The sequence below is a fragment of the Capricornis sumatraensis genome, chromosome 2 (genome assembly GCF_032405125.1).
Source record: "Capricornis sumatraensis isolate serow.1 chromosome 2, serow.2, whole genome shotgun sequence".
Lineage (NCBI taxonomy): Eukaryota > Metazoa > Chordata > Mammalia > Artiodactyla > Bovidae > Capricornis > Capricornis sumatraensis.
The window spans coordinates 25,977,861-26,120,038 of NC_091070.1; the positions used below are offsets into that span (position 1 = coordinate 25,977,861).

The following is a 142,178-nucleotide window of genomic DNA, read 5'->3' on the forward strand; positions in this document are numbered from 1 at the left end:
CGCATATGTGAATTAATTATGAATGAAAGCATAAGCGTGACACATGACAGGCGAGTAGGGACCCAGTGCTCCTGCCGCCCATATGCACAGCACGGATGAGCACACACAGCTCTGTCGCCTGTGGGATCCCCTCGCCACCACACCCCACCATCATGCTGATGGCCTCAGAGGGACAGCAGGCTGATCTGGCTCCATGGTCTGTCCTGAGATGCAACCAGAGAGCTTGTCCAAGCACCTGGGCACACTTCAGAGAAGGCAAAAGCAAGAGCCAGCTTTCTGACTGTTGGCTGCAGGCCAAGAACTCAGAGGGTTCTTGGGAGCCTCTGGGAGGAGTTAACATTCCCCAGTGCAGCTTCCGGGTTGGCGGCACCAGTGGCATCTCAAAGCTCATGCTTGCCTCTCTCCCCACTGGTTCACGTTTGAGTCAGACTCCACCAGCTCCCAGCTTCTCCCTCTCCTGCCCTGTCCCCACCTCCCCTCCAGGTTGGGTCCCCAGGTCATAGGGTAGCGCTGCTCTGCCCAGTTCGTCCCTGCCAGCCTCTGGCTCCCTGGAGAGCCACCCGCCTCTGTGGCCGTAGCAGCGGGTTTGGAGGAAGCAGGCTTGCTGCGCCCGACATCCCCACCTGCTGGCTGTCCTGACCCTTGCCGCCTGCAGCCCTCTGTCCCCGCTGGCACTGTCCCCGTTACTGTTGTTGGGGCTGCTGCTGCTGCTGCTGTATTTTCTGCCGGGTGACCCAGTGACCCCTGGTCAGCTGTGGCCGGGCACAGGGCACCATGTGCCGCTCCCATAAGGACCTGCTCCTACCAGCCGCTCCAAATAAGTTTCCCTGAGACAAAGTCCGAGGGGCTGGGTGCTAACCCTCTGACTGTGTTACTGTCCCCCACCAGGGACCCTTCCATGAAGACTGAGGCAGGCGTAGCTGCGGACAGCCTGCTGACATGACATCAGCCACGGAGTTTGAAAACGTGGGCAACCAGCCGCCGTACAGCCGGATCAATGCCCGCTGGGACGGCCCGGATGATGAGCTGGATAATGACAACAGCTCAGCCAGGCTCTTTGAGAGGTCCCGGATCAAGGCCTTGGCAGGTACTCTTTGGGGCCGTGGGGGTTAGGACAGCCACTCTCCTAATCCCAAGGTTCACTGCCCTCCTGCCTGTGATGAATCCCCTGGGTGTGCTGGCGTGAGCCCTGGCAGGGAGACGATGGAGATGTGGCCACGTGGCTCAGAGGCCAGGGCCCCTTGGGAGTGTGCACAGGGTAGGCAGCCTCTCCTCCCACGTGTCCTCAGCTTTCTTCCAGGCGGAAAGTGGTGCCAGGTGGGCCCTGTCCTCTGCCCTGAATGACCTGTGGCTGCAGTCAGAAGTAAAGAGGAGGTCTGGGCGAAAGAGCCTGTGAGGGGTGGGTCAGCCGGGCAGAGGGGCGTAGGCCTCATTCTGTACCTCGATCTCCTGCCTGGTCCTGGATAGGGGAATTCTCATCATCTCTGTGGCCCCAAAAGGAAAAAGGGCGATTTGATAGGAAATGGAGAACAGATAAGATCTTCCCCACACTGCCTCAGAGAGGAGGATTTTCTGGACTAAACCTCTTATACTTAAACTGGAATTAGATTTTTACTTAGCAGGTTCATAATAGATGTGTTTGTGTATAAGGGATGGGGGCGGGGGGGGGGGGGGAGGGAGAGAGAGATCTTCAAATCTCTAGTAGAAATGGCTTCTCTTTCCCCTGCTGGCTGAGATCTGATTCTTGAGAATTTTTCCCCTCACCAATCACTATGACCATTGCCCCCTGGAACCTGTCCCAGGGTAGCTGTGTTCTGACCCTAAGTCCTCAACCAATAAAGAAAGCTTAGGTCCTGTGGTGGTGGTGGTGGGGGGGGGGGGGTTGTGTGGCTTTATCCCAGGAAAGGGGTGGATTCCTTCACCTGCTCCATCAGTGACTGGCCCAGATCAGACTTGTTTCCCCGTCGGTGGTGGTTCCATCTTCCGCCTGGTATGAAGGGCACAGCCTTTCCCGTAAGCACTCTCTGGGGTGGTTCTCCCTCCGCCAGTGCTCAAGGCCCTCTCTGAGGTTGCTGGTGGTTCTCTTCCACCTCCCCTCCCCGCATTCTGCTCCCTGGTGCCCAGTTCTCCAGCACCTGGAGGCATGAGCAGGGCCTCTCTGAGACCATGATGACCCCTCATCTCAGGAGTGTCCAGGCCTCCCATCCCTGCAAAAGGGATGCTGTGTCTCGCTCCTTGTGGTGGTGGGGAATCCTTTCAGGTCTCAGCCATCACCCGTTTGGTCCTTGCTCTTTGCAGGAAACTCCCTTTCTTCTTCCCTCATTTCCTCCTCGCCACCCCTGACCCCACAAAATCCTTCCTTGGTTTTCCTTGGGGATGTATAACAGCACCAGTCCCTTGCTTTTGCTTATGTAATTTTAACCTCTTTAAATAACCAGCCTTGAAGCCCTTGCCTTTGCCAGTCTGGTTTGACTTTCTCTGTGTCTTGTGCTGGCTAGGTCTGGCTGCCGTGACCCTGAGATACACCTGCGGGGAGAGGGTACCATACTCCGTAAAAGTTTGTCAAAGGGCAGCCTGAGGGGTGGGGCTGTCTTTTGTGTTTCACAGATAGCCTGTTTTTGAAGAAACCAGGGTAAATTCCATTTTAACAATTATCAGTCATATTCCTACTGTGTGCAAAGCTGAACCTCTACCCAGACATGAACGTGGATAAGGGGGAGCACAGAATTGGATTCAACATAGTATCTGTCTCTGAGGAGTTTATGATCTATTAAGGAAATAAACGATGGTCATAATTATTGAGCAAGAATAGAATTAGAGAAGAACTATGGGAAAGACACATAATTAAATAGCAATGAGAGAACAAAGCGGGAGACACAGGGAGAAGCAGGGACTTGTTTGTGGAAGAGGTGGTCCTTGGGCTGGGGACTGGAGGGTGTGTGTGGCTTACAGGACAATGGGTTTAGAGCTGGTCCAGTTGGCTGATATGTATGGCAGCCTGGTCTGATTGATGCGCAGCCTGGGAAACTGGTGGAAGTAAGTTGAGCCGGTTCATCGGGAAAGAGCGTCCTTCAGCCTGTGTATCCCTCACTGCAAGTGTACATGTCCTCTGTCTTAGCATCTGAAAGCCCCCCAGGAGGAGCAGAACCACAGAGCATAGAGTTACATGCCTGGATCTTAGCCGTTTAGAACATCTGGCTAGCAAGTACACACCCAAGTTTGGAGTCTATTCAGGGTTTTTTTTTAAACAAATAAAACCCTAACCAGTTTACTGACTTTCCTCTCCTGAGAGCCCACTCTGAGTGATCTGTGGGAGAAGCTAAAGCTTTGAGAAGGTCCGAGGCAGAGTGGCCAAACTGACTATTCTGGTGGGTGGGCAGAGCAGAAGCAGGGAGCAATAGCCTCCTACACCCAGATCTCTACCGGTTTTAACTTCTTGATGTTTTTCTCTTCAGTGCCATCTTTGGGGCTCCCCTGGCAGTCCAGGCAGCCGTCAGCCTAACCAAAGAGGCTGAGGGAGCTGAAGCTACCTTTGGTCTGCACCATTTCTGCATTCTCCACGGCCGCTCCTCACTCCTAGGTGTATTATTGCAAGGAAGGCATGCAGCCCTGTTTTTCTTTTAAGATGGTGGTGATCTGCTTCATAGGTACACGTGGCAGGGCTGGGGAGGTTGGCCTGGCCTTTTCCATCTGAAATTGAAGGTCCTGGAGTGAGGAGGAAAATGTCACAAGACCCAGATTCAGATCCTGGTTCCACCGTTGAGGCTACCACCTTGGAGGACAGTTCAGTCTCCTGTTTTACGAAATGAAGACCGTAGTATTTTGCCAAGGTTGTTGTGAAGATCAAGTAAGATAAGGTTTATGAAAGTTTTTTATTAATTAAATCCCTTGATGAATGTTAGTATTTACAGGAAATCTATTTGGGAACAGTATTTTTTTTTCCAGCCCAGCGGCTTGTGGGATCTTATTTCCCTGACCAAGGATTGAACCCAGGCCCTCAACAGTGAACGTGCAGAGTCCTAACCACTGGGCTGCCAGGGAACTCCCAGGAATATTAATAGTACCTTTCTGTCCCTTGTCTTCTCCCAACTTCAAATATTTGCGATCATCAGTCCAGACAATGTCCCAGTTACCTTGGCCATTCTGGGGTCATTTTCTTCCCTCTTAACCACCACCCTGCTTTGTCTTAGAAGGGTTGTGTCTGAAAAGGAGCCAGGAACCAGTAAAATTAGGCTAATGCTTGTGCCTGGAGCTCTTGGCTTTGTCCCCAGAGACCCAGGGGCCATGGGGACAAAGCCCCCTGCTGTGTAGCACTTTCTTCCTAGGCATCCAGTCTGGATCCCAGGTGTATCTCTGCCATTAGGTGGGTGATGGGAAGACCCGATAAACCAAGGATGATGGGGCCTTCTTAGATGCCCTTCTTAGTGTGGCAGTGCCTCCTGGTCCCTCTCTACTTAGTGACCCGTGGTTAGAAGACTTGCATCTGGTTAAGTGGACTCTGTCTATTCTGCCTCCTAAGTCACCTTCCTCTGAGCTCCAGAGGAGACAGTCTCTCTCCTGCCTTTCAAATCATTCCCAGCTCTTCCTCCTGGAGTCAAAATAAACAAGCCATCTGGTTACTCTGCCTGGAAACCTCCACCTTGGTATACAGATACCTGACTTCTCTCCAGAATGAATTACGCTGCATTTGAAACTGGATCAGCCTGACTAAAGCAAAGGGGGAGGCTCCTGGATGGGGATGGATTTGACCTTGGCGATGCAAGGGGAGGATTGGAAGCCTGGTAGGTCCCCGGGCAAATGCTGCTCTCAGTGTTGGCCTCTAAAGCTGGCAGCGCTTCTTGAGGTTCAGTGGCGGGTGAGTCCTGAGGCTTCTTCCCGAACAGGAGGCCGTCCTCTGCTTTGATGCCTGCCTCTGGCACCTGCCTGCTTGTGGGACTTGCCTTGAAAGACTGGAGGAAGGAAGGCAGCTGGAGGGCCCACGTTCCCATCCCTCCAAGACTTCCAGCCTTTGTGTCTCCCCCTTTGTGTCTCACCCCATCTCCTGTCCTTCACCCTGGGCGCCACTGGGTAAGCACTTGCCAGTCTGCATGAGGGACTGCAGGCTGTGGGGATTTTCTGGCCTGAACGCCCAGAGGAGGCCTCGTCCCTGCACACAGCCTTGCTCTCAATTGTGTACCCCCAAGATTTGGGTGAGGGTGCTGGCTCAGGGCAGATGTGACCCAGCTAGGGGGGTAGGAGTGGAGGAAAGCAACAGAAAGGTGCCCCGAGAAAAGAAACCCTGTGCCTTATCCTCGCCACGTCCCCTGCTTGTCTTGCGCACGCACACAGCTCAGCTTCCCCGCCTCTCAAGTGCCGCCCGCTGTGTAACTTCCAGCTCCTCAGTGCAGAGACATCTGGACGGCGGTGATGCAGAGAGCAGACTGGGGCCTCCTGAGGAGGCTGTGGGGAGGGGAGGACCGACATGTCCTTCCTCCCCTTCTTTGGCCCATTGAACATTTACTAAGGGACAGACTACTCAGAGCCTTTTAAGACCAAGTGCACGAAACTGTGTAGCCCACTCTGCTTTTGCCTCTAATTTGGAATGCAAGTGATGTTTCGAACTAGAGACGTGCCTCCTTCCCGCGTTCTCTCTGTCGCCTTCTTGCTGGAAATGAGGTGAGGCCGATGGCGAGGTTGGTCAGGGATGATTCAGAGAACACAACAGGGTACTGCAGGCTGTGTCCCTGTGCTCTGAAGCATGCAGTTGCTCCGCTGGGAACCAGGAACGTCTTTCAGACCCACTGAACCCAGGTCCCCAGGTTAAGGTCTGTGGCCAGCAGGCTTTCCATCAGAGCCTTGGGAGAGTGGTCCTCGGACGCAGCGGTCAGTGGTGCTCCCCCCGCCCTGCTGGCCTTGACACCCCAGTCACTCCTGTGGATTCCTGCTTGGTCTTGGTGGTAAAAAATGATGCTTGGCCTCCCCCGACTCTCCCCTTTCCCCACCTGCCCCAGGATGATGCTGAGCCCAGGTGCCCCAGTTGCTGGAGAAGAGCTTTGTGTCCAGAGGGTGAATGATTTCTTTCAGAAAGCAGGGCTTCACCACGGTTGTGCCAGGAGGGTTCAGCAACTTCTTGGCAGCCTGGTAAGATGACAGTTTCCAAAAGCAGCTGCTGGAGACCAAAAGCCATCCATCAGATGTGCACAGCCCAAATGTCTCTCTTAAGCTACCTGTGAGAACAAAGATGGTGTCATTAGTGAGAGCTTTTTAAGATGTTTTCTTCTGTGATTTAAAAACGTGGAATGGAGTTCTATTTAGAGACCACATATTGGGGAAATGTACTATTCACGGAAATATCTTTAATCATCAGCCATCATTTTAATGTACTGTCAGAAGAAAAAAAAATAATTGGCTCAGCAGCTTTCTCTTGGAGGTCAGCCATTGTGAGTCCCCCTCCTTCCTCTGAGACAAACCACTGTGCGGAGAAGCCTGCTGGTTACCTGTGCAGCCCAACCTACGCGAGAGGCCATCGTGCCGACTGCACTGTGTGGTCAGGGCAGTTTTCTCCTGCCCAGGGCATACACTTTCTCCCATCATCCCCTCTCAATAAAAGGGGATGTTCTTCTCTGAGAATGCTTTGCAGAACTGCGGCTCTTCCCCTTCTCTGGGTGACTGCTATCTATCATCATGAAGATGCTTTATCCAATATTAATACACCGAGGTGAATCATGAGATGCTGTTCCCTCCCCGTGGACTGCAGTCTGAGTGAGCCATGTTAATAGCTTCCTCCATCGGCAGGCCATTCCTGTGGACTGTCAGCTTCATTCCCAGAGGCAGGTCCTGACACCAGGCCTTGCCTGTGCTTCTGGCTCCTGGGAGCAGCCAACACCCCCGCCCCTCTACCCCCACAGGGCACCCCCCCTGCCTGCTGCTTGGCTGAAGAGGTGCCAAGAGTGTCATTTTCAGAGCAACTGAAGCAATTGTTCATTATCCCTTTATATCTTGTCACAGAGACAGAATGACAGGGAGGCCGGTAGCTGCGTCTCAGGCAGCATTTTTTGACTCCAAACCCTTTGGCCTTCAGACTCTGAAAACTGGATCAACCAGGGAGTCTCATTCTACAGTCTAGTGAGAAAGAAATCAATCAAATAGTCACACATGAGAGAGTAGCCTTGAAACATACACATTACCGTATGTAAAATAGATCTCAGTGGGAATTTTCTGTATGTCACAGGGAGCTCAACCCAGTGCTCTGTGACAGCCTGGAGGGGTGGGATGGGAGTAGGAGGTGGGAGGGAGGCTCAGGAGGGAGGGGACACATGTATTATGGCTGATTCATGTTCGCATATGGCAGAGACCAACACAACATTGTAAAGCAATTATCTCCCAATTAAATATTGAAAAAAAATAGCCACACATGTGTCTTTGTACATGCAGACATGTATGTCATGACAAATTAGGATAAATGCTATGAAGACTGACTAGGAATTGTGCATTTATAACATAATCCACAGCTTATAGTTTGTCCAAGGAGGAGTGGGGGCTTGTTTGGTAAGAGTGTGGGATGAGTGAGTGGAGATAGGAGGGGCAGGTAAGAACCAAGTCACCAGGGGCCTTCAAAGGCCTTGAGTATCCTCAGGGTCCTGGCAAGAAGCAGCAGGTAACCCATAGTGGTGATGTTTGATGAGGGGATTGCTTGCAAAGGACCGGCAGAGTTGAAGCATCAAAGGGTGAGAATTTTCAACAGAAGAGCTGTAGGCTTTCAGGACAGAGACTGTGGCCTTCAGGAAAGGGCCTGACAGACAGACGGTGCTGCTCCCGACCCATCAGCATGCATCCCAACCCAGGGATCTAACCCAGGTCTCCCACATGGCAGGCATATTCTTTACCTGCTGAGCCACAAGGGAAGCCCAAGAATACTGGAGTGGGTAGCCTATCCCTTCTCAAGCAGATCTTCCCAACCCAGAAATTGAACCGGAGTCTCCTGCATCACAGGTGGATTCTTTACCAGCTGAGCTATGAAGGAAGTTAGCATGCATCCCAACCCACCACAAAGAAGTGATGTGGTTACGTTTAGCTTTGAAAGATCATTCTAACCTCAGTGGGGAGAACAGGTTGTGGAGAGGCTCCACAAATGTCCAGGAAAGAGAAGGTGGCAGGGAGAGTCAGCTTGGTGGCCACCAGGAGCAGAAAAGTGGTTCATCCCCACCATATAATTCTTCTGTCCTCCTGTTGCCATCACACTTTCCCCAGTGTGGTGACCTTGGCCAACTTACTTTCCTTCTCTGGGCCTTGGGTTCCTCACCTGTAACATAAGGGGCTTGAATCAGATGTTGCAGGAGGACTTTCCAGCTCAGAACCTGGGGAGAAGCTCCCTGGGGCAGGGCTGACCACGTGTCTTTACCCTGAACCTCGGAGCTTTGACTCCTGGCTTGGGAGAAGGGAATTGACCCTTTTCAGTAAATCAGTGGGTTCTCCAGAAATTCTCTCTGTTCATTAACAGCTAGGCTGAGGCTGAATCCTGGACTGTCTTTGACTTCTGCGGCCTCGTGTTCTCAGCAAGTGTCCTGTCTCCATGCAGCCACCACCTGCATGCATGACAGCGGTGCTTGGTGTTTGTACAGCTGCTTCGTGTTCTAGGTGCTTTTTATCCAGATCTCACTGGCCCTTCAACCACTCTGAAGTTGGCAAGGTGTAACTATTGCCCTCCCCTTTCTAGACAAGGGAAGTCCCACAGCAGGAAGGGCCAGGACAAGCCTAGAATCCCAGGCTATTAAGATCAGCCCTCTGCTGTTGAGGCGACAGCACTTGAATGTCCTTCAGGTCTGCATTATCTCCTCCTCGGCACTCCATCTGAGACATCTCTTCCCATGTTCCTTTCACCACCAGCCTCTTGAGCCTCTTTAATCAAAACCCTGAACTCGTTTTTACTTCTGTCTTACAGCCTCCCAATGCTGTCACCTGCCAGGGCCAGCTGCCCCTTGTCCTGGGATGTTGTCCAGATCATCTCCTGTCATTTCATTCCCAGAGTTCACATGTCAATGAGGCCTTGGCACATCAGACAGACTTTTGCTGCTGCCTCTGAGCGAGTTTCCTGGCCTCCAGCCTCTCCCTTGTCCAATCCCATTTATGCAGGGTGGTTAGAATCTTTCTCCTCCAGCGAATTTTTAGTGAGGTATCACTTTATCTGGCTCTTCTTTTCCTGGAGGATAAAGTTCAGTTTCCATAGACTGTCCTTTGACTTCTTTGCTCTGGTAAACTCTTCTCACCCTCACCCCCAAAGCATGCACGCATACACCTTCACACACATATGTACACACACATATGGGTTTGCAAGTTTTCACCAGAGACCCCTCCTCCTTTCCCTGCCATTCAGGAAGTATTATCATCTTCAAGCCCTGGATCAAAACTAGCCTTCTTCACAAGCTGTGCTGTGCTTAGTTGCTCAGTCATGTCCAATTCTTTGCGACCCCATGGGCTATAGCCTGCCAGGCTCCTCTGTTCATGGGGATTCTCCAGGCAAAAATACTGGAGTGGGTTGCCTTACCCTCCTCCAGGGGATCTTCCCAACCCAGGGATAGAACCCAGATCTCCCACATTGCAGGCAGATTCTTTACCGTCTGAGCCACCAGGGAAGACTGGTGGCTTCATTTCTTCATTTGTTCACATGAAATATTTTAAATTTAAACTTTTCCTATAGTATATAAAAACCCTATTTTATTAAAAAATACATAAAAATCCTCTTTTATAGTTTAAAAATAGAGTGATTTATAGCTTTAAACATTTTTATTACATAAGAATATATATTTAGTGTAGAAAAGATTAGAAAAACTGATTAAAAAGAAAGTATAGACATTTGTGAATACCCCATATAGACATTATAATGTCTATGGATACATTTTTGTATTTATACATATACATAGACTATGTATAAATATAGACAGCATCTATAATCTTAGACTGTTTTTCACTGAGAAATATATTATTAATATCTTCTCATGCCTGTAAATATGCAGATTATAATTTTCATGGCTTTATAATCTTCCTTTGTGTTAATCTACCCAGATCTAGTTAACCAGCATCTTAGTGTTTAACTTTGCTCACTTTTAGAGTCAGTCTTGTGTGCTTTATTCTTGCATTTAAAGGAATCTGTATATCTGTATATATGAATATATGCAGATGCATATGTAGTAAGCATCTTTAAGTTTTCTCTTAGGATCAACCCTAGTTGGCTTTGAAATCCTTATGGGCAGAAGAACTGTGCCCAGGCTGTTCACAATGCCAGTATGATGAAAGTTGTTTGGTGGAAAGAACACTTCCTCCCCAGACTAAACAGGAGGAGTAGAATTTGTGCCAGCAGGATCATTTATGCCGTGTCCCTGAGAGTCTGCCCCACGCTAGGCTTTATGATGGGTTGGTATCTATACTGTTGGGGTTTGTCACAAGTTCGGATATCCCTCTCTCAGGTTATCTAAGCTCTTGTCTTCCTGGCATGAAATGGAGGGAAATCCCTTTGTAATCCTGCAAAAAAAGTAAATGCTTCTTTCCAGGCCAGGCTATTGATCCAAGGTCTCCCTTGGTACCTTTTCTCCCACTTGCCTTTCTGACCACCTAGCTTTACCCATAGCTTAAAGCCATGCTCTGGTGAAAATTCAGACTTCCTTAAGAAGGATACATTTTGACTTTTAATCAGTCATTTGTCCTTTGGGATTTGAGTTCTATGTCCCATTTTTCTTTATGACATCTGTTGTTTCTTATAAAAGTTATGTATGTACATTGCAGATATTTTAGTAAACATAGATAAGCAAAACAAAGTGTCACCCACAGTCTTAACACACCACTATAATATAGTATATCATTAGCTTTTTTCTATGAGTCTATGTATATAGGTCTACAATATTATATTGTAGTTTTATATTATACAGGTAGTGTTATAATCTGAATTTTCCCTTAAAATATAATATCTTTTCTTGCTATTGGAAGTTCTTCCACCTTATTCATATATATAAATGTGCCAAAACCATGAAATAATCCCCTGTTGAATATTTGGGCTGCTATTCTCTACTTTAATTTTTTTTTTATTTTCTACTTTTGAGAGCAGATTTCTAACAGAGATAAGAGAGAGAGACAAGAAACAGTCAAGGAATTTTATAGGAAGCCATAGCAGGAATAAATAGACGGACCACCTTACCTGCCTCCTAAGAAATCTGTATGCAGGTCAGAAAGCAACAGTTAGAACTGGACATGGAACAACAGACTCATTCCAAATTGGGAAAGGAGTACGTCAAGGCTGTATATTATCACCCTGCTTATTTAACTTCTATGCAGAGTACATCATGTGAAAGGCCAAGCTGGATGAAGCACAAGCTGGAATCAAGATTGCCGAGAGAAATATAAATAACCTCAGATATGCAGATGACACCACCCTTGTGGCAGAAAGTGAAGAACTAAAGAGCCTCTTGATGCAAGTGAAAGAAGAGATTGAAAAAGTTGGCTTAAAACTCAACATTCAGAAAACTAAGATCATGGCATCCGGTCCCATCACTTCATGGCAAATAGATGGGGAAACAATGGAAACAGTGACAGATGTTTTTTTTTTTGGGGGGGGGGGCCTCCAAAATCACTGCAGATGGTGACTGCAGCCATGAAATTAAAAGACGCTTACTCCTTGGAAGAAAAGCTATGACCAGCCTAGACAGCATATTAAAAAGCAGAGACATTACTTTGCCAACAAAAATCAGTCTAGTCAAAGCTATGGTTTTTCCAGTGGTCATGTATGGATGTGAGAGTTGGACTATAAAGAAAGCTGAGCGCTGAAGAATTGATGCTTTTGAACCGTGGTATTGGAGAAGACTCTTGAGAGTCCCTTGGACTGCAAGGAGATCCAAGCAGTCCATCCTAAAGGAAGTCAGTCTGGAATATTCATTGGAAGGACTGATGCTGAAGCTGAAACTCCAATCCTTTGGATGCAAAGAGCAGACTCATTTGAAAAGACCCTGATGCTGGGAAAGATTGAAGGCAGGAAGAGAAGGCAACAGAGGATGAAATGGTTGGATGGCATCGTTGACACACTGGATGTGAATTTGAGCAAACTCTGGTAGATAGTGAAGGACAGGGAAGCCTGGTGTGCTGCAGTCCATGGGGTCACAAAAAGTCAGACACAACTGAACAAGAACAATTCCCATCTCAGTTCTCCAGACTCAGTTCTTTTCCCATAAGTAGTGTTACCAGGTTTTCATGTATCTTTCCAGGAATGTTTTTTGCATATATTAGCAAATAGTCTATATTGTTTTTCTCAGATTTTCCCCACCATATATTGTCCCTTATTGTCCTTTTTTCCCCACCCAGTGTATCTTGAAGATCATTTTATATTAGTACACAAATGGCCTTCTCATTCTTTTTGCAGATATAGTATTCCATGGTCTAGACATAATTTTAATTTAACCAGCCCTCTATTGGTAGACATTTAGAGTATTTCCAATCATCTGCTATTTCCAAAAATGCAGTGAATAAGCTGATATGTGTCATTTTGCAAATGTATGTCTATCTGAAGGATAAATCCCTAGAAATGGAATTACTGGGTCCCAAAGTAAGTACAGTTATAATTCTGATCCATCTTGCCAAATTGTCTTTTACACCCTCTCCAAAAACATATGAATGTTTTCTCCCCCACTTCCTTGCCAACATGGTATTTTATCACACTTTTGGATCTTTGTGAATCTGATAAGTAAAACATAGTGTCTTGATGTACTTTCATTTTACTTTTGTACTGTCAGTATGAAAATTTTCAAACGTGAGAAAGTAGAGATAAAAGTAAAATGAATTATCACCTAAATTTAAGAACTGTTAATATTTGGCCATATTTGCTTGTTCATGTTGGGGCTGAAATATTTTTAAAGTAAAGTGAAGATTATTATGACATTCTCCTCTTATTTTATCATAATAGGTTAGCATGAATATCTGAATAACAAGAGCATTTCCCACTTAGCTATAATATTGTCACTGCTGCTGCTGCTAAGTCACTTCAGTCGTGTCCGACTCTGTGCGACCCCAGAGACGGCAGCCTACCAGGCTCTTCTGTCCTTGGGATTCTCCAGGCAAGAACACTGGAGTGGGTTGCCATTTCCTTCTCCAATGCATGAGAGTGAAAAGTGAAAGTGAGGTTGCTCAGTCGTGTCCGACTTCGCAATCCCATGGACTGCAGCCACCTAATAAAATTAATAATTCCCTTATACAATCTAATACCCACTTAATATTCAAATTTTCCTGTTGTCTCAAAGATGTCTTTTATCATTAATTTGTTTAAACTAATTAAGGACTGTGTATTAGGTTTGTGTGTGTTTTAGTTTGTATTTCTATAATGAATAAATAGCTGGGATAATTTTTTATACATCTAAGAGACTTATACAATTTTTTTCTGTTAACTCTTTGTTCACATTCTTACTTCTTTATGCTATTGGATTATTGGTCTTTTTTCTCATTCTTTTATAGATTTTCTTTACCTACAAGGTAAGTTAGCCCTTTGTGATGTGAGTTACAAAGACTTTGCCTCATTTGTTTGACTTTGCTTACGGTGTTTTATCCCGCACAAACATTTTTTAATGCAGTTGAACTTTTAGTCTTTCATTTTACAGCTTTGGATTTTGTGTTGGAATTAGAAAACCCTTCCCTACACTAACATAAAAAACATTCTACTATAATTGATTTTGGTATTTTTATGGTTTTCTTTTTTACATTTCAATTTTTGACCCAAATTAAATTTGTCTTAGAATATGAGATGTGAATTTAACTTAATTTTTCCTGGATGGCCACTGAGTCTTATCAGATCAGTTCAGTTCAGTTCAGTTGCTCAGTCATGTCCAGCTTTTTGTGACCCCATGGACTGCAGCTCACCAGGCCTTCCTGTCCATCACTAACTCCTGGAGTTTACTCAAACTCATGTCCATTGAGTCGGCGATGCCATCCAACCATCTCACCCTCTGTCACCCCTTTCTCCTACTACCTTCAATCTTTCCCAGCATCATGATCTTTTCAAATGAGTCAGCTCTTCCCATCAGGTGGCCAAAAGATTGGAGTTTCAGCTTCAACATCAGTCCTTCCAATGAACACTCAGGACTGATCTCCTTTAGAATGGACTGGTTGGATCTCCTTGCAGTCCAAGGGACTCTCAAGAGTCTTCTCCATCACCACAGTTCAAAAGCATCAATTCTTTGGCACTCAGCTTTCTTTATAGTCCAACTCTCACATCCATACATGACCACTGGAAAAACCATAGCTTTGACTAGACTGATTTTTGTTGGCAAAGTAATGTCTCTGCTTTTTAATATGCTGTCTAGGCTGGTCATAGCTCTTCTTCCAAGGAGTAAGCGTCTTTTAATTTCATGGCTGCAGTCACCATCTGCAGTGATTTTGGAGCCCCCCCCCCCAAAAAAAAAACATCTGTCACTGTTTCCATTGTTTCCCCATCTATTTGCCATGAAGTGATGGGACCAGATGCCATGATCTTAGTTTTCTGAATGTTGAGTTTTAAGCCAGTTTTTTCAATCTCTTTTTTCACTTGCATCAAGAGGCTCTTTAGTTCTTCTTCACTTTCTGCCATAAGGGTGGTGTCATCTGCGTATCTGAGGTTATTGATATTTCTCCCAGCAACCTTGATTCCAGCTTGTGCTTTCTCTAGCCCAGCGTTTCTCATGATGTACTCTGCATAGAAGTTAAATAAACAGGGTGACAATATACAGCCTTGATGTACTCCTTTTCCTATTTGGAACTAGTCTGTTGTTCCATGTCCAGTTCTAACTGTTGCTTTCTGACCTTTATACAGGTTTCTCAAGAGGCAGGTCAGGTGGTCTGGTATTCCAATCCCTTTCAGAATTTTCCACAGTTTATTGTGATCCACACAGTCAAAGGCTTTGGCATAGTCAATAAAGCAGAAATCGATGTTTTTCTGGAACTCTCTTCCTTTTCCAATGATCCAGCGGATGTTGGCAATATGATCTCTGGTTCCTCTGCCTTTTCTAAAACCAGCTTGAACATCTGGAAGTTCATGGTTCACATATTGCTGAAGCCTGGCTTGGAGAATTTTGAGCATTACTTTGCCAGCGTGTGAGATGAGTGCAATTGTGTGGTAGTTTGGGCATTCTTTGGCATTGCCTTTCTTTGGGATTGGAATGAAAACTGACCTTTTCCAGTCCTGTGGCCACTGCTGAGTTTTCCAAATTTGCTGGCATATTGAGTGCAGCACTTTCACAGCATCATCTTTCAGGATTTGAAACAGCTCAACTGGAATTCCGTCACCTCCATTAGCTTTGTTCGTAGTGATGCTTCCTAAGGCCCCCTTGACTTCACATTCCAGGATGTCTGGCTCTAGGTGAGTGATCACACCATCATGATTATCTGGGTCATGAAGATCTTTTTTGTATAGTTCTTCTGTGTGTTCTTGCCACCTCTTCTTAATATCTTCTCCTTCTCTTAGGTCCATAACATTTCTGTCCTTTATTGAGCCATCTTTGCATGAAATGTTCCCTTGGTATCTCTAATTTTCTTGAAGAGATCTTATTATCAACACCCTATACCCAATAATCCATTTTTCCTCTTCATATTTGAAGTGCCACCTTTATCAGATGTTAAATGCCTATATATACTTGGGACTATTTCTGTTCCATTAATGTGTCTATCCATATGATAGTATCACACAGTTTCATTATTATAACTTTATACTATAATATTTGTTAGGAAAAATACCTGGGAAGATTGGTTACCCTTTATTACTCTTTTCTGAAATTTTCTTAGCTATTTTTATAATGAGTTTTCTAGTTGTTTTTCTAGTTTCCCCTCAAATGTATATTATATATATTTAAATAATATTAAATATATAAATTTAGGATAAATTGACATCTTTATGATATTGAGTTTTCCTATCCAAGAATTTTGTGTGATTTTTTTCCATTTGTTCAAGTCTTTGGTGAGCCTTTGGAGACTTTCTAGATTGATATAGAATTTGCACAATTTTTTAAAAATTTAAGCTGAAATGTTTTGTCATTTTGCTATCATTGGGAGTTTTCCAAATTCCTTTTTCAGGAAATGATCTTACTGTCACTTCAGTGGGTCCTTTAGCCTCTAGGATTAAATCTAAACTTCTTAGCTTTTCCTTCAAGGCTTTCCACATCTCATTTAAAACCTGTTTCCCACATATTTTCTTGTTACCTGTAGCTAGTCAGCAACTCTTGAATAAGCACCACCCTTTTATGTATCCCGTGTCACGGGTCCCCTCCTTCCTCCTCTGCCTGTGCAAAATGGTTTTCTTCACAAGCCCCTTCTTAAATGATCCAGTTAGAAATGACCTCTCTCCTCTTTGATCCTTAACTATTTATTCTGTGTGCTTTTTATCTGATAATGATCCAGTATTACCTTGTGACAGCTTTTGTATTATTGAAATGAACTGCCCTTTATCTCTTCAGTTCAGTTCAGTTCAGTCGCTCAGTCATGTCTGACTCTTTGCGACCCCATGGACTGCAGCACACCAGGCCTCCCTGTCCATCACCAACTCCCAGAGTTCACCCAAACCCATGTGCATCGAGTTGGTGATGCCATCCAGCCATCTCATCCTCTGTTGTCCCCTTCTCCTCCTGCCCTCAATCCCTCCCAGCATCAAGGTCTTTAATCTCTTCAGTGGCTATAAAACTATTAGAGGGTCTTTGTCTGGTTTCCTCACCTAGATTGCGAGGCCTTTGGGGAGAGTGAGCCTCTCATGCTTCTTGTGGCATCTGGGCCTTGCAGCCAGAGATGATAGTAACATCAGCGATAACAATGATAGTTCACATTTACGCAAACTTTCTGTGTGCCAGGTACATTTTAAGCGCTTTCCATGTATGAACTGATTAGTGGGTAAATACTTGAATTGTGTTGGGTTTATTTGACCTCAAGCTAAACCTGTGAAGGGAAATGTAAAAAGAAGATCAGCTGGTCACAATACCCAGACAGTGATTCTAACTCGCTGATCAGAGAGGAAGGGGAATTTTCTAGAGACGGAGGAGGATGGCCAGAGTCAAGGAAGAGAGGGGAGAGGAACAGGCAGGAATGGAGAGGCCCTGAGCTTGATGGTTGTGGAGATGAGTATTTTCTGAGGTTCTGGTGCTTTCAAGTCAGGCCATGCTGGTAGACTTGCCCCTTGTCCTTCACTGGCAGAGTTAGGGCTCCAGAAATAAGGCCTAGCCCATGGCAGGGCCTTGCTGAGGCCTCTTTTCCACAGTTGTTCCCTACAGAATGGCCCAGGTCCCCAGGGGACAGCAGTCCCAATGCTTGGCTGTCTCCCTGGTCTGTCCACACCCCAGGGTTCCCAGCCCAGCTTGCTCTGCACCACTCCCCTCCCTCTCCTGCACTCGGACAGCTTTGCTGAGCACCTGATGGGAGTGAGCGTGGAGCGTGTTGATGAGAAGCGGCCAGGGCTACGAGCTGATGGAAATCATCCCCACCTTGGGGCCTGCCTCTCCTTAACAGTCGTGAGCCTCTTGGAATATTTCCCCTGTCTCAACACTATAAACTGTTTCAGGGTGCCTGGTGTCCTAGGCAATTGCACCCCAGCCTTCAAGTAAAAGGTAGCCAGGAGGCTACCTGCCTGAGCTCTAAACCTGCAGCTCCAGCATTTAGAGGGCTCATACACGTCATTTGTTGAGAACTGGAGAGCTGTAAGGGTGATTTACATCTGTACCGATCCACGTGCCAGGCAGGCAGCCTAGAATCAAATTCCATGTCCCAGTTAGAAGCTCTTCCTTACACTTTGCTGAGCACAAGTAAACAGGTCTCAGCACCCGCATAATGAACTCTTTAGATTCTTACAGACAAGAAAAGGTAAAGGAAAGAAAGGACTTTGATTTTTTGAGACAGTTACGTCCTAAAGGACAAAAATTCCAGCCCCTTGGACAAACCCTCTACAACAGACTAGAAAGGTTAGCTTTTTACGGAGCCGGTCTGATCTCTAGGGAATGCATTGTGGCATAGGGCTGAGGCTGGCTCTGTTGAATCTAAACATGTTCCAGCTTAAATTCAATTGCTTTCCTTCCAAAATATCATCAAAAGTTTAGTTACATTTTGCTGAAGCAGATCTTGAAATCAGGGAAGGGTTCAGTAGAATAAGGGTTTTTTCCCCCTTGAAACTTTGCCCAGAGGCCCAGAATGAATAAGCCACATTTTAATTTTATATTTGTTATGGTGGATTTGTACAGTCAGTTGTAGTATTTTTCCTCTTCTTAGAAGTCTTATTTAGATGGCTTCCAGAGAATTCTTTACACGTGACTCCAGAACTCATCATATTTATAATCAAGTTTGTCTGCATCAGGAGGGGACTCATTCCTGTTCTTGAATGCCCCACCTCCACTCAGAGCCTGGCACCTAATGTCTGTACAGTGAGCAATTGCTGAATGAATGAATAAGCGAATAAAGGGTCTGAGTTGCTAACACCAAAATAGCCACGAAGTGAGAAGGAACTGGATGCTGTGAGCCTCAGGAACCGCCAGGAGTATCCCCTCGAGGCCATGCTGGCCGGGCTCCTCTTGTTGTTAAGTCAGATATTTAATAATTGAAGAAGCCAGCCCTTCCACGGTTTGGGCTCAGTTGAGCCAACATTTATCCTGCTTTCACGGCGCTGACATTCCCTCCTGGCTGGACTGCTCGGAGTCTGCCCTGACTGTGACCAACCTGAGCACACTCTCCCCAGGGACCCTCCATGGCCCAGCCATACTGCCAGGTCAGCTCCCACCTGGAACCCTCAGCCACAGAAGCAGTTTGCCCAGAAGCAGTTTGCCGCAGGCTGTTCACTAAGCTGCTCTCCTTGTTTCTATCTTTTCTGCTCCTCTTCTCTCTCTCTTTTACCCTGTCCTCCATTCTTTTTGACGTCCCCATCCCTGTCTTCTCTCCAGCATCTCAGTCAAGCTTCCCAGCCCTAACCAAACAGATACCAGCATTTGTTTTACAGTAACTGTTTTAACGGAAGTACTAAGAGGTAGCCCACCTGAACTGGCAAAGCCTGGGCCAGCATCTTGGTTTGGACTGAGGCTCATTCAGGCCGGGGGTGTCAGCTTCCCAGGTCTGAAGATGGAAAATCATGCCTGCCATTCTGGAGGCAAGAAAGAGAACTTAGTGCACAGCCTCCAGCCCAAGCCCCAGCTACCCTTCACCCAGCGTGGATCGCATTTTCCACGTGATCTCATTGTCTCCATGTTCTTCCTTCTCCCTACATACCAGCAGTTCCTTGAGGGCAGGCAGTGTGTTTTGCTTTTATGTATCAGGAGACCTGGAATAGGAGCTGGATAAACCTCCGCACAGCCAGCTACAGTACAGCTCTGGAGACCTACTGTGCTCCAGGCTTTGGGGATATAGAGATGCACAAGACAGACAACTTTGCTGGACTCAAGGAGCCTGCAATCTTGCAGGAAAGACTTTCAACGAATCCAAGTACAAGGAGAGATGAGCAATGCAGATGTAGGGGTCAGGGCACACCAGGGGAGACCCAACCTAGGGATCACAAAAGCTTCCCAGTGAAGCACTGTTTCCGCTAACTCTTAAAGTATGACTAGGAGTTAGGTGAAAGGGATGGGATGAGGTAGAGGGGCAGAGAGAAAGCCTTCTAGACAGAGGGAGTATTTGTTGGGTGAGTGGACAGGTGAACCTGACGTTGAAATCTGAGCTCCCTGACCCAGGGGTACAGAGCATTTGATGGGCACAGGCAAGCAGGTGACTAGGTTCGGGGCACCTTGATACCATGGTGCTGGAAGTTACCAAAAGGCTGCGCTCTGGTCACCAATGCTCCCCAGAGGGGAATAGGATAGATGGGACAGAATAAATATACCCACCTCCTCTGCCAGGGATGGGGCAATTCTGGGTTAAGGTGAAAAACCCTCTGGCCCCGTATCACATGGCAAATGGACTCTACCAGTCTCAGGCACCTCACCCAAGGCTCTTCTCCCCACCCAGACGAGCGGGAAGTTGTTCAGAAGAAGACCTTCACGAAATGGGCAAACTCGCACCTGGCGCGTGTGTCCTGCCGCATCACCGACCTCTACAAGGACCTGCGGGATGGGCGGATGCTCATCAAGCTGCTGGAGGTGCTCTCCGGAGAGATGCTGGTAAAGCCCCTCCCCTGGGCCCCGTGGCTGGTCCTGGGTCCCTTCTGCAGGAAAGACACGGCCTGGGACCTGTCCACTTCTCACAACCTGCAGTAGTAATGATGCCGTGTATCCATGTGACTGATTGGTTCTCTGAACTTATTCATCTAAACATGTGCTGTGCTTAGTCACTTAGTCATGTCCACCTCTTTGCAGCCCTAAAGACTGTAGCCCGCCAGGCTCCTCTGTCCATGGAATTTCCCAGGCAAGAATACTGGACTGGGTTGCCATTTCCTACTCCGGGGGATCTTCCCAACCCAGGCATCAAACCCACATCTCTTGTGTCCCTTGGATTGGCAGGCAGATTCTTTACCACTATCCCCACCTGTATGTCCCAGCATAAATGCAATGACTTTCCATCCAATATATCAGCCAAAACTTTAGTTAATTTTGCTGAATTGTCTCAGAATGTCTTGCTTTTTTCTGGCCACTCCCACCTCCTTCATATTCCTTCATAAGAAGAGCCCTTGACTTTCTTCTCTTGGGATCTGGTTATCTTTGTCAGGCCTGCAGTGAGCTTACCCTCAGCCTCCTTGCAAAGGCTAAGACAGATCCTATTACCCAGCTGGAGAATTTGCATCCTTTGTGGAACCAGGAGGAAAGAGTGGAAGATATTTTCCTGCGTGTCCATCACTCTTACAAGTGGAGATTTATTTCAGGCCCTCTCAGTTGTAACTCACCCAGGAGCAGTGTTGCCACTGCAGGAGAACCAGGTCAAGGCTCATGTTTGTTCAGTCACTTCCACTGTGACTTTGGACCTACCAGGCAGGACCTTCTTTGTCTCATTTCTCCCACGTGTAAAATGATACCTGTACTTGATGACGTAGGCTAAGATCCTTGGGGTTTGAATGAAAGATTCCACATTCTTCTGTTGCCTTTTCAACTCCAGGCTGAAGTTAAAGAATGCCTCTTACCCTTCACTGAAGGCCCACTAGAGAGAGTTACCACTAAGAACCCTTCAGATGATGCAATTACTCAGCAATGGTGGTCCCTTGAGCTTCGGTTGGGGCCATTCAAGGGTGAGAAGGGAGGAGGTTGGATGGCAGGATGGACCCAGTATCAATTGCGAAACTGAAAGCCACTCTTATTGCCAATCAGCAGTAAATAGTTCTAGAAGTGTGCCTGGTGCATAGTAGGTGCTCAGTTAACTCCCTGTTGTGTTACTTATCTGAATGTCATCTATTACCACTCAGAAAGTTCTGTTTAGACCGAGGAACAGTACTGGTACAGCGCACTTGCAGAGCTCTGGGTGCTCAAGGGAGGGAACCCCCTGAGCTTTGCTGAAAGTGGGGGGTTGAAGCGTTGTCGAGGAGTGAGCTGGGAGGTGGAGTTTGGCATGGAGGGTGGATGCTGATGATAGGAGCTGGTTCAGGCGTGACCGTGAGGTTCTTCCCTGCCCACGGGGGCAATGCCGTCCCTCAGCCAAAGCCCACGAAGGGAAAGATGCGCATCCACTGCCTGGAGAATGTGGACAAGGCCCTGCAGTTCCTGAGGGAGCAGCGCGTGCACCTGGAGAACATGGGCTCCCACGACATCGTGGACGGCAACCACCGCCTGGTCCTCGGCCTCATCTGGACCATCATCCTGCGCTTCCAGGTGGGTCCCCAGGGCCTAAGAAGACGGTGAATGAGTGTGAGCGTTCACGTGCGTGTCCCCAGCAACAGTGCTTGTAGGAAGGAGAGACCATCCTGAGCATCACCAACTTGCTGAGGCTGAGCGTGAGCAGCCCAGTCAGTGTCGTGGTCTTTTTGAGAGGGAAGCTAGAAACTGGGAGCTGGACTGAGATCTGGCTGCTTTCGCATGGGTAACTCTTTGGTTTTCTAAATAGTTTGATTCAAAATTTGCAAAGACAGTGCAGAAAATCTGTTGCTGTGTTTTCCAGTCAGAAGTTTTTCTCTTCCCACCCTGAAAGTCCAGGTCTGTTATGTAAGGAAATTTAGGAAGCCCAAGGGGAGGAAAGCAGGGTCTTCCACCTGCTGGTTTGGGGCAGAAAGAACCTAGTTGGAGGAGGGAAGGGCCGGGAGAAGAAAAATAACACTCAACTCCCGCCCTGAGGATGTCCTGCAAGCGGTCTCGGGTGTCTGGTCCCTCTTGCTGCAGGTGTATACGATGAAATGGTAATAATGGCAGGACCAGGGAGGATGGAAAGGCAAGAGGAGCCGCTAATCCAAATGCGACCCCTTCCAACAGTCATGCTGTCCCACGGCCCTCACAGCGTCGTGCCTCCCGAGGAGGAATGGGACGTGCATTTATTCTTGGCCTCCCCTTCGAGTTTCTGATTGGAGCCGTCTCCTCTGACCTGGGGAGTACGGCAGGGTAGCAGGCCTCTGGGACCCGAGGCCTCAGCCTGTGGAGTGGCTGCAAGGCTGGTAACCAGAGGAGGAAAGAGGGAAAGGGGGTCTTCCAGGGAGAACTCTGGGCCAGATGCAAATCTCTGTTTCCTCTCTCTTGTTCCCGTGCCCCCAGATTCAGGACATCGTTGTCCAAACTCAGGAAGGTCGTGAGACGCGCTCGGCCAAGGACGCATTGCTCCTGTGGTGTCAGATGAAGACAGCAGGGTATGCCCTGGGGACCAGCCGCTGCCATGCCCCACCACCCTCTTCACCCCCCACCCACATATTACCCAGAACTATAGCAGCTTGGGCATATTCAATGCAAAGTCTATCCCAACCTGATTCTTAGAGGCCCGGAATGTAGGATTCTATCCCAAAGTTGCCTGGGTCAGACCGTGGGGTCTGTGGGGGTGAGTGTCTCTTGGGCCCATCTGATGGGGGAGCCTCTCTGTGAGACTTAACAGCTGCTGTCTTGTTGAAGCTGTTCGAGAAGGGTCAGGTCCACCCCTCTCCTTCACACACTTGTAGGAACCACAAAAGAATCTGTTTCTTAGGTCTTAATGTTTCTCTTGGATGCAGCTACCCCCATGTCAATGTCACCAACTTCACCTCCAGCTGGAAGGATGGCCTGGCCTTTAACGCCCTGATCCACAAGCACCGGTAAGAAGGGCGGGCAGGCTGTGGAGCCGGGGAACCCTTGCGGGGAGGGGGGTTTGGATACTTTGCACTTAGCATGTAGGTTACTATCCAAGCTCCACAGGAAGGTTAAACCCACTGTGCCTGCTCCTCTCACCCTCAGCATCCTACCTCCCTTAAATCCTCCTTTCCCACATGCTGGTGCTCACAGCTCCCTCCTCCACCCCATGTCCTCTTCTCACTCCTCCGGCTCACCCACTTCCTTGCATCCGCCCAGGGTCTTTGCCCTGTTGGTGGGGGACACCATGCCCCCTGCCCTCTAACAGTCTGGCTTCATCCCCAGGCCTGACCTGATCGACTTTGATAAGTTGAAGGACTCCAACGCCCGGCACAACCTGGAACACGCCTTCGAAGTGGCGGAGCGTCAGCTGGGCATCATCCCGCTCCTCGACCCTGAAGGTGAGCTGGTGCCCACCAGACGGGCAGGGCACCTGGTGGCACGTGGCAGTGTTGGGCAAGCCGGGGACACAAGGCGGGCCTGGGGCCGGACCAGGGCTCTGTTCTGTCTGCTCTTCAGCTCCAGACTGGCTCCGATGCCTCCCTTGCCTGCTTGGGAGCCATTGTAGTCTCCCCCTCCTTTTCCCTTTTTCCTTGCTTTGTGGTCATAATATGGATTTCATCCTCTGGCTTAAACCACAGCCTCATTCCTCTTCCATTCTTGCCTGTCACTCGGTACGTGTAGTTAAACTTCGTGCTGGAGACACAGGGAGATGAACCCCTTGAGCCTGACATTTCCAGCTTCTAACTGGTCCTGAGAGCCCACACTTTCCCCTTGCAGATGTCTTCACAGAAAATCCTGACGAGAAATCCATCATCACCTACGTGGTGGCGTTTTACCACTACTTTTCCAAGATGAAGGTGCTGGCGGTGGAGGGCAAGCGAGTCGGTAAGGTACGGAGCTGCTGTGAGACCAGGGCCCCCAGGTTCCTGTTCACCATGTGCAGGCCTTGACAAACAGTCCCTTTCTCTCCTAAGAGCTTTATGTCTCAACCCCAGCCATAGGAAAGGGCTCACATCACTCCCACCAACCTCCTCTGAAGCCAAGCATTGCCACATTAATGGCTCACAAGCTGAATTCCAGCCCAGGTTGATGATCTGTGCTCAGCAAGGTCGTAGCTCCGAATCCACCTTCCTCCTGCAGACCCATGGCTCATGAACGTTCCCTCAGGAACAAAACAGGCTTTTACTTATCAGTCTATTGTGCTGTCCGATCTCGCAGGCTCCCATAGCCTACCCAGGAGCCACCCCATTCTGCAGACCCTCACGCTGGGTCCTCAGCTCCTCCAGGGTAGGGACCATTTCTCATTCATCTTTATGCACTGGTGTTGAGTAAAGGCAGTGCCTGGAAGCCTTCCATCCTTGTCGTTCAGTCGCTCAGTCACACCCAACTCTGCGACCCCATGGACTGCAGCATGCCAAGCCGCCTCTGTCCCTCACCATCTCCTGGAGCTTGCTCAAACTCCTGTCCATTGAGTCAGTGATGCCATCCAACCATCTCATCCTCTGTTGCCTCCTTCTCCTCATGCCCTCAATCTTTCCCAGCATCAGGGTCTTTTCCAATGACCTCGATCCTTAATACTCATTTTTAAATAAACAAGACTTTGGCTCCTCTGGTGACTGACGTCCTGGGACAGTGGGCTTTCCAGTCTTTTACAGGGTGAGAGAGGACAGGGAGCTTTTGCTGATCCCAAACACAGCCGGGTCCCTCCTGCACCACCTATCCAGCCCTCTGCTCAGCAGTGGTCTTGGACTCTGGGGACAAAGTGAACATAAACGCTCTAGGGCTTGCGAGGAGGAGGACCACCTCGACTGTGGTCCCTGTTGGCCTCTGCACTGACGTCCTCACCCTTCTAATGAGGATGAGTCACAAGGTGATTCCCTAGGTAATCGACCACGCCATTGAGACCGAGAAGATGATTGAGAAGTACAGTGGGCTGGCCTCGGACCTGCTCACCTGGATTGAGCAGACCATCACTGTCCTGAACAGCCGCCAGTTCGCCAACTCCCTGGCTGGTGTCCAGCAGCAGCTGCAGGCCTTCAGCACCTACCGTACCATCGAGAAGCCACCCAAGTAAGGGCCCGGGCACCTGGGAGGGTGGGCATCAACTGCTGAGAAACCACCTCCCAAAGGTGAGAGGGTGTGGAGAAGGGATCTGAGAGGCGTATCCTGGAGGTCAGAGAGCTGCCTGTCTGTCACCTGCTTCGTCCTGTCTTGTCTCCCTGCTCCCAAGCTGTCAGCCTGCAGGAAATGGACATTGAGTAACCCCTGACTCATAGCCAAGGAAGTACTTTCTCAGATCCAGATCCCTGAGTGGGGAGCAGGAATGAAATCTCAGGCTTCAGAATCTCTTCAAAGAACCTGTGCTGGAGACTTCCTCTTTCCTGCACACCGAGCTGTGGGTTTGTTCTCTGGTAACGACCTCTGCATCCGCAGCCCCAGAGCTCGCCACGTGCGGCCTCCTTCATCATCAAACACATCCTTCTTCTCTCTCGTCTGTCACTGCTCATCATCAGCAGAGCACTTAGCCTGCCTCTCGGGACCTCTGCTCCACTGCAGTGTGTGCAGGGCCTGCGTGCACATATGCACACTCAAATACAGCCACGCGTGTGCACACACACGCACACATACCTACACAGCATTCTAGCTCCCCTGCTCTCAGCTTGTCCAGCTCCCCTGAAACAGATTTCTAGCTCATTAGTGGTACCTATGCTTCATTCCTCCCCTGCTCATTCACTCATGACTCGCAAACAGGGAAAGGCCAGATGCAGACTCTAGAATGTACTTTAAATGAGTATCTGATTTCTGGCCTGACACTAACCATGTTTATCGAGGTAATACCTCCTGTGAGTCTACCCGGCACTGCACACAGGGGTGGTAGCTCTTGGCTGCGTAAGACAGTGCTCGAGGTCACAGCCTCCTTGACGTGCCTATGAGCAGCAGGTATATGGGCTGGCCTCGGGCTGCCTGGGATCCTTGCTTACCAGCTGATCTGCGGCTGCCACAAGGAGGAGGGAAAAGTGGGTAGATACTTGACCACGTACAGAAATGGGAAAATACTCAGTTACCTGGAGCTCGTCTGGACACTGGGTTCTAGACGAACTCAGTTCTGGCCATCCGGCTGCCATCGTCCCCTCCCCCTGACATCCTCCTGGAGCCCAGCCTTTCCTCGCCCCTCAGAAGCATCTGGACTTTTGGACAGTTGTCAGGACAGCCAACTCATTAGTACTCAGGTGAAAGTTGCTTTCTGTGCGGTATGTTCGTAGGTGGATAATGCTGCTTCAAAGGCTTATTGACTCCATAAAAAACTAAGTAAAGAGCTAGTCGGGAGCCCTTAGCATTTAGAACAGGGAAGAATTTCTTTGTATCGATTGGTAGAACTTGATACCTACAGGAATTTCCAGAACACTTAGCCATTCCCCCATGGAAACAAATGGTGAGCAAACACGGCAGTAGTTGTGTTTTCTTTGATTTATGTTGCAAAGACTTAACCCCTGTTAGGTCTCAGTTGGTGAGTATGATAGACTAATGTTGTAACAGGTAAAACATATAGATCCTCTATCCTTTTTTACTGTTTAAAAACTTTACTGAAGTATAGTTGATTTATAACGTTGTGTTTCTTTTTACTTTTTAAAGAGAAATATGCTTTGCTATCCAAGCTCCAAGCTGCCAGGGTTCCATGTTTACTTAAGAAAGAAAAAAATGGCTGTGGGAATCTCAACCCTCATCACCCAACCTGTTTTTTCAACAGGTTTCAGGAGAAGGGGAATCTGGAAGTCCTACTTTTTACCATCCAGTCCCGGATGAGAGCCAACAATCAGAAAGTGTATACGCCCCACGATGGGAAACTGGTGTCTGACATCAACCGGGTACAGCAGCGTTTTCCATTTCATGATGCCACTAGCTTAATTCAGCTCCTGATAGAAGCACAGGGAATGGTCCCTGGAAAGGGTTAAGTCAAGCCACTCTCTGTGGTGTTGTTAATGACACAGCTGGCTATTGAGGGTGCTGTCTGAGCCTAGCCCTGAGAAGTCAGACTCTACCCACCATCCTTCCATTCAGGGGTGGGGAGAGGGGCAAGTAGGAGACAGGGATGAAGAGGTACAAACCTATCAAATAAATAAGATACAAGGATTTAATGTACAGTATAAGGAATATAGCCTGTATTTTATGATAACTTTATATGAAGTATAATCTATAAAAGTATTGAATCACTATGCTATACACCTGAAACTAATACAATACGGTGAGTCAACTATACTTCAGTTTAAAAAAAAGAAAAAGAGGCAGTTGCTACACAGTTCCAGCTCAAATGCCATGAGAATGGGGATTCAGTAGGCTTGCCAGTGGGTTAACTGAGCTTCTCCTAATGAGGGCATAGGGAATGGTTCCTGGCAGGGTTAAGCCAAGCCACTCTCTGTGCTGTTAATAATGACCAGCTGGCTGTTGGGGGTACTATCCAAGCCTAGCAGCGAGAGGTCAGGCTCTACCCACTGTCCACCTGTGAAGTCCCCTCTTCAGATGCCCAGAGTCCAGTTTATAGCCGATTCTCTTTAGAACCTGGAGGGCTTTTAGGGAATATCGACTACTTTTAATGAAGGCGAATGCCTTGTGACACTTTGGAGATTTGGAGGCCTACCACCGCCTGGAAATTCCAGTGGAATGGTGGTGACCATTTACTCAATACGAATTTATTGAGCACCCACAAAGGCAATAACACTATATGAAACCAAGACTGACTTACAGGAAGGCCAGTTTAGGGGAAGTGGGGACTGGGAGGTCGTGATCAGTGTTCCCTGAATCTTCAGTGGGCTTAAACAGGAAAACTAGAAGGCTAGGTTCTGTCTGGATTCCTCAAATCACTCAGTACTGGTGAAAGAGTTGGGATGGGACCCCCAAATCCCAAGAGCTCTCATCTGCACCCCCGCACAGGCCTGGGAAAGCCTGGAGGAAGCTGAGTACCGGCGGGAGCTGGCCCTGAGGGATGAGCTCATCCGGCAGGAGAAGCTGGAGCAGCTGGCCCGGCGCTTTGACAGAAAAGCTGCCATGAGAGAGACGTGGCTCAACGAAAACCAGCGCCTCGTGGCCCAGGTGCTGGTGGGGTGCATGTGGGGCTGCAGGCGGTGGGGCGGGCGGAATGGGACAAGCCTCTCCACAGGCCTTGCAGCCCTGCTCCCTGTGATTGGGTGGGTCAGGATTGACATCTGAAAAGGAACTCTCCCAGATCGACTAAGTCTCACTTTTAAATTATTTATTTTTGGCTGCACTGGGTCTTCATTGCAGTGCATGGGCTTAGTTGCAGCATGTGGGATCTTAGTTCCCCTCCAGGGATCGAACCTGGGCCCCCTGCATTAGAAGCATGGAGTCTTATCCACTGGACCTCCAGGGAATTCCCTATTAAGTCTCATTTTAGGAAAGAGCCACACAATCCAAAACTGGCCCCAAAGGTTATCCCCCATGAGCCAGGAGCGTCACCCAGAGCCAGAGTTCAAGTCGACATTTCAGGGGTCCTCTGGGGATGCGATGGAAGCCGTGCACCTTGTGGGTGTCAGACATGCCCCTTGGACTCTGGCCTTCAGGACTGTGTCACATTTCACTAGCTAAAAACTGACCCCAGGACTGATTCTCCATGAGAGCATCTGTCCCTTCCCACTTGGATCTTGGCATCAAATTAAATTCCATCCAGAAGGGGGAAGCAAGCATTCTGAAAGAACTGGAGAGTGTGCAGGTGCCCCAGAGAGCATGGGGCAAGCCCTCTGTGTGCAGCTGCAGGGTTTCCAGTAAGAAGCCCCTTCCTGCCTAGAACAGGTCCTCTCCAGGCAGGGTGGTGAGTGCCAGCAGGTGGGAAGGAACTCTGTCAGTGATAGTCACCCAGGGTTACACCCACACGGATGGCCCAGTGAGTAAAATCACAAGCTTCTTGCCAAGGTTCTTGTGAGACATTTAGTCTTTGGAACTTGTCTCTGATAAGGTAGGCTGAAAAAGATGGCAGAAGGGCTTTCTCCTGCAGAAGTTGCTCCTAAAAGACCTGCCATTTCTCTGCACTTGGGGACCAACCAAGGGGACCCTAACCGAACCGCCTGTTTTTCTCCCTGGGGGACAGGATAACTTTGGGTACGACCTGGCAGCAGTGGAGGCCGCCAAGAAGAAGCACGAGGCCATCGAGACAGACACGGCTGCCTATGAGGAGCGGGTGCGGGCCCTGGAGGACTTGGCCCAGGAGCTGGAGCGGGAGAACTACCATGACCAGAAGCGCATCACGGCCCGCAAGGACAACATCCTGCGCCTGTGGGACTACCTGCAGGAGCTGCTGCGGGCCCGGCGCCAGAGGCTGGAGAAGACGCTGGACCTGCAGAAGCTCTTCCAGGACATGCTGCACAGCATTGACTGGATGGACGGCATCAAGGTGGGCCTGGGCACCCCCGCCCCCTCCACCTGAGGCTTCAGCCAGCTGTGCTTCCGTAGCCGCCTCCCAGCCCCACGGCCGAGTCAGAGCAGAGCACCTAAGGCAGCAGTGTCTGATGGCATCTGCCTCTCAGCAGCTTAGCTCGCTCTGCTCCAGTCTGCTCTATCCCCGGTGATCAAGAAATCTGGGGTTCATAGTTACACAGGTGCTGGCCTGTAGGGCCTGGACGAGACAGCCTCCCTCGGGAGCCTGGAGAATCGGGCTCTGAGTAATCACGATCTGACTCTAGTTGGCATCCAGACCTTGGCATCCAGGGCCACTGAGAAGCCTGAGTCTCCTCTCCTGCTATCACAGTGTCTCTCAACTGAGGACACACGGCAGACTGACTGGGGCTTTCTTTTTTTTTTTTTTAAGATTTTCTGATACAGGCCATTTTTTTCTTTTTTTTTAAATTTTAATTGGAGGCTAATTACTTTACAATATTGTGTTGGTTTTTGCCATACATTCACATGAATCAGCCCTGGGTGCACATGTGTTCCCCATCCTGAAGATACAGGCCATTTCTAAAGTCTTTATTGAATTTGTTTCAGTGTTGCTTATGTTTTATGTTCCAGTTTTTTGGCCCTGAGGCATGTAGGATCTTAGCTCTCCCACCAAGGATCAAACCCATATCCCCTGCACTGGAAGGTGAAGTCTTAACCTCTGGACCATGAGGAAAGCCCCCATGGAACTTTCTTAAAATACGTACACCCAGGTCCCACCCCTGGGGCACACGTGGGCAGACTGAGTATAGCACTTGAACTCTTGAAAGATGCTCCCTGGATGATTCTGATGGGCACCCCCAGTGGGAACTCCTGCTCTGTAGCCTCTTTCCCATTGGGCAGCTGCATTTTCCAGCTGCATCTGATATCCTGGTCCCCAGTGCCATGGACCCTCACTTAGGAAGGTTATTCTCCTAGCATGTGGGTCTCTTCGCCTCTCCTTACTCCCTCTACCCTGTCTGTCCTCTTCGCCAGGCTCACCTCTTGTCTGCTGAGTTTGGGAAGCACTTGTTGGAGGTCGAGGACTTGCTACAGAAACACAAGTTGATGGAGGCTGACATTGCCATCCAAGGGGACAAAGTGAAGGCCATCACCACAGCCACCCTGCAGTTCGCTGAGGGGCCAGGTAAGGCTGCGGGCTGAGGTTTTTCTGTTGAGGCCTCTGGCCCAGCACTCCAGCACCCCAGGGTGGATAAATCTAGCTGCAAGAAAGTTTGAGGGGGAGCAAAATTCTCCAGAGAGCAGGCGACTGCTTCAGTCATCTATTATCAGAAAGATGTGTAAGCACCAAGAAGGTATCCTTCTTCTTTCATCCTCTTGGCTGGTTCAAGTCTTAAATAGGTGACCCCTGCTGCCTCTTGGAAGAATCATCTAGAAATTAATGCCTGGGTCTTTTTAAAAAGAATTTCACATTATGCGTTTCTACTGAGAGCTGATCCAACTTTTAACCCCTCTTATTCCTGGAGTTTTAGTGGAAACTCATTATAAAGAACCAATTAAAAGCCTATCCTCTGAGCAACTGAGACCCTCTGCATCCAATCCCAAAGCCCCAGTGAGATGGCAGGTTCTAGGTGGTGTGGTTCTAGATCTGAAGCTTGCCCAGAGATGATGAAGCCCTTGTCCCCTTTGTCCTTCCTCTTCCCATGCCACCCAGGGTACCAGCCTTGTGACCCCCAGGTCATCCGGGATCGTGTCAGCCACCTGGAACAGTGCTTCGAGGAGCTGAGCAACACGGCAGCTGGGCGCAAGGCCCAGCTGGAGCAGTCCAAGCGGCTCTGTAAGTTCTTCTGGGAGATGGATGAGGCCGAGAGCTGGATCAAGGAGAAGGAGCAGATTTACTCCTCCCTGGACTATGGCAAGGACCTGACCAGCGTGCTCATCCTGCAGCGTAAGCACAAAGCCTTTGAGGATGAGCTGCGCGGGCTGGATGCCCACCTGGGCCAGATCTTCCGGGAGGCCGAGGGCATGGTGGCACGCAAGCAGTTTGGGCATGAGCGGATTGAGGTCCGGATCAAGAAGGTGTCTGACCAGTGGAACGAGCTGAAGGACCTCGCTGCCTTTTGCAAGAAAAACCTCCAGGACACTGAGAACTTCTTCCAGTTCCAGGGCGATGCAGATGATCTGAAGGCCTGGCTACAGGATGCCCACCGGCTGCTCTCAGGGGAAGACGTGGGGCAGGATGAAGGGGCCACACGGGCCCTGGGGAAAAAGCACAAGGAGTTCCTGGAGGAGCTGGAGGAGAGCCGCGGAGTGATGGAGCACCTGGAACAGCAGGCGCAGGACTTCCCCCAAGGGTTCCAGGATTCCCCAGACGTGACCAACCGGCTGCAGGCCCTCCGGGATCTCTACCAGCAGGTGGTGGCCCAGGCGGACATGCGGCGGCAGAGGCTGCAGGATGCCCTGGACCTGTACACGGTGTTTGGGGAGACAGACGCCTGTGAGCTGTGGATGGGCGAGAAGGGGAAGTGGCTGGCCCAGATGGAGATCCCGGACACGCTGGAGGACCTGGAGGTCGTGCAGCACAGGTCAGAGCTGGCCCTCCCCTCTCACCACCCGCTACAGTCTCTGCTCCTAGTCCCCAAACAGCCTCCAGATCAGCAAGGCCCTCTCTGAGGGGCTGTCGGACGTCCTTTGTCCCAGAGGCCAGGCACCGGGAGTCATGAGGTCTCATCTGGCTCTGTGGCTTTGGGCACTGCACCCCCCGGGGCCTTTCCCAAAGGGGCTCTTTCTAGTCCAAGTGTTTGATGGCTTTTCAGTAACAGCAGCCTTTGTTCAAATGAATTGTATATGGAACCCCTGATATGTAACACAGAGGAAAGCGGAGGGGACATGATTAAGGGGGAGGTGAGAGGCTAGACCCCATAAGCTCTGTCTTTTGGTGGCAGTCCCTAAACCACATGAACCCTCAGGGGCCTCAGAGACCAGTCTGTAAACTGTCAGTCCAAGCCACTCTCATTTGCAGTATTTGAGTTCCATCAGCACTCCGGCATGGCAAGGCTTGCCCCCAGCATCCTGAATACGGAATCCAAGGAGCTGAGAGAAAGAGGCCACTCCTTGATCCTGCCCCGGTGGTCCCATGCTGATGCTGGAGGGACCTGGGCTCTTATCTCAGAGGGGTCAGCTTTCATAACACAGGATGCCCACAGCCTCAGCAGCGTGCCCTTCTCCTCCCCAGGGACGGAGCACCTGACTGGAGAGGTATCCTTCAGGTGGAAGCGGTGGAACCGTGTTCATGAGCAGCAGCTGGGCCAGTGGAGGTGTGGCAGGTGCTTTCTGTAGCCGTCAACACCACCCACACCTCATTTTTCCTCCATCTCTGTTGAGGCACTGGCCTGTATAAGTAACCAGGTCTCTCCTAGCCTCATCCAGGAAATGCTAAACCATGAAACTGGACCCATGAACCAGAAAAGAGGGAATGTCAGCACACCTTTCTCCTATCTCCCCTCTTACCTGGTGGAAGGAGGTGGAAGGAGAAAGCAAGAGCAGGGCAGAAAGCAAAAGTCTTAGCAATCCTCATTTTCTCTGTCCACATCAGGTTTGACATCCTGGACCAGGAGATGAAGACGTTGATGACTCAGATTGATGGAGTGAACCTTGCTGCCAACAGCCTGGTAGAGAGTAACCACCCACGCAGTGCAGAAGTGAAGAAGTGCCAGGACCACCTGAATACCAGGTGGGATGTGGAGAGGGCTCGGAGATGGGGGCTTCTTTTCTGGCACATCTGTGGGGTGTGGCCCAGAAGTCAGGAGGCCTGCTATGCATGCCAGGTTTGTACCCTCAGAGTTCCTGCCTCCATCTGCCATGGTCTCCTTCTGACCCTGGAGCTATAGCCCTAGGGAGGAGGGACCTGGGTGGTGACCAGCCCAGGGAGAGAGGTGTGTTCAAAGAGCTGCAGTGCTGTGCCTGGAATGGGTATGTGCTGAGCAATGGAGGAAATGCCCTGAGTGCATCCACAGTTAGAATCAGGCCATGTGGTTCTCAGGCCACATTTCCCCGGATGTTCTTAGGCAGGGAAGATTGCTTTCTGAGAGCTCTTAAGTACTGTCCATAAAAGAAAGCTCCTGCTTGTGCCAAAATGCAGCATTGATAATGAGACTGGCTTGAACGAAGAGGAGAATTAGCAAGAAGCCTTGAGCACACATCATGGCCAGAAGGAAAAACAGGCCTTAAGGAGCTTTGGAGAGGGACTGCTTAGGATGTAATTGGCACACCAGGACAGCGCATGCACCTGTGTTCCGTTCAGTGCCCTGGGCTTTACATGCGCAGCGCCATGCTCACTGCCTCGCCGCTGCCCCAATCCATTACCCCACACTTGTGCCTGAGCCCTGCGCTGCCTGAGGCAACCAGGAGGTGGGGTTAGGGAAGACTTGGCTGTAAAGAAAAGGAGCAGCCCAGGGGGCTTAAGAGGAGGCAAAGGGCAACCCCCTGATACTTCGGAGCCACCAGATTGTCTCAGCATCCAAAGAAGAGGGCTGTAATTCAGGAGGGTCCCCTGCCAGCTGAGGTTTATGCCAAGGAGGGGGATGCCTCCAGTTCTACTTTAGGCTTGGAGGTAACAGTGATGCGTGTGTGTGCATGTGTGTGTGTGTGTGAGAGAGAGAGAGAGACAGACAGACAGACAGACAGACAGGAAGAACTTGTCAGCCAGTAATCTGCTGCTTTGAGGAGCTATAGTCAGAGAATGCTGTTACAGACACCTAAGCCTTGCACTGTCCTAAGTGGAATACACCAAGGTACTTGCCATCCTTAGAGGCCTGGAAAGGTAAGATGGCTTTCCGTTACATCTGGGAATTGAAAGCTTCCTGAGCCACATATCCCAGACAGCCTGCATCCTGCACAAACGCTTCCTCCCCATGTAGCCCACCCCACTGGGGTCAGTCCCTTTTGTTAGAAAGTTGGATCTCATCGTGAGTGGAAATCTGCCTCCTTGAAATTTGTATACGTCGGTTCTGGCTCTTCCTGTTAGAGGTATTGAAACTTACTCCAGTTCTTCTTCCACGTGATAGCTCTTTGACTGTTTCTAAAGACAACCGTCCTCCTTCACCTGTACCCACGGTCCTGCCTCCATGTGGGTGCCATTCTCTCTACAGAGACCATCCTCCTCCAACAATATGGGCTAAACCATGCTTGTTTTCACGCCAGTACAGGTTTCTCTCCTTCACAGTTTCCAGGATGAAAAAGTATCTTTCCTTGACTGATTTTGAGTTTCACACTCTATCTTTTATTATAATTACTTTCATCTTTTAAGAACGTTTCTACTAGACTGTAAGTAAATGAAGACCGGTATCTTATAGTGTCCACGGTATCTTATCCAGTGTCCACGGTATCTTATCCAGTGTCCACAGTATTTTCTACAGTGTCTATGGTATCTTATAGTGTTCATGATATTTTCTAGTGTCCACAGTATCTCATAGTGTCCACAGTATCTCATAGTGTCCACAGTATCTCATACAGTGTCCGCAGTATTTTATACAATGCCCATGGTATCTTATACAGTGTCCACAGCATCGTATATAGCGTCCACACCTCTGAGTGCCAAGATTTTATTGTCTGAGGCTCCCTCTGTTAGGAATATTCTTTTCGCAGGTATCCTCACTCCCACACGTTACTCAGATCTCAGGTCACATGTCCTCTTCTTGGTGCAGTTCACACTGACCACCCCATTCACAATATCACCTCCTCGTTCCCATCCAATTCCTCTGCCTCAATCCCATATTCTTGCTTCCTTTTAATTTTAAAGATTTTTTTAAATGGCTTATTATTTATTTTTGGCTGCGCTGGGTCTTCATTGCTGCATGCAGGCTTTCTGTAGTTGCAACGAGTGGGATCTACACTGTAGTTGCAGCGAACAGGGGTTACTCTCTGACTGCAGTGTGCGGGCTTCTCATTGCAGTGGCTTCTCTTGTGGAGCCCAGGCTTTAGGCATGTGGGCTTCAATAGTTGCCACCCACAGGCCTTAGACGTTACAGAAAAGGGCTTAGATGCCCTGCAGCACGTGCGATCTTCCTGGACCAGAAAGTGAGCCCATGTCTCCTGCATTGGCAGGCAGGGTCTAAATCACTAGACCACCAGGGAAGCCCCCCTTTTTTCCCCCCTTTAAATTGGATTTTTTAAAACTGTTTATTTGGGGGTTTTTTGATCACAGCACATAGCATGTGAGATATTAGTCTCCCAACCTGGTATTGGGAGAAGGCAGTGGCACCCCACTCCAATACTCTTGCCTGGAAAATCCCATGGGCGGAGGAGCCTGGTAGGCTGCAGTCCATGGGGTCGTGAAGAGTCGGACACGACTGAGTGCCTTCCCTTTCACTTTTCACTTTCATGCCTTAGAGAAGGAAATGGCAGCCGACTCCAGTGTTCTTGCCTGGAGAATCCCAGGGACGGAGGAGCCTGGTGGGCTGCCGTCTCTGTGTCGCACAGAGTCGGACACGACTGAAGCGACTTAGCAGCAGCAACCTGGTATTGAAGCAGCGCCCCCTGCATTACAAGTGCAGAGGTTTAACCACTGGACCACCAGGGACTGGTGCTTAAACTTTTCTCCATTGTACTTGTCACCACTTGGTGGAGTATGCACTTACTTGCCTCTGCCCATTTGAATGGGAGCATTTTACTTCATCCATGGTTCTACCCCCAGAGCCTAGAACAGTGGCCCAAGACACGTACCTGATGCTTGTGTGATGTAACACCGTGCGTGACTGAGGACAGAACGGAAATGAGTCACTCAGCACTTACCGAATATGTGATTACCTTCCACCATACACATTCTGGTCGACCAATATTATCTTCTAATATCTTGGGCCCAGGACCACACCTGGACTCCTGACATGGCTGGCCAGTGCTGCCTAGAGCAGCTCTAACAACGTCCCCCCTTTTGGAGACGGTGCAGGGGAGGGGAAGGTGGGTTTGGGAGGCAGACGAGACCCAAACGTCACCCTGTCCCCTGTGTGGCCCCTGCCTGGTGGCTGCAGTGAGGCCATACCAAAAAAAGCCTGGAAAGTCACCATGGAACCTCCTTCCTGGGGGCACCGCCGGATGGTCTCCTGTGGCTTCTGGATGGGGCTGGGAGGCCTCCCAGCCCTGAGGCACCTCGCTTTCCTTTCACAGTAGTTTCAGACCACCTTGGGGGGAACCTCCAGCCCCTTTCCCTTAACATCCAGCCTCAGCAGCATCCGTGTTACAGGCATAAAGCTCCCCAGAGGTCAGGGGCCTTACCTCTGGACTCTTCTCCCCTCTTTCCTGGAGTTTCCCATCCTTTCTCTGGGCTCGTCCTCCTCTCTCTTGGAATTCCCGATCCTTCCCAGCCCTCCTCCCACTGCTTTGCAGACCTGTCTTCCACCCCCAGACTGCGGTCACCCTGGGAATGCCCACAATGCACTCTACCCAGTCCATCTGCCTCCTCCCTCTACCTCCATCCCCAGGTGCCTGGGCTGCAAAGATGAGTGACTCAGGGCCCCATCCTTAAATAGCTCACTGCTGGTGAAGTGTTCATTGAAGCACAGCTCAGAGGACCACCGTGTGACCTGCTCTTACCACCCCTCCTGCTCCTCATAGCTCCCTTAGTCCTCTGCCTGGTGTGTGCTATGTACATCGTACTTTATATTATTGTTGCTTGATGAGTTTATCATACTTTCTTTCTAACTCATACACTCCATGGAGCAAAGTCTGGCTATGACTATTATTCCCTAGGGGCCAAAGCCAGAGTAAAGTCTAGCTATGACCGTATGTTCCCAAAGCTCTTCATAATGCTTATACGTTGTGGGTAATCAAGAGAGATGAGCTCAGTTAGCGACTGCACGTTCAGCATACTCTCGTGTGCTTCCAGGTCACAGTGAGGCAGGATGAGTAAACCCAGGTCCAGGGGAGGTGTCCCTGGTGGTGTGGACCCAGGCTACTGAGCGGCTCTTTAGAAGAGGCTTACTGTGGGCTGCACACAAGTTGCAGGACATCTGCCCATCTTTTGCACACTCCCCAGGTTCATTCCACACTGCACATGAAGGTTAAGATGTTTTCATTACAATCCCAACTTCTCCTTCCCCCTTCCTCTTCATCTTCCTTCTCTTCACTACGACTGTTTTCTTTGACAACCATGCTGGCTTTCCTTAGGCCCTGGGCACTTGGAACATGGTCTTAGACATTTGTGTGGTTCCTCTGGGGCAGCTGGGATCCTGTGTCATAAAGCTTTTCTATGGTTGATAATGGGGTGTTTCTAATTATTTTCAGTATAGGCATACCTCAGAAATAATGTGGGTTCAGTTGCCGACCACCCCAATAATCAAATATCAAAATATCAATATCAAAATAAAACGAGTCACACACAAATTTGGGGAGTTCCCAGTGCATATAAAAGTTGTTTACAAAAAGTACTGTAGTCTACTGAGTGTGCAACATCATTATGCCTAGGAAAACAATGTACAAACATTAATTTAAAAATACTTTATCGCTAAGAAATGCTCATCCTCTGAGCCTTCAGTGAGTCATAACCTTTTTGCAATAGTAACATCAAAGTTCACTGCCCACAGAGCACCATACAAGTATAATAATGAGAGAGTTTGAAATGTTGCAGTAATTACCAAAATATGATAGAAATGAAGTGAGCAAATGTTGCTAAAATGGCACTAATAGATGTTTCAACAAGGGATTGCTACAGGTCCTCGATTCATAAAAGAAAACAAAAACAAAAGCCCCATAGTATCTGTGAAGTACAGTAAAGCAAAGCTGAATAAAACGAGATATGCTTGCATTTCAAAAAGCTGGGAAATTGCAAGTTTTCCTGAATTTCAGCTACACATAGAGCTTATATACAGAGCATCATGTTGCTTTATTGATGATTGTAATAACATCACAGCTCACCTCCTGCTAATGGAAAGCTCTGGCAGTTCTGTTGTCTTGGGTAAACTTGGATAAACTGACTCATTACAGTTTGCTGGGGAGATGACTCTTTTTTCAGTGTGCAGGTTCTATCAGGGGAGACTCTGGTGGGAAATCTGGAAGGGACCCCCTGTGGGAAGGGTGAAGGAAGAGGCTGCCTGACTCCCGTCTCCCTCGGCAGGTGGCAGGGCTTCCAGACCATGGTGTCCGAACGGCGGGAGGCAGTAGACTCGGCCCTCCGGGTGCACAACTACTGCGTGGACTGCGAGGAGACTGGCAAGTGGATCATGGACAAGACGAAGGTGGTGGAGTCCACAAAGGACCTGGCCCGGGACCTGGCAGGGGTCATTGCCATCCAGCGCAAGTTGTCAGGGCTGGAGCGTGACGTGGCTGCCATCCAGACCCGTCTGGGCACGCTGGAGCGGGAGTCACAGCGGTTGATGGCGTCACACCCCGAGCAGAAGAAGGACATTGAGCAGAGGCAGGCATACGTGGAGGAGCTGTGGCAGGGCCTAAAACAGGCCTTGAAGAGCCAGGAGGCCTCCCTGGGGGAAGCCAGCCAGCTGCAGGCCTTCCTGCAGGATCTGGATGCCTTCCAGGCGTGGCTATCCACGACCCAGAAGGATGTGGCCTCCAAGGACATGCCCGAGTCCCTCCCGGAGGCCGAGCAGCTCCTGCAGCAGCATGCAGCCATCAAGGACGACATCGACAGGCACCAGGAGAGCTACCAGAAAGTTAGGGTGTCTGGAGAGAAGGTGACCCATGGCCAGACAGACCCAGAGTACCTGCTTCTGGCCCAGCGGCTAGAAGGCCTAGAAAAGGGCTGGGATGCCCTAAGCCGGATGTGGGAGAGCCGCAGCCAGGCCCTCACCCAGTGCCTCGGCTTCCAGGAGTTCCAGAAGGATGCCAAGCAGGCTGAGGCCATCCTCAGCAACCAGGTAGGGAGAGGCAGTAGGGGCTTGGGGCATCTCTCAGGGCAAGAGAGAATTTGTAGGTTATAAGCCTGCAGAAGTGCTCCAGGGCTCAGGGATCAAATTGGGCTTTTCTTAGATTCTCTCTAGCTCAGGAGACAGTCCTCTTTGTTCCTTATCAATGCCCTTTCCAGTCCCATGTCCCAAACTGTGTCTTATTCTTGGGCCAGTTAGAGGCTTGTTGTTGTTCAGTCTCTCAGTCATGTCTGACTCTTTGTGACCCCATGGACTGCAGCGTACGAGGCTTCCCTGTCCTTCACCATCTCCTGGCGTTTACTCAAACTCATGTGCATTGAGTTAGCGATGCCACCCAACCGTCTCGTCTTCTGTTATCCTCTTCTCTCCTTGCCTTCAGAGAAGTGAATTTTTCCCTGGGTGGCTATCCTTCCATGTGGCTTTGGGTACTCTCCTCATCAGGTGCCCTGGGCAGGGGCAGGGAACAGGACTCAGGGACCTTCCTCCTTGCGCAACTGCAGGGGGCGCCATTCATGCCGTAACCTGCATGGCTGCACACGGTGCTCCTGCCTGGCAAGGGCCCTCTCCTCCACCTCCTCACCTCCATGCCTTGTCTGGAAACTTGCTTCGACAGGAATATACCCTGGCTCACTTGGAGCCCCCAGACTCCTTAGAAGCTGCAGAGGCCGGGATCCGGAAGTTTGAGGATTTCTTGGTGTCTATGGAGAACAACCGGGATAAGGTTTTGAGTCCTGTGGACTCTGGAAACAAGCTGGTAGCTGAGGGGAACCTCTTCTCAGACAAGATCAAGGAGAAGGTGCAGCTGATTGAGGACAGGTACTCTCTGCCCCAAGGGTTGGGGGGCCGGAGCCAGGTAGGGTAGTGGTGCGGTACACAGCACCCTCGTGACTTGTGTTCCGGCTTTCCTTGCAGGCACAGGAAGAACAACGAAAAGGCCCTGGAGGCCTCAGAGCTTCTGAAAGACAACCTGGAGCTCCAGAACTTCCTGCAGAACTGCCAGGAGGTAAGGCTCCAGCCAGGCTGGCCACTTTGCAGGAGATTACCTCTAGAAGCATGGTGCCTTGGAGGTGGGAAGTCCTTTCTAACTCAGGAGTCTGGATTCTAAAAGCAGAGAGCTCTGGGCTCATAACGGCTTAAGTCCTTCATCCTCTAGAATCTTTGATTTCAATTTTTTTTTAACATATGTAAAGATATCTTTTAATTTGTCAAGTCTGGGGTAAGATTTCTCAACAAGGGCCCCAAGGACTATCTGTATTAAAATCACCTAGGGTCCTGGTCAGGGTTGGCCTGAAAGTCATGTGACCTTTGCATTCACACAGGGCCCCGCTGTGTACAAGGGCCTCATGTTTGGTTTAATACTCTGCTGTTGCCAGCTTGCAATTCCCAATGACTTTGAATATTTCCATTTTACACCAGGCCCTGCAAGTTATGGAGCTGGTCCTGGCTCTAGGTAAACGCAGACTTCTGGGCCCCCGTTGGGCCTAGATGAATCAGAACTTAGGGGGTGAGATAGAGAGCAGCATTCTCAACAAGCTTTTCGGTTGGAGAACCGCTGACTCAGAAGTTCCTCACTCAGCCTGGGGTGAGCTGTCCAGGAAAATCTTTACCCTGCACTCCTAGGTCTCTCCATGAACAGTGCTTCCATGTGGAATGGGGCTTCCCCTGACATTTTTGTTGCTTCCATCCTCATACCCCTTTCCTCTCAACTCAAATGACTTTGTCCTCACCCACCTCTGCCCTTGGTACCAACCAAGCTTGGTGTAATGCCAGGACATCTCGGAAACAAGAGAGACCCGAAAGTTCTTCCTTTACTCCCCTCATTATAGGGTCTGCCCTTGGCTTTGTCCTCAGATAACATTTTTTCACCCTACTGCCAAAGGGTGGGTTTAACCATCCATTCAGTAAACACATGTTGAGCTACTGCAATAGGCCAGGCCCTGTCCTCAGTCCTGGAAATGCGGAGAGAAGTGTGAATATTCCTGGTGTTGTACTGCACATGCATGCTCTAGAGGGGAAGACACGGGGGAGCCTGTGTTTCAGCCCTGAGACCACGCAAGTTAAGTTTCCTGTCCTGGGAGTTAGGGATCCTGAGTCAGAGGGGAGTACTTCGTTGTGTTCATACTTCCTCCCCTTGGCCTTCTTCTGCAGCCAGAGGTGGGCAGCAGGTTCAGCCATGAACCCCTGGCCAAAGAGGGACACTCAGGGACCATGGATCCCATTTTTTCTGCCCACAGCTCACTCTCTGGATCAATGACAAGCTGCTAACATCTCAGGATGTCTCCTATGATGAAGCTCGAAACCTTCATAACAAATGGCTAAAGCACCAGGCATTCATGGCAGAGCTGGCTTCCCACCAGGGGTGGCTGGAGAACATTGATGCGGTGAGCAGAGCAAGTGGTGGGGTCTCTGCTTGGGGATGCTTCCTTGAGTGGGGCTGCACATGGCGGACAGACACTGGCCCAGAGCTTGCTGAGCGGTAGAGAACCTGGATGTGAAAAACTTCTCCAAGTAGTAGTTAAACCTTGGAACTCCCGATAATCCAATGTTAAGCCTGCACAGAGTGGGTGCCTCCTGCGGGTCACTTGAGTCTTGGGACAGTCCAGACACTAAGAACATGAGCCTGTGCATCCAGTGCCAGGACAGCAGTAATCTCTCGTCTGCCATCCATCGTCCTCACCAGGATGTCCTGCCCAGAGGCAGGGAGATCTGTGAGATGAGCAGAGTGGTTCGGGGACAACTGACCCTCATTGTTTGGATGGGCAGAACCACCAGGGAATTGTCATTCATAGCAGAGGTCCTGTCTGTAACAAGCTTGTCCAGGGGCCCAAGTCAAAAATATGGCTGGAGTCAGGCTTGGGAAGAAAAAGAGAGGAGAAAGAGGAGCCTCTTGCTCCTGTGGCTATCCGGAAAAAGCAGGCCTGGGAGCCACACGAGTTTGTGTCCATCGTAGTGCAGTATACAGGCTCCAAGCCAGGCTGCCTTAACCTCCACGTGCCTCAGTTTCTGCTGCAAATAACTCTTGAGGTACAGAGTTTTTCAGATAAGCCTCATCCAAGTTCTAGACAGATCCATCCCTCACCGACCTCCCCTCAGTTAGCCCTTGGCAACCATTTGGAGCAAGGCAGCTCTCCAAGGGTCCTCTCCAAGGTCATAGGGTGAACACTTCTCCTTCCCCACATAGGAAGGAAAGCAGCTGATGGAGGAGAAGCCCCAGTTTGCAGCCCTGGTGTCGCAGAAGCTGGAAGCCCTGCACCAGCTCTGGGACGAGCTTCAGGCCAACACACAAGAGACGGCTTGGCAGCTATCAGCTGCCAGGAGCTCCGACATGCGCTCGCAGACCCAGGCCGACCTCAACAAGTGGATCCGGGCCATGGAGGACCAGCTGCAGTCAGACGACCTGGGCAAGGACCTGACCAGTGTCAACAGGATGCTGGCTAAGCTGAAGGCGAGTGCACGGGCTGCAGACTGGGGCCGTTGGCATGGAGGGAGTCTTGGCAGCAAAGCTGCAACCTGAAAGGGAGTACCCGCCTGTCCCCTTAGCTAGGCTGGCTTTTATCACGTCTCCCAGTTTACAACCCAGCTCCTGCCCTCTGCAGTGTGTAAGACAGGGATGGGTCCAGACAGGGTAGTAAAAGTGTGCATAAGAAGTGTAGCATAGGTGCTCAGAGGAGCAATAGGTAAGATGGGGGCAATCCAAGAAGACTCCCTGGGGAAGGCTGAGTGCAAGCCAGGTCTTGGAGGATTGGTGGGACGTGAACAATGAGGAGGAGGAGGGGCTGGCCAGGTGCCAGGGCTGGTGCCGACACCATCCTCTCATGTCGCAGCGCGTGGAGGACCAAGTGAACGTGCGCAAGGAGGAGCTGGAGGAGCTGTTCGCCCAGATGCCCTCGCTGGGAGAGGAGGCGGGGGATGAAGACCTGAGCATCGAGAAGCGGTTCCTGGACCTTCTGGAGCCGTTGGGGAGGAGGAAGAAGCAGCTGGAATCATCCAGAGCCAAGCTGCAGATCAGCCGGGACTTAGAGGATGAGACGGTGAGTAGGCACAGCGGCACCCCCGCTTCCCCAGCTGTCATCGGGGTGGCTGGCTGCTGCCCAGGGCAGTTCTTGGCAGGAGACGTCTGGTCATCTCACCACCTCATTTCACAGGGTGGTTGTAATGATTACATTGAACATAAAAGTAAGCCAGTGCCCTTTGAAGGGCGGCTCTCCCGTGGACTTTAGGGGCCAGACAGACTTGGGCTCGAGATCCCTATGTTGCCACCCACCTTGAAGTGACCAGGAGCAACTTACTTGGAACCTCAGTTCAGAGCATCGAATGCCCCCCTTTTACAAAACACTGATGGGCTGTTGGGAGGAACGGGAGGGACACAGTAGGCAGAGCTGTGTCTGACCCTTGGTGATGAAAGGGTGGCCGTGGTTGTCATCAGCTCTCTCCTGCCCTCTGGTCTCCGCAGCTCTGGGTGGAAGAGAGGCTGCCTCTGGCCCAGTCGACCGACTACGGCACTAACCTGCAAACCGTGCAGCTGTTCATGAAGAAGAATCAGGTGAGTCCTGCTACCTGGTCAGTCCCTCCTGCCCCGGCCACTCCTCAGGGAAGAGGACCCAGCTCTGACGACACAAAGCCCCGGCAGCAGATTACAGACTACTCTTCTTGTTGAGTTTCAGGGTTCCCAGTCTGTGTGTGTATTCTCATGCAGCTTTGGTGATAGCAGAGAGAATTCTAGGGGAACCGTGGGGGTTGGTGAGCGGGAGTGAGGGGTCCAGGTGCTTTGGAATTTGAGGCCATTCAGGGCACAGGATCTGGAGGCCCTGCCCTGGGGTTTCACGTGCTTTGTAGCTTCTGTATTCCTGGCCTCCCTGAGAGGAGGCTCGTAGCTCCTGGCATCTCTCCTGTCGCTGCTTTGTCCCTCTTTCAGGGCTAAGCTTGGCCCGTTGGGTCTCCTCCGGGCAAGTAGGCTTCTACTCTCTGAAACATGTGAGGATGCTGTGGGGCTCTAACCCCCGCTTCCTTTAGAGGAAGCCACTAAACTTGGACCCTGAGCCATAGGAGCAAACATCCGTTGGCTGTTCTGCTGTTTTAGGCCTGACTGGGAACTTCTGTGGCCTTGGTCAGAGGCCTGGAAGTGAGCGGATGCTCTTCCTCTGTCAGGGCTGCAGGGAAGCCTGCGTCCTCTGGGAAGGCCAGTGGCGTGGGTTCGTGGTCTGACCATGCAGTCTGGCCAGGGGCTGACTGTACCCCTGCTCTTAGTCGGAGTCCCTCCTGCCTGGTTTGCTCTCTGGCTCAGGAAGCGGGGTGGGGTGGGCAGCTGCAGTGTCGATCAGGGAGAATCTGGGGACTTAGAGAAGAGCAGAATGTCCCAGAGTGACAGTCGGTACTGCAGCAACTTGGGAAAGGAAGGTCATGGCAGACAGTACTTACTTCTTCCAAAAATGTCAGCAGCCAACATCTGCCCACAGAAGCCAGCAACTGTGCAAGGGCCTGAATTAATTATACCAAAAGTGGTTTCTTGAAAGCTCTCTCTAGCCCTTTGCTTCCAGTTGGCATGATCATGGCACTGACGCTCCAGGGGCAGCACATAGGTACCTAAACTAGAAGGTGGTGGAGGTGGAGGTTCCACTATCACATCAGCCTCCAGTTAAAGGGGGAAGGCTGGCAGAAGACAGTATCCTCGAGGCCCCAGTTTCCTCTACTATCAAATGAGCCAACTCTGGTCACTTCAACACTCAATACTTTAGCCTCAGAGTTATTGCCAAATGATTTTCACCTCCCTGGGCTGAAGATGGCTATTGCACGAGAAGGGCAAGAGTAATATGGATGGGGTTCCCCTTAACATGAAGGGAAAGACAATCTCTTGGGTGAGTGTGGCTGCTCCAGTAAAGATGATTTTAAGCTAGCCTCACTAAAGCTGAAATCCCATTTTATCATTCCTTCTACTGCAGTGGTCCGTGTGCATCAGACTTCCCCAGCGGGCCTGTTAGAACACACTTGACCGGGCTCCACCCTAGATCCTCTGCAGCAAACTCTGGGAGCAGAGCCTGATAGCTTGCATTTCTATTAAGATCCTAGGTGATGCTGATGCTGCTGGCCTGGAACCCCACTTTGAGAACCACTGCTCTAATGGTGTGACTAGAACCCAACCTGCAAGGTGCCTCATGAAGGGCTCTCAACTCTAGCTGCACATTAGAGTCACCCAAGGGAACCTTTAGACATACGAATGCCTGGGTCCCATCTCAGATCAATTCATTACTATCTCTGGGGATGGGGTGGCCCTATCTACGTCTAGTTTCCCCCAGTGATTCAATGTTCAACCAGGGTTAAGAGCCACTGTCCAGCCTGGCCTGGCTCCCACCTCCCCCTGAACTTTCTGTCTTATCCCTTTCACCCTCCCTCACAGTATTCTAGCTTGCCTGGCCCCTTGGACCATGCAGGTTTCCATCCAGGGACTTCCTTGACACTGGCTCTGTCCCCCCGCCAGCAACACTAACCCTCCAGATCTCTCTGGAGCTTCTTTCTCTCATCTGTCACGTCTCACTCAGATGTTATCTGTACAGAAAACCCTTCCTGGACCCCCAGCTAGAGTGGCCACTGCCACGCCTCGGAGAACAATCTTCATCTCATTGGCGTCTGTTCCTTGTAGCAGCTGTTATCTATGTTCATTTATTTATTTACTTGCCTACCCTTTCCTCTATTAGAGTGTACGCTTTATGAGGGCAGGGGGTTTGTTTATCTTGTCCCCATATTGTCCCTAGAACCTAGAACAGGGCCTGTTATCTTGGAAACAATTTAATAACTAGGTATTAAATGAATGGAGTCAAGGGACAAGATGTCCTAAGTAAGCACACTGAGCAGAAGCCTAGGAAGGAATTTGCTTAAAAGGAGAGAGACAGAAATAGCTTTCTAGTATACCTGAAGAGTTCATAGATCTCAGGGAAAGTAAGCAGGCAAGTGGCAGCTGACGCCTCCCTGGGTTGTTTGAATACAATTGCAGAGACCATAGGAAATTGTCTGAGCTGAGCAGTGGGTTTTTTTAATACAACTGCAGAGACCACAGGAAATTGTCTGACTCGAGATTCCAAGCATCAGGTGTAAAGGTGCCTTTCAACAAGTTAGGTGACTTACAGGCATTGATAGTTCCATGTATTTTGAATGCTGATGGTCACAACACTGGCCATGTATCCTATTCTTGCCCATCACCAAAGTGGGAAGAAAATACCATTTTGGTAACTGAAGTCTCAAGCAGGAAATAATACAAAGCTCAGAAAAGATTTGAGAAATAGAAACAGGAGAAAACAAAACAAAATCCTACCCTAAATAAGGAACAACTGCTGACTACTGTTTTATACAGAGTAAAAGTTGCTAAAATCAGACCTCAGAAGGCCATTTAAGAGTCATTTTCCTCTCCTCCACCATGCACAGCAAAGAAATTGAGCTCTACTGAAACAGGAGTAGGGAGCCGTCAGGGGCTCCAGCTCTGGGATCCAAGAGAGCCGTGTTCAAATCCCACCCTGTCACTCAAAGCCCACAGGGACTCAACCTCTGTGTTGGCGTCCAGTGTTTATCTCAGAAGCTCACAGGAGGGTGAGAGGAGAGTGGGTGGACCCAGCACTGCGCTGGGCACATGGTCACAGGCCGTTTTAATGGCCACCCACTCTGCGCAAGCTTCCCTAAGTGGTTCGGGGCGAGAGGTGCCCAGGAGGGGCCCTGGGCTGCCCTGCACGGTGGGAAGGCCAGCCCCTGAGCTCTTCCCCTCTGGCTGCAGACACTGCAGAATGAGATCCTGGGCCACACGCCCCGGGTGGAGGACGTGCTGCACAGAGGGCAGCAGCTGGTGGCAGCGGCCGAGATCGACTGCCAGGACGTAGAAGAGCGCCTGGGGCAGCTGCAAGGCTCATGGGACACACTGCGGGAGGCAGCGGCCACCCGGCTGAAGCACCTGCAAGAGGCCAGCGAGGCCCAGCAGTACTACCTGGATGCGGGCGAGGCTGAGGCCTGGATCGGCGAGCAGGAGTTCTACGTCTTCTCTGATGAGAACCCCCAGGTCAGCTCGGGCAGGGTCCAGGGTTGGGAGCCAAAACCAGCTGAGAAGAAGAGCCAGCGGGGAGGTGGGCTATCAGGGGGGCACCTGGAAGGCCAGGTGTGTGAGGACTGAGGGCAGCAGGCAGGGGTCCAGGTGCCTTCAGGATGCCCCTCCTCTTGAGAACATATGATGCATGTACTCCAGCTGGGTGCCCTGTTTGCCAGTTCAGTTCAGTTCAGTCGCTCAGTCGTGTCCAGCTCTGCGACCCCATGAACCTCAGTATGCCGAGTCTCCCTGTCCATCACCGACTCCCAGAGTCCACCGAAACTCATGTCCATTGAGTCGTTGATGCCATCCAACCATCTCATTCTCTGTCATCCCCTTCTCCTCCTGCCCTCAATCCTTCCCAGCATCAGGGTCTTTTCAAATGCGTCAGCACTCCGCACCAGGTGGCCAAAGTATTGGAGTTTCAGCTTCAACATCAGTCCCTCCAATGAACACCCAGGACTGATCTCCTTTAGGATGGACTGGTTGGATCTCCTTGTAGTCCTAGGGACTCTCAAGAGTCTTCTCCAACACCACAGTTCAAAAGCATCAATTCTTCTGTGCTCAGCTTTCTAGTTAGATTTGCTCTAACCCAAGAATTCTTCACATTTTTTTGTGTGTTAGGGGTTCTGTGCAGATGTACTGTGGTGGGAGGGTGTGAGAGGTGAGGTTAGGGGATCTCTAAAAGCTGGGGTGATACAGGAAGTTTTCATGAGGAGAGAGGTTGGACCGGGGCCTGGGAGGGTTGATGTCAGGTAGGAATTGAGGGCGTCGAGAGGAAGGTGGGACACGGGCATTGCCAGGCACTGGGAGTAGCAGGAAGAGACCACACGTGGTGCTCCTGGGGTGTCCTGCAAGCCTGGCCCTCCTGCACCTCCTGGCCCATCCTGGCTCATCTCACCCAGGTGAGATGAGCTCGTGCCCTGACAGTCCGCTTCCTTGCAGGATGAAGAGAGTGCCATCGTGATGCTGAAGCGGCACTTGCGGCAGCAGCGGGCAGTGGAGGAATATGGGAGGAACATCAAGCAGCTGGCCGGCCGGGCCCAGGGCCTGCTATCCGCAGGCCACCCCGAAGGGTGCGTGTGCCTCCGGAGGCGACCTGGCCAGCTCCTGGGCACGCCCCCCACCCCTGCCAAGCAGGATCCCTTCAGGTCCAAGGGGAAAACAGGAATGGTTTTCCCCAAGTCTACGGGTTTGAGAAGGCTACCTTCTGGACTGCTGGTTGGCCCCAGTTTCCTGTTGTGTCCTGGTTTAGTGTGACTTCAAACAGGGCTGATGGAAGGAGGCCTGGTTGGCAAAGAGACTAGGGAACAGAGTAGCAAAACTGCCTGCGTGGTGAACTGAGAGCTCCCGTCTTTGGGGGAGTTAGTCTTCAGCATCTTTTAGCCTAGTCTAACTTTGCTTTTTGTGTGTGCTCCAGAAGGTAGGTCAGGATCTCGCAGTGTCTCTGCAAAATCATCATATGCCGTCTAAACTGTTGAGTGGTGTGGGTGCAGCGTCAGTGGAGCCCACTGGGTCAGGCACCTCAGGCTGCCCCCAGGCATGGCCCTATCCTCAGGGCACCCACAGCAGCCACTTCAGGACCCCCAGAGACTGAAGAGCCCCTGGTACTGCACATCCCTCCCTGAGGATCCAAGCAGGCCTGCTGCTGGTGGAGCCAGGCTCAGACTGCCCACTGCCCTGCCAGCCCCCTTGGAAGAATAGTGGAAGAGTTCTCCATCCAGACCAGTCTCTCTGAGCTTCTCAGAGTCAGGGGCAGGGACAGGAGGCAGCTCCTGGCAGGGGACACATTTCATCATCCCCCAAAGCATCATGGTCTAAGGGATGGTTCCTTTTCTCCCAGCTCTTCCCCGTGAAAAGTCACTGCCATATCTTCAAAGCTGTGCTCCCCCACGCATCCAGGCCTCAGGGCTGGGAAGGAGGAGGCAGGCTCCTTGAAGCTGGCTGCCCTGGGTTCTCGGCCGCCCCCTCTGAGGACTTTTCTTGCTTTGAATCCCAGAGAACAGATCATCAGACTTCAGGGGCAGGTGGACAAGCAGTATGCAGGGCTGAAGGACATGGCGGAGGAGCGCAGGCGGAAGCTGGAGAACATGTACCACCTGTTCCAGCTCAAGAGGGAGGTGGATGACCTGGAGCAGTGGATCGCAGAGAAGGACGCGGTGGCCTCCTCCTCGGAAATGGGGCAAGACTTTGACCACGTGACTGTGAGTATCCACGGCCCCTGCTTGCTTTGTCTCCCTCTAATGCAGCAGACCTGGGAGCTGTCTCTCCCCCTCCACACTCACGAACACCCACCTGCCCGGTGCCATGTGCCGCAGTGACGAGGGCTCCCCCGTGTGAGCTCAGGCACCCTGGGGAAGGTGTCAGAGCCCAGCTCCAGGTGGTGGCAGGCGCCACTGGGAGTCTGTGTGATGACACCACTGAAGCCCGAGCTCTGAAAACCGATAACCACGTTTCCATCTACCCTTGTCCAGGTGCTCCGGGACAAGTTCCGGGACTTTGCCCGGGAGACCGGGGCGATTGGGCAGGAGCGGGTGGACAACGTGAATGCCATCATTGAGAGGCTCATCGACGCGGGCCACTCTGAGGCAGCCACCATCGCCGAGTGGAAGGATGGGCTGAACGAGATGTGGGCGGACCTGCTAGAGCTCATCGACACGCGCATGCAGTTGCTGGCCGCCTCCTATGACCTGCAGCGCTACTTCTACACCGGTTCCGAGATCCTGGGCCTCATTGGCGAGAAGCACCGCGAGCTGCCTGAGGATGTGGGGCTGGACGCCAGCACCGCGGAGTCCTTCCACCGCACGCACACTGCCTTTGAGCGGGAGCTCCACCTGCTGGGGGAGCAGGTGCCTCTGGTCCCCAGCTGTCCCTCCACCTCGCCCCTGACTGGCATCCCTGGGGCCCTGTAGTGTCAGGTCCTCTCCTGGCTTCTAGAGAGGAAATCTCTGGAACAGGCACTCCCTAGAGAGGCAACAGCTCCAGGCAGGAAGGCAGGGAGCAGAGGCTTTCAAATGTTCTTTAGCTTTAGAACTAGTTCCCCGGTGGCTCAGACGGTGAAGAGTCTGCCTGCAATGTGGGAGACCTGGGCTTGATCCCTGGGTCAGGAAGATCTCCTAGAGAAGGGAATGGCTACCCACTCCAGTATTCTTGCCTGGAGAATCCCATGGACAGAGAGCCTGACGGGCTACAGTCCATGGGGTCATAATGAGTCGGACATGACTGAGTGGCTAACACTTTCACTTTAAACAGAGCCTTTCCCAAAACCCAATGCAAAGTACCTTAAAATGCAGTTTATCTGGTTGTCAGAGTGTTACAGAATCATTAGTGAGTCTACACGTAGCGCTTTCTAGCACCAGGTACTGTTCTAAGCAATACACTCAGCCACACTCTGAGGAAGGGAGTAATGGCTTCTGCCTTTTCTAGATGAGGAAAGCAAGGCATAGAAAGGTAATTAAGTTGCCTGGAAACATGCAGCTAAGCAGTGGAGCCAGGATTCAGATCCTGGCAGTCTGGCTGTAGACTTTGAACACTTAACCATGGGGCTGTTCAGCCTTTCCAAGTGGGAGCTGGAGGGGGGCCCAAGATCAGCCTAGAGTCCCCCCTCCCATCATGGGGTGCCCCCTAAGGCACTTTTATAGGCCCATAAGGTTCTGCAGAGTCCAAAGTGGTGAAAAGGTTGAGGTGGGCCGGGGGGCTCGCTCACTTTGGGGGTGCTCACCGGGCTTCCAGAGGAACAGGGAGAGCTGGGCTCACTTGCAGTCTTGCACTGACACAGTGGGATTTCAGGAAAAAACACCAAAGTATTAATAGGTGGGGCCCCTGGGTCACCAAGAAGGGGACAGCCTAGGGATTTGTCCTCCAGCTGGAGGTGCCTTGGGGATGCCAGAGCCCTTGAGGCAGGTACAGCCCCACCAGGGTCTCGGTAATGAGGCTTCACTGCCCTGGGGCCGGCCTCAAACAGGGGATGGCATCACAAGAAGGATCTGGAACAGGGAGTCGAGAGATGCTTCCAGTCCCAGCTGTGCCCTCTTCGAGCATGAGTGACCTCGGGCCAGTCATGAGCCTCCCTGCGGCTCAGTTTCCTTGTTTCAGAAACAGGGATAAGAACAGTACCTCTTTGATGAGATTGTTTTAAAGACAGAGAGAGTCATAAAAAGTGCTTAGAGCGATGCCCGGTATATAATTACTCTCATAATCACACATCAAAGGGCACAGAGCCCCTCTTACTCCCAAATCCTCATCAGAACTCAAGGGGTGCTTTGGGTCAGCAGAGGTGCCAAAGCAGGGAGCCTTCTCTCCAGCACCCAAGAAGTGGGGAGCCTCTAGCACCATCCTCAAGAGGGAGACCCAGAGGAAGCAGACACTCTCATCCATCCTAGGCCCAAGACCTGTCGGCCCGGGGAACAACAGTCAGTTTTGCCCCATCACAGGTACAGCAGTTCCAGGATGTGGCCGCCCGCCTGCAGACGGCATATGCTGGGGAGAAGGCAGACATCATCCAGAACAACGAGCAGGAAGTGTCTGCCGCGTGGCAGGCGCTGCTCGATGCCTGTGCCGGGCGCCGCACCCAGCTGGTGGACACGGCAGACAAATTCCGCTTCTTCAGCATGGCCCGAGACCTCCTCTCCTGGATGGAGAGCATCGTCCGGCAGATCGAGACCCAGGAGAAGCCCAGGTGAGAGCAGCATCCCCACCCCCGGACCACTTTGTCCCAGAGGCTGGCAGGCCGGGATGCCAGCCCATCCTGGAGGGGTCTCCCGGACTGTGGGCACGCAGGAATCCCCAAGGGGCACCTGAGGCTGGGTCCAGGCAGCATCTTAGTGGCTCAGCTGCTACTGGGAGGACTGACCATTGCAGAGTAAAGAGAATCCTGAGTGCTGAGAAACACACCTGTCATTCAGATTCCGTCGTGGGACACAAGTGGCCACAGTTGTCAGTGAAAATAAATAGTTTATACATCAAAAGCTGGGCAGGTCCAGAAGTGGTCACTCTCCCCCTAGCATGGGCTTTTGGGGACCTTTTCCCTAAAACTCGGGAAAGGAGCTCATTGCCTATGAGAGATAGAGGCAGGTATGTGGGCAGTTGGCCAGGATCAGAATTCACTACACACTTTGTGCCCATCTCTGGCCCTCTGCCTCTAGGGCGCCTGTTCTGGTGGTCAAAATTTTTTTTTAACGTCTTGACTGAGCTTATAATTCACATGCCACGCCCTTAGGCCGTTTAGAGGGTGCCATTCAGTGTTTGCTTTGCATAGCCACAGTTGGACAACCATCACCCCAATTTTCATCACCTCAGAAGGAAGCCCGGTACCCCTTAGCAGTCATCACCCCACTCCTATCTCTTTGCAGCCCTTGGCAACCTCTAATCAGCTTTGTATATCTAAATTTACCTATTGTAGACTTCTCACATGGGTGGGATCACAGAATGTGTGGTCCTCTGGGACTGGCTTCTTTCACTGTCCACAAGGTTCATCTACTTGGCATATATCAGTACTTCATTCCTCTTTATTGTCAAATGTAACATTCCTTTGTGTGTGTGTGTGTGTGTGTGTGTGTGTGTGTGGCTGACCACTGGCCGAGGGAGGCCACTAGGGCATCAGTGTTCCTGCTGGACCAGGCAGCTGGCAGGACTTCCTGCCTGTCCAGAGAGAGAGGATGGAATGGGGTCAGACTCCCAGGCAGATGGGGGGCCCCCCCTCTGATTGGAACTTGATGTCAAGTGGGCCAGAGTCACCCTGAGTCTCCCTTTTCACCAAACTCCCAACCCTGCCCCCCAGGGACGTCTCCTCGGTGGAACTCCTCATGAAGTATCACCAGGGCATCCGGGCAGAGATAGAGACTCGCAGCAAGAACTTCAGCACCTGCCTGGAGCTCGGCGAGTCCCTCCTGCAGAGGCAGCACCAGGCCTCGGACGAGGTGGGCGGGCGAGACGGACACGCGTGCTATCCTGTTCTCGCCTCCACTCCTGCCGGGCCAGACAGCTTCCTGGGAGGGAGCCTGCGGGCCCTGGAGGCTCATCTTTCTTTCATCCCAGGAGCACTGGGGCTCTGTGCTGGCCCAGGGATTTACAGCTTCACCAAACCCCTTCAAGGAGCTGGCCGCTTCAAAGGGCGAATGGGCTCACAACCCTCCTAAACCCTCCCGTGTGTGTGCTTTGGGCTTGGCGACCCCTGCTTCCTGGGTGAGGCATATTTAACCCCAGAGAGGTTAAGTAACCTGGCCAAGGCTGCTCAGCTGGCAGGGCCAAGACTTGATGCCCTGGGATGCACTAGAGCCTTACCCTGTGACCAAGGCCAGCCGGCTTTGCAGGGCCCTTCCACACACCGCCTCCCACAGTGGGGGGAAGGGTTACCAAAGCCTGAGTTGCCTTCCCTTTCTTCCCGCAGATCAGGGAGAAGCGGGAGCAGGTGGTGTCCAGGAGGGAGGAGATGAAGGAGAAGTGGGAGGCCCGCTCGGAGCGGCTCCGCATGTGTGAGTGAAGCCTGGGAGCCAGGCAATCGGGAGGGGTGGGGGCGGGTGCGGGGAGGGGTGATGTCACAAGGCAGTGGAGGAGACGAGCCCCCCAACACACACAGCACCACTCATCAGCAGAACTCAGGGCGGGGAGCCTCGGGGGTTGGTGGGGGAGGAGGTTCACGGAGAAGACCCAGCAGACACGCTGCTGGAAGCCCACCTCTGACAGCCAGCACACCCACTCCCTGTCTACGCTCTGCCCCCACCCCCGCCTCCTGCCGGGCTGGCGTTCCCATAGAGCTGTGGCCTCTCCAGGGGTCAGGGTAAGGCTCTAGTGCATCCCAGGTGTTTGACCTGTGGTGTGTGCTGCCCAGAAGGGGCTCTGTCCTCCGCGGCTGGAGACCGGAGGGGTGGGGAGAGCCCACCACTTGGGTAGAGGCTGCATAAAGACCTGGACTCTCCCACGGCTGCTTGTGCACGTCTGTGAGTGAGCAAGACAGCCTGGGAAGACAGCCCAGTCCGCCCGCCCGCCAGCTGCACGTCTGTCTGTGAGCGGACCTCCCCAGGCCGCCTAGGTCCGGGGCCACTCACAGACCCTGGGCCTTGTTGTCTCGGCAGTGCTGGAAGTGTGCCAGTTCTTCCGGGATGCCTCCGTGGCCGAAGCATGGCTGATCGCCCAGGAGCCCTACCTGGCCAGCCGGGACTATGGACACACGGTGGACGGTGTAGAAAAGCTCCTCAAGAGGCACGAGGCTTTTGAGAAATCTGCGGCCAGCTGGGAAGAGCGCTTCGCTGCCCTAGAAAAGCCCACCACGGTGAGCTGGCGAGGGGCGGCCCAGAGCAGTGGACAGCCTTGGGGGTCCCTCCAGTCAAGAGCTCTTAGGCAGTTTTGGGGGACCTGTGGGCAGTGTAAAAGGCTGAGCAAGTGGGGAGAGTGGGAAGGAAACAGGAGTGGGAGGAAGGATGGACTTTTGAAGGCAAGAAACAAGAGGAGCTGATTCCAGAAGGAACGAGCATCAGATATGTTGGGTACAGGGAGCCTCTTTCGGGGAAAGCTGTCTCAGAGCAGGCTCCCCTCGTGGCTGCTCTGACTCCTTGGCCTTTCCCTTTCCTAGCTTGAGCTCAAAGAGCGCCAGACCCCGGAGAGAACCGAGGAGGAGCCTGGGTGAGTGTGGGGAGGACTGACTGGAGCACTCTGCTGAGGGGGGGAGGGGGAGGACGATGCTTATACTCAAAACAGGCCCCCTGATGTTTTGACACACCATACGTGACCTCTCACCCTGGGCCACTAGTCAGAGAAATCCAGAGCGTCTGGAGCTTAAAGGCAGAAAAGAGACTTCATTTCCCCCCAGTCCTGGGTGTCCTGGAGTCCTCATGGGGGAAGGATGGGGGCAGGCCATGGCTGCTGCGCCGTCACCCCCTGTTCTGGGAACCAGCTGAACACGTGTCCCGGAGGCCGGGCTGCCTGGAACCAGCCTTTTCTGAAGCATCTGCCTTCACTTTGCAGATTGTGGAGGGTCTGCCGGGCTGCAGACTTGACTTGTGTTTTGGGGGGAGGAGGTGGGAAGCCAGGCCCTGGAGATGGGCCACGGCCTCCAAGAGGTGCTCGTTTCTGAAGTGGGACATTGTTTTCTGTAGGCTTCAAGAGGAGGAAGGCGAGACAGCGGGGGAGGCTCCCCGAGGTCCCCACCGAGCCACCACTGAGAGAACGTCCCCGGTCAGTTCCCTGTCCCAATTGTCCAGTTCCTGGGATTCATTGCTGCCAGAGACCCATCGTCCCGACTAGGCTCTGCAGGGGCAGAAGGCCAGGATGGGTACACCCCCACGTCCCCATCATCCTTCCACCACTCTTCCTTATTTACTTAGCTTATTTTCTAGAATAATTCCCCTCCTCCCCTCAATCAAGAAGAAACTGACATGCCAGCCCACTGACATGCCAGCCCACTGACATGACTCTCTTAGTTTGGTTTTATGTGGTCTAATAAATTTTGTTATATAGACACATCCCCATCTCCATCAGGGGGAACAGTTTATACAGCAGGAATGATCCCCTTTTAAACACTGTCCTTTCCCTCCAACATTGTCCCTAACTCAGTACCCCCTGCACACGCACACATCCACACATACTCACAAATGGGCCGTGTGGTTTCCCTGCCCCAACCGTGGCATTTAGGGGAGTGAAGTGGACACGTTCACCCTCGAGTAGACTCCTTCCACTGAAACAGAGGCCCTTCCCCATTTTGCACCTTCCTGGCCTGATCCCTGTGGGTCAGTGAGCTGGAGACAGAGATGATTCTGAGGCAAGAATAGACTTGAGGAAGCCCTTTGGGAGGAAAAGAGAGCCCCAGGGATTCTGCCTCAGAAGTCTCCAACTTGTAGAAGGGAGGATGGAGAGGAGGGGGTACCCAAGGCCCAGATGTCTTCAGGGCCTTGCCTGGCATAGAACCTTTAGCTGAAAGGACTCGGGAAGTCTATCCAGGAAGTCTGGGAGGCTCTGACCCCGGTTTTGGGGAAATGTCCTGGGAGCCGCTGACTGAGAGGAAAGCAAGAACCCAGCATGTGCCTTGCACGGCTTTGCTGCTTCATGTCCACCGCCTGTGCAGGTACCCAGTTGAGCTTGCCTGAACCTTGAGTAGTTCTTAGTGGACATTTCTGGTATGACATCAACCCCAGAAAAATGCATTTCCTGCGCAGAATCCCTGTCAGATCTAGATTTCGGCCCTTCCCACACTTTTGAGACACACACACACGAGACACACACACGACACAGACACACACACACAACACAGACACACATTCTGAGCTGCCTCCAGCCCCACCAGAGGCCTCCCTTTCTGAGCTGCACCAGCCCGTCATGTCCAGCAGAGGGCACTCCTGAGCTCCCGCTGAAGGGTCTCTCCTAGGAGTTCCCTCTGAAGATCCCATTGTGGCAGTGTGGGGGTCTCCGGTGAACTTCGCCCTGGCCCCTCCTTTCCCAGAGACAGCCCCCCTGGAAGGAGAGAGAACTCTGGTGGGGGCTGGCACGGACTGCGGACACTGGGGCTGTGACTGTTCCTGCCATCTGCGCTTCAGCTGTGTATCCCTGTGTGTCTGCGTGTGGTGGTGTCACAGGTCTGTGGGTTCCTTTGTGACCGCCTGAGCGATCCATCCATTGTCTGTGTCGTGTACGTCTGTGCAAATGTAATTACATGTGCATCAGAGCCACCTCCACCCAACACCTGAATGCCGCTGGATCTGGGGGGAATAAAACCTGCTTGGACCTGAGAGTCTCTCTGGAAGGAGGAGTGAGCCCACACTTGAGACCCTTCCCAGAGAGCCAGCCACCCTGCCAGATGGGGCAAGTGGCCTGTGCACGGTACCAGGAAGAGACCAGATGGTGAATCAAATGAACACCAGGCCCAAGGCCTCATGCAAACAGATTTCCTGCTGCTTCTCCTTTCTGAGCCCTTTGTTGAGTTTCCATGAGGATCCACGGAACTCCAAGGGGGAGAGTGGGATACCCCCTTGTTCTTTGATATGAGAAGAGTGGAGAAAGAGTCCCATGCAGGTTGGAAAACCTTTCCAGAAGCTACAGGCCTCTCCCAGGAAGGCTGGCTGCAGGAAGTTCTGCTGAGCCTTCTCTCGGGCTAGGCCTGGCTCTCACGCTGTTCTGTGTCTGTGGTCCGGTGTTGGTGCCCCGTGGGACAGATCCCTGCTGTGTGTGGTCTGGTGTCGGTGTCCCGTGCGATAGATGTGTGCACTGTGGCTCCCCGTGAAACCAATCACTAGTGCATGCCGGCTTCCTGCTTGGGGGAGCAGACCAGGCACCTGAACCCCTGTCCAGACCACTGCACAGCCCACAGTGACCACCGTACCAGCCCTGCCTACTCCTCCTTTCCCGGGTGTGTGCACACACACATACGCACAGGCGGGGGCTGGAGCACTATTCCACGCATTCGGTTTTTTCCTCAAGCATATCATTATTGTACAATCCATTGCCTCCATCAGCTCCTAGCTTTCCATGTTAGAGCATGTTCTGATTAAAAAAAATAAAATCCATTCTACAGGTAAGTATCCAGGAGTGCGTGAGATCAAGAAGAAACAAGTTTTCACAAATGGCAAAATTCCTGGAGTGAAATTTTGAAAGTCTGGATGTTGGGTTCTAGTCCTTTATTGTAGAAATATCCTGAGAGATTTTAGACAAACCTCCTAATCCTCCTGGGTCTCCTTGCCCTTTATAGAGCTCTCTCTGCAGGATTACAGAAAGTCCAGAACGTTCCTGTATGTGAACCATGTACCTAAATAAAGGGAGGGTTGGGAGAGAAGGGTTCCCCCACTTTTGTGGTGTTCTCAGCTCTGAGGAACCTGGTTCAGTGGTCAGGTGCCAGCTGGTGTGAGGCTGGAGATGGGAAGAGATGGCAAAGGGCTAGGCTGTTTTCCTTGGTTGCCTGGGGAAGACAGGAAGGCAGGGTTGAACCTCTGCTCCTGCCAAGGCCAGGAGGTGGCCTGAAGGCCTACCCTGAAGGTGGCCCTGGGGTAGCAGAGGGGGTCTGGCAGCAGGCTGAGCCTCCTCCCGCCACACCCTCCACATTATGTGTCTCCCCTTCATCCTGGGGCAGCGCTGGGGAGGGCTTTGAGGTCCTGCTAAGCATCCTCATCTGCTTGGCTCTGGCTGCCTCGGAATCCTCAGTGTAACATTTGTGGTGAGATGCGGAGGTTCATTTATGGAGAAGAAATGGTATTGTAGAGGATCCGAGACAACCCAGGCTTGGGGGCCCCCAGCCCACAGCCCCAGGGGCCCTCTTCTGTGCCCTGTGCCTCTCTAGGAACTCTCTCAGTGGAGCTGCTGTAATGATGAGCGAGAACCCTGAAAAGCGTTGGTGCTTCTAGTGGGCTGCCGCAGCAAGAAAGAATCTGCCTTCGGGGTTCACTGTTTTGGGGCAAATGTGCCCTGTCTTACTCTGAGCCTCAAGGATGGATTCCTCTGTGGCGCAGGGACTCTGGGGCCAGGCCGCTCCAAAAAGCAGCTGCCTGGATGCGTTTCATTATCAGGCCTTCATCAGGTTGTCAGGGAAAATCTCTCTTAGCCAAGCGCAGCTCACAGACGTCACTCTTCCCCATGACCTTCCAAGACTGCCTGCAGCTGGCTTCCCTGAGGGAAGACTCGCCAACTCATCTGGGATGAATAGGAGAGTCCAGACCCCCAGGTCCCTTGTCTCTCCCTTCCAGAGCCTTGGAGGTTGATGTGGCTTCAGACAACTTACCAGCACTTTCGAACATGAGGGATAGTGTCCCGGGACTGAGTGGGCACTGGATTACAGTAGCTCACCTTTCAGCCAGTGCCTGGTGGCTCCAGCTGCTGTCAACACCTTAGCAATACCCACCCACCGCACCCCCCACCCCCAGCCCCCAGCACCAGCCTCCGCAGCAGGCAGCCTAGAGCTTTAATCAGCTGCCAGAGGCCAGACTCTGACGTCCTTAGAGGGAAGGGATGTGGGTGTGGATGCAGCAGCTGTGTTTCTTCTTGCCTGAGCAAGCTCTCTCCATCCTTTCTACCAGATCGTTTCTCCCTCCCACTCCGAGGCTGAACTGAGCTGCTGGTTCAGGTGTTTTTACAGTGAAGGCAAATGGAGTGTTTGTCCATAATGAGCAGACCCGGTCAGGAAAGAACATCAGTTTTCCCACGAACCGGGGTGTGTCTGTCTCCCCAGAATGCCTGAATCAGCGTGGCAGGGCTGTGTCTGCCTACAGCCTGTCACCACGCCCTGGCACTCTGGGGAAACTGGCTCTAGGCTCTTTCTGGACATCTGTCCGAGGCTGGGTGTGCCCCACTCTCTATGCTGAGGTTGGGCGTGACCTTCCCATCCTGCTGCTCAAAGGCAACCAACCTAGGTTGGTTTGCCAGGTTTGTCTGCCAGTCCATGTTTCAGAGCATCCCAGATCCCGATAGACCCAGCATGGGACTCAGTCAACACTGAAGGCATCTCAGAAATGGGGTTGGAAGTTGCCAGCTTGACTGCTGGGTGTCAGATCCAGATGGGGGAGTCAGTGTCTTCCTTTTGGTCTGAGTGCCTAGCTCAGAGACATCAAGCAGCTTCCAGTTCCTCACGGCAGGGACCTGAAGAGCCCACACTGGTCATAGAAATGGCGAAGAGAGCCCCTGAGGAAGCCTCATTCTCTCCCCCGGGATGGTCATGGGGGAGACCTTCCCTGTCCAAGGGGACCCTGCACGCTCCCCTCCCTCCCCCTCACTTCACCGGGTGGCCCTCTGCTCTGCATCCCTCCCTTGTCTTCCCTGGTTTCCAGTGACTGGACTCTCACCACAGTCCTTCATCTCTCAGTTCAGTTCAGTCGCTCAGTCGTGTCCGACTCTTTGTGACCCCATGGACTGCAGCACGCCAGGCCTCCCTGTCCATCACCGACTCCCGGAGTTCACTCAAACCCATGTCCATCGAGGCGGTGATGCCATACAACCATCTCATTCATCTCTTAAACATCCTCCAGAAGAATGCTAACAGTTGGCCCCCGGGGCACAGGGCTGAGCCACCCTGCTGCCTTTCCCAATCCTCATGAGAGCTTCTCCCCTCAGCCCCCAACCTGGAGGACTCCCCACCTGGCCGGCCTCAGCTCTTCCCACGCATTTCCCTCTGTCCTCTCTTAGGGCATTTGTCTCTGCTCACCCTCTGTTCCCATCTCTCAACTCTTCTCTTGCAAACAAGTGTCTTTTGAACAGCCTTCCCAGCCCGCCTGCTGAGAGCCTTCTCACCCAGACAATGAAAGCCCAGACCACAGACATTTAGGGATGGAAGAAGTTCTCGGCTGCAGAAGTGGCCAACTTCCCCTCTCTATCATCTCGCTATTTGGTTGCCTGAGGCACTCAACCCTAGGTCTTATGTGGCCCCCAGCCCCTCTTCTTGCCTTTTTGATGGCTGTGACACAGTCCCGCTGCCTCAGCCCGTCAGCCACGCATCTTCTGTAAGCCAGACTCCCCTTTAGACCATGAGCCCCACTGGATAGCCCCTTTTACCCGAGCAGTAGTGCCACCCCGTCTCTTGCAGCAGGATTTAGTGGGAAGAGCTCAGGGTTTGGGACCAGACCACTGCATCCTCAACTTTCACTCAGTAGCTGTGTGACTCTGGGCTCGTTACTCATTCTCCCTGACCCTCAGTTTCCCTCGTCTATGAAACAGGCGTAGTGGCGCCCACCGCTCAGAAAGGGTGTGAGGACAGGAATAGAGAATGCAGGTAGAATGCCTAGCAGGCGACGGTCTTCATTCGCCCTCCATTCTTTCCTCCCATCTCTCACCACAGTCCTTCAGCTCCTAAGCGTCCCCATAAGAGTTCTGACATTCGTTGCCAAAACCCTCCCAAACCAGCCTTCCTGCAGCGCCCCTCCCTGGAGACCCCCTACACACGCTCGAGGCTCAGTTCTTGCTGTGAGGTAGGTGGGCAAGACCTCTCACAGCCAAGGTTGAATAGTCTTTGGGGTGCATCCCTGTACCCCGTTTCTCACTTACCACCGTTTCCTTCAGAGAGAAGTTCACGTGCGTTTCCTTGCTTGTCCATATATCTGGGATCACTGAGCATCTTGTCTCAGAGACCCTGTGGTCACACCCCAGGGTGGTTTTTCTCCCTGGCCGGAGACTTGGTTGTCTGTGTGCGGGCCCCTTATGCCACCTGCTGGCTGGTTCTGGAACTACACCTTCAACCCCTTTATTCTGGGTAAGAAATGGACCCATCCTGTCCCCCTTCCTTTCACCTTCTTGAAAGCCCTCTGGGGAGGAGACATCTGCCTGCTTTCCCCCGCCCAAGTCAGCTTCCTAGCAAGGCAGGACCCTACAAAGTCAAGCGTACAAGACTCTGCAAAGACTCTGAGGTGGCCACGCCCTGCCTGTCAGGAGCTCAGGCCTCTCCTTGTCTGATTACAGTCCTGTGAGGTCCTAAAAGGCTCTCCTGTTGTGCTCTTTCCTCCCCTGATGATCCCCCAGCAGCCAGTGCTGCCTGTCCCCTACCCTCCTCCGATGCATTGATCCCAGCAGCCAGCACACACACCTAGCTCAGATGAGCCCTACCCACCCATCTCAGATATGCCCCACGCACCCACCCAAACCAGAGAACGGAAGCTCCAGGCTTATTCCAGGCACCATCTCGGGCCCTTCTCTCTCCTGCTCTTACTCCCACTCATGGTCTAAACTCTCTATCCATCCCGACCCGATACCCAGAGTTTCTCCCAAATGGCTGGATCCTCCTTTTTTCAGAATGTCCCCCAGCTCCTCTGGGCAAGGGCTCTAGGCTGGGCTACCCCTCAGGTGGAATCTATGCATCCTCCTGCTGACCGAAGGGCCAGAGCAGCACACCTGCCTTCTGCCACGTATCACGGAGGACAGAAGGGAGTCAGATCATCTCAGCTATCCAGGGCCTTTGAATAGAGCCTGCCTGTCCCTACAGCACACAGGTAGCCGACCCCCTCCTGGTGTCTGCTGTCCACTGATCCCTCTGCCTGCAGAATCTGTATCAGAGCGCAACATGGTTCCTGGAACAGCAGAAGTGCCTGCCCTGCTCTCTTAGAAGCTGGCACAGAACATATTTACCCCTGGAGACTATAAAAGGAGGACCCTTTTGCCCAAGCCATGCCCCTGTCTTTCTCCTGTGTCCCTTCCCCCAGCCCAGGAGGGAGAGAAGCCCTGGGTCTGAAAGGAGCAGCTGCCACCAGACCCCTCTGCCTCCCGCCCTCATTCTTGGCTCTCTCCTCCTCAGGCCTTAGCCTTCAGGATAAAGGGATGAGGATGTGTTTTAAATTGTCTCCATGTGAACAGTCAAGGGAACAGAAGAAATCTTTGCATACATCGGAAAACCCCTATTTTCCAAAGCCCACCCATGACCTGGCTGCTTAACTTTTGATCACACTGGCCATGGTCTCTGACTGTCCCTGCCAGGGAATGTGGATCAGGCACCCATCAGGAGGAAATGGGAGGTGAAATTAAGTCAGGAGGCAGTCCTGGAAAAATGTGTGTTTTCAAAGGAGAGTTCCCAAAAGGAAAGGAGCATGGAAATGAAAGTATATGAAGAGACTGTAGACACACAAGCCTGTAGTAAAACCAGTCCCAGGAGGGCAGAGGCTGAGTGAGGGGGTGAACAAGGCCGAGAGGTTCTGCTGGGTTTCCCTCCCAGCATCTGCCAGGGCATCTTCCATGAGCCTCCAGTGAGTCCCGGAGAGCCTGGCCCATTGCCAGGAGGAGCAGAGGGGCCAGCTGGAGAGAGAGGCTGAAAGGCTTCACTACCTCCCCAACCTCTATGCCTGAGTCAGAGGGTTGGCTTGACTGGGTGCACAGAACCCAGGCTCCCAGACTCAACCTGCCACTCCCACCCTTCCTCCCTGCTAGAGGATGATCCAGGCAAGGCCTTAGGGCCTCCAGATCCTTGTGGCCAATTCTGGCTCATTGCCAACACTCAAACATATAAAACATATATGCAAGATGCATAAAGATGGGTGTGGCCCAGCCACAACTCTCCAGAGGTTCTAAGACAAGGAAAAGATGAGAACCTTAAGGACGTGATAAAAAGTCAGGCCTGCCCAATTCTTCAGTGCATTTCTTAACTGGAAATGAAAGCTATATGACCCTGGGTAAGTCACTTAACCTCTGAGCTCAGATTGTCTCATAGATTGAAGGTGTTAGACTAGTGATTTTCAACCTTTTCCAGCCATATTATTCCTTTCTTTAAATGGGATCTTAGGGAACCCCAGATTAGTTTGCTGACTAGTCCTAATTTAGAAAAAGAAAAAGTTTAGTCGCTCAATCCTGTCCGACTCTTTGCAACCCCATGGACTGTAGCCTACCAGGCTCCTCTGTCCATGGGATTTTCCAGGCAAGAGTACTGGAGTAGGTTGCCATTTCATTCGCCAGAGGATCTTCCCCGACACAGGGATCGAACCCGGGTCTCCCACAATGTAGGCAGACGCTTTACCATCTGAGCCACCAGGGAAGTCGTTTAGTCCTCATTTAGGGGATACAAACATGACCAACTTTACCTTTCTTCCAACCACTGCCGTCAAACATCTCCACCGAACCTCCGCTTCCCATTCCTTAGTGCCAGCTCTGGCAGACATGGATCATTTTTTACTGTTAAAAAGTCCAATGAGTCTCTTTCAGTTTGAAGCTTTGATCTGATGCCCAGAATGGTACCCAGCTCCTCTCGTTCTCCATTTCTCTCTTTTGGATTTGATCCAAGGTCTGAAGGACCCACAGTGGGAAACACCGGGTCTGCTCTTTCCTGGCTCCTCCCCAGCGCTCTCCGGGCCTCCATCTTCAGCTGGGACAGAAAGTAGAAAAGAGGGCAGTGTCTCCTTACCGCCTGAGGCAGCTCTGGTCCTCCTGGGCTTTCAGTGGCCTTGGTCCCCACCTGCTTGGGGACTATAAGACCCTTCCCACCTGGTGCTCTAAGGTCCTCAGCAATCAGACCTTTGAGGCAGAGTTCTGGCCAGATGTCTCCAGCTAGGCTGCCTTCCTGGGTGCTTATTTGGCACATAGGAGACCCACCCATTCCTGTCCCAGCTGGCATTCTTGCGCTGCACTCGAAAGCAGGCTGCCCCTTGTTCTCTCAGTCTGTCCTCTTCTCGCTCCTGCTGCAGTGGCACAAAAGTGGGTCAGCAAGGTTCTGCATAAGGAGGCACCCAGCCAGGGGACAAGAGTCTGCGTCCCCTTCTCGTAGGCACCTGACACAGGGCCCATGGCTCCACTAGAGGCCTCTCACTTGGCTTGGTTGGGGGCTGGGAGCATCCTGCCTTCCATTCAGTTCAGTTCAGTTCAGTTCCTCACTCATGTCTGACTCTTTGCAACACCATGGACTGCAGTACACCAGGTCTCCCTGTCCATCCCCAACTCCCAGAGTTTACTCAAACTCATGTCCGTTGAGTCGGTGATGCCATCCAGCCATCTCATCCTCTGTCGTCCCCTTCCCCTCCTACCTTCAATCTTTCCCAGCATCAGGGTCTTTTCAAATGAGTTAGTTCTTTGCATCAGGTGGCCAAAGTATTGGAGTTTCAGCTTCAGCATCAGTCCTTCCAATGAATATTCAGGACTGATTTCCTTTAGGATGGACTGGTTGAATCTCCTTGCTGTCCAAGGGACTCTCAAGAGTCTTCTCCAACACCGCGGTTCAAAAGCATCAATTCTTCAGTGCTCAGCTTTCTTTATGGTCCAACTCTCACATCCATACATGACTACTGGAAAAACCATAGCTTTGACTAGACAGAAATTTGTTGGCAAAGTAATGTCTCTGCTTTTTAATATGCTATCTAGGTTGGTCATAGCTTTTCTTCCAAGGAGCAAGCGTCTTTTAATTTCATGGCTGCAGTCACCATCTGCAGTGATTTTGGAGCCTAAAAAAATAAAGTCTGTCACTGTTTCCCCATCTATTTGCCATGAAGTGATGGGGCCAGATGCCATAATCTTAGTTCTACGCCTTCCATGGGGAGGTGTAACGAGGCAAAAGCCACAGCCTTTCCCTGGGGCATTGACTCCTTAGGTGGTGATTCTCCATCAGCACACTTGAGCGCATGAAAAGCTTATTAAGAAACACCAATGCGGAGACCCCACTCCAAGCTAGTTAACCCAGCATCCTGAGGATGGGTCCTGCGCATATTTTGTTAAAGCTCTCGAGATGATTGTAAAAGGCAGCCAGGGTTAGGAACCACTGCCCTCCTCCAGCAAATCCCCACCAAATGAAGAGGGTGGGACCAGTTATTCCCCCCATGAGTTAGGAGGCTCTGGGTTTCCCTGTTGGCTCAGTGTAAAATAACCCACCTGCCAATGCAGGAGACATGGGTTCAAACCCTGGGTTGGGAAGATCCCCTGGAGACGGAAATGGCAACCCACTCCAGTATTCTTGCCTGGGAAACCCCATGGACAGAGGAGCCTGGTGGGCTGCAGTCCAGGCTGCAGTCCACGGGGTCGCAAGAGTCAGCCATGGCTTAGTGACAAAATAGCAACCTGGAGACTTCGGGCCTGGTGCCCAGACACAAGTTGAAGGTAACAAGTGCTCATCAGTTTCCCTGGTGGCTCAGATGGCAAGAATCTGCCTGCAATGTGGGAGACCCAGGTTTGATCCATGGGTTAGGAAGATCTCCTGGAGAAGGAAATGGCTTTTCCTTCAGTATTCTTGCCTGAGAGAATTCCATGGACAGAGGAGCCTGGCAGGCTACAGTCGCAAAGAGTCAGACACAACTGAGCAACAAATACTTGGGAGTCGTACAACATCCTAGTACAAATGGTTTTTTTTTCTTCTATCTCAGCAGCAGAGCCCTTTCTTCATTTGAAATCTGACTTTGAAATCTTGTCAGAGCCCAGGTCTAACTCAGTCAGAGTTGGAGCCTCTGACAGGAAGCCAGGGTGGGCACCTGGAGTCGGGCAACAAGCAGGGTCAGAAATCCCCTGGCCCAGCCCCTTCAGCTCACTCTAATGACCTGCTCCTATTGAGGCTGGAGAGGGGAAGAGTTTGGGGAAGCAGGCCAGGTGGACACCCACAGCGGGTTGGGGAAGGGCCAGGGTGGGTGAGGGAGGGCACGAGAGAGAGGAACCAGACTCGGGTGAGGCCTGCTGACCTCCCCTGTTCTGCCGTGAGTGGCCGCCCGGGTCTGGGCCCTCAGCAAGGTGCGCTCCTCCCATATTCCCTGAAGCAGGGGGAAGAAGAGAGGCCGTGGCCCCAGGACCTGCAGCCGCCACCCCCACCAGGGCCCCACGAGGATGGGCAGGAGGAGAAATCCAGCACAGACGAGAGGCCCGCCACAGAGCCCCTCTTCAAGGTCCTGGACACACCGCTGAGCGAGGGCGATGAGCCTACGACGCTGCCGGCCCAGCGAGACCGCGGGCACAGCGTGCAGATGGAGGGCTTCCTGGGCCGGAAGCACGACTTGGAGGGGCCCAACAAGAAGGCCTCCAACAGGTGTGTTGGGGAGGGGCCGCGGGGCCGCAGGATGCGCAGAGCTACCCGGGCAGTCTGTGGGTGAGGAGGCCCTCTGCCTCTAGTCTGAGAGTTCCCGGGCGCCTTCTGGGCCAACTCCGGGGGGCTACTTGGCATGGTGGGAAAGCCTGTCTTCAGCTGTGGGCCTGAGTTCAAATCCTATGACCTCATACTAGTTACTCAGCCTCTCACTTGTAACATGGGGATGGTGGGGATAGCCTGCTTCTCAAATGTGGTGCCATGCCTGGTGCAGAGCAGGAGAACACTAGCTGGTACTATGCCAGGGCAGGTAACAGGTAGGTCTTGGCACTAACAAGACCTGCCTGTCCTTGACCCAGTCCCACTTTTTACCCATCTGGGCCTCACTTTCCCCAGCCATAAAATAGGGAAGGAGAAAGAGCTGACCTAAATGCCATCTGGAGGGCCCTCCTAGGAATGATATGACCCTGAGGAACTCATTCAGAGGCAGTTGTGCCCTTGAGTGTGGTCTACCCAGGGGATGCCACGACCCAGAGTCTCTAGGGGCCTCTGTCTTCAGGCAGCAGTCCAGGGTCTCAGAGAAACAGGGCAGCGCCAAGAGGTTGAAGCCAGCTCTATTCTCAGGGCCAGCTGGCAACATACAGAGAGACTGGCCTGGAGGACACACCAAAGCTATTTCAAATTCCAAAAATGAATTTGGGGCCCGACCACCCTGAAGAGGCTTATTGCTTTATATGGAGGGGCTGCAGGAGAGGGGAAACTAGCATTTATAAAGTACCTACTATGCGGCAGGCATTATGTCAGGACTGACAAAGTTTTCACAACCACCCTGTGATATTGAGGTTTCCATTTTCCAGATGGGGGAAACCATCTCAAAGAAGTTGTCCTTTGTCCAAGGCAGGATTTTACTCCTCCTTAGCAACTGCCTTACTTGGGCTACCAGCTCAGAGAAGTTGGTGAGGGCCAAGTCTGAGCAGAGGATCCCTGAGCTGGTATCAGAAATCTGGGCTTTGTGGAATGGCTCTGCAGCCAGCTTTGAACAGGTCAAGTTCTCTCTTTGACCTTCCAGTCCTTCCTCCCTATGTGTCCTGCTAGTTCTCCACCTTTCTGCCCTCAAACAGGAGTGGGGGAGGGGTGGTGAGGAAGAGGAGGAAGACATGCTTCATGTTTCTCAGCACTCCTTACTGTCCAAGGGCAGTGTGCTCTGTATTTGTCAAAGAAGGAGCTCAGGTGAACTCCTTTATGAGCTCATGTGTTGGCTGTCCTCACCAAGCCTCCCATTTGAGTTGAGCATTGATTTGCACAAATACGTTCCTTTAAAAGAGTGCTAGCACAGTATACCAGGCATTTATCATCAGTAAAACAAAATACTCCTACCACCAAAACAAAACCCTGCTCTGTTCATGTTACAGTTCTGTAGTGAGACTCATGGGATGTAGCAAGACTCAAACCCACTCCAGTATTCTTGCCTGGAGAATCCCATGGACAGAGGAGCCTGGTGGGCTGTATAGTTCATGGGGTCACAAGGAGTGACACGACTGAATGAGCACAAGCACGAGTGAGACTCAGATATGCTGGTGGCTATGAAAGTGCTTTGAAAAGTTCTTTACACAGTTGGTCTTAGACTCAACAATTCTAGAAATATATCTCAAGGTAAGATCAGAGTTATAGGCAAAGATTAAAGCATCAGGATGTTTTGTTGCTGCTGTTCCTTAGAGTTGTGTCCGACTCTTTTTGAGACCCCAATAGACTGGTATTTCCCAGGCAAGAATACTGGAGCGGGTCGCCATTTCCTTCCCTAGAGTATCTTCCCAACCCAGGGATCGAACCTGCAGCTCCTTCATTGGCAAGCAGATTCTTCACCGCTGAGCTATCAGGGAAGCCCCAGAAGGATGTTTATCATATTGCTATTTCAATTGTGGATAAATTTTCCAGTATTAAAAGGTCTACCAATAAAGGGATTATTTTTATTTGTGATAGGATTCCATATAGCTATTAAAATTATTTTCAAGAAATATTTGAGGATTCAAATATCTGAGGATGGGAAAATACTCATGACATAGTGTTAAACTTAAAAGTACAAAATTAAATTGAATATACAGTATAATCCAATTTTAGTTATATATGTGAATAGAAAATAAACCAGAAGGAAATACATAAAATGTTAACAATAGTAGACTTTGGTAGTGGAATTACATGCAGATGATTGTTTTTTATTTGGCCATGCCATGTGGCATGTGGGATCTTAGTTCCCCCACCAGGGATCGAACCTGCACCCCTTGCATTGAAAGTACTGAGTTTTAACCACTGGGCTGCTAGGGAAATCCCACATGTAGATTATTCTTAATTGTAATTTTTTTAGCCGTAAAATGTATTACTCTTGATCACGGTAAAATTGGTGTATTTAAGAAAAATGTAAAGCCTCCGGTATTCTTGCCTGGACAATCCTGTGGGCAGAGGAGCCTGGCAGGCTAACATCCATGTGATCACAAAGAATCAGACACAACTGAGCAACTGAGCATGCAAGTGAGGACTGTAGGTGACCTGCCTGTGTGTACCTTCACAGGTCCTGGAACAACCTGTACTGTGTGCTCAGGAATAGTGAGCTGGCCTTCTATAAGGATGCCAAAAATCTGGCCCTGGGGGTGCCCTACCATGGAGAGGAGCCCCTGACCCTGAGACATGCCATCTGTGAGATTGCTGCCAACTACAAGAAGAAGAAGCATGTCTTCAAGCTGAGGTGAGGCCCTGCCTGTTCACCACTCCTTTCCTGGTGGCTCGATCTGGCCTAAGTGGCCAGTCAAGGTTCCACTGTATGTGACCAGCTGCAGGCCCGAGGTGCCGCTCAGAGATTTTTCAAATAAGAGAGGCTGGTGATCCTGATTTCTGCCTCTCTCAGCAAGCTCTGTGCTGCCTGACAGGGTCCTGGTCATGGGAAAGCTTGGGGAGCTGGGGGGTCAGACCCAGAGGTGGCCACGGGGGAAACCCTTTGTCCTCCTAGGCTGAGCAACGGCAGCGAGTGGCTCTTCCACGGCAAGGATGAGGTAAGTTGCAGGGCCGCCAGGCCCCGACCTCCGCCAACAAGGAGCAGTTGGGAGGGACCCGCGCCCCTTGGCCTCAAGGCTCCATCAGAAGGGGTTGTCCTAGAGGCAGCCCGTCCTTTGAGGATCCTGACCCTCCCGCCCTACAGGAGGAGATGCTATCCTGGCTGCAGGGCGTGAGCACGGCCATCAACGAGTCCCAGAGCATCCGCGTCAAGGCACAGAGCCTGCCCCTTCCCCCCATCACCGGCCCCGATGCCAGCCTCGGCAAGAAGGACAAGGAGAAGAGATTCAGCTTCTTCCCCAAAAAGAAGTAGCCTCTCGGGCGCCCGGCGGGTGAAGCCGGTGCGTCGTTAGGACATGCGGGGACTACCGCCTCCCTCCTCGGCCGGACCTTCCTCCTGCCCACTGCCCGGCCGCCGCCGCTGCCTGCCGCCTGCCTGCTCTGAGCTGCCGGCCGGCCAGCCGGCCGGGCGCGGGCCCCGCTGCACTGCGATCGCTGCCTTCGCCCGCCCAGCCCGGCCCGGCCCGGCCCGGCCCGGCCCGGCCCGGCCCACGCCTGCCTCCGCGCCCTCCGCCCCGGGGCCCCCGCACACAGCGAGTGCGGGCTCCAGGGACGCGGCTCCCAGCTCCGCGGGCCCTCGGGGCCTCCGAGTCTGGGGACAGGAAACGATTTTTGAGGCCCACACCCTCTTCTCCCGACCCTCCTTACGAGGCCGAGGGGAGCCAGTCCCCACAACCCTATTCCCACACAAGCTGGAGGAGAAGGCTTGATGGGGGTTCCTCAGATGCTGAAAAGTGAAAGTGAAGTCGCTCAGTCGTATCCGACTCTGTGACCCCATGGACCGAAGCCTTCTCTGTCCATGGGATTTTCCAGGCAAGGGTACCGGAGCGGGTTGCCATTTCCTTCTCCTGTGGATTCCTGTCCAGGGATCGAACCTGGGTCTCCCGCATTGCGGGCAGGCGCTTTACCCTCTGAGTCAGCAGGGAAGATTCCTGAGATGCTGCCCACTCCCAAAGCAAGTGTTGCTTGGGGTCCTGTCCAGCTCAGTCACAGCCAGGGGAAGAGAAAAGGTCCTTGGGAAGGCCCGGCCTGCTCCCTAGGGGCGTGAGGAGGGAGTCTTCAGGTAGCTCTGGGCCAGGGGCCGCTGCCTCCCCACCTCAGAGGTCACTGCAGCCCCTGGTCCCACAAAAAGAGGGGGCACTGTCCAAAATCGATAGGTCCTAAGTGCGAGGGGCCTCCCTCCGCCTCAGCACCCCCTTGCTGCCACTGGGCCAGGTGGTGGTTGGACCCTAAGCTCTCAAGCAGCCCTCTTTTTTAAAAAACTACAGCTAGTTTAGGGCTCAGGCCAGAAGGAGGCAGATAAGAGTTCCACACTGCCCGAGGCGCCACCTCTCCATTCTGGGGTCTGTGGCACTCCCAGTAGCTGCTAGACCAGCAGTACCCCACTCAGACCCCAGGTCCCAGAGAGAAACAGTGCAGGTCCCTATACGAGATGGACACCGCAGCGCCTGCATTAGAGCATCCCAAAGCCAAATACTCCATGTGTCCTGTCTGCAGCTGGCACCACCTGAGGGTGCTGGCTGAACTCACAGCAAAGTTCACGACCTGTCACCCTGAGGTGGCAGATGTGGCCACACCTGGGTATTACAACCCAGGTAACAATCCCAGGAGAGCTGGGACAAATGTTGGGGCTGGAGCCATTAAGATGTGGCAAGTACCCTTGCGCAGGTCCTCCTGAAGGGCCTGACCTGAGTCAGGGGGCTACATGGGAATCTATCCCCCAATCCTAGGTACAGCCAAAAGGGGCCCTGCAACCTCTCTCTCCAGGGATAACCGTCCCCATGCTGCCAAAGTCAGACATCTGGAGGGAACAGACCACTGGTTCCACAGTATTCTTTCCACCACCCTCTGAAAGCAGTACAGCTCCAGCCCAACATCTTAACTTGGGTTACGTCCAAAAGAGGGCTTGAGTTGTAGGCAGCAGACACTCCCCTGGGCAGAGCAGAAAGGACCCTGGGACCTGCAGTTGCTGTTTCCATCACCTTCCCCATGGGAAGGAGCCTTAGACACACTGAGACGATCCCCCATAACTGGGTGAGGCTAAGGCAGAAACCACAGGCCTAAGCATCTGGAGTTACTAGGCCTTCCCAGGAGCCCTTAGTTCTCGAGATCAATTACTACTATGTCAAGGGAAGGCAACTTCAGCACACAAGAACCATAGGAGGGAAGTTCTCTGACGGGGCCTGACACGTGGTCCCACCTTGGGAGCCAGGGTCTTCATGTGTCCTCTATCTACCTATCCCTGTGGCCCTCTGTGCATCCACAGGGAACCTAATCTGTACCACTCACCAACCTCTCTACACCTAGGGGAAACCAAGGCAGGAGGCAATTAGGTAGTGACGCTCACCTGGCAATAACAAAGGCCTCAGGCACACCTGAAGGCATGTCCTGCTCCAGGATAGATGGCATGTTCCTTGCTGAAGAGCAGGTGCTGGCAAGTCTCTCTCAGCTGTCCCCATGGGCCAATTTGTGGGAGCCACGACACTCGGGGCCACCTTTTGCCTTCCATGTGTGCTTCCCAAGTGAGGGATTTCAGCAAGCAACTCCACAGTCCCAAGAATGAAAGGGCCTCGAGGACAAGCTAGGATTTTGCCACCCCTGGGCCCCTGGACTGGGCAAGGGCAGCAACCAGCTGCATTTGACCCACCACCTACCACCAACTTCCCATGCACCCCTCTCCTACATCACACAGGCCCCAAGACCCTTGACCAACTGGAATGAAACTGCAGGCACCCAGCTTTGGGGCTCTGAGCCACATGGGGGCGGGAGGGGGAGGTTAAGCTCCTGGCACCCTGCCAAGTTTTTTTTTTTTTTCCCCTCCTTACATTTTTCTACTTTGCAGTCTTTTAACAGTATCCCCAAATAGCTCCAGTCCACACCAGCATACCAGGCTTCCTCCCCAGAGCAGTTTAGAGGAAGCTCCTTCTGGGCATGGTCAGGTGGTCCTCCCGCCCTCTCTTCTTCCCCTTTGTCCCCCTGGCCTCAGTGGACTGTGGCTGAGGGAGGTCAGGAGGGTCCTCGGGAGGCTTGGCTTCCATGCCACCCCACCCCTCCTTCCTGCCTATCGGAGGGAATGTAGAGTCCCCAAGGGTGGCTCTGGATCTCCTTCCTCTCTTCAGTGGGAGGGGGCAGAGATCCAGAAGACCCCATGGCTCGGTCCCTTGGACAAGCAAGCTCAGGGAGGATGCAACGGAGGAGGCGGCGGCAGACGACTGCAACCCTGTTGGGCACAGACCTTGCAATCTGGGGCTGGCCCTGGGGCCGGCCGGGTCTTGTCCTCCACCTGCTCAAATGTGCTTCCACGAACCAGAAGAAACCCATTTACTAGTTTTTCTAATAAATCAATAATGCTCCATAATTCTATTTGGCCTGTTTCCCTTTGAATTGGACCAAAGAGGGTTGGTTGAGTAAGCAAGGCCGGATCTGTAAGCAAGGACCACCATGGAGACAGAGAGAGGTACAGCCAGGCTGTTGACTTGTCCCTGGAGTCTCATAGAAACAACTCTGCCAGGACCCAGGTCCTGTGCTTCACTCGTGACCCTGAGAAAACTCACTTATTCATGCATTCAGCCATCTTGTGGGCCTGCTACAGGCCTTTCTGCATGGAGCGCGGGGCAGAGATCTGAATATCAGAATCCACACGCCTGGGGTTCATTTCCGGGGCAAGTGTGCTTTAAGTCCCTTCAGTCATGTCTGACCTTTTGCCACCCTGTGGACTGTAGCCTGCCAGGCTCCTCTGTCCATGGGATTCTCCAGACAAGAATACTGAAGTGGGTTGCCATGTCCTCCTCCAGGGAATGTTCCCAACCCAGGGATCAAACTTGCATCTCTTCTGTCTCCCGTATTAGCAGGCGGGTTCTTTACCTCTTACACCACCTGGTGACCCAGCCAGTTATGTGCAGGGCTGGGTCTCCTGACTCTCACTCCAGTGTGTGATTTCTTGCCTGGTAGGAACCAGCAGGCTCCTCAGCAGCTGCTCAAGTGGCCACAGACCATTCCAGGCAGCTGGCAGAACATGGACCGGACCAGCTCAGCCTCCTCTTGCCTCTGATACTTGACCTCATTAGACTCTGCAGACTCATCTTTAGGCTGAGTCTATCCTCCTAGGTCAGAAGACCTACAAGACAGCTCTCCCACCTGGCCCTGCAGCCCCAGTCCTCCCAGGCAGACAAGGTGAAACAAGACTGGTCCACCAAAGGAAAGGGGCAAAACACCCAGTTAGAAATAGGGAGGCATTCTTACCCCTTGGGAATCAAAGACACTTTAGCGAATGAGATGAAGAATGAGGCCATCTCAGAAAACATGCACTTGTACCCCTCACCTGACACTGCAAGCCACCTAAGATATTCCTAGGCTCTATGTTTAGAATCCTCGCCCCCTTGGATGCCTCTTGGGAACCAGAGAGGGAGAGAATAAAAGGCACCAGTCATGGAAATATCTGTCTGTTAGAAAAACATCCCACCCTCCACCTCACCCCTTTCAATACAACTTTGGCTCTTGGGGAAAAGAGCTAAAGGCCGGCACAGTACCCCCTGACCTCACCCTAGATAGGACGCCAGGCTATGGGTAGACAGAAGCCCACGGGAGTAGAAATAACAGAGAACAACCCCCCTCCTGCACATTCTGCTGCCCCAGCCTCCTCCACCAGGACCTGGGCCTTGTGGTTTGAGAGCATGGCTGCATATTAAGTACATGTGGAAGCAAAAAGCCCAAGTCCCACCTTCCCCTAAGACAGCCCTGGGCACAATCGACCCTTCCCAACCCAACCAGACCCCAGGAAGGAGACCACACACAGGTTGGTTGGTCAGCAGTGGTTATTACACCATTGGCAAATAATGAAATGTGTGTACATTAGCAACAACCACAGGGCCAGCAAGACAACCCACAAAAGTACCTGAATAGAGTTGATGAGACTTTTCCTGGGAGGGGAGAAGCAACACACACACACATATGCACACACGCATGTGCGCACGAGAACACTAACATACCACAGGATGGAAAGCAATAAATTATGGGCCTCGTGCCTGCCTGGATCCTAAGAAAAGGCACGGTTAAAGAGCAAAGCCTCCCCAGGCCAGCTTCCTATGTGTCCCCTGGGTGGGCCCTGGTCTGGCAGTGGCCAGGCAATGCTGAGGCCTGAGCAGGGCTTGCTCTCTCTGGGAAGAGTTGAGCTTAAATATCTGGCTTCTTACCAGAACTATATACAAGGGAAGTGGCCACACTGGCCTCACAGGGGAAAGGGGCTCACATGGGCCTGTGCCAAGTCGCCGGCAAGTCCCGGTCCACGGCAGGTGCTCTCCCAGGGGCGGCCTTTCTGAAGGCAGGGGAAGGGAGTCACGTGAGCAAGGTGAGCCCAGCTGCGAGCACGAGGATGCCGTGGTTCCTCCCTCTACCCCTCAGCCCGGCTGCACCCTCCCCCAGGACTCAGAGTCAACCTATGGAGTTCAAGGCCTGGAATTTCTCCCTCAAGTTCCGCACTCTGCCCTGCTGGCTTTGGTCCCCTGGGTCCCTGGGACCCTCTTCCTTAGGCCGATACTCTGCAGACTCCTGCAACTCCTGGTCCTTCCCCGTCTGGGCGGCTGCAGAGCTCAGTCCCTGCCCGCTGGCCACCTCCAGCCCTGCAGCAGGGCCAGGCAGGGGCCCCTTCTCCATGACGATCATCCGCCGGTTGTCCTCCAATGTGAGGTCTGCGGTGACAAGCAGGGCCTCCCCTCTGTCGGGCTCGCTTGGGGGTGACTCCCCCAGAGGCTGGGGCTGGGCCGCCTCTGGGCTCACAGGGGCCCACCTGGCCTTGAGGCTACCACAGCGGCCCAATCTGCTGGAGGGAGCCAGCTGTGGCTCCCTCATGTTCTCCGGCAGCGAGCGGCTCCGGTTGACTGGAACCTTGCTGGGCCAGCCGCCCTTGGTCTGGAGTGCCTCGTCCAGGGAGGCATACTTGGAGCAGAGCTCTCGGACATCGGGCCAGTTGAAGGTCTCAGTGTCAAAGGGGCTTCGAGGGCCGTGCCAGGCCCCCGGTGGGGTGGTCCTTGGGCTGGTGGCCGAGGAGCTGAAGGAGATACGCTGTGGCGACATCTCCCTGGAAGAGCCAGGCCTGGGCGAGCTGTGCTTCTGGACCACGGACTGCTCGTGGTTGGAGAGAGGTGGCCCCAGCTTGCTCTCACCTGTGGGGAGAGAGCAAGCCACCTGAATCCCAGAGCAAGAGGACGTGAGGGCTCTCTGAACTGGCTACGGCAGCTCCCCTTCTGGGCAAGGGTGGTTGCTGGGGTTTGGGGTGTGATGGGAGAGAAACCCCCTTTACCATCTGTATCCCCCGTATCAAAGGGAAAATGAGAAGAAAGAAGAAAAGGCGGGGAAGAGGAGTCAGGAATCAAAAGGAGGAGACAAGAGCTTCTGCTCTCCTAGAAAAGAGAGCCCCATGGCCCTGTGCCCTTGGGCTTTAGAGCAGTTCCAGGGCTCACCTCAGCCCTTTTTCTGGTATAGGTTCTTTAGGGGGTCACTTCCCCAGAAGCCATCTGGCTCCTAAAAGGTGCTCCCAGCTCAGGCTTGTGGGAAGGGCCCTCTCTCCACCCCGTCGTACCTGTGCCACCGGATGGTGCACCAACCTCCTCCTGCACCAGGGGGGCGGTGGAAGCCACCTTCTCCCAGTGCAGCGGAGGCCTGGCTGTCACTGATCTGCTCTTGATCCTGAGGCTGTACTGACGAGCCAGCTGGTAGACCTTGTTCTTGACTCGCTCGCTCACGTGGCTATCCATCACGTGGGAGAGCTGCAGAATGTGGGGGTGCAGTGGGGTCACCAGCTTCCCCTGGGCGTCACTGCTCAGTTCCCTCACCAGCTCCTTCAGCTCCCGGGCCAGGTGGGTGGGGCTGCGGGGCTCGGTGGGGGAGGCGCTCTCTGGGGAGGCAGCTGCCGACTCCTCGGTGATGGCCGCCAGCTCGTGCTCCTCCAGGATAAACAGGGGCTCGTGCAGGTCAAAGCCATTGGCCTGGCCTTGGCCCGGCCCCTTCGGAGCGCTCCCCTTGACAGACTCCATTCCCTCCCAGATCTTTACCATTTCTGAGGATGGGCGGAACTCAGCATCTGTGATAGGAGCTGTGTCCCCAGCGCCAGCCTGGTCTGGTACTGGGCAGTCAAAGAGGGCCGCCCGCAAGCCCACCTGTCTCTTGTGCCCCAGTGGAGCCTGCGGCTCCGGGTCTGGCTTGCGAAGGCTGTTGATTCTGGAGACCGAGTTTCTCACGAGTCCTTTGGGGATGAAGGAGAGGCTCTCCCGGCGCCGGACACTAAAGCCTGCATCTTGGTGCTCTGCATTTTCGTAGTACCTCTTGATTCTGTCCAGCAACTGCCGGTCTTGGGAGGAAAGCTTCGATTCCTTTGGGCAGGAAGACCTGTCTGGCTCCGCTGGGCAGCTTGGGCCCGGGGCCTCCATCCCATTGACAGAAGGTTCGCTCTCTGTGGCCACCCCAACGCTGAGGTCTGCTTCTGGAAGGAGCTGAGAGCCCAGGGAGTCTGTGGTGCCGCCATGCGGGGCTGGGCCCTTCTCACCATCATCTAGGCTGACCATACTGCTGCTCCGGCTGGCCAGCCTTGGGGTCCCGAAGCCACTGGACTTGCCCTCCTCCAGGGCCAGGCTGCTCCGTCGAGAGACGCTGCTGACAAACAGCTCGGCAATGACACTGGCCTGGTCCAGCACAGAGGGAGGCAGGAGGCTCTCAGGCTCGTGAAGGGCCCCCACCTCCTCCTCGTCGTCCTCACTGCTCAGGGCCTTAGGGTCCTCGGTGCTCTCGGCCACCATGAACTCTGCCATGTCATCAGGGGGTTCCAGCCCCAGCAGCAGCTGGTGGGGATCAAGTTGCATTTCGAGGACCTCGGGGGCCTCTGTGTCTGAGGGCATCTCTTCGGCACTGGGACCTTCCACGGACGCAAACACCTCCTGCTCAGTCACAGACTCGGTGTCTGGCTCAACCTGGGGCAGCACAAAGGGCTCACATGAGACAAAAACCTCCCTCAGGGGACCCGTGGAATGTACGGACAGCGTGGTTTGCTCACTGCCTAGTGAGAAGGGGCTGCAGTTTAAGAGGCAGGCAATCAGACGGAATAGCACTCGAAAGCGGGGCAGCAAGGAGAGGCTGGCCCTCAGTCACCCTGCAGCTGGGGTGCTGGGCCCATGTCCTCAAAGCCAAGGAAAATTCTAGGAATGCAGAGTGGTAGCACCTCTCAGTGGCAGCCTACCTGAGTGGTACAGGGACAGGGTGAGAACATGCAATACGGGGTCAGATCCACGGCCCCAGGACTCCCCTTCCTCAAGCCCTAGTAGCTCCCGACAGGGAGGCCGTTCTGGGTTGAAACTTGGGCCTAAATGACTCCTCTGAAGGGCCAGGGTCTCCTGTGTGGGTCAAGACCCAGAGGGCAATAGGACCATGTGCTGAAATCCATTCAGAGGGCGAAGACGGAGATGCAGTTCCTCCTAGGCAGCCTCCGCCTTTGTGCCTGACTCTGCCTTTGCCCAGCAGATGACAAAGGAGGAAGCGAGGTCAACAACTCCCTTCCGACCACATCAAAGGTCATTTGAATCGTAAAATCAGCCAGTATAGGTGGCTTTCCAGAAGGCTCGTTAGGGAGAAGACAAGACAGTACTCTAAAATCTGAGGAACCAGACCTGATTCCAACCATTCTAGTCTAGCATCTGCACAGAGGGACCCAGGAGCTAGGCCCTGGGTTGGACACTGTCCAACACAATGACTGCCAGCCACTCGTGACTCTCAAGCATCTGAAATGCAGCTAGTCCATGCTGCAAAAACTTCACACCGAAAAGTACAAAATACCTCATGAGTAGCTTTGATACTATGTGTTGAAATGATAATAGTCTGGATATACTGGGTTAAATAATCTTTTACTGAGACTACTAGAATATTCAAAATTACACATGAGGCTCACATTCTATTATCATTGACCAGCACCACTCTAAACCCTTTTCCAGTGTCACCCAGGCTATAAGTCTTGTCCTAGCTGTGAGGATCACCTTGGGGGTCTAGATTTCTTGAAATTTTCCTTGTATCTCTGGGAGAGCAAAGGACTCTGTTACATATAACCCACAGATAGCGTTGGGCTGATGGTGGGGGTGGGGAGGAAAGAGTGCAGGCCTCTGGGTCACAGACCCAAGTCTAACCTGAGCTCTGCCCCTTAGACGCTGTGCAGTGTCAGGCACGTCACCTAACCTCTCTGAGTCTCATTCTCCCTGGTAGAGCTGGTTCAGAAAACAGAAGGAAGAAACAGAACACCAGGCATATACAAGGTGTCCAGTAGATATCAACACCTTATTCCTTTGCCAGGTGGGACAGGCATGATTTAAATGTCTGGTATGCTGGCAGGGCAGGGCCTTATGCTCTATGCAAGGAGGCCTGGCCAAGAGGACCTAAACTCTGGTCACTTCCAGTAACTGTGGCCCTTGGCAAGAGACTGCATCTGCCACTTAGTAGCTTCAGTTGTTTCCGACTCTGCGACCCTGTGGGCTGCAGCCTCCCAGGCTCCTCTGTCCATGGGATTCTCCAGGCAAGAATACTACAGTAGGTTGCCATGCCCTTTCCTCAGGAAGATCCTGATCCAAGAATTGAACCTGAATCTCCTGAATTGCAGGCAGCTTCTTTACCATGGAGCCACTAGGGAAGCCCCAGAGGGAGGGGTACTGTTTTCTAATTCAGAGTAAGAAGCTGTCTGTCACCAAGCCACATGCCCATAGGCCAGACAGGTTTCCTGAAGGCATGAGAGTCCTGGGGAGCAAGATTCCCTGTCCCCATGGGCCTAACAGGAGAGCCATGTCTGAAAGCCCCGCCTACAAAGCTGGAGGGTATGCACAATCCCCATTCCACCTGCTGGCCACTCACCTCTGGCAGGGAAGTCACAGACTCAAAGTTCAGGCACTTTTCCTCAGGAGTTGGAGACCGGCTCCTGGTCCTCCCGCGGCTCTTGGGTTCTTCAGACTCCCTGCATTCCTTCCCCTGCAGCAAGCAGAGGGCAGTCATCAGCTTCCAGAACAATAGAGAGCTGGTCTCTTCTGCATCCCAACCGTGACAGCACCTCTTGAGCCCCAAGGGGGTTGGGCTACACTGAGATCCAGCGTTGGACCTGTGCCATCCAGAGTTGGCCTGGACTGCCAAGTCTGGGAGACTCAGAAATCCCCACCAGGCATGCGCCCCCGGTGTGCTGACCTCCCCGCCACCCCCCAGCCTGCCCCATTAGTCATGCCCGCTGAGTAGCATGCTGGTTAGCTCCAGTACTGGAACAATGAATGCCAGGGGCTCACCAGGGCATGACAGCGAGCTGGGGGTTAAGAAACACCATTGGCAGGAATGAAGGAACAAGGACGGAGGGGTGAGGAGAGCAGGGAAGGGGACTCATGGATGGGCAAGCACGTGCCAGGAAGCATGCAAGGAGGAGGGGAGATCAAAGAGACACCTCACCATAGCGCCCCGGGAGAAAAGTAAAGCGTTGGCTCGATAGTGCCAGCAGTGGAGGGCGGCCAGCAGGGAGCTGGCAAAGTCGGCTACCTGCTCCGCCACTGCCAGGCTCTCCTCCTCCTCCTCCTCCTCCTCCTCCTCCGAGCCTGAGGGCTCTGGCCTGGCCCCCTTCTCGCTGCCTTTGTGCCCTGCCAGGTCCTTCAGAGAGACCTGAAAGGCCTGCTCCTCCTCCTCCTCCTCCATCACCTCCTCCTGCTCCTCCTGGGCAGCCCCTTCGGCCTCCGACTGCAGGCCCCGAGCACAGTGGGGCTGTCCAAAGTCCAGGAGCGTGCCAACACTGCCTGCGTGCTGTGCAGAGCACAAGGCCCCCTCGTGATCAGCCTCTGGGCAACCCCCCTCCTCCTGCAGCTGCTGGGGCTGGGGAGGCTTCACATCTACAGACACCCAACCTCTGGGCTCCCGAGTGGCACGGGGGACTCTAGAGGTGGGAAGCTGGGCCTGGGGCCTGGGCAGGAACTCAGGACCCAGACAGGCCCGCCTGCCGCAGGGAGAGAGAGCAATATGAGAGGATCCAGGCTTGGGCCGGCCACCGGCAGGCTGCCACCCCAGGAAAAGGGTGCAGAAGGGTGCCCCGGGCTTATTCATCTCCAGGACCCTCAAGACAGAGCCTGGCACCCAGTAAGTGTTTGAGTGTTTGCTGAGTAAGTGACGATGATGAGGGCTGAGCCGGGTAGTTCCCCCCAACCTGTCCACAGTCCCCTCGCCCCTGGCCTTACCTTCACTCTTGCGGCTCTGGCTGCTCCACCACCGCCAGATCCCGGCACATGGGCGAGGGGGGAGGGAGAGGGGAGATCAGTGAGCAGGAGAAAGAACCCCCTTACACAGGCCTGAGGCCCAGGACCCCCCAGGAAAGGCCTCATCAGGGGCTCCTGCTCCCAGAATCTTCACAGGACTTTCAAAGGAATGACTGACAGCACAGGAGCCCGGGGTGGGAGTCACTCGCTCCTGCTATCAACCAAGGACAGAGAGACAGGGTGCGAGGTGTGTAGGGGGAGAGCCCAGACAGCAAGGGTGAGAGGCCCCCTTCCAGGGAGAAACAGAGGCCCCTCTGCACCGCCCGCGTCGCCCCCACCCGGCCGGTCACCCACTCCCCCCGCTCCCCCTCACCCTGGGGCTCAAGGGGATAGCCGACCATCGCTCCCTCTCTCACCTTTCTCACTGAGTTGCCTGAAGAGATGTCTGGTCGGCTCTGAGGAGGAGAGCAACGGGCAGAGTCAGTGCAGGCCGCAAACTGCCTGGCCTGGCCCTGGCCCCACACTCACAGTGCCACCGGCCCATCACCAGCTCAAAGTCCACTCCAGCCAGGCCCCCATGGCCTGACAAAGGCTGCCCTCACGCCCAGTCCACAGGGAGCCACTGCCCACCCCGGCTTGGGGGGCTCTGCTGTGGCTGACAGCCCCCAGAACGAGGCCTGCCCACTAGCCCTGCTGGGGCCGTTGGTTCTGAGGCCACAACCCCACACTGTCCTCTTGAGAATGACGAGCCTCTCTTGGGGGCCCTGGCCTCCACCTCAAGCCCCGCCTCCCTGCACAGAGCACATCAGGGTCTTAATGACACCCAAGCCCTTTCACAGAGGCCCCGCTGGAAAGCAGAGGTTGCATCCAACTTGCTATGGCCTTTAAGGCCTGGCACCACGAAGCCCCGCTGCCTACTGGGGAGTGTTGCCCAGCTGGACAAGGGCTGCCCAGGACCCGAGGACAGAATATACCCATTAGGCCGATGGTGTCAGCACCTTATACCCAGCCTTTCTGGGGACAGACCTGAGATAGAGAGGCCAGGATGAGAGGACAGGTCTAGAACATCTCTACAGAGCTGTGCCCTTAGCCCCTACTGCCCTTGACCACCTGGCATCAAATGGCAGCCCCACTATAAACTGGGAGTCAGAAGGGAGCTCTCCTGAGGTGCCTCAGCTGTTCCTGGAGAACTGTTTTTTCTAAATGCGCACAGGCACACATACCTACCCTCCACCTGCATCGAGGTAACCAGATACCTAGTCGTTTTTAAAGTGAGAAATACAAAAGGCTCTACTCTTTCAGTTTAAACCATGTAATCAAGAATATTTAACAAGAATATTTAAGATGACAACAACACCTTATTTATCCAGAGAGTGCACTTATCTGCCCATCCCAACTCTCTGCAAGTATGAAGCAGAAATAGGCCTGGAGGCAATCACAACAGACTGAGAACAAGCTCTCCCACGGGCCCGAATCCTCCCTCTCATTGATGTCCTGATTGCTTTTACACACATTTCTTACACATTCTATCGATTAATTTGTAACAGAAGAGGGAAGAAGGGCTACTACAGAAAAGCACGCAGACTGATAAGCAGGAACACTATTCAGTGTAAAGACGGACGTATTTAACTGCTCTGTTGTGTCTGACTCTTTGTGGCCTCATGGGCTGTAGTCCACCAGGCTCCTCTGTCCATGAGTTTTTTCAGGCAAGAATACTGGAGCAGGTTGCCATTTCTTCCTCCAAGAGATCTTCCCAACCAAGGGATTGAACTTGTGTCTCCTGCTGCGTCTCCTGCATTGGCAAGCGAATTCTTTCCCTGATGGCTTAGTGGAAAGGAATCTGTCTGCAATTCAGGAGACTCAGGCTCAAACCCTAGGTTGGGAAGATCCCCTGGAGGAAGAAATGGCAACCCGCTGCAATATTCTTCCTTGGGAAATCCCATGGATAGCCTATAGGGTTCACAAACGAGTCAGACATAACTTAGCAACTCAACGACAACAACAAAACTAAAACACAAAAACAAAACCCAACTGTTTTAGTGTTTACAGGCTAAAACCTCAGCCTGGGGAAACTTCAGCTCTGAAACGGCTCATTTCCCAAGTGCCTTGCTTGCTGCAGCTGATGTTATGACAGGCAGTACTATTATTACCACTGCCGCCACTTACTAAATACCTCCACATATTAGAAGCTTCCAAGTCAAAGCTATGGCAAGTTAAGAGGTAATGTTAGAGGGATGAGAGAATTACAGAAGAAAGGACAGAGAAGCAAGAGGGGCCAGAGACTTAGGAAGTAACACTCCCAATTTGAGGCTTTTAACACATGGCACCAAAGACCTTTTGCAACCATGGCAAGTTTGCCTAAGGTTTGAGATCCATCAGGAACACCACCAAACAAAACACCCAAGAGCTTTCCAGACACTGCTCGGCTTCATCCTCCAGAAAACCAAAGGCTCTACGTCAATCCACACAGTTGTTCAGGGGACCTGTGGGTCTTGCCAATCAAACCCCACACACTGTGGGGATCCCAGCCAGGGCCCAGCTCCCATCACTACTTAGTCTTTCTCTTTAGGGGTCTCTGAGATGGTTCTTACCCCAATTTCCACCCCAGGTGGTAGTTTGACAAGTGCCTGGCCAAAACCAGATCTATCCCTGGGCCTCAGACTGAATGAAGAGGGTGAAAATGGACACAGAAAACACACATACTCATCACTATAAGGGCAGAGAATAAAAGCAAGGTTTCCTCTTCAATAAATGGTTCATTTCAATACTTCCAAGTACACAGCAGCAAGCCCAGTCATGGAAGAAAACCCAAGAAAGGAGAACAGAACTCTTCCCTGAGACCCAAAGTAAATATTTCCTGTCTGGATCTGGTGCCACTTGAAATCCAACTCATTTTCCCCACGTCCTGCCTCTGCTCTGTTCCAAAACTGGGCTGTGGACCATCCATGACGTCCGAGCATTACTCTGGCTGACTCCCAGTGTTCCAAATGGCAAAGGAGGAAGGAGTCAACTGGGGGGTCGCTAAGAAGCGGTGCCTGGAACAAACCTTCCTAGGGCCTTGTAAAAGGAGAGCTGTCCGGCCCTGGGTAGGCAGGAAGGTGCCAGAGGTGCCTGGTGGAAGGCAGGAGGCTCCAGACGTACCCATCCACACCGCACTTACCCCCGCACCCCGCCCCCCCGCCCTTCCTGGGATTTCCAGAGAGGTGAGAGCCAGACCCAAATGCTGCTGTAGAAGGTTCGTTCCCCGCTTGGTTAAAGGTCCTGAAAAGAAGCCTCTGTGCCCACAAAGTCCCTGCCTTACCAGACTGCCGGCGCCCCTGGTGCACGTGGGTGGACACGTCGTCCTGGGAGCCCTTCTTCAGGCGCTCTGGGCTGTGGCGGTACCGATTGGGATCTGCACCCAAGAGAGACAACCAGGCCTTTGGGATACCATCAGCCTTGGTGTGCACTCTGCCCACCCCCGAGCACAACTCTGCTGCCCAGCCCAGCTCCAGGGCCACAAGCCTGCAGAGCTTTTTCAACCTCCCGCGTACCAGGAGCACGAGGCACATAGCATTCCGCCTGTCATCAGCACCAAGCCCTGGCCTCGCAGTAGACCCCCAGCCTTACAGAAGGAGCCTCCCCCATCCTCCCTACTCTCTAGACTCTAAGTATCCAGCAAAGCTCCCCCAGGATACAGTCCGACCAAGAGACAAGCACCATTAGGGACAAAGCGGGCAGGAAGTGTGAACTTACAATAGGAATCCATTTCCAAGATGGCTTCTTTGGCCTGGAAGGGAAGGAAACCCACCTCGTGGCTACCTTGCTATGAGCCATTTCTCCCTTGGCCTTGCGGTACCAGGGCCCCCCTCAGGACTGGTACAGAGGACCGCAGCATCCGCTGAACTGACCCCATTGTCCAGTGGGGCCAATGTCCAGAAGATGAGGCCCCAGGGTTCCCCGGAGCTGGCCCTGAGGGACAGCCACTCCCGGCTCCCCATCAGGTGCCCCGGGAACTCACCTTCTGGGGGATGGTGGTGTGGTGGTTGTCCAGAATGAGCCTCTTGATGTGGTGAGTCCACCTCCGTTTCTCCTCCACCGTTTTGGCCTGGGCAGGCCCAAGAAAGGAGGAGGAGGTTACCCTGACAGGCCTGAAGCCATCTGGCGTGGGCTAGGCTTCCGCCGATGGGGGGCCAGAGGCAGAAAGAAGGCTGGGGGTGCTGTGAGGCTCAAATCCTCAGCACAAGCCCGAGAGATATCCCCAAGGACCTCTGCCTTCCAGGGGGAGACTCCAAGGCGCCCGCCGCTGAGGGAGGGGCGAGTCTTTTCCCAGCCTGCAACCCGCAGGCCCGTCGGGGTCTTGTCCTGGCCCGCCCCTCACCTGGATGTTGTACTGCTGCTTGCCGTGCTTGTAATGCGTGACGGTGAAGCACAGGGACTCTCGGGTACTTTCGATCAGCATCAGGGAGGAACACTGGGAGGGCAGGGGGAGATGGCAGTCAAGCCCCTGGCAGGGAGCCAACTGGGGAGGCAGGGAGAGTATTCTTCTAAAGGTGGAGCTGCGTCCAGCCCAACCTGAGGCCCAGTCAAGTCTGGCGCAGAGCTGGAAAGTGGAACCGGCCGTTGGGAAGGCGGGAAGCAGGGAAGCAGGGGAGGAGGAGGTGTGGCCTGGTTACCGGGATGTGGCCCTTGTAGACAAAGTGGCCGCCCCGCTTCTTGGTGACGAGCAGCGCTTTGTCAAAGAGGAAGAAGGTCTTCTCGCTGCGCACACGGTGCACGCGGAACGTGCCCTCCAGGACGAGCTCCCCGTAGGTGGTCAGGTCTGGCCCCGTCCAGTTGAGGAGCAGAGACTGAATCTCCTGCAGCAGAGAAGCCCCAAGCCCCAGGGTCAGGCCACTGGAGACCCTGCTGGGACCACGCAGGGCCCCCTGAAGTCACCGCCTGGGTTTCACAGAGACACGCTGCACCAAGGGCTCCCCCCAGAGAAGCCCGTCTTCAAGGACACCACCCTTCAGCTCACATTCCCTCTTCCAAGCTTCTTCCTGCCCGAGCACCCCTGCCTGCCCGCCCCTCCAGCTCTCAGCTCCAGAGCACCTGGAGCCGGACCGCATGCTCATGCCTCCTCTTCATGTCGTTGATGTACCAGGCCACGCACGTCATGGTGTCAATGGCATCCTCCACCACCTCAAAGCCTTCCTCTTCCTCATCAAAATGCTTGGCGATCTCCTGTGCGGGGGACAGGAGCTTAGGCTCAAGGGCCCTGCCCCTCCCTCAGGCCCCCCATGTCCTCGGGAGGAGCCCCAGGTTACCTGGAGCAGCAGGTGGTACTTAAGGATGCGCTGGACCGGCTTGAGGAGATAGGAGCCCAAGGGCAGTGAATGCTGCAGCAAGTCCTGCTGGTCCCGGAAGAATTTGGCCTGCTGCTTGTCCTGCATGCACTCAGTCAGGGCGGCCACCGAGCTGCCAGTGGGAAAGGGGCCATCACCAGAGGGGAGGCTGGAGGGGGAGGTGGGGTACTCTGGACTCGCCAGATGGCTCTGCCTCCCCTCTCCATCCTAATTACTCACTTGGGGTAGTTGTTGCAATATTGAGTGTAGATATCAAACTCCTGGCTCTAAAGAAAGACCAAAAACAGTCATTTCAGGGACACTCGCATTTGCCTGTAAGCCTGGGTGTATCAAAGGCATGACCCTAGGCCCCGGAGTGCACACTCCCCAAGCATCTGCAGATTCATCTCTGTACCCATCCGTCTCGGACATGCCATCCACCCAGCACCCCCCAGCGCCACCCCAAATGCCCTTGATATTCACCCAGCACTTCCCCCAGAGAGAGGTCCCTAGCAAGGCAGGATGGTGCCAGGACCCAGCTGTTCTTACCCTTTCCACAAAGCAGCTGGCCACGGCCACGGGGTCACTGTTGCAGCTGTCCAGGTCTCTGAGTAGCTGGCTAGGAGAAGGGAGGGTGGTCTTCAGGCTGTGGACCACTCACAGCCTCCATGGTCACCAACACACCCCCCCGCCCCAACCTCCTGGTGCCCAGACACACATCAGCCCTGGTGTCAGTGAGCTCCACCCAGGGCAGCAACTACGGAAAGGAGCCAGCACCGCAGCAAAGATGGGGGCAAAACAGAGCCATGCGCTCCACCAGCAGGAGAGGGAGAAGGAACACCAGTACCCACCTCAGAAGGGGACACAGCGCCTCTGCAGGCAGAAGGAGTCAAACACACAGAAGCAGACATTAAAAGGGGAAGGAGATAGGGAGAACCAGCAAAGGGACCGAGGCCCCCAGTTCAGAAGGATGCAGAAAACGGGACAGACAGGGTGAGTCCCACCACTGCGTGTTCTGAGACGGGGGCACGAGAGGAACACGTGGCCTCCCTTCCTGTGCTCCTTCTTGCCCAAGCCCACACCCTCCGGTCCAAGTCTCCCCTGCATCGGGCCTCCCAGCTTGCCCAGCAGTAAGTCCCTCTGCCCATCTTAAGGGGCCTGGGGCAAGGTTCCTCCTATCCTGTCAATGCTGTCCCCACAAGCTCTGCTCCTCCCGGCCAGTGCTCACTCCCTGGGGAGTCTGGGGGCCCTGGCAGCCGCTCATGTGTGATCTTCGTGGAGCCCTTTTGTCCCTGAAGCAGCCCTTCGCCAGGCCTTGCTCAGCCTCCCTCTTCGTTCCTTGCCAGGCTTGTATGTTCCCCTACCTAATGGGTCAGATCACCTCCAGGGAGCCCCAGCTTCCCACAGAATCAGGGGGAAGGTGGAGAAGAATGAAGAGATCTGCACGTGGGGGACCAAGATGAGAGGGACGGGGAAAGAGCCTCACGTGCAAGGGTGCAGCAGTCCCTGAAGGGGCGCTGGCCCAGCCTGGACCCAACATGAACACCGCCTCACACGAGCCCCTCTGCCCATCAGGTAGCATACTGGGCCCAGGGCACACAGGCCCAAAGGCCCTCTCTCCTGAAGGGAGCTAACTGTACAGGGAGGGACCACCCTTCCTCACTTCGGGGATCAGACCCCGGGCCATGCATCACAGCCCGAGTAAGACCAGGGATATCGGGGCCCCTCTCTAGGCCCTGAGATGGGGCTCACAGTAAGAACACGGGGTGTGTCAAGCTCACTCCATACCTGTTCAGTGCATAGATGCTTTCTATGTTCCCAAAGAGGGCGCTGACTTGCTCTGGGTTCAGCAGCCCTGGCGTGTCAATGAGCTTCAAGAGGTAGTCCTGCGTGGAGAGAGTCGTCAGAGCTCAGCCGCAGCCCCGGCGCAATGCGGTCCTGCCCCATCGCCCCGCTCACCAGCCACGCCTCATTCCTGGGCTGCATTTTCCTGCTGTGCCCATTTCACAGACGTCCCCTACTGCCCTGGGACGGCTGGTTCCTCCTCACAAATAATAATACCCACTTGGAATCACAGAATGTGACCTTATTTGAAATAGGGTCTTTGCAAATATAATGATTAAGGATCATCAGATGCTACCACACTGGATGTAGGGTGGGCTCTGAATCAAGTGACTGGTGTCCTTGTAAGAGGAGGGGACACAGACAGACTCAGACAAGGCCATGTGAAGACAGAGGCAGATAATGGGGGGCGGACAGCCACAGAGCAAGGAACAGCGAGGGTTGCCAGCAGCATCCAGGAGCTAGGGGAGAGCCCTGGAGCACACTCTCCCTCAGAGTTTCCAGAAGAAACCAACCCGGCCAGCAGTCTTGAGTTTTGACCTCTGGCCTCCTCAACCAGGACAAGATAAACGTATGCCTCTTCAGCTTCCCCCGTGTGTGGCTGCCTGTTAGGCAGGCCTAGGAAACAAGCACATGTCCCTCCAAAGGGCAGAGAGCTTCCTCAGTGGCGGCCACACAGTCACCTTCTCCCTTGCCCCTCCCAGTGTGAAACACTCGCACTGGCCCTTCAAGGCCCTGCCTCTTCAGTTTACAGAGAAGGAGTCTGAGGCAGGGGTTACGCAGGCGCCTAAGATCCCACAGGCAGGAAACAAGAGGAAGCTGGGCGCTGTGCAGGGAGGGGCCCAGAGCCAGTTTCTTCATTGCGGCTCTCTCTTGGCTAAGCACAGGAGTCCCCACTCTCCATGAAGGGTGCCTACACCCCAACCATCCGCAGAAGTTCTGCTGGCCCAACTACTGACGGGACCCCCAAGTCACAGGGCGGCATGAGCGGCCAGCAGCATCCGGGCGGGCGCCGTGAGAGAGGCAGATCCCGGAAGCAGCATGTCAGGGAGAACTTTCCTCCTCCCATGGATGGAAGTAGGGCTTTGCTCAAGAGCTGGGCCACCGGAAGCCAGAGGCCAGCCCCAGCCCCGGAGGAGAGCGCCGTTCCTCCAGACCTCAGCCCCCCGAAGCCTCACCTCCACGATGCTACGCAGGTCCCGCACGTACGTGCGCTCCGTTTCCACGATTTCCCGCACCACCCGGCCCAGGTAGCCGAACTTGTCCGCAGGCGCCACCGGCCGCGTGCGTTTGCTGAAGGGCGACAGGGACCCCCGCATGTTCCGCCAGCCGCTGGAGTTGTTGTTGCTGTTGGGGAGATGCTGGCCACACGGGGTGCCCTCCCCATTCTCGGCCAAAGCCTCGGAGCCACTGGGCTCCTCCATGGCCCCGTGGCTGTCGCGTGAGGAGCCGGACGAGGAGGTCGTGGAGGTCAGGCTCGCCGGCCGCTCCTGGCTGCCGTTCTGGTGGAGGGAGGCAGAGACGGGCATCCTGGCATCGCTGCCTGGCGGGGGCGTTCCAGGGAGGTTCTGGGCAGGACAGACAAAGGGTCAAACCTCTGGAATCCTCTCAGGAACAGAAAGTAAAAGGGTGGCTGCCAGGGGCTGGGGCGAGGAGGGGATGGGGAGTTACTGTTTAATGGATACAGAGTTTCAGTTGTGCAAGATAATGGGAGGTTCTATGGATGGAAGATAGTGATGGATACACAACAATATGAATGTACTCACTCAATGCCAGTGAGCATTTTAAAATGTGGATTCTATGTTACATGTACTTTACCGCAATTTTTAAAGCAACAATTCTGAATCTCAAGGAGGTCCCTTCCTTGCGACTGTACGAGCATCTACGAGGATGCCCAAGTGACATTCCTGCCTGTCTTAACAGCGCCACCTCCATCCTTCCCAGAGTGGAAGAAAGGTGGACCACATCCTGGATCAACCAAGGGCTCAGAAAGCTGAGGCCCCAGAACAGCTGGCAGCGGTCAGGGGTGCCTTCTGATGGAATCTGCAGCCCAGCCCCTCTGCTCCTACAAATCACCCAGCCTCCCAGAGCCTCTGCTTCGCACCACCTGCTTGGAGGTGAGGCTGTCCTGACGCTGTCCCCTGCAGTATGCAGTGAGCTGCTGGGTGTACAGCTTGGTGCCCAGCACAGAGCGACGGCTCCATAAACCATCAGAACAGTGATAGTACTGGCAGTCGTCAAAAAGCACTCCCCAGGTGTCCACCGGTCAAGGATCTGGCTCTTAACAACCTATATGCCAGAGAGTATGAGGGACTGCAAAATCTTTGGGGCACCAGTGGCTTAACCACGAACCTGAAACCTTCTGGATACTGATGGGGAAGACAGAGAAGATGATGCAAAGGCTGAGCCCACGTCACCTCCTTGCCCCAGTCCCTGGTGCTTGCTTCTGACTCAGCCAGGCTCCAGGGGCACCGGAAATTCCCCAGGGCTGAGGCACAGGTAAGTCTCCCGAAGCTCCCTTTAGCACAGCCAGGTCAAGGCAGCACAGCAAGCAGGAAACTGCTCCCAGGTGAGGCAAACATAGCCTCAGGCGGACTTTACTCCCTAAACAGGCTCACAGGTAGGCCAGCCTGAAGCAGCAAGTTGGGAAGGCAGGGTGGTAGCTGTGGCCTTTGGGAAAGTCAAGGACACTCCACCCCCCACCCCAGAGCACCAAAGCCCATCAACATCACTTTCCAGAACGTTCATTTGACTGCTGTTTCCACAGGGAAAATGTTCTAAAGCATCTCTTCCACCCCTACTGTCCCAATGCCTTCCACCCCTAGCGCTAGGACTCAGAAGTGACTAGACCACAAGTTAGAGCTATGAGAAGGGTCGAGACGGTGCTATCACTCTGGCAATCTTGAATTTGCCCCCCTGGTTTTCTGTGCCTCTACCCCAACTTGGAACCAGTGTCCCCGCCTGGGCTCTGGCTTTTGCAAGTGTTCTCGCTACCTGGCCATTACTTCCTCCCCAACACCCACGCCATACCCCTAGCCTGTGTCACTTATACCAAACCTTGGGTCTCAGTGAGAAGCCACATACGCCCAGAAACCAAAACTGGGGGCCCCTTCTGTGTACTCTTATAGTATCCCAGGGTTATCCCTTTTGTAGCACTCATTGTGTAAGACTCCCAGCCATAGGCAGTGACCTAAGGGCAGGGGCCTTAAAACGTGATCTGCAAATGGCACACGGATAATGATGGTAGACGAACCAGTATGACTACCAAGCTAAAGTCAGGAGCATGGAGACTTGTTTGCCATGCACGCTAGCTCAGCGAGAACCCTCCCAAGCACAGCAGTTTCCCACTGCATGTCTCAGCTAGGGGAGGGGATTCCCTCCACGCAAGCCTCTCATCTTGCAGATGAGAACACCGTGGCAGCGCTGGGGCCAGTCCTGACTGCTCCCTCCTTCCAGATGCAGTCAAAGGAGTAATTAACAGGATCACCTTGGTGAAACGGAGCATCTCAGGAGGGCCTCTGGGAAACACAGCACTGCTGCTTTCTCCTGCCTCCTCAGAAGAGCCTTTAAGAAGAGCCAGCTAGTCATTTCTACCCACCGGTGGCCTGTCGTTTCAGACAAAGAAAGAGACCTGAACTCCGCCCCAGCCCTTAACCCCAGGCCCGGTGGGACTTGCTGAATAGCCTCTGTGAAGTGATTGACCTTCTTGTGACTTAAAAATCTGTGTATCTCAGCAGTGATTATTCATCTGTGCATGTACCATTTTATATAACACATTTTGTGTTTGATTTAATTCAGCAAACCTGTACTGAATATACTCTGTGTGTCAGAAAATGTGTCCTTCAAAGCAAGTGAACCATCCGGCACACCCCACCCCCCCACCCCGTCTCCCCTCCAGCCCCCAAGGCCTGTCAATCCCAGCTGGAACAAAGGGGTAGGGACTTGTGGCCTAAGACCTTTCTCAGATGAAACCTGGGGTCAGTCAGCCCCTATGGGGATGCTAAGCAGAAAAGGCCCAAGTCTCTAATGGACTTCACAGCTGGCCAGGTCATGGCCTCAAAGTGAAGGGTTAGTCACAGCCCCCCACCTCCACCCCACACACAGTCTCTCAAGAGATTTCTCTCTAAAGGGTATCTTCGAGGTCCCTCATTAGGGACTCCATCACCACAGGGTCCCCATGCACACTTCAAAAGCCCAGGAACTAACGCATCTTTCCTACTTGGAGAAATTTTCTCTGACTGCACACAGCCACCCGCCTGCAAACTAAGCTCATATTTTCATAGCACCCATGCCCAAATCCTCCTGGGGTTAAAAGAAAGCATAATGGCTAACAGCTAAAAATGGTCCAAGTGCTGTAAACATAACGAGGTTTTTATCTCATAACAACTCTATGAGGTCAGTACTATTATTATCCCCATTTTACAGATGCAGAAACTGAGGCCACAGAAAGAGCATGCGGTAGAGCCTGGATCTGGACTCAGGCACTCAGGCTTCAGTGTGAGTGCTCTTCTGCCCCTGCCCACTGATGGCTGCCTCCCTGATGGATTTCACACCAGCTAGAACCACACCAAAGGATTAGTCACAGCCCTAGATGCCATGGCTTTGCCTCAGCATAAACCATGAGGAACATATTAAGACATAAAGGTCATGGCTTTTAATATTTTACTTCCCTCACAAAGGCCAATGGAGGTTAAAAAAAAAAATTGAGAATTAAGATTCCTTAAGGCTATTTCTAGACCTCCTACTATATGACCTTTGCCCATTTACCTTTTCCTTGGAACAACACAGAAAAACACATACTCCTGGTCAAAGGACTGCAGGTGTTAGAGAAGGCAAGAAGCAGGAGGGCACCAGGATCGGATTATAACTCCTCGGATGATAAGAGAAGCCCTGCAGTCACCAGGAGACCTAGGTTCACAAGGCTCTCGTTCTCTCCCCTGGGCAAGAGTACTTGCTTGAAAAGAATTCAGAGACCCAGAAAGGAAGGGTAAAGAGCAAATGGAGCAGTCAGGCAGAGTCCAGGTGGGACTGTTAGCAGACACCATCAGATAGTGAGGGAAAAGAGACATCATACCCAGTGTGAGTGCCCTCTGGTTCTAAAAACCCAATCTCCACCCTTCTGTAGTGTTCCTGCCTGGAAAATTCCACGGACAGAGGAGCCTGGCAGGCTATGGTCCATGAGATCGCAGAGTTGGGCACGACTGAGCAAGTGAGCACACACACACCTTTCTGTAGTGGCGTTCAGGCCCCCACAGAGACAGTGGAAGCACCTGCCTAGGGAAGGGCTCCCGGGTACAGCCAACCTTTCCTTCCTCTCCATGGACTGGCACATCACCCCATACAGTAAGATTCACCCCAAGGCCACGACTGGAACTCAGGGGTCTTTAAACTCATCTTGGAAGACACTGTCTGCTGGGACAGTGGGCGCCTAGAGGAGGTGATAGATAGCAGCCAAACCCCAAGCCACAGCCCACTGTATCACCCTGGTCTCCAAATCCCTAAATATCCCTCCTCACTGACCCCTTCCATCTTTTAACAGGAATCAATCCAATCAATCATCAGCCAGTGAGTCAGTCTTCTAGAAAACTTCTCCCACAGCTGAGAAGCCCTCTGTGATAGGGTCCCTGAGACCTTTCTGATCGGCCCCATAAGCTGCTCAGACATGCACCTTTGAGAGTTCGGGTGCAGGAGAGAAAGGGAGATCAGTTTCTTTTCTTTTTAACTTTCTCTAAATTTAAACCTATTCCACACCCTTCCTCCACTCACACCTCCTGGGGACCTTCCCTGAACACTCCCAGGCAGGGAGGCAGGCAGGCTGCAGCAGGCCTCTGAGTTTCCCAGGACGGCTGACTGGAGCCAGGTTCCACATCCTTCTCCTCCCTGCGAGGCCTCAGCACCGTGCCCCCGATCTGACCCAGGCTCCTGCCTCCAACAGAAAAAAATGACCAGCCAAACCCACCAGAGCCCCCATGTTCTGTCCTCAGGCCTCTCGTCAATAAGGCAGTAGGACCCTGCTCCCCAGCTCCACCCCAGCTTCAGGAAGCAGGTCCCATGGGGGCGCTCACCTGGATTGAACCTTCTGGAGAACCTCTGCTTCTCTAGTCCTGGGAGTCCCCAGGACTCGCTAACACTCCCTTCCAGCCCTCCTTCAGGGGCCGGCAGGCCGAGAAGGCAGGAGGCTGTACAAGAGGAGCTGTGCAGGCCAGCACTTGGAGACACTCCAGAAAACATTTTGCTTCAGAGAGGCTGGGTCCAGGTGTGGAGGCGGCTGACGTCATCCTTTCACCTACTACCCTTCTCCCCACACCCGGGAGACAGAAGGCCAACATGCCACTCCTGCTCTGGAGGCAGATGGAACAACAGAGGAGCTCACCCAAAGGCAACTGCTCCAAAGTCCAGTGGCCCCGGGAGGGAAGGGGAATGGTCATCTGGTAACTGCATGTGGGTCAAGTCCCTCCCTCCCTGGGGACTGCAGGCGGCACAGCCCTCCTTCTCCACCTTCTCTCATCTCCCAACACCTGCTAAGTATTCCAAAGGTTCTTCAACCCAGGCCACAACCTTTGATCTTCCCCTCATTGCACTGTGAGGATCTGCTCACCCATAAGGTGCCAGAAGGGAGATACAGAGAAATGCTACAGCTCTGCCAGACAGACAGGGCGGGAGCAAGGTGAACCTCCAGAGATCACACCTTGAGATCCTGAGCCCAGGTGTGCTACACGTGCGCACACACACACATACAGCTCAGTATCACAAGGGTCTATACACACACACACACACACAGTGTGAACTTCCAGAGATCTCACCTTGAGATCCTGAGCCCAGGTGTGCTACACACACACACACACATACACACACGGCTCAGTATCACGAGGGTCTACACACACACACACACACATTGTGAACTTTCAGAGATCTCACCTTGAGATCCTGAGCCCAGGTGTGCTACACTCATGCACACACACACACACAGCTCAGTATCACGAGGGTCTACACACACACACACACACACACACACACACACACACCCCAGCTCAGTACCACCCAGCCATGCTGCTGCCTAGCACTGTCCCCACAGAAGACACACACACACACACATAAACGAGATCCTGAGCCCAGATGTGCTACACAGAGCTCGGTATCACGAGGGTCTACACACACACACACACACAATTTAACTTCCAGAGGAGCCAGCTATGCTAAACACACACACACACACCCCAGCTCAGTACCACCCAGCCATGCTGCTGCCTAGCACTGTCCTCACAAAAGACACACACACACAAATGAGATCCTGAGTCCAGGTGTGCTACACACACCCCAGCTCAGTAGTGTACTACACACACACACACACACACACACACACACACCCAGCTCAGTACCACCCAGCCATGCTGCTGCCTAGCACTGTCCTCACAAAAGACACACACACACAAATGAGATCCTGAGTCCAGGTGTGCTACACACACCCCAGCTCAGTAGTGTACTACACACACACACACACACACACACACACACACCCAGCTCAGTACCACCCAGCCATGCTGCTGCCTAGCACTGTCCTCACAAAAGACACACACACACAAATGAGATCCTGAGTCCAGGTGTGCTACACACACCCCAGCTCAGTAGTGTACTACACACACACACACACACACACACACACACCCAGCTCAGTACCACCCAGCCATGCTGCTGCCTAGCACTGTCCTCACAAAAGACACACACACACAAATGAGATCCTGAGTCCAGGTGTGCTACACACACACACCAGCTCAGTAGTGTACTACACACACACACACACACACACACACCCCAGCTCAGTAGTGTACTACACACACACACACACACACACGCACACACACCCAGCTCAGTACCACCCACATGCTGCTGCCCAGCACTGTCCCCACAGGCCCAGCTCCTGAGGGTCTATTCCTACGGTTCTCTGGGCCAGCAGAGGGTGGGCAGAGGTGGGTGACCTCTCACCACACCCTCGAGGCTTTCCTGAGGACAAGGAGGATCCCTGAGAGGGGCTGGCTCTTTCCTCTCTCCCTCTGACCCTCCTGTCCCTCCCTGGGGACTCAGGGGCCCCAAGCACCTAAGGACAAGGGAAGCTCTCCAGGGACTGTGTTCCTCGTGAGCAACGTGACTATCACAGAGGCTGTGCGAACTGTGTGACCAGGGTTTCTGGGCCACCCAAACCCAGGCCAGCTGGCTCAAATTCCTGTTCCCTCATGAATTCATTTTCCCTCATGAATTCCTTTTCCCACCAACCAAGAATAGCAGGGGGCCACCAAGTGTGCCTGAGTCAGCTGCTAGAAAGGACTCTGGTTGCCAACGGAGCCCTCCCACCTGAATTCTGGGATAGAGTCTGGGCCTACAGACTACAGTCCAGAAAACTCCCTCGGCCTGGCCTTGGAAGGGAAGGAAAGCCCCTGGCATCTCATGTCAGTGGGAATACCGCTCACCCACACCTCCCCGTCCCCACCACACACAAGCCCAACATCTGCTCATGTTACTTCTCAAACCTGCAAGGTGTCCCAGACTTTCTCTCCCTCCACAAATGTGGTCCAGTCATCATCCTCAGACAGGCCTCCCTAACCATCACCAACCCATCCAACATACACAATGATGCAGGCCAAAAATGCTTCTCCCCCAGGAATATCTACATCTTAATCCCCGGATACAAGGAGCCTATCTATGTGGGTAACCTTATATGGCAAAAGAAATTCTGCGGGTATGATCAAGTTAAGAATCTTGAGATGGGGAAGACTGTTCTAGATTATGTGGGTAGGCTCATGGTAATCACGAGGGTCCTCACAAGGAGTCAGAAGCTGATGTGACAGCAAAGGCAGAGGGGCAGAGCGAGAAACCGGTCAACGCCAGGCTGCTGGCTTCGTCGACGGAGGAAAGAGACCACAAGTCAAAGGATCTAAGCAGCTTTGGGAAGCTGGAAAGGACAAGAAAACAAAATCTTCCCTGGAGACTCCAGAAGGAAAATAGCCCCATAGGCCCAGACTGACATCTGACCTCCAGAACTATAAGATAATAAATGTCTGCTGTTTCATTTCTTTTTCACTGTGCTGGGTCTCTGTCGCTGTGTGAGCTTTTCTCTAGCTGCGGCAAGCAGGGGCTACTTTCTAGTTGTGGAGCGGGCTTCTCATCACAGAGGCCTCGCTTGTTGCAGGGCAGGGGCCGTAGCACGCACAGGCTTCAGTAGCTACGGCTTCCAGGCTCTAGAGCACGCAGGCTCAGTAGCGGTGGCGCAGGGTCTTAGTTGCTCGGTGGAATGTGGGTCATCTTGTGTCTCCTGCATTGGCAGGTGGATTCCTTCCCACTGAGCCACCAGGGAAGTCTGCATGGGTGCTGTTCTAAGGCACTCAGATGGCAGCATTTGCTAACAGCAGCCGTGGGACACTAACACACAGGCCCTTCTCTGAACTCAGCTGAGCCTGAGTGTCGCATACAGCACAGGCCCTTGGGGTTCTCATGTGCAAGCTCTCCTTCCAGACTAGACAGTAAAAACCTAGGGGGCTGGGCCTTCTTTCACCCCCAGAAGGCAATGCACGCACTAGGTGTTCAATAAATTTCTGCACTTCTCCACTCCCACAGTAGTCAGACGAAAGACAAACAGCAGCCACAGTCAAGACCTGAGATAGTTCCTCCTTGTCTAATGAGTTTCCAATTAGTCACTGCCAGCAAGTTTCCAATTCACCAGGAGGCACGCAGGAGCAGTGACTGCCCCTTCACCCCAGCAGCCCCACACTCTAGGCCTCAGAAGAGGGACAGGAGCGGGGGCGTAGCTGCCCTGCCAAGCCAATATTAAGTGACCAGCCACAAAAACTGGAAGAAAAGACCACTTTGGAGTTTGAAGAAGGGACTATAGCAAAAGGGCCCTACAGATATCCCAGGAAAAGTCCACCCGGAGGTTTCATAGAAACTGAAGGCAAAGGAGAGCAATTACTGTGGATGAGAAATTGCTATTGCTCATAGCCAGGGTAGGTCACAGCTTGTCACTAAGCAGGAAAATGACACAGACACAATGTCCCCAGAAGATGGAGAGGATGAAGACCATGCTAGAAATCACAGACACCTCCAGTGTTCTCAGAGGCCTCACCTCTCCCATCTCTAGAGACTCACAGGACCACCCTTCCTTATCAGCAAAATTCAGAGACCCAGCCCCACAAATTAACCATCTAGTTGCTCCCCGTACACCCACTATAGAGGGTGCTTATTTTGAGGCCGCCAACCTTGAACCACACCTTTAAGAGTTGCAGCATTTACTATTGCATCAGATTCAAAGGCATTGGAGAATTTCAGTGGGAAGCAAGTGGGAACAGAGAGGCCCACTGGATCTGAGTTCTCAGATGAGAAGGAGAGAATGAGCAAGTACCTCAGTACATGAGAGGTCCAGAGAGCAGAGATTAAGTGCAGTAAACGGATCCACAGGCTTTGGAGTCAGGCAGACGTGGTTTGTAACCCAGTTACTCTGTTTTACTAGCTATGGGTGGCCTTGGGTAAGTCACTGAATCTAACCAAACTTCAAGTTCCTTTACCCATAAAATGAGCACAGCAATACTACCAACTTCACTGGTCTCCAAGAGCGAGAGGATACAAGTAAAGCAATTTGAACAACTGTCGCGCAGTATACCTTCCATAAATGGTAGCAATGAGAAGGATGGATGAGTTACTATTTGTCCATAAGCATCAGCATAAGAGATTTTTCTGATGCATGTCTAAAAAAGTAGACCCATATCTCAAGTCAATAATAGAGATACAAGTTTAATCATGCACCACCCTGACCTAACCCTCCCCTCCCCACTGCACCCTAATCCTGCCGATCATCCATCATCTATGATCCCAACACAGATTTGGACAATGATCTCTTAAGGGCAAATACAAAGCAATTCAGCTGGAAATGGAAACAAGTCTGATATCCAGGCCCCACAGAAGGTCAAACCAGAGACGAAGTTTGAATGAGTCAGTCCTCTGCTGTAGCAGGCAGGGCGCATTCCTCTGGGTTCCGCAGGGAGAACAGGGCCATGCGGAACAACAGGCCTGAGCAGGAACAGAACTTACTCAGGTACCATGAGGTAGGGAAGCGATCGGTGGAAACCATCCTTGACACCCATCCTTGGATTTTAAAGAAAAAATGTAATCCAACTCCAGGGTAGACAAATGAGAGAGCCAGGACTTAGAGGGGAAAGCCCCAGTGTTTGCCCATTTCCTAAATCACAGGGAATATCCAAGAGGGGAAGGCAGCAGAATGGACCTGAAGAGCCCTGGTACTCCAGCCAGCACGGCTCAAAACCAACGTTAGTTCTACTCCTAACCTGCTGGACGACAGGGAGCGGGGCAGTGAGCCATCTGTACTGCAAGGTCTACCCCCTCATTCAGGGATAAGACTAACAGCCCTTCCCAAGTCATGAGCTTCAGAATTCACTGCTCAAGTATATTCAAGCACCCACTTTGCACAAAGACACTGTGGCAGCCTTGTGGGTTGACACAAAGATGAATCACACACAGAACCCACTCTGGAGAACAAATACTGTATCAGAAGAAACTGGACAACCACATCAATGACCAAAGGAAGCAAGGACTTCCCCGGCAGTCCCGTGGTTAAAATTCGGTGCTTCCACTGCAGGAGGCACAGGTTTGATCCCTAGTTGGGGAACTAAAATCCCACAAGTCACGCTGTGCAGCCAAAAAATAATAATAATACTAATAATAGTTTTTAAAAAATAGACATATCAACAGATTATCCACAAACCAGTGCCTCAAGTGCTGGCACAGAAATGCACATAAACTCTGCTGTCGGAAGAAGTAGAAAGTGCTACCTGGGGGACCCAGGCAGCTTTAAAGGAGTGACATTTTTGCTGCGTCTTGAATGATGACAAAGCTCCTGCCAGGTGAGGAAGAGCCCTAAGGGCACCTGGTACAAGGGTGGCAGCACGCGACAGTGGAGTCCCCAAAGGACCTGGACCACGCAAGGACCTGGGGCGTCTGGCAGCCAGGGGATGGGCACACCTGGGCCAGGCCTGGAAGACCCACCACAGAGACTCGGGGAGACAAAGTGAGAAACTACCCTTAAAATATACAAACTGCTAGGTGGTGCTATGGCCACAGGGGTCTACTCAGCCAGAATGTTCATGAAGCATCCGGAAGCCGAAGATGCTGGCTGTTTACAGAGAGCTTCAGGGAGAGAAAGAGATGCGGAGAATGTGCCAGGAAGAAGGATGACACCTATCCCAACCCCTGCGAAGTAGGAAGAAACAAGGCCCCCAATAAATGTGGAGATATGAAACTACTCAGATACGAAATGTTTCTAAATGCAGGGGGGTGAATGCCAAGTCTAGAAACTGAGATGCCAGGGCTTAACTAGAAGGGAATCTTCCCCTGGGATTCCAGAACAGCAGCTCCCAGCTGGGGGCATTGTGTGGGGGCGGGGGGAGTCAGTGTTGCCACCTGAGGGTTTTACCCTTCCCCAAATTCCCTCCCCAAGCAAATCAGAATTAAGGAGGCTCCCCCAAACACAAGTTGGTCTTCAATTCCAAGCAACAGCAGCAGCCCCCCTTTATGAACTGCTGCCATCGGTCACACACCCTGATTCTCCTGACCCTCAGGAACAAGAGCAAGAGCTCCAACCAACACCCCCTCATTGCCCTGGACGCCGACCCTAAGCCTGGAACCTGACCCAGACAACTTAGGAAAGTAGGTTTTCCAAGGCATAACTTACAGACTCACACAAGGTCAATTCTCAAAGGCAGATGGCCTTTCGGAGAGCAGGGCCTCCTGCATGACCCTGTCCCTCAGGGATCCCTAACCCAGACCCCAGGGGGGCCCCTCTGCACCCCACAGTACCCGCCCCCACCCCACCCCAGATCCCTGCCTTCCCTTCTAAGGGGCCTCCACAAGGGAGGCCGGAGAAACTCATCCAACCAGTTTCCAGGTGGGAGGAGAGCAGCTTTCTCCCTCAGCTGAGCAGTTACACACACGCAGAAGGGGCAGCTGTCACCAAACCCTAGATTCTGGGGCAGGCGGGTCCACATGGGCATGGCCCAGGTAGCAGTCCTGTTCCTGGAAAAGCCAGGCCTTGATTCAGGGCTGAAACTCAAGGCAGGGCAGGGCAGCAACCTGCCCCTGACCTCCCGGCTTCTGCAGCCCAGAGCTCTGGGAGGGGTGGACAAGGCCCTGGTCTGGCGGTGTCCACCAGAAGAGTCCGGGTCAGGGACAACATCCTTCCACCTGCCCAACCTGCCAGCACCCCTAGATTTTATCTAAAATAACCACCCTCTGTGGATTCTGGGAAAAAGAAACTTCCGGAAAACGTGGGAGATTAACTCTGCTTTTCCCAGGGTGTGCTGGGTCCCTCTACAAACAGCCCCTTCCCTAATCGCCCAACTCCGAGTGTTCAGAGATCAGAAGACCCTCCGAAGCCCCTCGCAGAACCACGTGCAGTAACTCAAAGAGGAACACAGGATTCTCGCTCTTGCCCGGCCTCAATGGACACATCCCCTGGAAGAAGCCTGGGCAGGATTTTAAACAGGGACCAACTCAACCTGTCCTCAGTTTCTGAAGGCCCAAGGGAGAAATTTACCTTTCGCCCCAAAGCCTGTGGCCAGCCGGGTTTCACAGCAGAGTCTGGCAAGACTCGGAGGCCTTTGATAGTGCTGCTCCTGCCCCATTTGCACCCCCTGGCCTGGCCAGCCGGGTACCTACCGCTTTCCTCAAAAGGGCTCCCATCTGAGCACCAAGAGGGCCGCGTGGGGCCCGGGAGCCGCATTCGGCCCTGGCAGCTGAGCAGTTAACAGGCTTGGGGCGAGCAGAGAGCTGCCACCAACAGCCTCGGGAATTAAAGCGCCCGCCGCCTCCTGCAAAACCTCTTCAATAAACGTTCTATTCAGAATCAGTTGCGCGTGTGGGTCATACTTTCTGCATTTCTTTCATTCCTGATGCCCGGGGGGCCCCTAACAGAGGAAACGGAGCTTCCCACCCCAACTCAGCAGGTCCCCGCTTGGTGAAGACCCAGGTCACAGCCAGGCCAGGTGAGCGCCACCAACCGCTGAGGATGCGCAAGTGTCTCCAGCAATTCAAGTCTGGGGACGCTAACCGCAGGAAGTCAAATAGTGAAGACACTTGAACAAAGCGGGAGCATTCACCAGCACAACAATAACCCATTTATGCAGCTCCTCCCCCACCTCAGGCCCTCAAAGCCTGAGGATATTAACCCTCACAACAGCCAGAGACAGAGGGGAGGGATGGCTGCAGCGGTTGGGAATCATTTCCCTGTTTTACGGATCAGGAAACTGAGGCACAAATGGCTCCCAAGATGCTGAGCTGGAATAACCTCAATAGCAGGCAATGTGGTAATAAACACATTCTCTATGAACTCTGCCTACCACAACCGTTTGTGTGCTAAATCGTTTCAGTTGTGTCTGACTCTTTGCGACCCCATGGATTGTAGCCTGCCAGGTTCCTCTGTCCATGGGATTCTTCAGGCAAGAATATTGGAGTGGGTTGCCATTCCCTTATCCAGGGACTCGAACCTGAGTCTCCTGCATTGCAGGTGGATTCTTTACCGCTAAGCCACCGGGGAAGCCAGTGAGGCGGAGCTATTTACTCACTCACCAAAAGCCGTGCAACAGGAAAGCCAGGGTTCGGCCGGAATTCCGGGGCTCCTCACTATTCCTCAACCCCAACATCAGTGGGGCCAAGAGATACAGCCAAAGACGGATGGAAAGGTGCCAACCCTGCCCACCTTGTGGGGACGCCTTCTGGCACTTTCTGCCCTTTTACAAGTAACACTATGCTCAGAACAAGTTCCTACAGCATGGAGCAAACCTCAGAAGGAGGCCAACATGGAGTTGGCTGGGAATTCATAACCTGCCCATTGATGCCTCCAGAAACCACTTCTGTGTCAACATGTGACCCAGGGGCCAGCACACAGGTTGCCTTCTCTACCACAAGCTCACAGCAGGAGTTCTGATCCACACAGCTGACTCAGGCAATGGGCACGCGTCCTAACTTGTTTTCCGCGTGTGCTGCCTTCTTTACTCAGTCACAGCCTCCTCAAGGTTAAGGACCAGATCTTCCCAGGGTTTTGTGCATTTTCTTCCCCCAGGGCTTCTGATGCTCCAGTCCCTACTACTGATTTTGGCAGCTGTAGGACTCATGCCAGAAGAAAGCTGAAGCACACAGGAAGGATATTTCCTGGGCTCTTGTAATGGGAGGAAGAGATATCTCCAGTGGAGACACAGAAAAAGGTTTGGGGATGGAGAGGCAAACTGTTCACCTCTTCTCTGCTGCCTGGTCAGGCTCAGCCCAGCTGAAAATTGCATCATCAGGGCTCAGATAACCTCCATTTAAAAACAGGACTACTCACAAATATTTGTTGACAGTATAAACCACACGCCAGGTGCTGGGGACACAGCAGTGAATAAGACAAATCCTTACTATCATGGAGCTTACACTCCAATATGGAAGACGATCACAAAAGGTAGACAAATATCTAATATATTCCTGGATAGTGTTAAGTGTTATGAAAAAGGTGAAAAAGAGAAAAGGCAGTATGGGGGTGGACAGTGTTAGTTAGAGAGGCCTGGGAAGGCTCTGTAAAGGTGACTCGTGGCAGAGACCTGTATGACAGGAAGCAGCCAGACATACAAAGTTCCTCCGCCAATCTTTTCCTCTGCCCCACCTCAGCCCACCACCCACACATTTGGTATGTCCTAGACATCATCATCATAGTAAAGTAAAAGTGAAAGTCGCTCAGTCGTGTCCGACTCTTTGCAAGCCCATGGACTATACAGTCCATGGAATTCTCCAGGCCAGAATACTGGAGTGGGCAGCCTTTCCCTTTTCCAGGGGATCTTCCCAACCCAGAGATCAAGCCCAGGTCGCCCTGATTGCAGGCGGATCCTTTACCAGCTAAGCCATAAGGGAACCCCATCATCATAGTAAGTGCAGACTTACGATGCTTTTAAGCATTCCACTATTTCTCAGCATAAAAATTACTAACCACACAATAAAACAAACCATGACAAGCAAGTCAGAAGATGAAAGAAATTGATACTCCAAAAACTAGGAATAAAAGAAAAATCTGAAAAAGACTTTGAAAAAGTACTAAATGGAAATAAAATAGTTGACCTTTGAACAATATGGGGCTTCGGGGCAGTAGAAATCCATGTATGACTTTACACCCAGCCCTCTGTATCCATGATTTCTCATCTGCAGATTCAACAAGCTACAGATTGCATGGTACTGCTGTTACTGTTTAGTCTCTGTATCCAACTCTTTTGAGACTCCCTGAGCCCGCCTGAAAGAGATGGGAATACCAGACCACCTGACCTGCCTCTTGAGAAACCTATATGCAGATCAGGAAGCAACAGTTAGAACTGGACATGGAACAACAGACTGGCGCCAAATAGGAAAAGGAGTACGTCAAGGCTGTATATTGTCACCCTGCTTATTTAACTTCTATGCAGAGTACATCCTAAGAAACGCTGGGCTGGAAGAAGCACAAGCTGGAATCAAGATTGCCGGGAGAAATATCAATAACCTCAGATATGCAGATGACACCACCCTTATGGCAGAAAATGAAGAGGAACTAGAAAGCCTCTTGATGAAAGTAAGAGGAGAGTGAAAAAGTTGGCCTAAAGCTTAACATTCAGAAAACGAAGATCATGGCATCTGGTCCCATCACTTCATGGGAAATAGACGGGGAAACAGTGGAAACAGTGTCAGACTATTTTGGGGGCTCCAAAATCACTTCAGATGGTGACTGCAGCCAAGTAAAAGACGCTTACTCCTTGGAAGGAAAGTTATGACCAGCCTAGACAGCATATTCAAAAGCAGAGACATTACTTTGCCAACAAAGGTCCATCTAGTCAAGGCTATGGTTTTTCCAGTGGTCATGTATAAATGTGAAAGTTGGACTGTGAAAAAAGCTGAGCGCCAGAGAATTGATGCCTTTGAACTGTGGTGTTAGAGAAGACTCTTGAGAGTCCCTTGGGCTGCAAGGAGATCCAACCAGTCGATTCTGAAGGAGATCAGCCCTGGGATTTCTTTGGAAGGAATGATGCTAAAGCTGAAACTCCAGTACTTTGGCCACCTCATGCGAAGAGTTGACTCACTGGAAAGACTCTGATGCTGGGAGGGATTGGGGGCAGGAGGAGAAGGGGATGACAGAGGATGAAATGGTTAGATGGCATCACTGACTCCATGGACGTGAGTGTGAGTGAACTCCGGGAGTTGGTGATGGACAGGGAGGCCTGGCATGCTGCGATTCATGGGGTCACAAAGAGTCGGACACGACTGAGCGACTGAACTGAACTGAGCCCGCCAGGTTTCTCTGTCCATGGGATTTCCCAGACAAGAATACTAGAATAGATTGCCATTTTCTTGTCCAGGGGATCTTCCCAAACCAGGAATCAAATACACACCTTCTGCACTGGCAAGCAGATTCTTTACTATTAAGCCCCGTGTAATACTATAGTATATATTTATTGAAAAAAATCCACATATAACTGAACCCACACATTTCATATCCAGATTTTTCAAGGGTTAATTGTATACCATATTGACATGTTAAACCCAATAGGTAAATTAAATAGAAAATTAATACAGCTAAAGAAAGAATTAGTGAAATGGGGGGAAAAAAAAACTGAGGAAATTATCCTGAAATAGATGTAAAGAGAAAGATAGAAAATATGAACATTAAGAGACAAGATCCAGGGCTTCCCCAGTGGTCTAGTGGTTAAGAATCTGCCTGCCAATGCAGGGGACATGGGTTCGATCCCTGGTCTGGGAGAACCCCACACGCCATGAGCAACTAAGCCCATGTGCCTACTGAGCCCACACTGTAAAGCCCAAGAGCCCCAGCTACTGAAGCCCACACACCTAGAGGCCATGCTTCGAAGCAAAGAGAAGCCCCTGCTCTCCGCAACTAGAGAAGGCCTGTGTGCGGCAATGAAGACTCAGGACAACCAGAAACTTAAAGTAAACAAATAAATCTTTAAAAGAGAGAGAGAGAGAAGATCCAAAGAGTTCAGGAGGAAGAAAAGGAAAAGAATTAAAGGAGAGGCAATTTTCAAAGACAGAATATATATGAATTTTCCAGAACTGAACATCTCGACATCTGTCCTCGTATTGAAAGCACAACTAAGTTAAATTTTTTTTAAGTCCACATTTAGACCTATCATACATAGTATAAATGCATATTATCAAAGACAAAAAAGAACATTTAAAGGATTATAAGGAAATACTATGAACAAACATATGCTAATGAATTAGATAACTTTGATGCCATGGAGAATGAAAAAGTTGGCGTAAAGCTCACCATTCAGAAAACAAAGATCATGGCATCTGGTCCCATTACTTCATGGGAAATAGATGGGGAAACAGTGGAAACAGTGTCAGACTTTATTTTCGGGGGCTCCCAAATCACTGCAGATGGTGACTGCAGCCATGAAAGTAAAAGACACTTACTCCTTGGAAGAAAAGTTATGACCAACCTAGATAGTATATTCAAAAGCAGAGACATTACTTTGCCGACTAAGGTCCGTCTAGTCAAGGCTATGGTTTTTCCAGTAGTCACGTATGGATGTGAGAGTTGGACTGTGAAGAAGGCTGAGCACCAAAGAATTGATGCTTTTGAACTGTGGTGTTGGAGAAGACTCTTGAGAGTCCCTTGGGCTGCAAGGAGATCCAACCAGTCGATTCTGAAGGAGATCAGCCCTGGGTGTTCTTTGGAAGGAATGATGCTAAAGCTGAAACTCCAATACTTTGGCCACCTCATGCAAAGAGTTGACTCATTGGAAAGACTCTGATGCTGGGAGGGATTGGGGGCAGGAGGAGAAGGGGATGACAGAGGATGAGATGGCTGGATGGCATCACTGACTCGATGGACCCGAGTCTGAGTGAACTCCGGGAGATGGTGATGGACAGGGAGGCCTGGCGTGCTGCGATTCGTGGGGTCGCAAAGAGTCGGACACGACTGAGCGACTGAACTGAACTGATGCCATTCCTAGACAAATTCCTAGAATGACAAACCAATGAGGATTTGGGAAGGAACAAAAGATCTGAAGAGATCTGTTAACAAGCAAAGAGCTTGAATTAAGAATTTTTAAACTTCCAATAATGAAAAGCCCAGGACGCAATGGCTTCACTGGTGAATTTACCAAACATTTAAAGAATCACCCACAGAGATGTTATGGGGAGGGAGGTGGGAGGGGGTTTCATGTTTGGGAACACATGTAAGAATTAAAGATTTTAAAATTTAATAAAAAAAAATAAAAAAATTAAAAAAATAAAAAGAAAAAAAAAAAAGAAAAAGAGATCAAAGAAATGAAAAAAAAAAAAAAAAAATTAACAGCAATTCTTCACAAACTCTTCCAAAAAGCAGAAGAGGAAGGAACACTTCCTACACATTCTATGAGGCCTGATAAAAGACCAAACAAAATATCACAAAGGAAAAAAAAAGCTACAGGCCAGCATCCCTTATAAATGTGGCTATAAAAATCCGCAACAATACACTAACAAACTGAATCCAGCAAGATATAAAAAAGAATATCCACTATGACCATGTGAATTTATCCCAGAAATACAGGATTGGGTTAACATCCAAAACCAAAAATAAATTAATATAATTTTAGATATTAATAGAATAAAATACAAAAACCATCTGGTCACCTTAAATAGACCCAGAAAAAAACATTTGACAAAATCTGACACCCTTCCATGATAAAAACACCACACAAGCTAGGAATAGAAGGGAACATCCCCAGGCTTATAAAGAACATACAAAAAACCCCACAGATACTTCATCTCAATGGAGAAAGAAGAAATGCTTTCCCCCTAAGATTAGGAATAAGACAAGAATTTCCCCTCATGACACTTCTATTCAACATTGTACTGGAGTTCTAGCCAGGAAAATTAGGCAAGAAAAAGATATAAAAGACATTCAGATTGAAAAGGAAGAAGTAAAAGTATTTCTAGTTGGCTTAAAACTCAACATTCAGAAAACTAAGATCATGGCATCCGGGCCCATCACTTTATGGCAAATAGATGGGGAAACAATGGCCACAGTGAGAGACTTTATTTGGGGGGGCTCCCAAATCACTGCAGATGGTGACTGCAGCCATGAAATTAAAAGACACTTGCTCCTTGGAAGAAAAGTTATGACCAACCTAGACAGCATGTTAAAAAGCAGAGACATTACTTTGTCAACAAAGACCCGTCTAGTCAAAGCTATGGTTTTTCCAGTAATCATGTATGGAGGTGAGAGTTGGACTGTAAAGAAAGCTGAGTGCTGAAGAATTGATGCTTTTGAACTGTGGTATTGGAGAAAACTCTTGAGAGTCCCTTGGACTGCAAGGAGATCAAACCAGTCAATCCCAAAGGAAATCAACACTGAATGTTCCTTGGAAGGACTGATGCTGAAGCTAAAGCTCCAATACTTTGGCCACCTGATGTGAAGAACTGACTCATTTGAAAAGACCGTGATGCTGGGAAAGATTGAGGGCAGGAGGAGAAGGGGACGACAGAGGTTGAGATGGTTGGATGGCATCACCGACTCTATGGACATGAGTTTGAGTAAGCTCCAGGAGTTGGTGATGGACAGGGAGGCCTGGTGCGCTGCAGTCCATGGGGTCACAAAGAGTCGGAGACGACTGAGCCACTGAACTGAACTAAATCCATAGACGACAATATCTTCTGTATATAGAAAATCTTAAGAAATTCACTAATGAAACAATTAGTGGACTCCACTAACGAAAAGAATCTAGTAAGATGGAAGGATACAAGAGCAATACACAAAAATCAATTGTATTCCTATATACCAGTAGCACACAATCCAAACTGCAATGAAGTGAAATGCCCTGGTGGTCCAGTGACTGGTACTCTACACTTTCACTGCCAAGAGAATGGGTTTAACCCCTGATGGGAGAACTAGGATCCTGCAAATTGAGTGGCTTACCTTCTCCCCTCAAGAAACAAAACAATCCCATTTATAACAAAGCATTGAAAATTGTGGAATATATTTAACAAAAGGAATGTAAGAATTGTATACGGGAAGCTACAAAACACTTGAAAGAAACTAAAGACCTGAATAAATGGAAGGATATCCCATGTTCATGGATCAGAACACTTAACACTCTTAAAGTTAGCGATACTCAGTAAATTAATTTATAGACTCAATGTGATCTATTTCAAAATTCTAGCTGGCATTTCTGTAGAAATTGACAAGACGATCATAAAATTCGTATGGAAAAGCAAGGGAGCCAGAATAGCTAAAACAGTCTTGAAAAAGAACAAAGTTGGAAGACTCACAGTTCCCAACTTCAAAACTGATTACAAAGCTATAGTTATCAAGACTATATTGACATATAGATAGACATATAGATTAATGCAACAGAACTGAGAGTACAGAAATAAAACTCCACCTGGAGAAGGAAATGGCAACCCACTCCAGTATTCTTGCCGGGAGAATCCCATGGACGGAGGAGCCTGGTGGGCTACAGTCCATGGGGTTACAAAGAGTAGGGCCTGACTTTGTGACTAAAAAACAAAGCTGCAACGTATCGAACAGTGAGGAAATGCAAATGCTGCTGATTTCAAACTATTTTTTTTTAATTGTCCATCTGAATAAAGGGAGAATTTGAGCCCATTACATGGGTAATTTAACCAAAATGTAATGTTTTCTTCTAAAGGAAAATGACTGCATTAACCTTCAGTTTGAGAAATACAACTTGTATGATATTCCTCTTAGAATACTGGAATCACTTGCTTTTTACCTAGCTTTTTGATACACTGCATTGTTTTTAAAAATGAAGCACTAACCTAATCCTCTTTAAATCATTTCCTATGATGGGTTCTTGAAAACTTTGTGTTGTTTTATATACATTAAAATGCCAGACAGAACTAAAGGCTGTTATTTAAATATAGCATATTAGTGAATAGACAAAAAAAAAAAAAAAGAAAGAAAACTCCACATTTATAGTCACCTGATTTTCATAAGGGTATCAAAACCATTCAATAGGGGAAGAATAGTCTTTTCAACAATGTTATATTCACAGCTATATTCACATGCATAAGAATGAATCTGCATATCTAGTTCATATCATGCACAAAAATTAAGTCAAAATGGATCACAGACCTAAATGTAAAAGCTAAAACTATAAAACTCCTAAAAGGAAATATAGAGGTAAGTTTTTGTGAACTTGGGCAAGCAGTGGTTTCTTAGATACAATAGGAAACGCACAAGCAACAAAACAAAAAAAATAGATAAATTCGACTTCACCAAGATTTAAAACTTATGTTTCGACGGCACTATAAAGAAAATGAAAAGAAAGTAGACTAGATCATGTTACAATGTATACAAATATTGAATCATTCAGTTGTATATCTGAAACTAATAATAATATATCAATTACACATCATTTTTGAAAAATTTTTAAAAGAGAGACAGTGAAAAGATAAATCACAGAATGGGAGAAAATATTTGTAAACCTGATAATAGACTTGTATCCAGACTATATAAAGAACCCTTACAACAACAATAAAATAACCCAATTTTAACATAACAACAATTTGAATAGATATTTCTCCAAAAATATATACAAATGGCCAATAAGCACAAGAAAAAATGTTCAACATCATTAGTCATTAGGAAAATGCAAATCAAAATCACAATTAAATCCATTTCATACTCACTCTAAGATGGCTAAAATTAAAACCATGTTCAATAACAAGTGTTGGAGAGGATAAAGAGAAATTAGAACTCATATATTGCTGGTAAGAAATAGTGTAGCCTATTTAGAAAACAATTTAACAATTCCTCAAAAAGTTAATTTATAAATAACCATCTCCCAGTAGGTCATATAGAAGCTAGGAGATCTATATGCTGCGTACAAAAAGTTGTACACAATTGTTTCTAGCAATATTATTTATAATACAAAAAAAAAGTGGAAACAGCTCAAATGTCTATCAACTGAAGAATGGATAAACAAAATGTAGTAAACCCATATAATGGAATGAAAAATGGAGAACTGATAACCTGCCACAACATGGATGAAAACACTATGTTCAATGAAAAGGCTAGTCAACAGAATGATACATTGTATGAACTCATTTATGTAAAAGGTCCAGAACAGGTAAATCTAGAAAGATAAAAGTAGACTAGTGATTGCCTGGGGCTAGTGGATAGGGGAAATGACTGCAAAAAGTACAGTTTCTCTTAATAAACTGTGCTAATAAAAATGGCTTAGATAGCAGGCTTTCCAGTCGGCACGGCACCAGTTAAAGAACCTGCCTGCCAATGCAAGAGACTTAAGAGACTTGAGTTTGATCCCTGGGTCAGGAAGATCCCCTGGAGAAGAGCATGGCAACCCACTGCAGAATTCTTGCCTGGAAAATCCCATGGACAGAAGATCCTGGTGGGCTATAGTCCATAGTGTCTCAAAAGAGGTGGACATGACTGAGGCCGCTAAGCACACACGATTAGACAGCAGAGGGAATTCCCTGGTGGTCCAGTGGTTAGGACTCTGCACTCTCACTGCCGAGAGCCTGTATTTGATACTGAGAGATTTTACTTTCACTTTTCACTTTCATTCATTGGAGAAGGAAATGGCAGCCCACTCCAGTATTCTTGCCTGGAGAATCCCAGGGACGGGGGAGCCTGGTGGGCTGCCGTCTATGGGATCGCACAGAGTCGGACACGACTGAAGAGACTTAGCAGCAGCAGCAGCAGCAGCAGCAGCGAACTAGGATCCCACAAGCTGAGCAGCAAGGCCGAAAGAGAAAAAAAAAAAAAAAAAGATTAGATAGCAGGGATAGTTATACAATTCTGTGCATATATACTAAAAAATGGGTAAATTTTAAGATATGGGAAATATATCTCAATAAAGCTATCGAATCAACTCTTAAAAAGTAAAGGGTCAGCAGGAAAAGTAAAGACTGCTTAATAACTAGCACTGGGAAAATTGGCTATTTCTCTGGAAAAAATAAAATCAGTTCCATCTTACAAGGCTGAGTGGTTCTCAGCCTTGGCTGAACATAAAAGTTACCTGGGCCATTTCATAACCATGCCCGGGCCCTACCCCAAGATATTTTCATTTTATTGGGCTGATCTGAAATGAAGCTCAGACAATAGTACTATTTTAAAAAGCTCCTCATGAGGCTCTAATATGTAGCCAGAGAGAACCATTGTCACATACAGAAAATACACTCCAGATGAATTTAAAATGTTAAGAGTAGAAGCAAAACTTAAAAAAAAACTTTATATCCCTGGTGGTCCAGTGGTTAAGAACCCACCTTCCATTGCAGGGCTTCAAGGGCTTTCCTGGTAGCTAAGTGGTTAAGAATCCTCCTGCCAGTGCAGGAGACAAGGGTTCAATCTCTGATCCAGGAAGATCCCACATTCCGAGGAGCAACAAAGCCCGTGGGCGACAACTTTATTGAGCCAATGCTCTAGAACCCAGGAGCCACAACTGCTAAGCCCACATGCTTGCAACTACTGAAGGCTGTGTGCTCAAGAGACACCACAGTGAGAAGCCTGCACACCGCAGCTACAGAGCAGCCCCTACTCACCACAACTAGAGAAAACCCCGCGCAGCATGAAGACACAGCATGACCAAAAATATATAAATAAAATTATATATTGAAAGACCGAGAAGACCTCGAGTTACAACAAAGAGCACACATACTACAACAGAGACTCAGAGCGGTAAAAAAGAAAATTTAAATTAAAAAAATTTTTAAGAACGCATTTAATAAAAATCAGGGTAGGAAAAGATTTCTTGATATGAACAAAAGACTGGCAAATGTGACAACATTAAAATTTAAATTTCCCTATGAAAAATAACTTTAATCAACTTAAAACAATCCAGAGCTATATGTAATGAATAAAACCCACAAAAGACTATGAATCTGCCTGCAATGCAGGAAATCCAGGTTCAATACCTGGGTCAGAAAGATCCCCTAGAGGAGGAAATGGAAACCCACTCCAGTATTCTTGACTGAAGAATCCCATGGACAGAGGAGACTGATGGGCTACGGTTCATAGGGTCACGAAGAGTCAGACAAGACTGAGCAACTAACACTCACTTTGTTTCATTTAACACATATACATAGATTTTTTTTTTTAATTCCTAAAAATCATCAAGAAAATGGCAACTAGAACTCTGAAAAAGTACCAAGAACCTGTAACTTGTCAAAGCATGGGGAACTAGGAGCAAGGAAACAAAGGGTAGAGACTTTACATTACATTCTGGGGCTTGAATCACATGGATGTATTACTTGGTTTAATTTTTTTTTAATGCAAAAGGCAAAACCTCACAGAATTATAAACATGGACAGGCAATAAACATGAAAAATGCTCATCCCTATCTTCAATCAAAAGTGCTAACTTTAAGGGGCAGTTTATAAAATAATTTTAAAATTACATCTACTAGATTACAAGACACAATCCAAATGTTAGTGAAATAGGGCCTCTTGTGTTTCTGGTAAGAACGTATACTGATTCACAAATCATGCAGGGACATTATTTGGCAGTATCTTCAAAAGCACAATTTATAACCCCATAATCCTACCACTGACATACATGGTAGAAAAGATTGACACATGGATGATAAACACAGGACACTGGTGAGAAAAATGGAAACAATCTAAAAGTCTGTCCATAAGGAAGCTATAATTATACAACAGACACCATGTAACAGTTCAGTGAATAAACTAGATTTAAATATTTCAACATGGATAAATCTAGACAACAATGTTTATTCAACATGATGCTATACATCTCAAAATCAAAACAACAGGAAACTATAAATTACTTACAAACAGTAAAAACTATGAAGACATGCATAGACGTGATAAACACCATATTCAAGAGAATGTTACTTCTGGGGAGGGAGGAAAGAGAAAGCAATTAGGAGGAAAAAGAAAGCACTGACTGCATCTGTTTAACATTCAAATGACAGAAGTAAATTGGAGAAAATTACCATTTGCCAGATCTGGATGGTGAGAAGACAGGAGCTCCTACTCAGGGGCGGGCCCCACCACCCTGGACACGACTGAAACGACCAGCATGGAAGCTGAACAGCACAGCACAGCACCCTTCAGCAGCATCCAGAACCCAAACAAAGGAACAAAAGCTCCTGATGGAAAGAGGCCTGGGATTTTTGAAATTGCAGCTCCTCCCTAACATTCTCTGGCCTTGGAAATGTTGTGCAGCACTCAGGTAGAAGCTTAAAAAATGGAAAGCGCTCTCTGGGATAACTGGCAGTCTGCTATGGGTGGAGCTGAATTAAGTTTGGGCCCATCCTGGCTCCACAGTAACACAGTAAAACCTTGACCAGCTGGAACCCCTGCAGAGAGAGCTATCCAAAAGGCACCTTTTTTTAAGAGTGTGCCCAGTTTCCAAAGAGTCTGGGGTAGAGCTCACATGTGCTCTAGAGTCATCTAGAAGTTCAGACCTCATCTCTGCTAAGTCTTAGCTGAGATCCCAGAAAAGTGACCTACCTAGTGTGAGTGGATTCAATTTCCTCATCTGTAGTTGAGGGTACCACCACCTACTATGCCTTGTTGAGAAGATTAGTGATATTACCTAAGAGTCAACACTTAAAAAATTGTAGTCAATCTGACTGGGACATCTTTCAAAAACACGTTACACACTTCCTTCCCTCCCTTCCCAAATAGTCAAGGAAACATCATTTAACCTCCGCTTGATGACTCAGGGTCACAATTACCAGCAAAGCATCAATTATCAAAATGATGATGCCCCCCAAGGCCAAGGTGTGCCAAGCCACTCCCCCTACATAAATAATGACCCCTGGCTCTCACACTCATGCCTGTTTTCCACGGTGTCTTGTTCTCCATCCACTCCATCAACTGTCATTGCACTGTGGTCATTTTTCTTCTCTACATTGGTCTCTTTATACTCTCCTTTGCTGCAGCCTTTCAGTTGTAGGCTTGGAAATTGGATGACACAACTCCTACATAAAAGTTAAACAGGGTCTGAGGGAGCTGGTGTGAAAGAAAATGCAGGAACTTGGGTCTTAGTCGACCTGGAGACCTTCCTGGCTATTGCAAATAAGCAAGGCCACTGGGTGGCCATGTTGTAAATACGGTAGAAGAGGAGTTACAGGACATATTATGGGATGAACTATTTTCAAGACTAAAAGCATACTCCACTTGGGACACAACATGCAAGGGGCAAACTCTCAGCAGGCCTGGGAGGACTGGTCCCAGTGACCCGAGGCACCCTTTCACTTGTCCAGGCTGGAGGAATACAGGGCTGCCTGCCCTTGTGCCGCAGGTGTTGACCACAGCTTCAACTTCTTAGAATTTTCTACTCTACTAGGACAGAGTAGAACATTTGTGAAGAGTGTGAAAATGTATCTAATTCCTAAAGTTTCATTCACACAGTAGGGTTTTATTTATTCACCAAATGTTTACTGGAATCCTACTACGCAGCAAGCACTGGAGACGCAGCGATGCACAGGACAGACAGAGCCTGCAAGAATACTGGTTCCCTTTTCCTGTCAATAAATACTTGCCATCTATTGCTCAAGAATCTCTGACTTATACACATATGCACACACAGTTATAGACAAACATACATACACATGCTCTTGTGGCCTGGGGAGCAAAGTTTTTTAGAGCTTCCAGTACCTGTAGAACCCATCTTTCCTCCTGAGATCCCGTTACCACAGTGAAATAGACTTCACTCCTCTAGCATCCCTCCCTCCATTCTCAGCCAAATTCCAGCAACAACTAGAGCAACCCTTAGTACCCTCAAATTCTGTTTCCCAAAAGGCAACATGCACAGTCGCCACTGTGCCCACTGGAACCTCATTCAAGTCCTATGGCCGGCCCCAGAGTCTGCTCAGCATGAAACAGAGTCTAAGAGTCCTTAAAAATCCATTCCTTGAGCTTAAGCCAGGAGGCTTCCCCCCACAGAGGCTAGCAAGAGAACTGTAAAAAGTCCCATTCTCTCTTGGGTGGCATTCCCAGATGGCAACAGTTCATCCAGGGCTAGGCTTGACCCCCACCACTGCCTTCTTCCTCTAACTGCATGGAATAAAAACTGGAGCAGATGAGATCACGGAGCCCAGACTGTTCTCATGATGGGACCCCAGCACAAGCTCATCACACCCTGCAGATTACACTGTTCTCCATGCTATATGGGAACAAAGATGGCTCTAGCAGAGCTCCTGCCTTCAGAGAACTGCTAATCAAAATAAGAACAGAGCAGAGACCCCGTTCACAAGGCCAGTCTTTATCCCAGACAGCCAACACCCAGAGGGGTGGCCATCGACTCTGGATGTACCTCCTTCGGATCACAAACTAGTTAACCCTGCCCATTTTCATTCTCCTCTGACTTGAGGTCACCCAACATCACAAAATTGCTTGAGGCTGGTTAGGACCCCCCTAGAATTTCCTCTGAAGCCAGATTACACCTAGTTTTACCCGGTCTTCAGGCACCCACTGGTAGGCTCAGAAAGCTCCTTCACCTCAAGGGCCTCCCTGGCTGTCCGGTAGCTGAAACTGGGCTCTCAGAGGGCGCGGTCTGGCTGATGACCACTTCCCCAGCCCCCGCCCTCCACCGCCCATCGCTGCTTCCTGAGCCTGGGCTCGGCCCCCAGGGCTCGGCCCCCAGGAAACCGCTCCCCGCCGCTTTTGACAGCAGCTATCTTTGAGCTCAGGCACCTCCCTTTGAGGTCCTGATTCGGCTGAGAAGGGAAAAGACTCTTCAGATTGGCTGAGTGGAAGCAGAGCTGAGCGGAGTCCAGCCAGACAGCACTCAGTGTCTGTCTGTTCGTGTTACTTGAAATTCTGGTCCATGGTGGAGCCTACTTGAAACTTTTTCTGGGGCTGCCTGAGCCTCCATGAGCACCCATTTGCACCTCTGCAGGCTCTCCTCAAACAGCTCCACCCACCATCTGCCCAGCCTTCCCTGCCCCTCCCTCGTTTTCACCAGCCTTTTCTCTCCCTCTCCCAGCAGAATTCATCTTACAGACGTTGGGGGAGAGACAGCTAGCCTTTCCAGCTCTGAGGCAGGGTAGAGAGGCCAGGGATGAAGGTGTGATTCATCAGGGCTGGTTGGAAGCAAGGGAAATTCCAGAGCAAGGGAGGATCAGGGCTGCCCCCAGTTCACCCTAGAAGCAGCACACACACCTAGCCCACATCCTCAACAATCCCCCAGCCTTGATTCTAGGAGAGGGTTGAAGAGTCTCACCAACTACAAAAGTCTGCACTAAGTAGGGTTTCCATTTTCACCTGCCTCCAATTCCCCACTTGCTTCAAGCTTTTCATTTAGCAATGGCAATAAAGAGCTTGGGCTACCCCTGCAGAATTTGGTTGGAGAAATAACAAAATAGAAGACTCTCACTTACTGAAGACCTCTATAGACTCTGCTAAGCATCAAACAGACGTTAGCTCATTGTTCAGTCTCACAAAACCGTACGTGGTAGGTATGATGACTAACTCCACTTTACAGGTGAGAAACACAGGCTCAAAGGAGGTTAGCACCGCAGGGCTAGGAAGCTGTCAAGCCCCACAGTGAGTTCCTTGAACTGGGTTTCAAGAAAAGGAAACCAGAGACAAGGAAAATTCCTCCTTCAGGCATTATTGAAGAGCGCTTCCTCAGGATGTCTCCCAGGACACCCCATCTCAAACACCATCCCTCCCACTCCATGACCCTACCCACTCCATGACAGCTCACATCCACCTTTCCTATCACATTACTCTGCTCATCATTAACTTGCTTTTCATTATTTATCTTGCTTGTTGTCGGCTTCCCCCACTAGAAGACAGCTCCATGAGGTCAATGACTCTAATATATTTTGTTCACTGCCGTGTCGCCTGCGTCCAGCATTGTATATAGCAGATGCCAAAAAACTCCTGAATGAATGAAAGAACCCTTAAAAATAGAACGAAGGGGTGTGAGTGTAGAAGAAAAAGAGGATGATCCATCCATTCAGGGTGGATCTGGTGAGAGAAATCTGGCCAGGGTGAGCTGGGGGCTTCAGACGGTACCTACAAGAGGAAATGAAGGTCTGCCAGGTCCCCGGTGGACTCCAGTAAGGCCTTCCTGCTGGCAGAAGTGACTTCCAGCTGCCAGGGCCCCAGCCTGAGGGCTTCTGCTGGGGAGGGCCGGCTTACAACTCTGAAACAAAGGCCTATGGACACGCAGCTGGCCAGGACTGAGCAGCCGCTGGGTCCAGAGGGGCAGCCTGGGGAAGGCAGGGGGGGACAAATGAGCTGAAGACAGCCCTCAGGGCAGCTGCAAAGGCAGCACCTCCCAGTGCCCAGAGTCCTCTCAACCTCTCAATACAACCAGGAAGAGCTAGATGGCTTCCTGATTAACCCTTCAAAGTCAGTGCTCAGCCTGGGCTTGAGGCAACCCCAAAGCTTGGAACCAGAGCCTTCATAAGGTTCCAAGAAGGCAGCAGAGGTGAAGGGGCAAGCCGTACATCTGGAACACAGTTCCTTTTCCCCTCCTGCCCTGGACAGCCCTCAGGCCATGGCCTTTGGCCACTTCCAGCGTAAACACAGTGACACTGGGATGGCTGTCGATTTGGTAGGGCAAATGTTTACCCTAGAGCTGAGCTATTACAGGCCGGGGGAGTGTCCACCGTTGGCTCCTGGTATCTACCATCTCCTTGTGGCACACATGGGACATTTCCAATAAACTGTAAAACTCTCAGGGGCTCCTCCTAGCCACACTGAGCCTTCATTTTGTATAGGAGTTTATGCAGCACTTTCCACATACCTGGCTTCCTCTGATCCTTACCAGGCCCCTCTAGGAGGAAAAGTAGGCAAGTCTCCAACTCTACTCAAGAGGAAACTGAGTCAGAAAAACACTTTGTGACTTAGGTCATGTTGGGAAAAGCACAGGTTAGACCATGAGTCCCTGTCTGCCCAGTAGGAGCTCGGCTCCAATCACCTCACATCTCTGGGCTCTGCTGCCTCCATGTGTAAATGGCACATCCAGGGTGCCTTCCAGCCCAAATGACTCAGTCTTTGATGCTACACAGTAGAGCCAGTGCTGGGCTTCCAGGCCAGGGCTCTTCCCACTCTCTCCCTGTCCCACTTCCAGTTAAAATCAGTCAAAACAAAACAAAAACAAAGCTCAAGGTAGCTCTTCAGCACATCACTCTCTGCTTCTAGGCCTTGGCTTACCCCAAGCCTACTCCCTGACCCAGCCCCAGAGCAAGGTATCCCAGGTTTAGATATCCAAGGGGCTGGGAGTGGGGTTAGCAGAGACAGAAGCCTATTAACAGTGGGAAGATGAGGCTTCCCAGGACCACAGGGAAGAGGATAACAGAAAGAAGGAGTACAACTTTTCTGGGTTCTTACTCCCTAGGTTTTCTGCTGGAAATGGTTAGGGTGAAGTCACTCCCAGTTAAGCCACTCAGCGCTCCATCCCTAGTCGAGCAAAGGAGAGGATGGAATGGCACTTGCCTGAGCACTTGCAAGCAGCGTGCTCAGCGCGGAGCCCGGGGGGCTGTCATTACTCTCCCTGCTTATTATTTCTTTTTTTTAAATTTCTTTTGTGTGTGTGTGTATGGCCTTAGAGCCTTAAGGACTGACTCCAACCAGAAGAAGCTTTAGGCAAGTAGTGTAGTCCAGGAATTTCTCATTTTCCAAGTAAATCTCTCGGTCAAGAATTAGAGTACCTTTTCTAAGCTAAATCTTCAGTGAAGAGTCCCAAACTTGCAAAATTCGCCTGCGTATTATTTCTTGAGCAAGGTCGGTGTGACTGAGCTGCGCAGAGGTGGGGCTAAGGAGACTCTGGGAACCCCAGTTAGGGCTCCCTGGAGGGTGATGCGGTCCGGATCGCCTCCTGGGGGGCCCACGACGGTAGACAGGCAAGTGACTTCTAGGATGAACTCTTACAATGGCCACAATACCACCAGCCGCCCACCCCAGGCCACACCCCTCCCTCCTTTCACTATTACACTTCCCACTCCGTTCTTCCTTTTGTTTTTCAAAAGTAGCTCCAAAGAGTAAAAGTAGCTACCCGAAACGTCTTGAAATTGGCACGCCTTCTCGTAGCTTTCCAAACCAAACGGCTAATAGGGAGAAAATGAACCAAACCGATTTCGGGAGTGGGCGAGGTCGAGGTAGACAGTGGCAGGCAGTGGCTTCTGTGCGTTCGGCTCCCCGACACCCCACTTCTGGCACCCATCCTAATCCCTCCAGGACGTGAGCTGAGATTCCCAGAGAGAGTACCGTGTGACACCAACCCGGAACCGGCTGCTGGCGCCTTCGGGCTCCCTGGGTCAGAGGCGCGGATCCTTCCCCAAAAGGGTCCACCCCGCCCGGACCGCAATCCGAGGCAAGGACCAGCCCTCCTGCAACCTAGCGCGCAGTGGGCGCGGGTGGGCGCAGCCTCGCGGGCTTCCCGAGTTTCAAATTGAGCCTTTTGGAGCCACCCGGCCCATTCGCTCCTCTCGTTTCCGGGGTGGGGGCTAAAGCACAGACAATGTCTCCTGGCACGATCCTCCCGCGCTCCAGCCCTTGGCTAGGACGGTCGCCCTGGAAGCAGCCCACGCGGCCCCGGGCCCCCTTCTGCCACCCCCGAGTCCTCACCCCGCAGGGCGCTGGGGCGGGTGCCTGGGAGGGTGCGGGTTTCAAAACCACCCCGGGCACTGCCGCTGGGCCGGCGGCGCTGGCGGAGGGCGCGGAGAGAACCGAGGGACACTCACCGAGCACCGGCTGCCCCACCGGGTCCGGAACGCAAGGCGCGCGAAGCCACCCAGGTGCCGCCGCAACGCAGGCGCAAGTTTGAAAGTCGCTCCGGGAAGGGGCAGAGACTGCCGGCCGCTCCCGCCCACCGCCAACCCCTTGGCTGCCGGGGCGCGGCCAGCTGCGAGCGCGGCCCCCGGGGACCCCAGCCCGCGCGCGCCTTCCCAGTGCCCAGCAGGAAGTCGGGGCCGAGCCGAGCTGGAGCAGCCTCGGGAGGGGGCAGGGAGACTGGGAGGGCGGACCAGGAATTTTTCCAGTGGGTGGAGACTCGGGCCGGCGGCTGGAATCCCGCGATTGGCGGCTTGGCGGGGGCCGGGGGAAACCTCGCGGCACTGCGAGCTGGAACCCGGGGTAAAAGCTGCGACGGCGGCGGCGAGGCTCGCGCGCTGCTAATGATTAACGCCGCAGGTGGGGTTCGCGCGCGGTCCCCGGCGGTGTGCGCCGGGAGGAAGGCTACCCGCCCGGGAGTCACCTAGACGGGCTAAGACACAAAGACGCACGTGGGGTGGGGGCCGAGGGGGTCACCCTGGTGTCACCGCCTCCCAAGAGGGCACCGGACGGCCTAAACGGCCCCGATTTTACGAACAGGAAAGGTCCTTTAGTGGGGATCGAATTTGGGAGCCCTGACCCTTCCAAAGCCGGGCACCTCGGCTTTTCTGAGCCAGAAAGTCACGTCTTGAATTCCTCACCGAAATTCGGTTCCCGTGACCCTTTACGGATGTAAGTCCAAACCTCTGAGAAACGAGCAAGAAAGAGATGAAGAAGCCGGTAACTTGGAGAGTCCCCCAAGATACTGTTAGATGCGAAAAGCAAGAGGCAGAACCCCGTGTCATGAAAGACCCATTTCGGTACCACGAAGAGAAGCTGTCCCCTGGCCTGATGTCTGTGTGCAATCATTTCGGCACGGAGGTGCACACCTGGAAGTGAGGGGCTGAGGGCGGGGCGGAGACGTTCAATAAGGACCCGCTGGCTTTCGAGCAGGAGCATGAACTTTAAATAAGCCGGAAATAATTCGTCAATAAGGGTGCTAAAAAAGAAAAAAAAAAAAAAAGATGCTGTCCCAGCACAAGACAGGAAGAGAAGCCCGGGATGGGAGGAGGGATGGGAGGCATGGATGGGGCACGGGCATCAGAACCTCTGGGTATATTTGACATTGGTGTGTAAGCATTAAGTGTGTCTAGTAAAGGACGAATATTCCTGTTTAAAAAAACAAGCCCCCCCCAAAAAAGAAAAGTAAGCTACTCTGGGAAATGCAAGCCCCAGGTGATTTACAGGGAGGGGAGGGGCGGGCGCGGAAGGAAATGGCTTTCAGGTGACTTTGAAACTGGATCTAGGCCGAGGGTACGGCGAAGACAGCGGCGCTCCCGGCTACCCACGGCGGGCAGAAGGGGTAGGCGCTGGGCCTAATCCGCGCGGGAAGCCGGGCGCACATTCCTCTGAGAGGGAGGGTCGCACATTCCTGCGGGAGGGAGAGCCTGCTCCAGCCTAGCAGAACCCTGCCCGCCCCGAAGGGGAAGGTGAAAGAGATTGCGGAAGGTGGGGGCGGGGGCAGGATCGGAGGTAAACAGCCACCGCGGCTCAGCCAGAAACGGTCTCCAGGCTCCGAGCTCCGGGAAAAGAGAAGCCCCAGTCCTCTCCTGCGTTCCAGAGTGTAGTTCAGCCTCAGGCTTCTGCTTTTTCTTTGATCCTGCTTTCTTCTCTGATCACCCAAATCCTATCAGTCCTGCCCATCTCAGATTCCAGCTTCCAAAGAAGGCTTCTGGCTTAAAGCCACAGGTGGTGCAGTGGCAAAGAATCCGCCTGCCATTGCAGGAGGTGCAAGAGACAAGAGGGTTCCATCCCTGGGTAGGGAAGTTCCCCTGGGGGAGGAAGGAAAACCCACTCCAGTATTCGTGCCTGGAGAATTCCAAGGACAAAGGAGGCTGTTGGGCTAGAGTCCACTGGGTAGCAAAGAGTCCCCCTTAACTGAGTTACTGATACCTCATTGGTGAGCAGTACCCCTCACCCCCAGCCAGGACAGGTAATCGAGGTTGTAGTGGTGGTTGTTCGTTGAGTCTGACTCTTTGCCACCCCATGGACTGCAGCAGGCAGTTACTGATAGTAATAGTAACTCATTTAGTGAATGTTTACCATTTGTAGGGTTCCTGATATGCTGCAGTGTTTACAAACGCTGTCTCCCTCCATCCTCACAGCCACCTTGTGAGCTAGTGTGGAAATCAGGTTCATCGACAAGTGTTGATTGGGAAGGAAACCTTGCTTTATTCGGGAGGTCAGCCACCTAGGGAGATAGCCTACTCCTAGCCAAAAGCCAACTCTGGAGTCTACTCCCCGTGGAAAATTTTTAAAAGGAGAATCATTTGGGGAACATGTCAGAGTCTTTCTTACATTCCACTGTGTGCAGACATTCTCCTGATTGGTTGGTGGTAAGGTAACAGGTCATACCTGACTGGTCTAGCGGTTTTCCCTACTTTCTTCAATTTAAGTCTGAATTTGCAATAAGGAGTTCATGATCTGAGCCAGGGTCAGCTCCCGGTCTTGTTTTTGCTGACTATATAGAGCTTTTCCATCTTTGGCTGCAAAGAATATAATCAATCTGATTTCGGTGTTGACCATCTGGTGATGTCCATGTGTAGAGTCTTCTCTTGTGTTGTTGGAAGAGGGTGTTTGCTATGACCAGTGTGTTCTCTTGGCAAAACTCTATTAGCCTTTGCCCTGCTTCTTTCCATATTCCAAGGCCAAATTTGCCTGTTACCCCAGGTGTTTCTTGACTTCCTACTTTTGCATTCCAGTCCCCTATAATGAAAAGGACATCTTTTGGGGATATTAGTTCTAAAAGGTCTTGTAGGTCTTCATAGAACCATTTAACTTCAGCTTCTTCAGCGTCACTGGTTGGAGCATAGACTTGGAATACTGTGATATTGAATGGTTTGCCTTGGAAACGAACAGAGATCATTCGGTCATTTTTGAGATTGCATCCAAGTACTGCCTTTCGGACTCTTTTGTTGACCATGATGGCTACTCAATTTCTTCTAAGGGATTCCTGCCCACAGTAGTAGATATAATGGTCATCTGAGTTAAATTCACCAGTTCCAGTCCATTTTAGTTCACTGATTCCTAGAAACTGATTCCTAGTTGACGTTCACTCTTGCCATCTCCTGTTTGACCACTTCCAATTTGCCTTGATTTATGGACCTAACATTCCAGGTTCCTATGCAATATTGCCCTTTACAGCATCAGACCTTGCTTCTATCACCAGTCACATCCACAACTGGGTATTGTTTTTGCTTTGGCTCCATCCCTTCATTCTTTCTGGAGTTATTTCTCCACTGATCTCCAGTAGCATATTGGGCACCTACCAACCTGGGGAGTTCCTCTTTCAGTGTCCTATCTTTTTGCCTTTTCATACTGTTCATGGGGTCTCAAGGCAAGAATACTGAAATGGTTTGCCATTCCCTTCTCCAGTGGACCACATTCTGTCCCTTATGATTATAAAGTGGAAGTGAGAAATAGATTTAAGGGACTAGATCTGATAGAATGCCTGATGAACTATGGATGGAGGTTCGTGACATTGTACAGGAGACAGGGATCAAGACCATCCCCATGAAAAAGAAATGCAAAAAAGCAAAATGGCTGTCTGCGGAGGCCTTACAAATAGCTATGAAAAGAAGTGTAGTGAAAAGCAAAGGAGAAAAGAAAAACTATAAGCATCTGAATGCAGAGTTCCAAAGAATAGCAAGGAGAGATAAGAAAGCCTTCGTCAGCGATCAATGCAAAGAAATAGAGGAAAACAACAGAATGAGAAAGACTAGAGATCTCTTCAAGAAAATTAGACATAACAAGGGAACATTTCATGCAAAGATGGGCTCGATAAAGGACAGAAATGGTATGGACCTAACAGAAGCAGAAGATATTAAGAAGAGGTGGCAAGAATACACAGAAGAACTGTACAAAAAAGATCTTCACGACCCAGATAATCACGATGGTGTGATCACTCACCTAGAGCCAGATATCCTGGAATGTGAAGTCAAGTGGGCCTTAGAAAGCATCACTACGAGCAAAGCTAGTGGAGGTGATGGAATTCCAGTTGAGCTGTTTCAAATCCTGAAAGATGATGCTGTGAAAGTGCTGCACTCAATATGCCAGCAAATTTGGAAAACTCAGCAGTGACCACAGGGCTGGAAAAGGTCAGTTTTCATTACAATCCCAAAGAAAGGCAATGCCAACGAATGCTCAAACTACCACACAATTGCACTAATCTCACATGCTAGTAAAGTAATGCTCAAAATTCTCCAAGCCAGGCTTCAGCAATATGTGAACCATGAACTTCCAGATGTTCAAGTTGGTTTTAGATAAGGTAGAGGAACCAGAGATCAAATTGCCAAGATCCGCCGGATCATGGAAAAAGCAAGAGAGTTCCAGAAAAATATCTATTTCTGCTTTATTGGCTATGCCAAAGCCATTGACTGTGTGGATCACAATAAGCTGTGGAAAATTCTGAAAGAGATTGGAATACCAGACCACCTGACTTGCCTCTTGAGAAACCTGCATGCAGATCAGGAAGCAACACGAACTGGACATGGAACAACAGACTGGTTCCAAATAGGAAAAGGAGTACGTCAAGGCTGTATATTGCCACCCTGCTTATTTAACTTCTATGCAGAGTACATCATGAGAAATGCTGGACTGGAAGAAGCACCAGCTGAAATCAAGATTGCCGGGAGAAATATCAATAACCTCAGATATGCAGATGACACCACCCTTATGGCAGAAAGTGAAGAGGAACTAAAAAGCCTCTTGATGAAAGTGAAAGAGGAGAGTGAAAAAATTGGCTTAAAGCTCAACATTCAGAGAACTAAGATCATGGCATCTGGTCCCATCACTTCATGAGAAATAGATGAGGAAATAGTGTCAGACTTTACTTTTCTGGGCTCCAAAATCATTGCAGATGGTGATTGCAGCCATGAAATTAAAAGACACTTACTCCTTGTAAGGAAAGTTATGATCAGCCTAGACAGCATATTCAAAAGCAGAGACATTACTTTGCCAACAAAGGTCCATATAGTCAAGGCTATGGTTTTTCCAGTGGTCATGTATGAATGTGAGAATTGGACTGTGAAGAAAGCTGAATGCTGAAGAATTGATGCTTTTGAACTGTGGTGTTGGAGAAGACTCTTGAGAGTCCCTTGGACTGCAAGGAGATCCAACCAGTCCATTCTAAAGGAGATCAGTCCTGGGTGATCATTGGAAGGACTGATGCTGAAGCTGAAACTCCAATACTTTGGCCACATCATGCAAAGAGTTGACTCATTGGAAAAGATTCTGATGCTGGGAGGGATTAGGGGCAGGAGGAGAAGGGGACGACAGAGGATGAGATGGCTGGATGGCATCACTGACTCGATGAACGTGAATCTGAGTGAACTCCGGGAGTTGGTGATGGACAGGGAGGCCTGGGGTGCTGCAGTTCATGGGGTCGCAAAGAGTTGGACACAACTGAGCAACTGAACTGAACTGAAGGTAACAGGGCCCTATCCCAGGAATCTTGCCTGATGCTCCACCTTGATTTGGGGGGGGCGGGAGGGGGTGGGGCGCAGGGCCTTAGTTTCTGCAGAAGAACTCAAAGATGTGTGTGTTCCTTGATTTGGACCAACTTGCCTAGTGGCTCAGTGGTAAAGAACCCACCTGCACTTTAGGAGATGTGCGTTTGATCACTGACATTTGTAAGGAAGATCTCCTGGAGAAGGAAATGTCAACCCACTCCAGTATTCTTGCCTGGGAAATCTCATGGACAGAGGAGCCTGGCAGGCTACAGTCCATGGGGTTGCAGAAGAGTCGAACACAATTTAGTAACTAAACAATAAATGTCTTGGAACCCGGACCCTGCCCCATTTCTGCATCTTTGTTTCTTAACTTTTCCTCCTTTGTTTCTGCATAACCTCCCTTCCCTGTAGCTGTTTGAATCTGTCCTTTAGAACTCTAGGAGGCTAAAGGAAGTCTGTTTTCTACAAAGGAGAAATAGGGAATACGGAAAGGATTTGTGCCTGGAAGGGTCCCACAGGGTCTTTTTCCATTTCGCTAGTAAGTATGCTTATCCCCATTTTACAGATGGGATAACAGGAGGTCCCAGGGATCTAGCCACTTGGTTAATATTATATAACCAGCAAAACCCAAGCCTGACAAGATAGGTACAATATTTGAGGGCTTACTATGCGTCAGCCATTATTCCAAGTCCCTTATATGAACAATTGTAGTCAGAGAAGAAGAACGTGAGGCAAAGTCACGCAGCTAGTGTGTGGGAGACCTTGCGTTCATAATAAGAGAACATGGCTCTTCAGCATTTCTGTTTTATTTTTGACACTTGCTATTCAATTCCCGCCTTGATTATAATGTCTTGTGTTGTTTCTACTTGTTTTAATGTATAGCTTATTTCCTAAAAAGAATGGAATCTTGCCTTGTGGCAGAAGTCATATAGGACATACCAGTAGCATTTGTTCCTCAGTTGTGTCCGACTCTGTGACCCCATGGACTATAGCCTGCTAGGTTCTCTGTCCATGTGATTCTCCAGGCAAGAATACTGGAGTGGGTTGTCATTACCTTCTCCAGGGGATCTTCCCGACCCAGAGATTGAACCTAGGTCTCCTGCATTGCAGGAAGACTCTTTACCATCATAGAGCAGTGCTGAACTCAGATGAAATAAGACAATCACAAACCAGTTAGTCCTAAAGGAAATCAGTTCTGAATATTCATTGGAAGGACTGATGCTGAAGCTGAAGATAGAGTTTGGCCACCTGATGCAAAGAGCTGACTCACTGGAAAAGATCCTGATGCTAGGAAAGACTGAAGGCAGGATGGGAAGGGGGCAATGGGATGAGATGTTTGGATGGCATCACTGACTCAATGGGCATGAATCTGAGCAAACTCCGGGAGATAGTGAAGGACAGGGAAGCCTGGCATGCTGCAGTTCATGGAATTGCGGAGAGTTGGACATGACTTAGCGACTGAACAATAATAATAATAAGGAATAAAACTCTGTGTCTGGCCCAGCAGCTCTAGACTGAAGCCACTCCGAAGCACAGAGCCTCTCCTTTAGCCTTTTGCTTTAGTGACCTCACCCTTTCTGCTATTAAGTCATTTATTATAATAATAACACCTTGTGTCTCAGTAATGCCTTTAATCCAAGATCTCAAAGTATTCTAACTCATCTTCAAAGTACCCCCACTGAAATGGGGAGTTGGACTTATTTTTCTCCATTTTATGGGTGAGAAAACCAAGACAACACAGAGTTGGAATGACTCACTATGGAAATCAATGGCAGGGTTTCTTCTCCCAGCCCTTCCCCTCCTCCTTCCTGACTCTTGGCTGCCAACATTTGCATCTACATTTCAAATCCCAGAGACAAAGGCCATTGAGTTTTCACAATAAAGGACATTTCCAAACTGTCATCTCAGCTGCTCTATTGTGGTAGACCTCAGGAGAGGGAGGGGATGTAAACACAGTGAAGGTTCCCTGGGGCTCTGTGCCTCCAGCCAGGAGAAGGAGCTAGGGCTGGTTGGCTGGGTGGGTAGCGAAATCCCAAACTGGGAGGAAATCTCTGTCAGCAGGGAATCCCTGCAACCTACAAAGCACCACCAAACTCTGAAGCCTCAAAGCTTCAAGTTTCAAGCTGCATTTTAGCCGTATTTCTCAAAATCTGAATCACAAGCCATAACAACAACGGATACAATAGACCTCATCAAAATATAAAACTTCTGTGCCTCAAAGGACATCAAGAAAGTGAAAAAATGCCAAGAATGGGAGAAGGATTTTGCAATCATATATCTGATGAAAGACTGTATCTAGAATATGTAAAGAACTCCTTAAACTTTATAATAAAAAGGCAAATAACCCAAATTGTAAAATGGGCTCAGTTCAGTTCAGTCCAGTCGCTCAGTCGTGTCCGACTCTTTGCGACCCCATGAATCGCAGCACGCCAGGCCTCCCTGTCCATCACCAACTCCCGGAGTTCACCCAGACTCACGTCCATCGAGTCAGTGATGCCATCCAGCCATCTCATCCTCTGTCTTCCCCTTCTCCTGACCCCAGTCCCTCCCAGCATCAGAGTCTTTTCCAATGAGTCAACTCTTCGCATGAGGTGGCCAAAGTATTGGAATTTCAGCTTTAGCATCAGTCCTTCCAATGATCACCCAGGACTGATCTCCTTTAGGATGGACTGGTTGGATCTCCTTGCAGTCCAAGGGACTCTCAAGAGTCTTCTAAGGATCTAAATAAGACATTTCTCCAAAGATGTGCAAATGGAAAATAAGCACATGAAAATATACTCAGAGTCCTTAGCCATCATGGAAATGCAAATTTAAAAAAAATAGAAATATCACTTCATACTTTTTTGTTTTTTGCCAGTGCTGGGTCTTAGTTGCAGCACACAGGAAGCTTCATTGCAGCAAGCAGGCAGGATCTTGTCCCCTGACCCCTGCATTGGGATCAAACCCAGTCCCCCTGAATTGGGAGCATGGAGTCTTAACCACTGGACCACCAGGAAAGTCCTCACTTCATACCATTTAGAAAAGCTAAAATCAAAAGCACATAATAGGGGTGGGGAAAAAAGACACATAATAATAAGTGTTAAGGAAGAAGTGGAGAAATTAGAACTCTCACTGTTAATGAATGTAAAATGGTGTAGCCACTTTGGAAAACAGTCTAGCTGTTCCTCAAAAGGTTAAACATGGAGTTACCATATGACCCAACAATTCTACTCCTAGGTATATACCGAAGAGGAATGAAAGCATCTATCCACACAAACCCTTGTACACAAATGTTCATAGCAGCATTATTCATAATAACCAAAAGGTAGAAACAGTCCAAATGTCCATCAACTGATGAATGGATAAACAAAATGTATATCCATATAATGGACTATTAAGCCAGTCAAAAAAAGGAATGAAGTACTGATTTATGCTACAACATGGATGAACTTGAAGATTATGCCAAGTGAAAGTAGCTGGTCACTAGGACACACATATATGTAATACCATTTACATGAACTGACCAGAATAGACAAATATGCACAAAGTAGATTAATGGTTGCCTAGAGCTGGAGTCGGGGTGAAGGGAGATTGGATGGAGGAAGGGTGATGTGACTGCTAACAGGATCGGAGTTTCTTTTAGTAGTGATAAAATACTAAAAATATTTATATACTAAAAATCATTAAATTGTATATTGTAAGTGGGCAAGTTGTGTGATATGTGAAATACATCTCAATGAATCTGTTTGTTTGTTTTTTAAAGTAGGCCATTATCACATGTTCCAGAGTTACCCAGGCTACCTATATTCAGAATCCTATCAGAATCTTCAGCAGTCAGGGACCCAACTCTTCATGTCCTCAGAGCACACTGAATGAAGTTCACTATGCCAGACAAGACAGTGATTCAAAGCCACGCAGCCCCCAGGCTTCCTGAAATGAGTAGAATGGAAGGTCTGTAACTAACTCTCCATTAGAGGAGAAAGGGTAGTGACCTGGGCAAGGGGCAGTGGGTGCACGGGGCCTGCTTCCTGAAGCTCTTTGTCAGTAACTTCTTTCCTTTTGTCTGGACTCCTTAGTGAAGCTCAGTCATGTCAGACTCTTTGCAACCTCATGGACTATACAGTCCATGGAATTCTCCAGGTCAGAATACTGGAGTGGGCAGCCTTTCCCTTCTCCAGGGGATCTTCTCAACCCAGGGATCAAGCCCAGGTTGCCCACATTGCAGGCAGATTCTTTACCAGTTAAGCCACAGGGGAAGCCCCTGGATTCCCTAAGTGTCAGAAAAATCTTACATCAGAAAGGGGAAGAAAGTGTGGAGGATGAAGGAGAGGGAGGGAAGAAAGTGTGGAGGATGAAGGAGAGGGAGGAAGACAGCTCCTCTCCTTACTACATTCAGGGTCATGGCTGCTGCTGTGGAGAGCTCCTGAAGGAAATGAGCTGTTTATTTGACTTTGTGTCTACAACAGAAACATTTGCCAATCATCTGTGGTTTTTCAAGAACCTGGGAGCACATGTGAACCATTTCTGGAGATCACTTTTGTTATCAGTAGATAAAAGAGCTGTAAACCAGCATTTACAACACCTGAGACCTGGGAGTTGGCACTAAGACGTCAGCCTTTGATGATCTAGCGGTGATTTATACACAAACATGCTATTCCTTCTCTGACTTCTGGCCTCCTATAGCTGAGACTTTTCAGACCTGAGCGTTCATAAAAATTGCCTGAAAAGTTTCTCACTCTGGACAGAAACAGACCCCAGGAATCTGTGACTTTTTAATTAAGGAAGTAAGTCAGAAAGACTTCTGGCCTTTGGTCCAGCAGTTTTTCTATTTGCATCACATCACTACCTGTCAATAAATGAAGTGTAAACGTGGAATAGTCAAGCTTTATCCAGCCTAATGTTAAAGCGAAAAATTTTCTGAGGTGGGTTAAGAAACTATTACATGAGATGGTGTTTGGGGTTGTCTGTTGTACAGTTGCTCAGTCATGTTCAACTCTTTGAGACCCCATGGACTGCAGCACATGGCTTCCCTGTCCTTCAGTATCTCCCGAAGTTTGTTTAAACTCATATCCATTGAGTCGATGATGCCATCCAACCATCTCATCCACTGTTGTCCCGTTCTCTTCCTGCCCTCGATCTTTTCAAAGCATCAGGGACTTTTCCAATGAGTCAGTTCTTCCCATCAGGTGGCCAAAGTATTGGAGCTTCAGCTTCAGCATCAGTCCTTCCAATGAATATTCAGGGTTGATTTCCTTTAGGATTGACTGGATTGAACTCCTTGCTGTCCAAGGGACTCTCAAGAGTCTTCCCAGCACCAGTTCAGTTCAGTCACTCAGTTGTGTCTGACTCTTTGCGACCCCATAAACTTCAGCACGCCACGCCTCGCTGTCCATTACCAACTCCCAGAGTTTACTCAAACTCATGTCCACTGAGTTGGTGATGCCATCCAGCCATCTCATCCTCTGTCGTCCCCTTCTCCTCCTGCGCCCAATCCCTCCCAGCATCAGGGTCTTTTCCAATGAGTCAACTCTTCTCATGAGGTGGCCAAAGTACTAGAGTTTCAGCTTTAGCATCAGTCCTTCCAATGAACACCCAGGACTGATCTCCTTTAGAATGGACTGGTTTGATCTCCTTGCAGTCCAAGGGACTCTCAAGAGTCTTCTCGAACACCACAGTTCAAAAGCATCAATTCTTCGTCACTCAGCTTTCTTCACAGTCCAACTCTCACGTCCATACATGGCTACTGGAAAAACCATAGCTTTGACTATATGGACCTTTGTTGGCAAAGTGATGTCTCTGCTTTTAATATGCTGTCTAGGTTTGTCATAGCTTTTCTTCCAAGGATAAAGCATCTTTTAATTTCATGGCTGAGGTCATGGACCATAGTGATTTTGTCTGAGTACTTCATATATCTATGCGATTGATATCCTAGAAGACTTGCCACTTCAACATGAGAACTTTTCAGACCTGGTGTTCATAAAACTGCCTGTCAAGTTTCTGACTCAGAAACAGACCCCAGGAATCTGCATTTTTTTAAATAGCCAAGTGAGTCAGATATGAGAGATTCATTAGACCACACTTTAAAAAACATGAGTCTGAATTCTGTTTTGTGTGTTTTCCCCTCCTGGTGCTCCTTCTCCCTGCCCTGAAACACAGGACTCAAGATAAAAACCCCCACAATCCCTCCCAGTGCTCCAAAGATAAAAGGGTATGGCTTTTAAGAGCTCAGATGTTGGAATTAATCGGGCTATTATATTTAATCAGATGAGAGAGTTCCGCCTTGATTCCATGTGTAGTGCTTAATCAACACCTTAGAGAGAAGCAGGGTGGGGTGCGCCTACCAAGTGCTATGCTGTAACTTTCAGAAAGCAAATTAATAAGAGCTTAATTAGGAGGTGATTACCCAGTTACTTGCAGATGGAGGCAGTTCTTCCTGACTGTAATTTTGGTTGTTGATGTTTTCCTCTCAGACAGGGGCCTCTGGGTTCCCTGGCTTCTCTGTCTTATCCAAAGAGGATGCAATAGCTGTGCCGAGGCGACAGTGGGGCCCAGACCTGCCTAACCCTTCCTTTGGTTTCTATGCCAGACCACACAGGAAACATGGGTTGGTTACAACCGGATTAGGGCAACTGGGACCAGGTCCATCTTGTTTCCTAAGCCACCGGCATCTTCTCCACGGAGAATGAAGCATCGACAGAAGGGTGGATGGAATAACTCTGTTTGTCCACCTGAACAGTGACCAGGCTCCCAGTCAGTCCCCACTTGGTCCTATCCTATTCTTGAAGGCACTCCCTTCAAAATCTCCAATCCCTTCAGAAGCAGGGCCTTGCCTGCTCTCTTACTCTCCTGCTATATAACTGCCTTCCTCTAGGTCTTAGAGGGGTGCCAGGGTTTCTTCCAATCCTGAAAATCATGGATTCTACCATCTGAAGGAACCCCACACTGGACCTTTCAGCTACAACAAGCTCTTTCCCCTGCACCTCCAATAATCTCTTTCCCCTTCACCTCCAAGCTGGTCCAGGGAGAGAAGCCTCCTGATTCTCTGATCCAAACACCCTTATCTCAGGCCTGTGGTTATCCTCAGCTTGTGCTGTGATGGGGACAACACAGTACCAGGCTAGTCAACAATCCTTTGAGGATTGCCCAACAACCCCTGGAGACAGGTAGTATTCTCTCATTTTACAGATGAGAATATTGAGTCTCAGAGAGGTCAAGTACCAGGTCCTAGGTCCTGTGGTCCTTAATGGCAAACCCAGGACATGTTCCAGGCCCCTCTGCAGCCTAAACTCATCAGGCTACCAAAGTACCCAACCCTTGCTCCCAAGGAGCCCTAAACCCAAGCAGAGAAGGTAGAAGCAACTTAAGCAAATTAAACCCAAGATAAGAAATGCTCCCACCTTGTTTGGCCCAACAAAACCAATTGAAAGTATAAACTGCCTTTCAATTCACCAGAAAGCCTCTAGGCTCACTAGTGAGATATAGCCTTGTTCCAGGGGCTGGAAAATTGAACCAATGGGAAGAAAAGGAAGAATGTTTTCAGGGTCATAAAGCAGAAGAGGTGGGGGTGGGAAGCAAAAGTCTCTAAATACTTGTGACATGATGTCTCAAGCTAGTCGGCTATAAAAGGTGAGGCAAGGCCTTTGCCTGGCAACCATAGACTTTTAAGCCCTAATCATAGCTCTGCTGCCTGTTCCCAAGGAGTGGTCCCCTTGCTAGAACTCCAGAACATCCTGTCCTCTCTGCCCCGGGGAGATACAGAGGGAGAAAAGCAGGGGTTTGCCAAGTGCTGCTGAAGGGAGTGGAGAGTTAGTCTCCTTCCCGCTGGGCTCAGAGGCCCCTGTAGTATCAACTCCCCACTCCAGAACCTTCCTCAGCCCCAGATGTCCTCTGTGCCACTCCTCCTCATTAAACCTCACAGGTCCCACTGCAAGGCTGTCCCTCCCCCAGATCACCTGCCTCCCTGTGGCCCCAGGGAAAGGCACGTTCTCAGGCATCCAGGCCAAGGTGGAGGGCTTTGCAGTCCCACTGGAAGCAGGATGGATAAGAGCACAGACTTGGGGGTCAACAGACCTGCATGCTAGCTCTGCTTCTTAGGCAAGCCACTTCATCTCTCTCTGCCTTGATTTCCTCATCTGAAAATGGAGTGAATAGTAGTAGTTCTCTCTTAGGAATAAGGGAGAAAATATCTGTGAGGTACTTAGCACAGTTCCTAGTCCACAGAAAAGAATAACTAATAATGCTATTTTTATTTCTGCTTCTAGGTGTTAGGCATCCAAGCCCCACACTTCCATATCCTAGTTTTCCTATTGCCATGTCAAGTCAAAGAATCTTATAACTGAAAGAGACCCTAGAAGTCACTTAATATAAACATTTTTTCTCTATGGAATGCTCACACAAATATATCCCTAAGAATGAGATAATTATCAGTAAAGTACTTAGCATGTGCCTGGGATATAATAAATGCTTGGTCAATGTTAGGGTTTATGTGAGAGTTAATTTTATGTGTCAGCTTGACTGGATCACAGGATGTCCAGACATCTGGTTCAATGTTGTTTTTGGTTGTCTGTGAGGATGTTTCCAGAAGAGATTAGCATTTGAACTGGTGGACTGAGTAGAGTGTACCACCCTCCCCAGTGTGTGGCCTGCATAGAACAAAAAGATGAAGGAACTTTGAATTCAGTCTCTGTCTGACGGCTGAGCCGGAACATAGATCTCCTCCCGTCCTCAGCACTCTTGGTTCTCAGGCCTTCAGACTTGGCCTGGAACCTACAGCATTGGTGCTCTGGTTCTCAGGCCTTCCAAACCACACCACCAGCTTTCCTGGGTCTCCAGCTTAGAGATGGTGGATCATGGGACTTCTCAGCCTCTATAAGCACATGAGCCAACAGCTTATAGTAAAACTTTTCGTGTATATATCCATCTCCATCCTATTGGTTCTATTTCTGTGGAGAACCCTGACTCATACAGATTTTGATGTTCATTTGTTTATGTAGGAAGGTAATATTTACTAAGTTACCCCCCATCTATTCATCCATCCAAGGATGTTCTTGTTGCTGGGAGATACATACTTTAGAATAAGATGTCGCATTGCCCCAGGAGGGAAATGTGTAAACAAATCAAAAAAGAGGAGTCAGAAAACAATTAGGGAACAGCTGAGGGCCTAATTGGGTAGTATTTTCTGTGCTCTCAGAAGTGACAATGATCACACCTGAAGGGAGGAAAGAGATTCCCTCCCCTTTTAGGAATGACTCAGAATACATACGCTCACATACTGTTAGCTTTCCAAGAATGTGGACATACGCTTATGTCAAATATCTTCTCGTCACTCAAAAGACCTTTAGGAACTTCCCTTGTTGTCCAGTAGTTAAGAATCGGCCTTCCAATGCAGGGAATGTGGGTTCAATCCCTGGTCGAGGAACTAAGATCCCGCATGCCGTGGGGCAGCTAAGCTCGTGCACCACAACTAGAGAGCCCGCACACCACAACTCAGACCTGAAGCAATCAGAAATAGATCCAGAAGGAGTAACCATGCAGTAGGGACCCTAGTTTCTCCCACGTGGCTCCTGCCCCAGCTCTGAAGATGTTTCCAAAGAGGAGCCAGTTCTGACCTGTGCCTTTCCTCACCCTATGCCCAGCCCCCTGGCCTGCACTCCTCCCCGAGGGAGCTCAGAGGAGTCTGAGACACATAGACGTTTCTCTTCCCCATTGTCCCAGGGGACCTAGGAGACGTTCCCTGGGAGGTCTCAGCCATCAGCAAAGATCTACTTTCTCACCTCTTCTCCAGTCTCTTCCTCTGCTCCTCCTGCCCCTTGATCCCCATTCCCTCTAGCTTTGCTAGAGGAATGTCACCTACTGTCATCGTGGACGCCTGAGTGGAGTTCATCTCCCCTGAGCAGAGCTGCATACAGACTGGACTCCTGTGGCTCTCACACTTGTATCCGCAAGCTTCTAGTCCACAAATATTCACTGAGGTGCTATTATGTGCCAGGCCTTCTGCTGGATCCTGTTGGAGACACAAAAGTGTCAGGCCCCATCTCTGACTTTGACCAAGTGAGACAGAGTGACAAGCTGTGAACATGTAACAGTAAAATCTTTAGAGTGCCATTCTAGACAATGAAAGCAGGCATTGGTAAAAGACCGCTGTCAGTTCTTTGATGATTATAATTGATATTAGAGGGTAGAGGATATTAGAAGCCAGAGGGTAGAGGCTGGGGTGGTCAGGGAAGGTTTCTTAAAAGAGGTGGGCTCTCTTTTTAAAAAAATATATATTTATCTTATTTATTGACTTATTTGGCTGTGCCAGGTCTTAGTTGCAGCATGTGGGATCTAGTTCCCTGACCAGGGATTGAACTTGGGCTACTTGCATGGGGAGCACAGAGTCTTAGCCACTGGACCACCCGGGAAGTCCCTGTCTGACCACTCCTTGCTGGTATCTTAGCAAGGACCTGAACTTGATCTTCCAGTAGAGACTTCCTCCTACCAGATATCTCAACCTAAAGGGAATGGCTACCCACTCCAGTATTCTGGCCTGAAGAATTCCATGGACTGTATAATCCATGGGGTCACAAAGAGTTGGACATGACTGAGCAACTTTCACTTCAATGACTTTGTATTAGTTTTTTGGTTGCAAGTGACAGAGACTCAACATAAGCTAACTCTAGTAGAAAGTTGTCTTTGATACTGTCTTCAGCTTCAATTGCCTCTTATAATTGGAAAGTCCGTGGAAGTCCATTAGTTTGCAAAATATTGAGGTACGGCTGGCTCTAATAATATTCCAAGGCTCTGTTTTCTCCCATTTTTCCTCTCTACTGAGTTCCACTTTCCAGGCTGGCTCTCACTGGGAGGCAGGAAAGCTGGCTGCTAGCAGCCCTAGATTCATAATCTCTGAACTTATCCACTCCACTGCAAAAAGACAAAGTATCCCTCCTAACCGTCTTCTCGGCCTCTTGTCAGGGAACCTGACAAAGCAGGTAAAAGAGATTCACTGACAGCTTCTAGGTCCATCCACATCTCCACAAAATACCCAATTTCATTCCTTTTTATTGCCGAGAGTCTGTCATACAGAGTGAAGTAAGTCAGAAAGAGAAAAACAAATATTGCATATTAATCCATACATGTGGAATCTAGAAAAGTGGTGGGTGCAGAGCAGGAATAGAGATGCAATGGTGTCGAGAGTCAACATGAGGACCCAGGGTGGGGAAGGGGAGGGTGGAAGAGACTGGGAGAGTAACACTGACATACACACACTACTGTGTGTGAAATAGTGCGTGGGAGCTGCTGTGTGGTACAGGGAGCTCAGCTTGGTGCTCTGTGATGACCTCGAGGGTGGGGTGGGGGGCGGGGGGGAGGGCGGTCCAAGAGGGAGGGGATATATGTGTGTGTGTGTGTGTGTGTGTGTGTGTGTGTGTGTGTGTGTGTGCACTGTCATGTCTGACTCTTTGCAACCCCATGGACGGTAGCCTGACAGGCTCCTCTGTCCATGGGATTTCCCAGGCAAGAATATTGGGGCGGGTTGCCATTTCCTTCTCTAAGGGATCTTCCTGACCCAGGGATCCAGCCCGCATCTCCTGAATCTCGTGCTGAGGCATGTGGATTCTTTACCACGAGAGCCACCGATATGTGTATACATATAGCTGATTCACTTTGTTGTACAGCAGACACTAACACACCATTGTAATGCAATTATACTCCAATAAAAAAGATATTAACTTTAAAAAAAAGGGTTCATTGATGGAGTCCCAAAGTTGGCTGTCATGTGGGGAATACTCGGTGCTGAGGGGTGGATCTAAAAGACAAAAAAGACAGTCTTGGACAAGTACGGGGAAGAAAGCAAGGCTGTGTCGCATTATTCTGAAAAACTCATCTCCTGTTACAGACTTCCCAGACAGACACAAGTCCCCACTTCCTTCCAAACTCTAATGACCAGTCTTTTCACAGGGAACCAAATGGTTAATTGCCAGGAGCGATGGCCTACAGACAACAACTGTCTATCAAAGGACGGTTAGTGACTGGATGATCACTGAGGTGTGGTGTTTTAGGACAGGGGTCAGAAGACCAGCTTAGGTGGGAGCACCTTCACATCCTGAAACGTTCATGAAATGGATTTGGTGGCAAGCAGAACCAAATCCCTGCTGCAAGCCAGAACTCACTTAAATAGTTTGCAGGTGTCCTCTGTCACTTCAGTCATGCCTGACTCTTTGTAACCCCCTGGGCTGTAGCCTGCCAGGCTCTTCTGTTCATGAGAATACTGGAGTGGGTTGCCATTTCCTCCTCCAGGGGATCTTTTCGATGCAGGGATTGAAAATACAGCTCCTGCAACTCCCACATTGGCAGGCAGATTCCTTACCACTTGAGCCACCTGGGAAGCTAGAGGGCTTAGGTGGTACCTTCAGGTGGTTCCACCCTCAGGAAGAGCAAGATTTCAGAGCTCAAGGCTGTCTTAGACTCAGTCCTGAGTTGGGGACTGAGGGCATTTCCACCCTACTCATTCTCTGCTTTTAGATTCTCAATAGGCAGCACTCTCTGGATGTCCCCAGCCTAAGGAAGGAGCAGCTTCAGACACTTCAGATCACAATCATAGAGAAGAAAAGACAGGCAGCTTAGGGCAGCCTGTCAACAGAGCTTTCTTTGATGATGGAAATGTCTTATGTCCACAACGTGCAGTGTCCATTAGGGTAGCCCCTAGCAATGTGGCTAAATGCAATCAAGGGGCTGAATTTTTAATTTTATTTAATTGCAGTAAATGTAAATCTCAATAGTCACATGTGGCTAGAGGCTATGTATTAGACACAAAGCCTTGGAGAATATCCTTCCTTCACCCACCTCCAGGGCATGGGAGAGAAAAGGCAGGATAAATTGGAACAGAACATCCCAATCAAGGATCTACGTCAGAAAAGGCAGATGGTGTAGAATGGGAAATGGGGAAGACCACTGGTGTCAACTTCCTTCCTAGACACAGACATCAGCTGCCTGAACTCTGACAACTGTCACCCAGCCCCACCCCACAGAGCCATTGGCTCAGAAAAGGACCTCACAAAAGGTCATCTGAGGCTACCAGGTGGCCCTGACACCACAGTCCAGTAAGGAAGGAAATCACTTCCACGCCTCCCAATAGCCCCATGGGGAGCTCACGTTTCCCACCCCCTCACCCAGGCTTCAGAATTCCCATACCCCACAGTCTTCCCCGCTTTGGGATGTGTCTCATGCCCTGCCTGAGGACCCAGTTCACATGACCATTAATGGCCAGGTCCCTGTGGGGTTTCAGCTCCACATGTGTTGACCAAGTGCCTCCCAGATCATCAGAGGAAAAGCTGAACTTAAATAATTTCCTTTCCAAGAACAATCTGTCACCTAACACTGTGGGAAACCGTCCAAGCTAGCCAGCACTGGTGACATGGCTCCACCCTCAGCCTCCAGCCCAGAAAGGGATCTGCTCTCCCAGGGCGGTCAGAGACTAGGTGAATGGATCCTGACAACCTAGCAGAGCCCTCCACCAGCCTGTAAATCAACACAAGACATAGGCCCAAGACTCAAAAGAAAAGAGTGAACTTGCGGGAAAGTGAGATGATTAATCAAATGCCTTTGCACTGAACTCAGATCACAGATGCTCACAGGCACCAGAAGCCACAACAGGGCACTGGGTAGGTATGGGCAGGGCTGGGAGAATGCCAACAATGGAAAGTACCATGAAGGTGGATGGATGGGAGGAGGACGATGTGTCAGGCTGGTGTCAACTTGGTTTCTTTCCATGTGCCTTCCATGCCATTCATGATTCTTCCAGCTTCCAGACCATCTCAAGAAATCGGGTTTTAACTAACTCTCTTGCTGTCAGGAGAAGGAAGGCAGGAGCCCAAAAGTGCATTCCCAGAGCTTGCTGTAGTCTAAAAGGAACTTAAACAAGTTATGGGTCTTCTCTGACCGTAGTTTCTATATCTATTGGGGGTATCCTCTTTATTTTATTTATTTATTTGGTTGCATTGGGTCTCAGCTGCAGCACATGGGGCCTTTTGCTGCAGCACACAGACTCTCTAGCTGTGCCACGCAGGCACCAGAGCACACAGGCTCAGTAGTTGTGGTACGCAGCATGTAGAATTTTAGTTTCCTGACCAGGGTTCAAACCTGAGTCCCCTGAATTGCAAGGCAATTCTTAACCACTGGACCATCAGGAAAGTCTCTAGGGTATCTATTTTTAGAAATAAATCAAGCTTATATACCCATCCAGGTTCATTGCAGCATTACCTGCAACAGCAAAACTGGTGAAAGCAACTCAAGGGTCTATCTTTATGATGAACAAAGAAAACGTGATACATACATACAATGGAATATTATTAAGCCCTAAAAATGAGAGAAACCCTGTCACATACTACAACCTGGATGAAACTTGAGGACATCATGCTAAGTGAATAAGCCAAATATTGTATGATTTCATTTATATGAGGTACTTAAAGTAGTCAAATTCATAAAAACAGAAAATAACATGGTGGTTGCCAGGGGCTGGAGGGAGGAGAAATGAGGAACTATTGTTCAATACGTTTAGAGTTTCAGTTTCACAAGCAGAAAGTGTTCTAGAAGTCTCTTGCACAACAGTGAATACAATTAACACTATTGAACTGTATACTTAATTTTTTGTCATGATTTTATAATATGTTTGTAACACAATAAAAATTTACAATTAATTATTTGTTTCTATATTCTTTTATCATTCCTTATCATCATCACAAATGCCCATTACAGAAAATGTGGAAAATTGAAAAAGAATTTCTCATAAGTTTCATGAAAGTAAAACCAGTCTATCATTTCAAGGTAGTACCATGGGGTTTATAGGGAATAACGAACACTTCCCTGCCTTACTCTGTTATTCCTTTCCAGAGACAACTGGCTTGACAGGTCTCAGCCCTTAGATGGTCATCACCCTCCCACAAAGGAATTGGCTCCTCAGCATTGGATTATCAACCTCAGATGCCTCTGACTCCTGCCTAAGAAAGATGAGAATTTAACCCACTAACCAACTCCCACCCTTCACCCTAATCCTCTTTATTTTTAGTCATGACAATTATCAGTTATTCTACTGGTTATCTTTTTTCTAAAATATTTTTAAATTTTAAATTTATTTTTTAATTGAAGAATAATTGCTTTACAGAATTTTGTTGTTTTCTGTCAAACCTCAACATGAATCAGCCATAGGTATACATATATCCCCTCCCTTTTGAACCTCCCTCCCATCTCCCTCTCCATCCCACCCCTCTAGGTTGATACAGAGCCCCTGTTTGAATTTCCTGAGCCATACAGCAAATTCCCATTGGCTATCTATTTACATATGGTAATGTATGCTTCTATGTTACGCTTCCAATACATCTCACCTTTTCCCCTCTCCTCATGTCCATAAGTCATTCTTGGTCTCTTTCTCCATTACTGCCCTGTAAATAAATTCTTCAGTACCATTTTTCTAGATTCCGTACATGTGCATTAGAATATGATATTTATCTTTCTGTTTCACTCTGTATAATAGGTTCTAGGTTCATCCACTTCATTAGAACTGACTCAAATGCATTTTCTTT

At 50.7% G+C, this 142,178-nt stretch overlaps 2 protein-coding genes across 2 annotated transcripts; one reads left to right on the top strand and one right to left on the bottom strand.

The window, feature by feature from the left end:
• The first annotated feature begins 939 nt into the window (after positions 1–939).
• Positions 940–70,216, top strand: SPTB (spectrin beta, erythrocytic). The gene is made up of 35 exons (XM_068964338.1): positions 940–1,087; positions 19,945–20,096; positions 21,558–21,731; positions 22,602–22,693; positions 23,048–23,128; positions 23,448–23,563; positions 23,943–24,055; positions 25,048–25,235; positions 26,914–27,031; positions 28,095–28,253; positions 29,266–29,568; positions 30,585–30,735; positions 31,264–32,134; positions 33,145–33,282; positions 38,659–39,415; positions 40,038–40,240; positions 40,337–40,427; positions 41,659–41,805; positions 42,606–42,869; positions 43,249–43,455; positions 43,878–43,967; positions 47,184–47,462; positions 48,432–48,562; positions 49,486–49,690; positions 49,961–50,335; positions 51,920–52,164; positions 53,266–53,404; positions 53,875–53,959; positions 54,560–54,756; positions 55,057–55,106; positions 55,580–55,658; positions 66,599–66,861; positions 69,425–69,598; positions 69,860–69,902; positions 70,049–70,216. Exons 1-35 carry the CDS (start codon positions 940–942, stop codon positions 70,214–70,216), a joined length of 6,996 nt encoding a protein of 2,331 aa, XP_068820439.1.
• Positions 70,217–74,846: 4,630 nt separating this feature from the next.
• On the bottom strand, positions 74,847–94,441 carry PLEKHG3 (pleckstrin homology and RhoGEF domain containing G3). Its single transcript, XM_068964565.1, has 17 exons — positions 94,423–94,441; positions 89,536–89,925; positions 88,304–88,401; positions 87,065–87,134; positions 86,756–86,802; positions 86,498–86,648; positions 86,283–86,414; positions 85,865–86,047; positions 85,570–85,662; positions 85,210–85,296; positions 84,945–84,978; positions 84,511–84,603; positions 81,626–81,664; positions 81,192–81,211; positions 79,843–79,956; positions 76,541–77,924; positions 74,847–76,124 (listed from the first exon to the last, which is right to left on the bottom strand). The coding sequence occupies exons 2-17, from the start codon at positions 89,884–89,886 to the stop codon at positions 75,394–75,396; spliced, it is 3,627 nt and encodes a 1,208-aa protein (XP_068820666.1). The 5' UTR covers positions 89,887–89,925; positions 94,423–94,441; the 3' UTR covers positions 74,847–75,393.
• Between the last annotated feature and the right edge of the window lie 47,737 nt (positions 94,442–142,178).

Coding starts and splice junctions, on each gene's coding strand:
- PLEKHG3 (XM_068964565.1), bottom strand. CDS start 89,886: ATGCCCGTCTCTGCCTCCCTCCACCAGAACGGCAGCCAGGAGCGGCCG. Junction 86,649..86,755: donor TATTGCAACAACTACCCCAA/GTGAGTAATTAG, acceptor TCCCACTGGCAG/CTCGGTGGCCGCCCTGACTG. Junction 76,125..76,540: donor TGCACCATCCGGTGGCACAG/GTACGACGGGGT, acceptor CTCTCCCCACAG/GTGAGAGCAAGCTGGGGCCA.
- SPTB (XM_068964338.1), top strand. CDS start 940: ATGACATCAGCCACGGAGTTTGAAAACGTGGGCAACCAGCCGCCGTAC. Junction 23,129..23,447: donor GCCCTGATCCACAAGCACCG/GTAAGAAGGGCG, acceptor CTTCATCCCCAG/GCCTGACCTGATCGACTTTG. Junction 47,463..48,431: donor TCTCTGATGAGAACCCCCAG/GTCAGCTCGGGC, acceptor GCTTCCTTGCAG/GATGAAGAGAGTGCCATCGT.